Source organism: Thermobia domestica, chromosome 2, assembly GCF_964235325.1.
Source record: "Thermobia domestica chromosome 2, izTheDome1.hap1.1, whole genome shotgun sequence".
Classification (NCBI taxonomy): Eukaryota; Metazoa; Arthropoda; class Insecta; order Zygentoma; family Lepismatidae; genus Thermobia; species Thermobia domestica.
In genome coordinates, this window is record NC_137455.1 from 264,143,286 (window position 1) to 264,287,464 (window position 144,179).

The 144,179-nt window shown below is 36.3% G+C and overlaps 1 protein-coding gene across 2 annotated transcripts; it reads left to right on the plus strand.

The window, feature by feature from the left end:
* The first annotated feature begins 25,498 nt into the window (after window positions 1-25,498).
* LOC145678465 (beta-hexosaminidase subunit beta-like) lies at window positions 25,499-93,751 on the plus strand. Of its 2 annotated transcripts, none has more exons than XM_081748631.1 (8): window positions 25,499-25,709; window positions 54,530-54,737; window positions 58,911-59,038; window positions 60,859-61,064; window positions 72,403-72,515; window positions 73,869-74,073; window positions 85,595-85,811; window positions 93,148-93,751. In XM_081748631.1, the coding sequence occupies exons 1-8, from the start codon at window positions 25,524-25,526 to the stop codon at window positions 93,514-93,516; spliced, it is 1,632 nt and encodes a 543-aa protein (XP_081604757.1). In that variant the 5' UTR covers window positions 25,499-25,523; the 3' UTR covers window positions 93,517-93,751. The 2 variants fall into 2 exon arrangements, with proteins under 2 accessions (XP_081604757.1, XP_081604756.1); XM_081748630.1 differs by having other exon boundaries at window positions 25,500-25,709; window positions 72,400-72,515.
* Window positions 93,752-144,179: the final 50,428 nt, after the last annotated feature.

Genomic DNA, 144,179 nt, shown 5'->3' on the forward strand with positions numbered 1-144,179 from the left:
TAAATTTTGAATAATAAATATTACAGTTAACTTTTTATGATGTGCATACTTTGTAAATAAATTAGCAACATCGCCATTAGTTTCCGACATTAAATCATCAAGAATTAATAATGAATTTTCTTTAATTTCAAAATTATTCATGTCAGGTATTCCCTCTACAAAACGTATTTTTGCATTTGCATCTAATTTTGGTATTACTGCACCATAACACCAAACAATATCATTAAATTTTATACTAAACATTTGATCACATTCATTAAGTAACCGATTTACAAAACAAGTTTTACCAGCCCTTGAAGGACCAGCAATTAAAATAGTAGAGGGATGTTGAAACTTTAACATCTTGTAATCAAATGAATGCATACAATAGAGACTCTGCTTTATATACACACTCACACTCATACATTCACATATTTTCGAACATGTGAGGAAATAAAAGATAAAATTAAAGCTTAAAATGACTAGTTTATATATTGCTTGCACAGCAAACGAACAAATAAAAATGATCACAGCACATCTGCTCTGGCATACGAACCAATAAAAAAAATCACTGGTATATAAAATTAAAGCTTGAAATGAAAAAAATAAATTATGAATAAATTAAAATAAATTAGGAATAAAATAAAAAATAAATATTTTTACACGCGATTTTAGGAACGGTTATGCTGTGCATACGAGCTGGTTTAAAGAAAAGGGAGACATTCATACAACTCACATTCATTCATTCGTGGGTCTATAACCGTAAGGTACACTTGCACGTTTTTGTATTGGTTCATCGTCAGTTACTTCAGGTTCGTCAATACGTTTTCGTTTTTTGTTGACCTCACGGTGTGTCTTTGTCTCTCTACAGCTAAAGATACGGAACCCCGGTCTACGAACCATGCTATTTGGGTTTTCTATTACTGTGGACTCTAATTGGACACTAATTTATAGAAACTCTCAAAGTTAATTTTTTGAGAGGTTCTATCATTTAGTGTTATCCCCCTAATTTTTAATATATCGCGAACATCCCCTTGGGCATTTGTTAGCGGCATTGCGTAGTTTTTACAGCCAAGACCAATAAAGGTTGTAAACTCCCAACCTTCAGGAATTTCATTTGTAAGATCACCCAAATAGTTTCCGAGCGGTAACAAGGGTTCCTTATCTTTTTTCTGTAGGTACATGATACTATCAGTGTCACAGTAGATTACTCTGTCAGGTCCTACAGTCGTCAGTAGTTCGTAAAGTCTAAGTCTAGCCCACGAAGTAATAAATGCGGCTAGTATCACATTAGAAAACGCTAACGGAACGTTTTCGTTTTCAATGTCTCTGTATGTGACAATAAGATGGTCATCATCAATTGGTATCACACTTTGAATTTCATACCTTGCCGTAGTGAAATACCTAAGAAATGTGACCTCATCACTAACGATTATACTCTGTGACATGTCTGTGCGTTGCCCCCACTTTCCATACAATGAATTGAGGTATAGTTTCGCACATTGCCTCAATCCAGGGTTCGTCCTAATATTATCATAATTTAATCGTATGCCTTCATGTGCATAATATTCTTCGATATATTTATGTTTGTCTTCTTCAGTGGTACAGTAAGCAGGAAAACCAGAGGCTTCCTGCTTCATCTGAAGGAAGGAATTCACATAGGTCCCGAACATCCCACCTGAATTCCCATCTTCAGGATCTAAGAGTTCAAATTCCCATATCTCATGTATATCGATTATTTTGTAACCTTTTTTAAGAGCAAGGTGTAACTCTGGAGTACAAAATGTTCCTGTGAGAGCACACTCAGCATCACTATGAGTACATTCATTAGTGTTTTCTTCTTCCATACATGTGCGGCAAAGGCCGAAATGTAATCGACCTCCCGCAACGTATGGTAAGATCGGAAAATAGAGGTCCTTTGCAGGGACAATTGTGCCTTTGACTACACCGTGAATACTTTCCACATCTGGAAAGTCCGGTCCCGTGTAAATCTTAGGTGATTTAACTGGCATAGGTTTACGCGCCATTACCCATGGGTACAGGCTCGTTACATCGGCATAAGAAATACGCTCATCACTGTTACAATTGACGTAAGAACGAAAGACCTCCGTGCGACCACCGTTGTAACAGTTCTTAGGAATAAGAAAATCAGGCAGATTAGTACAACGTTCTTGAACAAACTTTTGCACTTCCTTGTCCGTCTTTACCTTATTATCCCAAGAACATTCCCATATTTCATATAGGTTTACACCTATACTTTTCAGGTACTTACGGCGGCGCATGGTTTCTCCATCGTATTGTACGAATCTTGTTCATCGTGCAAAACCGCGTCACGGTTAAAGGGAAAACAAAGGCGACAGGCATGGAAAAAACATCCGTAATACTCGAAGGCAGCGTTGAGTCCTTCGTGCCATCCATCGACCTTGTACCTACCAATATACTTTTCCCCACCTCTCCTAGCATGCTGGATTTCTATCCCTAATTGGTCTTCCATATACATAAGCCATTGCATAGCTTTTGTACTATACTTGGTCTTATGATGAAATCCCAACGCGGGAATGATAGGAATAGTATTTTCCGGTAAGTACAAGGTACGATATGTACGCATTGCAAGACTTGCAATGGTTGATGATGTTATGAAACATTGCAAACCCTCCGTTTTCTCTTCAATAATATCGCTAAACTTGATGACCGCTTCTGTTAGAATTCTAACATCATTTTTACAATAAGCCAACATATCCTTCTGCAGGTTAAACTCCTCGCCACTTTCCGCACGTTCTTGGTGCCAGGCCTCCAGTTGTTTTCTTTCTTCTGTGCTTCGTCCCTCAGGGTCATAGTACTTAAGCGGAGGGTAGGGACCGACATAATTTTGATTCTCTTCAGTATTAAACAAATATGGGAAATCTCCCTTCTTTAAATTTTGACTAAGGCCTAACGTTTTCGGTAATTTAGATAATTTGACACCAATATAAAGGAAAAAATCGCGAAAAAAGATACGGTTACCTATGTTAATATTAAAAATCTTTTGACCCTGAATAAGAACACTAGGTACAATATGCTGGACTTCTATTAGAGTTCTAAGACAGAAGAGACCATCGTATCTGGATGCATTATGAGCGATCACCAGGATCTTCTGAAAGACAGGACGTTCTACTAACACGTGGTTAATAAAATCCGTCATTGTCTTAAAAGAAAACGAACGATTTCCAATATTGTCACCGCACGTTTTACAAGGCTCATCGATACGTTTCCTTATACAGATGTGACATACATATGGCAACACACCAGTACAACTTCATGTTCCCTTTCACCGCGCTCATTCGGCGCCTTCAACATCGTCTCTACATCATAGGTGATGTACATAAACCTTTTCGTATGAACAGGTTGTTGTTTCTGAACAAAACATGTGTGATTTGTATCAACATACGCGCGGCATGTTGAACAAAAATGTTCACCACACATGTGTTCAGATTTTCGCCCCCTCTTATCAAAGATGATACCACAATCGATGCAGAGCTTTACATTATCACATACGGATTTAACCGCTTTATTACGTGTCAGATGGTTGTTAAAACATGTACCCTCAGCAAACTCTCTATTGCATGCATTACATTTAATTCTGTTTGCAGTATAGTCCCGTTCGTGAGTATGTTCGCAAAAAGTACAACGAGTTTTACACTTATGTACCCAATATCTTTCATCATAAGCTTCCAAACAATAATAACAATACTTCCGTGCCTTAAGAAAAGTTCTAATATTACGAATGGGTTCAAAATGACCAATAGTGTTACCTCTTTGATATAGGATAAAAATCTTATTTTCTGCATGTTCTCCCGGGTAACGTACTATATATTCCCGATTATTCTTTTCAACCTCCTCATAAACTACGATTTGATACTCCCCTTTCAAATATGCTTGAAAGAGGTCCAAATCAGAGAAGTCACAACCTTGCTTACTTTGAACGTTAACTCCTGCCATTTCGCAGAGAACTTCTGCTTTAAGAATCCAACTATCATAGTCTCTTGTTTTTAAATTACATAAAACTTGACTACTTGCGGTATGCTTTGTTATTCCATATACTATGGCCATGGGGTGGCAGTACATATTCTTATTTTCAATGCGAATTAATCGCTTTTCCAAGTAATCTTGGTATTTGCAATATTTTTGGACAGCACTCATTGCATTAGGTCTTCCTTGTCCGTGCAAATTCTCTGCTATATGGAATCGAAACAATACTTCTTCCCCTAAAAGGAACACTTCATTCGAATTTAGTACTCGTTCGATTGAAGTGAGGACTGTTCTATCAGTGAAATTGTCCTTTCTTCTAAACGGCACATACACTGGTTTGTTATTAGTACTATTACTACTTTCAACGTATAAACCAATGTAGTCCATGGGGCGTGCATTGGAGATCACATGTTCCAACGCAAAATCAATTAAACTTTCGATATAGGCCTCTGGGTTATTAATATTCCTTTCATCACCCACAGGTCTGACGACAATTTCATGGCCCGTAAGATGAAACTTACGAAACCTTTGTCCCCTTTGTCTTACAGCTTCGAAATTACTATTTCTTTGATTATCCCCGCCATTACTATTATCACTACTACTACCACTTGTACTACCACTATTATGACTACCAGTAGTACTACTTGTACTATTCTTATTTATGTTGCCATGTCCAACCATTGGTGGGACACTAGCAGATGACGGTCCAGGTTGAGGAGAAAAAATCATTTGGTTCCCATAGTCATGATTATCCTGTACACAATATTGAGCTGGATTGTATACAGGATTTTCTCCCTGGACCTGTTGCGTGGGTATAACCACAGCATTGTCCTCATTTTCAACCAATCTCCTCATTTCTTCTTCAATTGGTATTTCAACGGAATTTAAATTGCCAATACCATCTGCTTTATCATTTAGAAAAGCTAAATCTTCATTTGATAACAAATATAAATTATTAGGACTCAAGTTATGAGTTTCTTGAGGGGTCATGACTATGGCATTATTATTTTCAGATGGGATTAAGCATGGTTCTAAAACAAATCGCGAGCCAAAATCAAAAAACTCAGATAACTCTGTATCATTTATCCTATCTACCTGACCTTCCCCACAAGCTAATAAATACATAACTTTATCTAGAGCCAATTCATACGATTCTTTACTACGGAAAAAACCGTACACAAACAAATCCAGTACGTCAGCACTGCTTACACAGTGCTGGAGAAGTAGTATATCATTACCTTCAAAGACACGAAGGGTCCGCAATATGGCTTCGCATCTCACCGATCCCCTATGGCCAAGTCTGCTTAATTCCATAATGGCTTTCCACGTGTTAAAAACCCTAGGGTACTCGTTGAGACCGCGCAAGACCTCTTGCAGGTAGATTTCATCAATCATATTTAATTCTTCAGTCGGGCAGAAGAAATCCATCTTTAAAAAATAAAACAAAGAAAAACTATTTTGAGTAATCAACTCCACTTTAATAAAAAAAAGATCAAATAAATACTTCTTTTAAGCAACGTTCACATGATAATATCATATAAAAGAAAAAAATTAATCATCTTTAGTTAATTATTGATATGTAAATAGAAATCAATCAAGTTACTTTATGAAAAAATCAGTAAATATATTCACTTATATTGAATTATAAACTATTCTATTTAAAATATCCACAAACACACACACACACACACACACACACACAGAGAGAGAGAGAGAGAGAGAGAGAGTCTCTCTTTGTTCATTAATATTGGTTAAATACAAGTCAAGTACAATTAAAAAACTATATAATTTCTTTCTTTTTTAAAAAAATAACCATAAGAAATACATACCTTTCAAGGCTTAGTTCTCCGTTCACAATCCACAAAAAAAGAAAAAGAAGAAATCTCAACTGGGATACTCGGTACTTTTAATATAATTGCTAGCACCACAACGCTTAGCACAGCTTCAATGTCTGTAATAAACAGGCCTCAATAAATATAGTGATAATCCTGTACACTTTATTTAATACTATTAAAATAGGTTTAATAATCAGGAAAGCTTTCTCTGTGATCTTTAACGCACGCCGACGTAAGAAAAAATGATAAGCGTACACATCAAATACATGTTATATCATGTTCTATCAAGTGTTCTCCCCCCCACCACTAACAGTGACATCTATCGGAGAAATTTTAAATTAACTTTAGTTTAGTTTACCTCCGTGCGTCGTGTTGACGTATTTATTATTAGTCCTGAATATATATATATATATATTTATATTTTTAAAGGTACAGTATGATATATATTTCTTTTTATCCATTAAATACTACTAATAGCATTAAATAAGTACCAAGAACCCTTCTCGCAATTGTGTTCTGTTAATAAAACATAGTTTGTGAGGGCATAGTTGATTCTTCTATCAGTAAACCACCAAACGTTCATTATATTACAAATCCCTAATGGGGACCCACCAACACATATGACCCTTCAGTTGAACATAATTATTATCATGTTATTACCTATTCAGAAAAACCCGCAATTGTAGGGACTAACTAATGGGAAACTTTAACGCATGTCAACGTATATGGTAGAAATAGTCGTACATAATTTCCTTTTGCTATAATACTGCTAAAATCTAGGCAATCTATCTGAGAGGCAAAAAGCTACTTAGTTGGAGGGATATAGTACGAATAGCCCCACATAATTTCATTTTGCTTCTTTGTAATACAATACTGTTTAAATCTATGGATGTCTATCTGAGAGGCAAATGCCACTTAGTTAGAGGAACATACTACAAATAGGACTACATAATTTCATTTTGCTTCCTTGTAATACAATACTGTTTAAATCTAGGGTCACCTATAACTAAGGGAAATGGCCCCCGCCAGTTATAGGTACGTGCTACAATAGTCGTACGTAATTCTCTTTTGCTATAATACTGCTAAAATCTAGGCAATCTATCTGAGAGGCAAATGCCACTTAGTTGGAGGGATATAGTACGAAAAGGACTACATAATTTCATTTTGCTTCTTTGTAATACAATACTGTTTAAATCTATGGATGTCTATCTGAGAGGCAAATGCCACTTAGTTAGAGGAACATACTACAAATAGGACTACATAATTTCATTTTGCTTCCTTGTAATACAATACTGTTTAAATCTAGGGTCACCTATAACTAAGGGAAATGGCCCCCGCCAGTTATAGCTACGTGCTACAATAGTCGTACGTAATTCTCTTTTGCTATAATACTGTTAAAATCTATGGATGTCTATCTAAGAGGCAAATGCCACTTAGTTAGAGGGATATAGTACGAATAGGACTACATAATTTCATTTTGCATCTTTGTAACACAATACTGTTTAAATCTATGGATGTCTATCTGAGAGGCAAATGCCACTTAGTTAGAGGAACATACAACAAATAGGACTACATAATTTCATTTTGCTTCCTTGTAATACAATACTGTTTAAATCTAGGGTCACCTATAACTAACGGAAATGGCCCCCGCCAGTTATAGCTACGTGCTACAATAGTCGTACGTAATTCTCTTTTGCTATAATACTGTTAAAATCTATGGATGTCTATCTCAGAGGCAAAAGCCCCTCATTGAGGGACATCATTTCATTTTGCTTCGAGGATACACAACAAGTTTTTTTCAAATCAAAAGACAGTGTTCAATAACCAATGTATTTAGGGGGTCCGTAAAATTTTCTTTCTTAACATTAAAGCTATTGTATGCGTTATGTGGCTACCAACCCTGCAATAACTAACATTCAGTAATATTTATCAAAACAAAACACGATAATGTTGGGGAAAAGCGCTCCCTCCCCTCCCCAAGACTAAAACATTTCTTTCTGCAAATACTAGTCTTAGTTCAAACATTTGCGTTCCTAAAAGATTATCAGCTATGTTGTCAAAGCGTACTTTTATGCCATCTATTGGCAATGAGCTTACTTAAACAGTTCAAGTCCCATCTGTACAACGTACATATCCTATATTAGGTATAACTGATTTTAAAGTGATCGGTATAACAGTTAAAAATCGTAACAAATGAATCAAACATATTGTAATTAAGCATCCTATAATTAAGCAAATAAAACTCTACAAGTAAATGATCCGTCTTTAGCCCTTTGGTAAATCATAATCGCGGTTCTTAAGGGACCGTATATTTATTTTTTTACAGCAAGCTTATTTTAGTGCACTCACATATTGTTCGAACATGATATTTTTTTTACAATGAGCTTCTAATAAAGCGAAAGAATGAAATAATAATAATAATAATAATAATATCTTTAGTAATAGATTGCAAACACTTGAAATCTTGTCCCTCTTGCATGATTACAAAATGGTCGTAGGTTTATTCCCCGATAATGTTTCTCAGAAGCAACTCGTGTAGTTTTCCAATAATTATTCAAAAAAACTTTCATTATAATTAAGTGAATAATACATATCAGTTTAGCATTTAAAAAGTTCTCACCTTAAAAATCAGAGTTCGTTCTATTAAAATCACTAACGAAAAGAGTTCAATAAACACACAAATAAAGTTTTTCAACACACACACTATGGCACTGTATAAAGAACAATAATAAACTTTATTTCAATAGTATATATATATAAGGATTTCATTGTGTCCCTCCCCCCAAGCATCATGTTTTCATCAGGTTTTCAACCCGATTTCATTAATTATAAATAAATAAAGTCATCATGTCCGCTAACATCGTTTATTCAGTGCTACAGCAAGAAATCTAAAAATTTCTTATTTACAGGTTCGTCAACCGCTGGAGAAATCTCATTCAGACAGGGTATCAACATTTGGGCCTTGTAGCAATGTGCGGTTCTCATCTAATTAAGGAAAATGCTTACATGTTAAACTTTCATCAGATATTAGATATTCTGCCAAAATCAGATATTGCCACAAAAATACATTTACGTGTTTGTCCAAAACATCTTCTAAAGGGGGAAGAAACATAAAATTTCTATCTGTCTTCTTCATCACTGCCGATAAATATCGCAGTGACAATCATAGTTAATGGAAAAATATTTCAGTATATCACCAGTCAGAGTTCTAACGGGCAAGGGGAAAGCGTCTAAGGTTATTTCAGTACATATTGACAAGCGGAAATAAAAGTAGAAAGTACATTGACATTCTATATCTGTGTCAGCACTCAAAGTTCTAACGTAAGCAAGTGAAAGCTCGTATACCCGGAAGTAAACCCATTTACAAAAATAAAACTCTGTTCATTCTAAGACAGCCTTCTGTGAGAGAAGGAAGAACAATTCAGTCACTCCGTATTTCAAACTTGGCTGTAAACACGGAGTTAACTATAAGGAATAAACAAATCAATAAAACGATGAATATTAACAAAATAAATAAATAAACCATTCAAATCATACGCACACACACTTCGTATTTCCCATGTTTTTTCTCACCAATTTACATGTAAGGATTGCAATAATTCTCAGTACAATACAGTGTTCACCTCTGGTGCTTAGGGGGTCCCGGGTTCAATCCCAGTACAATACAGCATTCACCTCTGGTGCTTGGAGTCCCAGGCTCATTCTCAATACAATACAGTGTTTACCTCTGGTGTTAAGGGTCCCGGTTCAATCCCATTACAATACAGTGTTCACCTCTGGTGCTTGGGGGTCCCGGGTTTATTCTCAGTACAATACAGCGTTCACCTCTAGTGTTAAGGGTCCCGGGTTCGATCCCAGTACGTATCACATAAACTTTTACACACTGTAAGTGTTCTCACCTTATTTTAAAATATTTTCGAAATTATTTGTAGGTTCACACTACAAGTGTTCTGAGCTTCTAATAAAATGATTTCCTCCCAAAATAAGTTGCTACAACTAATTTATTAGGAGAATATCTTTTATTCTCTCCACATATTGTTCGAACATTTTATTTTTAACAAATAAAATAATCACCATCTCTTTTAGCCTAACAGGCATAATGGTGGGACCCAAATATTTCATTTTTCCAAATTATATATTTCTCAATGTAAGTTTCTATTAGTCAAATCCATTTGTATAATATGAGATTCGAACTGGGGATTCATCTCATTGTCATAACGTTTCATCATATCAACAGATTTAATTGAAATCGAACCAATTCAAATTTCCATTATTATTTTTAAAAATATCCAGTATAGAGGCTGTACAGACACGCATACAGACTCGAAAAAGAAGACACGACCTTTCCATGTCAGCACAACTAAAAAAAGAAATATAAGAACTTTCCAAACACACGTAAGCAGGTCATCAACCCATAATGACATACACGCCCCCCTCTGCCAACACTTCCCATTAAAGGACCATGTTAGAACATAATTATTACGTAAAGTACCGTTAACATTCTTCCTTTCGGGTGTAGAAGTTCAGTCTCACCTACTATTGTCTAGGGCGCTCTTGTTCCATATTTCAATTATCTTTTAACTATTTGAAGATATCACATAATTACTGTAAAATTAGCGGTATTTTAATTTCGCCGGGATGAAGACTCTTAAAGAAAGGTGTGTTTATTTTAACAATCGCAAACCACATTTACGTCTGTTACTTCCGATGTGAGAAATGAGATTTAGGCGCTCTATTTCAAATAATGCATGAGCTATTCAAGAAATGAAGTCTGCTGACATCAGAGATCATATAGAATGATCGAAAGATCTTCCCTTTCCTATCTCAATCTGTGCTAGTGCTACCTACTAATATATAATATAGGGCGAGAGTACAGTACCTACTAAAATACAAACATTTCTTCAACAGTTGACAATTTAATGTTCTGCCAAACTCGGTCATAGAGTTAAGAAATACAGGTTTTATTGACTATTTGGTATTCTACCTTAGATGTTGCATATTTAATATTTATATGTATATTGAGAGATCGGATTTCGTCTGCACGTGCACGGAAAGAAAAACAAATAATTGGGTGAAGTAATTTCTACATTTTGTGACTGAAATTTTGGGAGTTTCTCCGGGGGGGAATGAATTTTCTTAGGGGGGAGATTCCCCCCGGGCTACCCCCTGAATTCATCACTGGTGAGAAGTGCGTGACGTGTGCTTTTTTGTACATATAGGTCCAGGGGTGGACTGGCCATAATCAAGTACGGGCCCGATGGCCGCTGCGCCCTCCTCACATCTGTTCTTTTACGCCCTCCTCGGGAGGGCTAAGACCCGTCTTAGCCTCGAGAAGGCGCAGTTTCTTCTCTGAACACATTAAAAAAAAGCTATATACATAATTATTTTATAAATTCGCTAGCTTTTGGCCAGCTAGGGCTCCACCCCAGATCCCGGTATTTGCTCGGCCTGCCGCCTCGCTCTTTCTGTTTTCGGCGTGGGAATGCTATTAATGATATCAGATTTACCCCTAAATATATAGATTTGACTCTAATATCGGTCATTTTGGACGATTTTTACATATCACCCTTACCAACCCCACGCTCCGCCCCAAATCCCAGTATTTGCTCGGCCTGCGGCCTCGCTCTTTCTGTTTTTGTGGCTTTAGGAATGCAGTTATAATGATCTTAGGGACCCTGAAATTTATAGATTTGACTATAATATCGGTCATTTTGGATGATTTTTATATATCAATTTTCCCACCCCCACTGCTCCGCCCCCAGATCCAGTCTTTACTCGGCCTACGGCCTTGCCCTCTGGCCGAGTTTGGGTGTTTATATATATATATCTTTCTTTGGGCTTCTCCAGGAAATTCAGATATTTTTGAAATAATCCCAGAAACGACTTGAGGTGTACTTCGATCAAAACCCAAGCGTCCGTCTTGAGTCTATTGGGATAACTCGATGGAGAAGTAAAAGCAACGCTGCTGTAAAAATATTTGGACACTTTCATTACTGAGCACCCGACTCAAAGGATGCCAGACCAAGAAAATCAAAACCAGTATATGTGGAACTCGTAGCAGCTTTAAGTGCGATTGGCAACTCGCAAGAATTCAGACAAGATGCAATGTCTCTCATTCAAAAGTTGTGCTCCTTTGAGACTATCATTGTGGCTATGATGTTTTTATTGATTATTCAGCATACCACACCTTTATCAGACTACTTGCAAACAAAAAACTTAGACTATGTCCTAGTATGGCGCCTGATATCCTCAACTCAACTTCAATAACTTGAAAGAAGCTAGGGACCAGTTTGACAAAGTCTACAAAGCAGCAGAACACTGTACAACAGAAATGTCAAATAGTATAGAAGGACTCATTACAGATGTTCCTAGTCTAGAATAAGTTAGTATATAGAAACAGAATTGCCTGAGGTAAGATGTAGAAAAAGAAAGAAAATGGCAGGGGAATCAGCTTCTGATGAAGTAATTGAAGACAGTAAATACAGATTTGAAGTAACCGTTTTCAACTGTGTTCTAGACCAAATTTCTAACAGCATGTAGGAACGATTTGCTGAAAATCAAAGCTTATACTTAGATTTAGAGTGTATTGATCCTAAGAAGTTCAAGAGTTTAAGTCTGGCTTCGTTGTCGCTGTAAAGAATCACTGAATTAATTCCTGATTGTGAAGAGGGAAAACTTAAAGAAGAGCTTCTTTCGTTTTCATCAATGTGGGAAGAGTTTTCAAAATCCCCTCATGAGAATTAAGAAAGATCAAGAAGCTGTTGAGGTTCGTATGATTGAAGATTTGATTGAAGAGGACAAGTTTTCTGAAGATTTCATGGAGGATGAGGAGGAGTATTTGAGGCCGACTGACGATATTGCGGATTTAAGGTCTATGTGATGGAGTGAAGTACATTTCTTGCTTTAAGGGCACCTTCGATGTGATTCTGCAGTACAATATGTACTCAAGACTCTACACAGAATTATTCAAAGTTTATAAGCATTTCCTTACATTACCGGCAACACAAGTATCCTGTGAGCGAGCATTTTCAAAGCTCAGATACATAAAAACAAGACTCCGTTCAAGACTTACAGATGAACATCTGGAATCATTGTTCTTGATGAACTCAGAAAGAGACATTCTAACCAAAATAGACAACAATCTTATTATTGACGAAATGTGTGAGAAAAGCAGGGAGATTCGAAGGCTCCTTCAAGCATAAAGCAGAGACTTTACTTTCATTTTCCACTTTTGTTTTTGAATTTCTTTTTTCGCTGGGTAGGTATATAATTCTAAATTTACTTTTGTTAATTTGTAGTAAATGTTTCATGTATACTTTTTATCAACGGTTTTAAAAATAGATGATAAATAAATTAATGTTATGATGAACACAGCTTTAAAAGGACAGAAGTATGAAAAATAGCATAAGCCCCAAACTTAACTCAAATCTTCAGTTATAATTAGGCTGTTAACAAATATAGCCGAAGAATTTAAACAACTGGTGTTAATTTTGTAGTCTCAGTTAAAGTGTGCAGATTTATATAGGCCTAATATATTTAGTACTCAAAGTATCTTTGTTTGTTTATGAAAATATTGAATTTGTATAATTCTATCGTGATTAACTGCAATAGCTACTTAATCTTTTGTTGTTTTTTGTGTACTAATTTTCCGGGAGAAGCCCCCCGGCACTTCCTTTTAATAGGAGGGGGTATTCGATACAAGCGAAAGTCTCGGATGGACGGCGCACTCCCAGAGTATGTGACCGCGCCCTCTTTATATAGCCAGTCCACCCCTGTATAGGTCTGCATCTACTTAGGATGCAGGCGGAGGCCCACTAAAGAAATTCACCGTCCAGGTCCACCGGGAAATTTCCCGGTTTCCCGCCTGGCCAGTACGGCCCTGGATGTAACCGAAACAATTTCAACAGATTGATCTAAGGAGCGATTCTTACGAAAGAGTAACATTATGCTTGGTAACAGCACAAGACTCTTAGAATAGTATTAAAAACAAATATTACGATAACTCTAAACCAGTAGTTTCTCTTCTAAAATTGTTTGATCCTTCCTCGCTCAAGTCCAGTGGTGGAACGTGCATATTTTTTTTACAGGCAGCTTAATGAAAACTAAAATGTGGGAAAATAATAACTACATATCAAGATATTGTTTTCGCGTCTACCTACAAATTGAATGAGAAAAAGGGTAAAAGTTGACATGTACGGTAGTCGGGAAAAGGAGAAGAATTAAATAAATAGCAATAATAATATTTGTATTTATTTTGTCATAAACAGAAAGTTTTTAAAATTACATTATCTGTTTATTACAAAAGAATACAAATACTATTTAAAAAGTAGTAAATAAGGAACCAAGACAACATGATTAGTCATCAACTACCGTTGAGTTCATTTTTCTAATCCCTGCTTTAACTTAGATTTTTGGGTAATTCATATTCTGGTCACATTGTAATTCCTATGGATGGCAACGCTAAAAATTCTTTTGTTGTCGTTGTTGTTGATTTGGGGCTTAACGTCCCGTTCAGCAGCTAGGCTATATGAGACGTGGGCCCTACTGATTAACGTGGAATCCGAACCACATGATAAAAATTCTTTTGATTCGTATTTTCGGGTGTACCTACATAAAATATCATTATCTATTATCGTGGTAAGTTACATTTCATAAGTTACATTTCTCTGTTTTTACTTATGAAAAACGGGCAAAATAAACATAGTTAGCGTGTGTGTCATTTTTAGTAGTCTGCCTACTTAAGTTAAAAACAGAAATTCATTCACTAAATTTCTGTTCTGAAACGATTGATTCCATGAAGAAAATCTAAGAAGGAAACTTTTTTGTGTAAAGTTTTATAAATATTTATTCCTAAAACTATTTCCTTTAAAAAAAATACACTGTAGGTAACTTTTGAGATAATTACAAAAACCTAGTATTCCTCTTCTCCCTCTCAAAACCAGAAAACCAAAGGCTCAAATTAGGGATACTTTTCAAGATATGCTCAAGAAATCAAAGAAATGCAGGGTAGTAGGATTTCTTTCGACATAAAAGTTTAACTTCACTGGGCTAACAGTTGTAGTCACATTTTCGACATAAGGTTGTATTCTAACCAATAGCCAGCAAAAGATACTTATGAAACAAATTACGGAAAGTAAATAATTATGGAAGATTATTACAATTTTAATACGAGAATAAGTCAACGGTAAAAATCTGCTTGTTTCGCATTTCTGAAAAAATAGAACTTCAACATCTCTGTTTAAATTTAAAACTAAGCAACTCTGAGAGTAATAAATAGTTATTTGAAATAGAAACTGGGATGTAAGTCTTGTTTCCATGAAGCTCCCAACCTGATGCATTATTAAGCGCATATTGATACACATATACATAAAAGTATTTGCAATAACTCAGTTGGTTGTGTTTCCTGACAGTGGTCACCGCAGATACAAGAAACAATTCGTCAAGAAATGTTCTTAGATTCCTGTAAAATATAAGGTTCTTAACACTTATTTCATAACATAAGTTGTTGACCAAGGCTGAGTTTCATAAACGCCATACACTGGCATGTTGTACATAGAATTAGACACTTATTTTGTAGCTTGAGGGACTGTCAATTATACCTAGGTACAACATTAGCGTCACTATACAACACTAGTTAATAATGAAATAGATTCGAAACAGAATCTCAAATATCTGTATATTCCCACTAGGATTCCATGACATGTCTCACCTGAAGAAATTTCGAGCGCAATTTGATGCTCATATACGTGGTAGACATGTGCTCTGTCTTTAAAATAAGTATTTTCGTTCTTAATTTGGAGGGGGTCACTGGAGATATAGAATGAGATTCACGAAGAAATGTTAATAAATATATGTAAATTATGTCTACGATTCTATTACTCTTTCTACTTGATGGACTATCGAGCGCACCTTGATACTCATATATGTGCTAGATATGCGCTCTGTCTTTCAAATACGCTGTTTACTTTTTAATTAAAAGGGGGTCACCGAAGATATAGAATGAGATTCACGAAGAAATGTTAAAAAATATATGTAAATTATGGCTACGACTCTATGACCCTTTCTACCTGATGCACTATCGAGCGCACTTTGATACTCATATATATGGTAGATATGCGCTCTCTTCTTGAAATAAGTTTATTAGTTCTTAATTCTGATGGGGTCACCGGAGATATAGAATAGATTCACGAAGAAATGTTAATAAATATATGTTAATTATGGTTACGATTCTATGACTCTTTCTACCTGATGCACTATCGAGCGCACTTTTATACATATATATATATATATATATATATATATATATGATAGATATTGGCTCTGTCCTTGAAATCTGCCGTTTATTTTTTAATTAAAGCGGAAACCGGATATATAGAATGAGAATCGCGAAGAAATCTTAATAAATATATGTAAATTATGGTAACGATTCTATGACCTCTTCTACCTAATGCACTATTGAGCGCACTTTGATACTCATATATATGGTAGATAAGCGCTCTGTCCTTGAAATGAGTCTATTAGTATTTAATTCGAAGGGGGGTCACCGGATATATAGAATGCGAGTGACGAAAAAATGTTAATAAATATATGTTAATTATGGTTACGATTCTATGACTCTTTCTACCTGATGCACTATCGAGCGCACTTTTATACATATATATATATATGATAGATATTGGCTCTGTCCTTGAAATCTGCAGTTTATTTTTTAATTAAAGCGGGGACCGGAGATATAGAATGAGAATCACGAAGAAATCTTAATAAATATATGTAAATTATGGCAACGATTCTATGACCTCTTCTACCTGATGCACTATTGAGCGCACTTTGATACTCATATATATGGTAGATATACGCTCTGTCCTTGAAGTAAGTCCATTAGTTCTTAATTCGAAGGGGGGTCACCGGAGATATAGAATGAGATTCACGAATAAGTGTTAATAACTCTGTGTAAATTATGGCAACGATTCTATGACGATTTCTACCTGATGCAATATCGAGCGCAGTTTGATACTCATATATATGGTAGATATGTGCTCTGTCCTTGAAGTAAGTCCATTAGTTCTTAACTCGAAGGGGGTCACTGGAGATATAGAATGATCTTCACGAAGAAATGTTAATAACTTTGTGTAAATGATGGCTACGATTCTATGTCTCTTTCTACCTGATGCACTATCGAGCGCACTTTGATACTCATATCATTGGTAGATATGTGCTCTGTCCTTGAAATAATTCTATTAGTTATTAGTTCGAAGTGGGGTCACCAGAGATATAGAATGAGATTCACGAAGAAATGTTAATAACTATATATAAATTATGGCTACGATTCTATGACTCTTTCTACCTGATGCACTATCGAGCACACTTTGATACAAAAATATATATATTAGATATGGGCTCTGTCCTTGAAATAAGTTTATTAGTGCTTAATTCTAATGGGGGTCACCGGAGATATAGAATGAGATTCACGAAGAAACGTTAACAAATATATGTAAATTATGGTTACGATTCTATGATTTTTTTCTACCTGATACACTATCGAGCGAACTTTGATACTCATATATATGGTATATATACGCCCTGTCTTTGAAATGAGTCTATTAGTTCTTAATTCGAAGGGGGTCACCGGAGATATAGAATGAGATTGACGAAAAAATGTTAATAAATATATGGAAATTATGGTTACGATTCTATGACTCTTTCTACCTGATGCACTATCGAGCGCTCTTTTATACATATATATATATGGTAGATATGGGCTCTGTCCTAGAAATCCGCCGTTTACTTTCTAATTAAAACGGGGTCACAGGAGATATACAATGACAATCACGAACAAATCATAATAAATATATGTAAATTATGGCAACGATTCTATGACCTCTTCTACCTGATGCACTATCGAGCGCACTTTTATATTCATATACATGGTACATATGGATTCTGTCCTTGAAATACGCCGTTTACGATTTAATTAGAGTGGGGGTCACCGGAGATATAGAATGAGATTCACGAAGAAATGTTAATAAATATATGTAAATTATGGCTACGATTCTATGACCTCTTCTACCTGATGCACTATCGAGCGCACTTTTATACATATATATATGGTAGCTATGAGCTCTGTCCTTGAAATACGCAGTATACTTTTTAAATAAATGGGGGTCACCGGAGATATAGAATGAGAATCACGACGAAATGTTAATAAATATATGTAAATTATGGCTACGATTCTATGACCTCTTCTACCTGATGCACTATTGAGCGCACTTTGATACTCATATATATGGTTGATATGCGCTCTGTCCTTGTAATAAATCAATTAGAATATAATTCGATGGGGGGTCACCGGAGTTATAGAATGAGATTCACCAAGAAATGTTAATAAATACATGTAAATTATGGCTACGATTCTAAGACTCTTTCTACTTGATGCACTATTGAGCGCACTTTCATACTCATATAGATGGTAGATATGCGCCCTGTCTTTGAAATAAGAAGAGATGTTAACAAATAGATTTAAATTATGACTACGATTCTATGACCATTTCTACCTGATGCACTATCGAGCGCACTTTGATACTCACATATATGGAAGATATACGCTCTGTCCTTGAAATACGCTGTTTACTTTTAAATTCAAAGGGGGATCATTGGAGATATGGAATGAGATTTACGAAAAAATGTTAATAAATATATGTAGATTATGGCAACTTTTGTATAACTCTTTCTACCTGATACACTATCTAGCGCACTTTTATACATATATATATGGTAGATATGAGCTCTGTCCTTGAAATGCGCCGTTTACTTTTTAAATAAATGGGGGTCACCGGAGATATAGAATGAAATTCACGAAGAAATATTAGTAAATACATGTAAATTATGGCTACGATTCTATTACTCTTTCTACCTGATGCACTATCGAGCGCACATTGATACTCATATATATGGTAGATATACACTCTGTCCTTGAAATATGATGTTTACTTTTGAATTCAGAGGGAGGTCATTGGAGATATGGAATGAGATTTACGAAAAAATGTTAATAAATATATGTAGATTATGGCAACGTTTCTATGACTCTTTCTACCTGATGCACTATCGAGCGCACTTTTATACATATATATATGGTAGTTATGAGCTCTGTCCTTGAAATACGCAGTTTACTTTTTAAATAAATGGGGGGTCACCGGAGATATAGAATGAGAATCACGACGAAATGTTAATAAATATATGTAAATTATGGCTACGATTCTATGACCAAATCTACCTGATGCACTATCGAGCGCACTTTGATACTCATATATATGGTTGATATGCGCTCTGTCCTTGTAATAAATCAATTAGAATAAAATTCGATGCGGGGTCACCGGAGTTATAGAATGAGATTCACCAAAAAATGTTAATAAATACATGTAAATTATGGCTACGATTCTAAGACTCTTTCTACTTGATGCACTATCGAGCGCACTTTGATACTCATATAGATTGTAGATATGCGCCCTGTCTTTGAAATAAGTCTATTAGTTCTTAATTCGAAGGGGGGTCACCGGAGATATAGAATGAGATTTACGAAGAGATGTTAACAAATAGATTTAAATTATGACTACGATTCTATGACCATTTCTACCTGATGCACTATCGAGCGCACTTTGATACTCATATATATGGTAGATATAAGCTCTGTCCTTGAAATACGCTGTTTACTTTTTAATTCAAAGGGGGGTCACCGGATATATAGAATGCGATTGACGAAAAAATGTTAATAAATATATGTTAATTATGGCTACGATTCTATGACTCTTTCTCCCTGACGCACTATCCAGCGCACTTTGATACTCATATATATGTGTGATTGATGCTGATATTGATATTAAGATTTGTGAAAGAGTTTTTTTCTGTTTACATGTAAGGTTATTCGGCTAAGTATTCTAAGGGAGTCAATAGTGATGTTTATAGAATTGTTTTTTTTTTTTTTTTTTTTTTGTCTTTTTAAATTATAGTTCTAAATTTTCTTGAACTGTAAGTCAATGACCCTACACTATTGTCGTGTATCTGATAGACTAGTGATTAGCTATGAAATAAGTCGCTTTTTGATTTTATGTGAAAGCAGGAAGGCACTGCCCATGATTGAGTTCATTTGTATGTATGATTTGTTTTGGTGTACTGTCAACCCTGAATTTTTTGGTTAGAAAAGTTTGCAGATATCTGCTAAGATCCCTTCGGTCTTTGAAATAGGTATAATTTGTTACAGTGCTGCTATTCCATTTTTCACTACAGATATTTCAATTTAATTAACGATTTATCTCACTAGGCTCAAGATCTCATTGTTATAGTGGCTCTTGTGGTTCAAGTAACTACTACTGCATTAGTTAAAGCCCTGCATTTGCTCGCACGACCATGTTTCATAACACAAATCTAACTCGCACAGTTTTTATATGTTCCTGTGGGTGAGAGAGCTCCTAACTCTGACCTGAAAACGGATATGTAAACTTTGGTTACGGAAATGGATTCAGGAGTAAATTTTAGTGCTATTTGATACCCCACATGACCCCCTTGCCATTTATCATATTTGACCATGATTCAATATGGCGCCTTTTAAGATGTCGATCATACACTGGAAATATCCCACATGTAGATTATTTACCTTGGTTTACAATATTGAAGTTAGATCTACTAAAAGCTTTTTAATTTTTATGCCAAAAGGGTATTCTTGGATATTGCCTATTGGATTTCAAGATGGCGTCGGTGTAGCAGCTCAACGAAGCATTTGCGCATCGAGTGACTATTACTACGTTACTTAGCATCTCGAACTGAATCTTGTCACTAATTTTCATCAAAATTCAACTCTCACGGTTTATGGACCTTCCTCGTTAGACGCAGAGTGGAATAAGAGCTCTTCCGTGGCTAAGCGGTTAGCGTATGCGCCTTTGGCGTGGGAGGCCCGGGTTCTATTCCTGTCGGGAGCTCATGTGGTTCGGATTCCACGTTAATCAGTAGGTCCACGTCTCATATAGCCTCGCTGCTGAACGGGACGTTAAACTCAACATCAATCAATAAATCAAAAGCAGAGTGGAATAACACTGATATTTTTTTTACCACCGTCGCTGGTATTCCGACATAACCAACAAAACTGTAAGTTCGAAAAGTGTCTCGAAACACTACTAACACCTGCCTGCTACCTCAAAGGAGGCACTAGTATTAGGAGTTTATTTGATATTTTCAGGCGTTTTTGGATTACACTACACAGAATATTTTCTTCATGAGCAACAGCATTGATAATTGGCATACATCCCGCAGTTGTTATACTATTTTTGGCCGATATAGAAGACAAAGCATTGAATCCTGTCCTTAAAGGAATCTCCTGAGAGTTATGATCACTCCTTCAAAGTATCCAGGCAATGTTCTGTTCAAATGCCTTACTGGCTTCTGCACTTTCATTATTTATGAACTAATCTGACATTAGTACTCCAGATGAAGATACTGTAATTGGTCGGACCTGCCCCCTGTAACTTGCTTCTTTTACTTGGTTATGAAGCAAGTTAGGAATTTTTGAAGTTTTATTCATAACTGCTTAAGTTCCTCTTGATGTTCTTTTTCTGCAGCAATTGAAGACTTAACTTGATATGCTATCACCATGGAAAGTTTCCTTATCATCAAGAATCTCTCGAATAATATCAGTATTATCTGTTACAAAATTGCCTGCTTGAAGATTAGAAGGAATTTCTATATTTCCATTCAGAGCAAAGTTTTCATACTCTTTCTGTCCTAATGTTGTGTCGATACACGGGATCTCATCGTAGCTGATAGTATTTCCCGCTGTATGCATTATGTCAACAAGTGACTTCGATTTAGTAGTTTGATGGACTGACATACCAAGGCCAATGTGTTTTGCAGTTAATATATGACCTTTAGAAATGTCCTGACACAGGCTGAGTACACTTATTTTATCTTTGTTGTCAGTAGTAGCTTCATCCCATGTATTATCTGTAAAAAAGACATGAACAAACAAGTATATACTTTCAGGAATCACTTTCTTCTTTGCATCCTTACTAACATGAGCATAATTACGATATTTTGGTAATGCTTTTACATCTGTTCCAATCTTTTTTGGTACCATAATATAAAGTGAGCAGGATTCCTGATTCGCAGTTGGTTGTATGTACTAGTCTTATGTCCTCTTCAGCTGTAGTTTCTTCACGTGTAACCAATGTTTATTTGAGATTCTGTATTGCAGATTTTCCATCTATTGGTGGGAAAATGAGTTGTGGTTCATTCTGATCAACCTGAGAGACAAAGTCATTCACAACGGGCATAAGTTTAAGTAATTTTTCTTCCAAGTAGCGTTTTGAGTTTTTGTACATCATTACTGTAATACCTTCATTTGCCATCAGAGCCAAGTAGTATTCCCACACATTCAACAAATCGAAACTCGCCCTCTCGCGATTCATGAACGAAGAGAATTGACGACCTTGGAAAGACAAGTTTTTTGTGGATCGTTTAAAACATCACTATTTTGGTACCGTCCGTTTTTCCTCACATAGCATGGAAGATGGTATATAGCGTCACCTGCGATCAAATCAAGCATTCCTGATAATCGACAATTAAGACTGTCATCTCTTCTTGTTATTTCTAGTATTCTATCTGACATGGGTTTGGTCATAACCATTTTTGTTGGTTTCCCTATGTCACTTTGACAAAACACAGAAAGGTTAAACGGTTGAACATTGCGACGGGTTTTCTAATACTTGTGCGTCCTTTGAGGTAGCAGGCAGGTGTTAGTGGTGTTTTGTGACACTTTTCGAACTTACTTTGTAATCTTTTGATATTAGTTTTGTTGGTTATGTCAAAATACCAGCAACAGTGGTAAAAGAAATATCAGTGTTATTCCACTCTGCGTCTAAGTAAACGTCTTCAAGTCAATCCAAAATATCTAAATTTTTCTGGTCATGGTACTTGATACGATCCTTTACAACTTCTTTCAGTTTCAGTACACCTTGTATCCCATGCTTGCTAAGACCATCACATATTTCACTTTGGCAAATGACGCACCTCCTCCAGTTTAGAGATGTATGAGCTCGTTTTCTAGAAGATAAAACAATAGCTGGTTCCATCTTCAATTAAGAATATTGAACCTGAAAATAAATTAAAACATAAAGAACTTTAATATTCAAGATAATTATATAATAGTAAAGTGACAATCTATACTTATGGACTAACTATTACGTGTAGATTCTGTATCTGCTCTCATTTGAGTCATGTTATTAATATTTCACTGTTTTCATGCATACGATTCAGGGTTGCCACACTCGAGATTCGCGACGATGCCGAACACGGGTCTGAATTATGCTAGAGTTTTGTAAATTATGCCAGATTTTCAAACTATTTTTCCCAACTAATTTTAAAGACCCACCTCTGCTTATCTTCATTATTTTAATGAAGTGTTTTAACTGTATTCATGTATATACAAAGCTAATATGACGTTGTCAGGAGTAATTATGAAATAAATTGGTAAATGGCACATTCTAGGATTTAGATTTCTGGGCTTTCGGCATCTAAGGCCATTTAGCCTTTCACGTTTTGAGGGATGCCGTCCGGAGAGGAAGGTCGAATTTATATTTTGTGAATGGATAACATTTTAAGAAATATAGGCTACACAAAATATGCCGCTTCCGACACAGCCCTCTGACGCTCATATCCCTGCCCTCTCAAGCAGTAAATTGAAAGGGACAGAAACATCTCAGATAACCACACATTCAGGTTTTAGTTGACAGTAATAAAACTATGGGTAAGTAAACATGTTTCGCAGAGTCACGTTTTGTTATTTTTGAACATTTCTCTGAATTCAACAATAAATTACAACAGCGGAAATACTAACTGGTTTCATTGCTCCAACCATCGCTTTAACTAAAAAGAATAATTCCCGATGGTCCTTGAACCATCTAAATTTTCGCTCTTTTTTTGTTTTCCAGAAGTAAGAGTGAAATTATGCTAGATTCGGCCAAGATGCTAAAGTCAAGATGCTAGATGCTAAATGCATGTGAATTATGCTAGATCTAGCATCAAGATGCTAGATATGGCTTCACTGATACGATTATTACACAGTGCTATAGTAGCGATTTCGGAGAAACAAAGACTTTTATTTGAAATTAAGTCAGTAGTGCAACATGTGAGGATTTTAACTGAGTGCATAATTTTAAATTGATGAACAAATATTCATAATCTTGTTTCACATTTTTTTTTTTTTTTTTTTTTTTTGCTTCATTTTAAACATTTTTATTGAATTTTGCATCCCTTTAAACATATTGTTTGATATCAAATTTGGCTAGGTTAATAAGTAAAAATACAATGACCATTTTGAAAGTTCTTGGCCGCCATATTGAGAATATACTTTATACGTCCTAGTATCACATTTCTAATAATTTGTCCTAACTTATACAATGTCATATTATACAAACATATACTCAATATGAATAGATTGAGCGCCTTTCATATATATTTAGAGATAAAGTAGTGTTTTTCTGACAACTGCCATCATTTTACAAAATGGCGGCTTCTGACGGAATTTTTGATATTCAAGAATGCCAACAAGCCGTTTCATGTTCCCTAGGGACCCACAAATCAAAATATATCAGTAGGCACTCGGTTACATGTTGTAACCCCTAACTCAATTTCTAGGCCCCTTTTCAGAAAACACCGCCAGACTATTTTGTGAGCCAGGGGGGTGGCCCCCTGCTCCCCTTCGGGTGCCCATGGATGTAGCTATTTATGCTCTTGAGACAGTCAAGAGGTTAAATTATGTTAGCATTAAATACTAATTAGCACGTGCGCTTCTGGTGAGAGACGACAAAACATATCTTCACAATTATTCACTTTCAATAATCGTTTAGCCTAAAAGGCACAAACGTGGAACATTAAACTAAAAACAAATAATTTCATTTCATAAAAACATTATTATTATTATTATTATTATTATTATTATTATTATTATTATTATTATTATTATTATTATTATTATTATTATTATTATTATTATTATTATTATTGAAATGGAATTGCTAATTTTACGTCCGACGAAAGGTTGATGGAAGTTGATGATTATGAAATGATTGGAATGATAATGAGGGAAGAAACAGGAAAACCTCGAGAAAACCCACAGAGACGATTATATCTACCATGAACCCACTTGACCTGGTATCAAACCAGGATCTTTACCACTGACTCTCTATGCGTCCATTAATATTATTTTTTAATGTTATAAAGACCAGCCAAGTAAAACAAAGTTATTTTTCTGTTATACACAGTGAGCAGGTTATTTCAATGGTACAATTTCGATAAAAATATGCTTTGGTAATTTTGGTTTTAAATAAGAAAAGGAAAGAAAATTTGCTTCATATTTTAGTGTTAGATTATATGTAATAAATGCACAACAATAAAACTAAAAGAAAAAACTCAATGTCAAATTTAATTACAGGCTATGGCTGACACTAATTACCTATATTTTATTTTTGTCTGTGAATGTTACAATATGTGAAAAAGCGAATTTAAGTATTGCCATAAGGACTGTGTACTGAATACGTAACAGCAATTATTTTCGACCGCTTTTATCTTTTAAAGCACTTAAGAGTGGCAGATAAGGGTCGATAGCATTACATTCCCGGTCTTGCGCAGTAGACTTTTCCTCATTCAGTCGCGACAACGATGGCTTTCGCTACACATGTGTTCGTCGCTAGCTGTCTCTGTCTAGCGTTATTTGTCAGTGACAGCGTAAGTCAGAGATTTGGTCCTGTCGCTTCTGCTACGAAAGGCGAACCATGGCCGAAACCACAGTTAAGGGAAATATACGATGGATATCTCATAGTGCGACCGTCAACTTTTCAATTCACAGTGAGTAGATACGCTCGAAAATATTTTTTTCTAGTTCTGTATACTTTGAAGTTGTATGTTTCATAACATGATTAAGTGACTTAGTAATCCACATCCTACAACCTTTAATTTTCAAAAGAAGGAAGTGATGCAACAGTCTTAAAGTTCTAATCTTTATCTTTGTACCATATTAACATTAAAAGCAAACATTGTCTAAGATATTGGCACAGAGAGCAGGAATGATAGAAGTCCCGATGAGAGATATCTGGATAACGAGTATATGGATAACAATCAGATAACACGTTAATTGACAGATCAGATCACGAATAGCATTCGAAAATTATTCTTTATACGTTGAAATGAAAATTTGAAGTTTGACGTCCCACCCTTAAGGCGGCTAGGCTAAAGGAGATGCTAATGGTGAGAAATGAATGTAATGGTGGAATGAAGGAAGTGAAAGGAAACGGGAGAACCCCGAGGAAACCCACGCACACGGTGTTTGTCCGCCACAAAGTTCACTTGGCGGAGGCTGGGATCGTACCTGTAACCGCAAGCACCACAGGTGAATTCTCTACCACTGAGTCACCGCAGCCACGACATTGGAATTTGATATGAGGGTGAAATTGGTTATTTATTTTAGGAGGATGTGTGAAGAAAAAGTCTAAACCGAGAAATTATATAACCAAAAGAAGAGTTTCCAACTCTCTTCTTTCTTAACTTCGTCTTAAAGAATCAATTATGCCATTTTTTTTTCGTCCGAATCCGCTGAGTCTAAGAAATCTCAGAATACATTTTTTTTAAAAGAGGAATCGCTAGAAAGTTGTGTCATAGGAAGAAAATTTTGCATTCTTTTTCTTTAAATATACGGCTGAATTAAAAGTTTGGGGCCATATGCTAACTCTGTTCTATCTAAAGATAGGAAAAGTTGGGAGGAAAGAGTAGTTATTAGAAATTAGTGGCTTTCAATTTAAAATGATATAATTGTTATAATTGTACCAGGCGTTTGGGCTCCAAGCTTTCAAGACACCCTATGATTAATGAAGAAAGCAACATTTCCAGCTCAGCAGGCAGTTCTCTTGGGCCCTCACCATACGTACAATATAGCATTGTTGGGAAAAATATTCGAGGTGTTCTATGTTCCCTCACATTACAATGTGCACCTTCCTGGCGTCATTTTTACATCCACTTAAGTTTCGTTAGAACAGCCTGCGAACTGACAACGTTGCGTTTTTTTTAACATCTAGGTCCTTTACTAGTGTGGAGCCAAACGACTGATTCGATTGGATAAAATCCACCATTTTAAGTTGAAAACAACATATTTCCAACACAGTGGCGGAGCCAAGGGAGGGCCAGGCCCCCTTACTCAAATTCTTGGCCCCCCTAGTGGTCCCCACACACGGAGTTACATAGACAAACGGTGAGTTCGTGACTCTAGGTACCGACAAACGGAAACTACTACCGAAACATCTCACGACAACACACTTACCAACTGCAGAGTACCGCATGTTTCAATAATCTGCGTTCCGAGTAAAATAGCTCCAGGCTGGTTTATGTTTGTACTAGGTACAGCAAGATCTAATTAATCGAAATCTGTAGGGTGCATGCATTCAACTCGCCACCTGAACGTTCCCATAAACCTCTCCTTATCTGGTTACCTTCTTTGTTTTCGACAAAGAAACAAAACAAAAAAAAAACAGTCGGTATTTTCTATCGCTTCAATGCTGAAAGTCAAATTAAAATTTGAGATGTTTACTTACAAATAGCATAGGGCGAAGTGCGGGAACCGTGCGCGGCGGGTAATCGTGCGCACCTCAATTTCTCATATTTGGAATATCATTAGGGACTCCAGTAAGGTGTTGGTTCCTAGATGCTTCCAGGTGAAACACTGCAGACACGGCCCAGTGCGTTCAGTGTTCATGAGTAGACGCGACGGAAGAAAATTCCTACGTTTGTTGTTATTTACGAGCTCTGAAAAATAAGGGGGTAATCCTACATTATGAAACTTATGACAATAAAGTACGTATAGTGCAAAAGGAATTTCCTTCCTGTAGAACATACTATAATGAGGTTGCCCTGTCGTTCAATGTCCCATTGTTGCGAATACAGTTTATTTCGACGGTACGTATGGGGTAATGGTGTGTGCAAATGCCCATGATTCCCCGACGCATTCAAATATTGTGGAAAAAGTTTTAAGTTTATTCTTAATCATTTTTCATCACAGAAGCCGCGCAAGTACATTAGGAAAACATCAAAAGAATTCCTATTCGCAAGAAACTTTGCTAAAACGACTAAGAAAAAATTGTAGGTGGCGTACTTAAAAAGATAGCTTACATGCGTAATTCCTGTAGTTTTTGGACTTAACGTACAGCAGACGTATAACTGAAAACGCATGTTTTATAATACTTTCCGTGTAAGTGTTCCATCTATACGTACTTTCCGTATGAAACAATATAGGCGGTCAGGATTTCACATAATACAAATGGACGTATATAACATAGAGCTGAGGAATGTAGCATAAGATTTGCACGTGATATACAGAAAACTGTTAGATGTCAGACATCCTGCAACGGCATGATAAAACATCTAAGGGAAGTGCATATGTTGCATACGGATAACGTATGCTCCGTACTGATTTCTGTAGTAACCAAGATGATACCGTATATTTGTACAATATACTGCTCTCCGGAGAACGGATTTTTCTCAGTGTGCTGTTCATGCAATACGGAACGATCGCATAAAAAAAAATAGAGAAGTAGGAAGTTATTATAACATATCAGAATGAACATTGAGAAAATACTTGATACTAAACCGGCCATCAGTATCAAGATTAGGTAGGCATTCAGTCCTTTCCAAAGAAGAAGAGTTAGAAGTAAGAGACTATGAACCTTATGCAGAGTCGTTTTGATACGTGATTATTGCCATACTAAAGAGTTCGACTAACGTATATTTCCTGCAGTAGTCAGGACGCTAGTATGACACTAATCGTACGTCAAAACGACTCTGCATAAGGCGGTATCTGTTTACTCTGAGTAAAGTATTTTATGGCTTGACATCGAAAGAGCTAAGGCGTGTGGCATTTCGATATGCTGAAGAGATGAAAATAAAGAATAATGTTAACAAAGACGTAGGGTTAGCAGGAAAGGACTGGCTATATGGATTCCTACAGTGACACCTTGATGTTAGAGTGAGGCAGCCTGAGGGAACAACTTTGAACAGGATTACCGGAAGTTGGGAAAAACGTTTGTTAAAAAAGACCTATTATCAACATATTTCCTGGTTTACTTGACTACTATTTTAGACTAATGTTAATTAAGTGTAAATTACAACTGCATTCGTGTTTTCATGAACCTTCGGATCTCCCGATTTGCTGCGCACCATTATCCAACCTTCTGCGCACAATTACCCCATAGCGTAGAACCTTGCGAGCACACACATATCTTGTTTTATTGCAGTATCATTTTCCTATGTTTAATTATAGACCTAAACTAATATTACAGTATTGACGGTACAGTGGAGAAAGAATCTATTCAGATAATTACTATTTCCTTGTCCTCATTGTCAACACCACACCACACGAACGTATTTGGCTTAGATGCGCACAATTCCCCCACTTTCCCCTACACTGCAGTAAAATATTACACTTGCGTTGGACGAAAGAAGTCTTCATACACTGCTTATTATAATTCGTAAACTAAGTAATTAATTTCCTTTGATTATGGCGACATAGAACAAATGCATAGCACTCATTAAGTAATTTGGTATTATTATTATCAAAGAATCTCAATATCGAGCCGTCTTGTTTAATATACAGTAAAAGAAGAGAGCAAAAGGTTTTATTATTTCTAAAATACTCTTCCTCTCTGGTTTCGTTTGAGAAAATTAAGATGCTGAATACTACCAACACCTACCATTTCCTACAGATACTGATTCTCCCTCTCGACTACCTTCTGGTCTTATTCCTAGTATGTCTAATTTCCTAACGCTCTTGGCCGTTGGCTACTCTGTAGAAACCTTCAGCTACTATATTAACAAGTTGTACTAGCGGCCTCCAGTAAAACGGAACCAGTGCTTGGTGGACTTATACTACTAACTAAAGCCTGGGGAAATGTAGTAAAATCAATAATTCTTTGTAAATAAATCGTTCAGAAGTGTTTTAAAAACGATTTCAACTGTGGCTTAATCCCAAAAATGCTACTACATAGAGAAATTCCGAAGTTTATCACAGAGACAGGGTTACGATTTCCTGATTACTAACCATCAGGTAAGGTACCGAGATGATACACCTGGTAGCGGCAGTAATGTAATTTTGTATGAAAGTGGTAGTTACTCGCGAGCCCTGGTTATGTAATCAGAGAGATATCAGGAATTAGTGGGACTAGTCCAGAGATACTCCATTTAGTGAGTCCAGTTAGTGAATACCCAATTTTATCGCAGATTTATATTTGTTCTTTGTCAAAATATGCTTAAGTATTTCTGAGAAAATTACATTGTAGGAATTATGCAGAACAGTAAATCAGTGGGGACAAGAATTTTCAATAGGATATACCAATTAATATCCTCCTTTAAATCTAATCTCAAAACTAACAATATTAATATAGCATCGACTACAGGATAGTCGCGTTTTAAGTTACTTCAACTACATTTGAATTTATTTTAAGGCTTTGAAACATCCGAGGCTCAGAGGATACAAATGAGGGAAATGAGTCAATTGGACCATAAAAATTACCGTAGGGACACCAAAGAAGAATCTTGGTGAACTCCTAAGTCGATATATTTATCCACGAGGAATCGATCACGCCATCTTCCAAATCTTAAGTTGATGTTCTACCGCTAAGTTTTGGTCATTCGGTGTGGGTGTGAAGTGTTTGTGTATTTGAATTCACGTCAAATTCTGAAAACTGGAGAAGGTAAACAAACGAAGGAAAGATTGAATTTTATTTATTTCAATTTGGCATCCCTTTCAGAAGCGAGGCTAAATGAGACGTGGACCTACTGTTTAACGTGGAATCCGAACCACAGAGCTCCCGCCGGGAATCGAACCCGGGTCCACCATACCTAAACGAAAAAAAGAAAAAAAGGGCCACGTGTACTTATTTTGCTGTAAGGAATCCCGACTGAAATGTCTGTTCTAACACTGTTTCATATTAGGAAAAGAAAAACATATTTTCTCTATTTGCTTCAAGCAGTGTTCACTTTATCATTTCAATGAAGTAAAGGCAAATTCATTACTCAGTTTTAGAGCTCAATGGAAAAGTAACCAAAAATAATTGAACTACGACCAGATTGAAACAAGAGGAGGCAACCGGGGCAGTTTCCCCGGGTGCCAGCAAACTAATCTTTGTGTTAATAGATGTAGATAAAGGGAGTGCTAATTGCAAAATTTGCCCGGGGCACCAAATGTCTAGTTTCATCACTGATTAGGCTACCATATATTTAGAGCGTGAAATCGGGACATTTTTCAGAAATTTTAAGAATACATGACAATTATTCGCAGTTTACTTTAAAGCGAAACTTAAACTTGAAGAGCAAGTCTTGAAATTTAAAATGGGCCGGGACGGCAAATCAGTGTCATGATGGAGTTCAGTTCCTGTTTCTGTGCGACGTATGTCTCTTAAGAACATTTGTCCTTGTCCATTATTTTGTATTATTATTGTTACTATTATTATTATTATTATTATTATTATTATTATTATTATTATTATTATTATTATTATTATTATTATTATTATTATTATTATTATTATTATTATTATTATTATTATTATTATTATTATTGAAGATTCGAGATTTCAGCGATGCATCTGAAATCACAGAAAGGACCAGACAAATAACACACACGAGCAACGAGCAGGAAGAAGGGAGAGCGTGAAAAGAGTGTAGAGTTTACGAACCTCGTATTCTTGCAGTACTGAATCTATATCAAGAAACTGCTTTTTCCTATCTATTACAATTTTTACTCAATGGCGATCAACGTTAAAACCAGAAATGGTTCATTTCTACCACTTCCGGTTTAAAAGGAGTGTTAATGGAGTTGACAGGATCTATTCTTTGGACGATGAATCCCTTCCAAGATTACTGCTCCTCCCTGTCTACCAATTTAGCTGTACGTAGATTAATGCTGAAACAGGTAGTAGTAATAGGTTTCTATCACTTCCAGTTTTAGAAGAGAGAATAGTGTGAAGATGGAATATGTTCTCGGGACATTAATCGATTGCAGAAAACTTTCTCTGGCTTCTGATTTGAGTAGAGAGGATTAAGGGACTAGATGGAACCTATTATTGAGATGCTAAATCTATTCTAGTAAACTACTTCTCGGTATCCTTCACGTATCTTGCTCTATGGAGATCTATTTTGAAAACGGAAGTAGTAAATGTATATCATTTCCGGTTTAAATTAAATGAAATGAAATCTTTAAGTTTTACGTCCACGGCTTTTGCCAACTAAGCTAAAGGAGATGGTGATGATGAGAAATGGAGGAAATGGTGGAATGAAGAAAGTAGAAGGAAACGGGAGAACCACGAGAAACCCATGCACACGATGCTTGTCCACCACAAAGTTCTCTTGGCGCGAGCTGGGATCGAACCAAGAACATCATGTACTAGAGCTGAACTCTCTACCACTGAGCCACCGTGGCCCTCATTTCCATTTTAACAGAGAGATGGGTTTTCTTCAGACGCTGAATCGATTCTGAAAAACCGCTTGTCGCTATTTGTTGTCGTTTTGTTCTACGGCGATCAATGCTAAAATCGGAAATGGTTAATTTCAACTACTTCCTGTTTGGATAGAAGCTGAACCGATTTTTGGACGCTGTATCCATCCCGAGGAACTGCTTGATATATCTCATCATTTTGCTCCTATCCCTATTGAGAGACAGACAGATGGACGGACATAGCCGTTCTATGAGACTTCCGATTAATTATGTGTATCAGATTTCTAACGTATTATTTTAATTTTGCTGTCTTGGCAGTAGATGAAATAAAGATTCATTTGAAGATCCAGGTCCTTGAATATTTGTTGCCTATGATCTTTACCAGTTATAGCTACTGTAAAGCATCATTCAACATAATGCATACAGTTAAAAAAAAAGAAAAAAAAAGAAAGAAAAAAGAAAGGAAAAAAGAACACAAAAAAACGGAAATGTGCCATATGTACAGATTCCTAGTGTAGCCTTGCACGCAATAAGTTCGTTCATGAACATAGAGAACTCCTTTCTTTCACCAAAATATTCTCTCCATTCACAACATCCACAGCCCCCATATAGGTGCTACACATCCGCACACACACCCACACATACACTTACACACACACACACACACATACACAAAGGACGTATAAATGTGCTTTGACTACACAGAGAAAAATCCATTCTCCGGACAGCGGTATATTGTACAAATATACAGTATCCTCTTGATTACTATAGAAATCAGTACGGAGCACAGTGGCGGCTGGTGGATTGTGGATGGTGGTTTCGGGCGTTGCAGTACGAACGATGAGACAGAAGATATAAAGTGGACTCATTGACTAATCAGCATAACTTTAGATGCAAATGCTATGTGACAGGAGAAATTAAATACAATTCTGTTTTTAAAAAATAAAAAAATGCAGAACATTTTATCCGATTAATCACCTTAATTAATTAGTAAGTTCATTCCCCTCTCTTTAAATGGAGCAAATATGTCTAATACATGCTGGTTGAACTCTGGTATTCTTATTGTCAGGTCTTTTTCGATGGAAAGCAAAACCAATGGTGATAACCTTTCTTAGGACATTCAATTCCTTGAAAGTGTCAATTCTTTTTCATGTAGAAAAATACTTTTCGTCTTTTGCTGACGCCATAGGTACAGTTAATATTAATTTCAGAAGCTTTGTAGATTCACTAAATATTTTTTTCTAGATTATTGCGAACGATTCATTCTAGCAAACTCAGTCCCTGACAGTGATCCGAATTCCTCTTCAGCGTTGATTGAAGAGAGTTCGTAACAGAGATTAGTGTTATAAAAAATGTCCATTGAACACACTTTATTCACAGTTTATCCAGGAAAATTTAAAATAAATTGAGGAAATGTATCTAGTGCAAACAACATTACTGCCATAAAACATCCTGTAAATTTAAACTGGATTTTTTTAAACACTCCTGAATTGTCCTTTGTTTGTTTTGTCTAAGCCTTAATTGCAAGTTTTTCCTCAGTTGAAAGCTGGTCAATGTTTTTTGTAAGTTATTTACAGAAGTCACGGTATACAATTCATTCAGAATTTGTAGGTTATTTACAGAATTAAAGCACACAAAATAAAATTAAATCTAATAATTAAAAACCAAAACAGTTGATACAAAAAAAGGTACTGGTGTATGAATTCCGAATGTCACATATTAATACATCAATACACACATGTGCATAAAAGAAAAAACTAGATTCCAAATCATCCGTCTTGGTTGTTACGCAATGCACGATGAACACAATATACTTCCACATGAGACGAAACAATGCTTATCAATGTCATATGTTCTGGAAAGGAAACCTCGAAACCCGCCAGACGTAGGATCAGCATGTATACCTAACAGAAGGTAAAAGTCTAAGAACATCAAAACAAACAGCACTGCCAGTTTTCCACACAGAAATGTGTGTTGGGAGGGGTTCGATACGTCTATGAAATCCGAAAAGACGATAAGTAATTCTAAATTACTGTCACCTATATTCGTAGCAAAAAAATGATAGAACGATTGTTTTTAAGAAAAGAGAGAGTACATGATGAGGCGTAAAATAAAATATTTAGCCTACATCAATCGTTTCTCTGTTAAACGAATATAGTTCGTTACGAAAGTCTACAAAAGTTAGTCAAGTTTTGAAATTTTGGGGAGGTCCGGACCCGGTGCCCCCCCCCCTCGTGGATACGCCCCTGAGCATTGCAGAAATTCAATGTGGCGTTCTCCATCATACAGTTTTATGTGACTAAAATACTATCCGCAGATCGAGGGGGCGATTCTACATACTGACTTATTAATATTTGAATCATAAATTACTGTGGAAGAAGCCTTCATTATCAATATAAGTTAAGAATTAACTTGTAAATGCGGGTCTACTTTCATTTATTTTCTGCTGTACTAGATATTTTCTTTCTTATTTTGTAATTCTTCAATCACTTTTTTAAATTGGCATTATATTGATTTCCTTCAGTATGGTCCTGTAATTAAAAAAAAATGAATGCATAAAAACAAATTCCATTTGTTAATTGCTAGTGAAATAAAATTCAGAAATCTTATTTAGCGCGAAAAACCTTCTCGTTCACTGGAAACCGTGCTGTGTTGCAGACGCACTGCAACGACCAGTCCCTTTAACTTCTGAGATAAGGGAAAAGAGACTTAACTTTCGCTCCAATTGCCGCGCTGAAGGAATCTGGTCGTTGTATATTCGCTGCCTGTGACAGATTATTTTTCGCTTTTTAAAACAGATGAACGGAACGGACAGTTACAGAAGTAAAAAATGTTATTTAAAGTGTATATATTCGAGTATTAAAAAGTATTTTTTCTGTTCTTTACTACTATTGATATTTTTTTCTTGAAATATTTTGGTCGTTGCGCAACGCTGCAACACTAACATTAGCCGCCACTGACGGAGCACATGTTATCTGTATGCTACATAGGCACTGCCCTTAGATGTTACATCATGCCGTTGCAGGATGTCTGACATCTAACAGTTTTCCGTATATTACATACATATACTTATGTTACCTTCGTCAGCTATATGTTATATACATCCATTTGTATGTGAGATCCCTGACCGCCTACATTGTTTCATACGGAAAGTACGTATAGATGGAACACTTATACAGAAAGTATTATAAAACTTGTGTTTTCAGTTATACGTCTGCTGTACGTTGTCCAAAAACTACAGGAATTACGTATGTAACCTATCTTTTTAAGTAAGCCACCTATTTGGTCTAGGAATTAATTCGTGCGGGTGGACAAGAGATGGCGCAACGAACGGAGCGTCCCACAGTTCCGTGTATCCACACATGTGTTGCAAACCCCTGTCATCGCGTATCGTTCGTAGTATAGGGCAGTGGATTAAAGCGTCAACAACACCAGTTTGTAGTTAAGTGAACATGGCGCAATTTGTGCCTGATAAAGTGTTTTTGCGGGGTGTCCTGCTGCATTACTTTAACATGCAGAAAAGTGCGACTGAAAGTCATCGTATTTTGGTGGAAGTGTATGGTGACCATGCTCTAGCTGAGCGAACGTGTCAGAAGTGGTTTGCACGGTTTAGAAGTGGTGATTTCGGCTTGGCAGACCAAGAGCGAGCTGGACAGCCAAAAAAATTTCAAGACGAAGAATTGACAGCATTGCTCGAGCAGGATTCGTGTCAAACGCAGGAACAACTTGCAGCAGCATTAGACGTTGATCAAACAACAGTCTCCAAACGCTTGAAAGCCATGGGAATGATTCAAAAGATGTCACATTGGGTTCCACATGAATTGAAAGACAGAGACGTTGAAAGACGAAAAACCATTTGCGAATTGCTGCTTCAACGACAGAGCAGAAAGGGGTTTCTGCATCGAATTATTACGAGTGATGAGAAGTGGATCCATTACGAGAACCCTAAACGAAAAAAGGCCTGGGTGAAACCAGGTGAACCAGGTCCATCACAACCAAAACGAGATATTCACTGTGCAAAGGTTATGCTGTGCATATGGTGGGATATGAAAGGTGTGGTGTACTATGAGCTGCTGCAACCGGGTGAAACTATGAATGGAGAACGTTATCGACGATAATTAATGCGTTTTAAGCAAGCTCTGGCCAGAACACGACCAGAATGGGAGAACAGACATGATAAACTTATTGTTCAACATGATAACGCTCGCCCACATGTCGCAAAACCGGTCAAAACCTATTTAGAAAATGTCGGATGGGAAGTTTTACCCCACCCGCCGTATTCACCAGACGTTGCTCCTTCGGACTACTACTTGTTCGATTGCATGAACAACGATTTGATTGGACAGCGGTTTACTTCTTCAGAAGATATCGAAACATGGGTCTCTGACTGGATCGCTTCCAAGGATGAGGACTTCTTTCGCCACGGAATCCGTAAATTGCCTGACAGATGGACGAAAGTGGTGGCTAGCGATGGACAATATTTTTCTTAATGTATTTATGTATTTTGTGTTTGTACTACAGCTTCAATGTGTGCGTACCAACCGCACGAATTAATTCCTAGACCAAATACATTTTTTTTCTCAGTGTAAGAGAGTTTTTTTTTTTTTTTTTTAAATCATTTCAATACTGTTGTTATTCGTATCATACAATTTCGTCAGAAGACGTTCATTTTGTTATTTTGCTTGTTGTTTAAATTTTAAATTATGCCCTGCTATTTTTTTTAAACAGAAATATATAGGAAGCCACACGAAATGATAGGAATAATCTATTTATTTCTAGAATAGCATTTACATTTTAAACAAAATTGCAATAGTGTAGCTGACAACAAAATCATTTAAACACTATATTTAAGTCTAGTTCTAGCTGTAGTTTGTAGTTGTAGTCAGTGGTGTAATAACAATGGAGCGAGTGGAGCAGTTACTCGAGGGCGCTCAGTAAAAGGGCGAAGAAAAAGAATGCGGAGAAAACTGTTCCTTATGCAAAGAATGTTTGAAAATATTTCAAAAGGTACGCTACACCGGGGGCGGATCTAGGAATTTTTGAGGGGAGGCGCAGGTCTGAAAATAAACTTAAGACATTTTTCGATATTTGGTTAGCTAACTAAAAATGTGGAATGCAGTGCTTTATAGTACTTATTTATCTCCGCCCTTCTGGAGGCGGCATTGAGAAAAGTCATGTTCTTCAACATGAAAGAATCCAGGATTACCATGAACTGGAAACGCATACATTCTCTGCAATGAATCTACCTTTTGAGAGAAATCTTAAAACTTTTTTTTTTTTTTCCACAGCCTTTGAACAAGCGCTTATATTTTACTCCTCATGGAGGGGCGCGCGAGCCTCCCGCTCCCTTTCTGGATATCCACTGGGTGATACCCAAACAATCGTCACTGAAATGTTTGTCTAGCTAGCTGCCTAGTGAAAGTTTTGTATAATGAGTCATTGTTATTTTTATTAAATTAGATTAAGTAGAGTAAATCATAATTATTATTAATCATTAATTTAATTTCCTATAAACATAATTCATGTTAAGTATGTAGTTAACTTTGGAAAAATATAAGTAAAAAAAAACTTTAGGTTTCTTTATAAAAATAACTTTGTATACCGTTAGTATCTATCTATCTATCTATAATTTCATGACACGAACGCCTTGTAAAGACATCATCTTCATATATATATATATATATATATATATATATATATATATATATATATATATATATATATATATATATATATATATATATATATATATATATCTTTAATTACGATGCGATATAGCCTATACCGTTACCTAATGATAGTAGTGAATTAAAATAAAGTTTGTTGTTGCTATCATCAATATTGTGTATTAATTTATTTCTTGAAGCCCAGAGTGTTGAATTAATAGCGTTTGATAAGTATTTGGCAAGAACCATCACATCATTCGTCCAGTATTTATCTTGCATGTGGTGTATTGCGATCTGAAGCCACTGAGAGAATTACTTGTTAGTCTTGCTTTGAGTATTTTATTGCATGGTTACTGAAAGACTTTAGAGCTATCATTCAGGCTTTCGCAATTGTAATAGCAACTATTTGCAAGCATGAAATTTTAATTTATGAAGACTTGCTACTTCTGATAAAATGGCAAATGTGCATAAATGTGTTTTTGAAGTGTTTATCGGAGCCTGATGATTTACGTAGAGAATAGAAATGTAAAAACAATTGACAGAAGATAAACCATATGATGTCCTTGATAAGGCGGTTGTTGACATTGACAGGCTATTTTTCAAAGACAAAGAAGCTAGATAAGTACTGAATAATGAAAGTCAAACTCATTTCCCTTAAATAAAATAAAAAGACAGAAGAAAATTGCTTTTAAAATATACAGCTCATATTGTATTAAAATATGTATATTGAACTATTACAGTACAATGCTTAAAATTTTATCATCAATTTTCTGTAACAGTCCAAAATGAAATGGAAAGCAGGCTGTCCAATTACTAATTTATGGCAAATATATATGTTAAACGATCCTGACGACAATGTAGAGGCCAGTGGCCACTCTAGACAGATCAAGGCGGCGGGCGCCCTCCTCATGCCATCGTTTGGCCCCCGTATCATCACGAGTATTGAACTGTTTAAAATGACTTATTAAGTTTAGCACTTGGCACCGACCCAATTTTTACTATATTACTCTCATTAGGATGCGTATCCTAAGGGGGAGAGAAGGTTAAAATTTATTCGAAGATTTAAGTAGCTCAGTAGCCTCTCAAGTTAGGGGGGTCGAGTTTCAGCACATAAACACCTCATTCAAAACAATTGGATACTAGTGTTTCCGGAAGTTCAGCGTTTAAGGAATCGAAGGGAGACAAGTTCCACAATCGTTTTTCCAATATAAAAAATTGCATCGAAGTTATCTGTCTTCACAGAAAAACAGGTGAATCGTATCCTAAGGGGAAAAATGGATTAAACTGTACGCCAAAAATAGGGTATCTTATGGGACTCTTATCTTACAGGGCGGCTATTTGAAGCGATCGCAACGCGTTTTTATTGCTCATGCGTATGCTTGGAATACGCTGATCATGTATTTAAATGTGGATGGCTAATCATAAACGCGAAAACAATAAAAACGCGGAGAAAACGTCAGCTCAAGCGTATTTGGTGCGTTTCGGAACAATAGACCGCCTGCTGTTTAAAAATTGTCAAAAGGAAGGGAAAAAAAGGAAAGACGTGTTGCCAGGCAAGGGGATTTTAGAAAGAAACAGCTGCTTTGAAGATGCTTTGTGCAGAGTACTGGAACTCTGCTACTATAAACCGGACTTGGCAAAAAAGACCTGAAAACCCTGAGTGGTTCACAGTATGATTTATTACTCTGGCGAAAGTAAAGTTACCAAACAACCACCTTGATTGCGTTCGCTCTAGGGGGTAACGCCTCGAAAACGAATTCTCAAATAGCCATACAGACTTAGGGAGGTGATACTCGACATATAGACTCCTCTTTAAAAATGTGTGACAAAGTGCGCCATATTTTTCGAAAATTCCGCTTCTAGGCAACAAAGTATGCACACAGAACCACAGACGCGTTAGTTGACACAAAAAAAGAAAAAAATGCATAACTTGTGTGATTTCAGCAAAACGTTTAGATGCAAAAATTTTAAGCATGCAACTAAATGCATAATGAAAACTGTGTTAATTGATGCACTTGTAAGCATAAAATTCATTATGCAGGTAAACGTTTTGCTGAAATCACAAAATGTTATGCATTTTTTTTTTTTTTTTTTTTGTCTCCTACTGAAACATATGCATGCATTAATTGAAACAGTGGTTTGTATCGCTGTTGCATGTTCCCTAATATATACAGGATTTCCAAGGGTGTGGAAACGATTAAATAAATTAAGAACTCTACTAAAAATATGTGATCGAGGCTTTTTTGGTGTGATGCAGGACAGAGTGCAAATATTCTATATTGCACGGCCATTTTGGCCAGTTTGGAAGTTGCCATACTGGATTTGAGTTAATTCAGTGAAATATGGACTTTACGATACACTACTATTTTTGAAATAAAGTGTGATTTTTAAAGACATTAATAAGATTGTTTTCTACATTCTTATAGATAGAACATATACAAAAACTTGTCATTGTAAATTTATGATCATAATTTCGTTCAGGATGCAAACAAGCAGAGAGGAAACTACCATACTATCGTTACGAAATCACACCCTATTTCAACAATAATATCGGATCGTAAAGTTCCCATTTCACTGAATTAATTAAAATCTAGTATGATACCTTTTAAAATGGTCGTAGAGGCTCTTATGTAAAGTGAAATATTTTCACTCTGTCATGCATCACACCAATAAACCTCGAGTTCATAGTTTTGGTAGTGCTCTAAATTTATTCCATCGTTTTCACACCCTTGACAACCCTGTGTATCAGATGTGCAATATACAATTTAGGCCACTCAATTTATGAGACCCATCTAAACTACGTCCCAATAATTATGAGAAAATAGTTACAAACATAAGGCCTTCAAATAATATATCTTACAAGTCAAAAAAGGAAAAGAACTCAATTTATTATACATAGCTTTTTGTTTTACAGGTTGCTCTACAAGAGCAGTTTTGCTATTTTCACTAAAGCTAAAACCCCAAATTATCTTTGGTAAAATGAAAGAACTTGGGTCAATGTTAGAAAAATCGTACCGATAGCAAATCTAGCGATGGGAAACAGAAAACTTTACAGAGTAAAAAAAAAAAAAAAAAAAAAAAATGGAAATTGCCAACTCAGATTCTATTTTGTATTATAAATCAAACTTTGTGTATCTATGTTCTCTGAATCTTTCTATCGCTTTTTATATGAATGTATTTTAGTATACTAATTTATGCCTGCTGGTTGCCCTTTTCCCGTATCACCTTATGCACTCAAAACATTTTGACATACAACCGATAAGGATGTTATCTTAAGGCAGAACGGGAATTCCCGTTTGGCCTTTTCCTGCTTGACCTTATAACATACAAGGGAATTTTCATTCTGTTTCTGTAACAAAGAGGGATTTATCTTATGTGCAACGTCTCTTCTATTTCAGACAAATTAAACTCAAATATCTTACAAGAACATACATTTTATCATCACACCCGAAGTAGCCTATCAAGTTTCTATGTGGATATAATATGAAACAGCATCAGTATATGAAATTACATCAATTTCACTGTTCTTAAGTCTATCTTTTAGGCGGTGAATCCTGTCGTCAACCCGTCTCTACTTTAGCTTTCTAAGTTTTTCCCTGATAACCCACTTAAAGAAGTACTCGCAGTCTTTCATTTTCACGCTGCTTGTCTTTCATTAATTCAATGAAAGAATGTATGTCTAAGTGATCCCTTGATGCCTTTCTTCGTAATTTGACGTGCCACTCTCCTGCATTATTAGTCGTTCGTTCTTGATTGTTTTCAAAGTGATTCCACAAGTCACTGCAAATAGGTAAAAATACATCATTAGCACATTAAAAATTCAAAGGATTGCAGGAGAATCTACGTTGGAAAGTCGATAGCAAAATTTTGGGTGAACCTAATTATTTCTTTTGTAAATCAAAAGAATGTGTTCTTTTGATAATTTACAAATCAGTGAATGCAGAATCATCAATACATGCACGTCGCAAGAAAATCTATATTACACTTTACATGGGATGTTAATGGAAAAAATTGCTATACTGTAGAGTGCTCGGAATAGCTTAATTAATGATTTAATAATAAAAAACTTGCACTAAACGCCATCTATTTAAAGGAAAGAAAATATACTTACAGAGAAAATAACGTGTCACCATCATCGAGCCAAGTGTCTACAAGATAATCATGGAACTCCTCCTTACATAGAACATCTTTACATCTTCTTGCAAACGTACAAACAGTACATCTAAATGGAAAGTTGGTATCAGAGGTTGTGTTGCTGCATGTCGAATCCATCTTTTCACTTCAGTATTCTCTTTGTACAATTGAGAAAGTCCTAACTGCTGAACCTTCCTCCATACAGACTGAGAGAAGGAAGGAACATCCTCTGATTTTAACCAGGAAATACTTTATTTACAGCATTGATTGCTACTTTCTCAAGAACAACAGAAACTTCTTTCAATTTGAAACGCAGTCCAAAATTCTCAGCTTCTTCCCTGATTACCTCCAGTAATCTTATGTGTGTGTTTTGCTTTTTCTGGGAAATATGCAGAAGAAGAGAACAAATACCTGGCCGAAATATTTTCCGTGCAGGGTGTACATTTGGGAGAAAAGGCGAGGTACAGTTTAAGTGTCCCATCCATTATAATCCTGTCGCACTGACACATAATCTCCTAAGTTCCAGCAGTGCTGAAACCTTTTGAAGATAGAAGACAAGAATAAGAATAAATAATACAGACATTCTAAAGAAAATGCTTTAATATTAATATTCTTACTTCTATTACTACTGTCATATCAGATTTTCCCGATTTCAAAAAAAAAAAAAAAAAAAAAAAGCAAGAAGAAGAAAGTAGGAAATGATAAACTATTTTCTTGATTACTAAAATATAACTTACAAGAATTCTACTGATGTCAACGTCTTCATCCACCAATAAAAGTTTTTGCCGTCGTGCTTTTCGCTCCACGATCCTTCCACATTCAATTTACTCAATCTTTGCGATTGTGGTCCACGGTTCATGCTCGTACGTTATATAGAGAGTATTTGACGGCACCAAAAATAGGGAGAACAGATGCAGTTTCAGTACAGTAATTTCCCTTAGCAATCTCCTTCCTGAAGAGAAGAAAATGAATTAATTTTAAACAACAGAAAAAAATGTCATACTTTCCCTCGAGAAAGTAAAGACAGACGGAATATTTCTTAACACTAACCGGTTAATTGTGTTACACTATAAATAAAAAAATGGACTTTGTATTTGTGTGCTAGCTAGAATGCCATTTAAGAAAGTTCCACATCTAAAGTTCTAAAATAACTTTTGGAGAAGTTGCAAGAATAAATATTAGAAACATGCAGAGAAGCTTCAGTGTCAAAATTACTTATACCTTATTACAATTATTATATATACACTTCCCTATATGTCTTAGTAATTGTTGCTGTTCGTTCTTCCGCCGCTCTCGTCTTCATATGTGAGGTACAAATACAAGGCTACATGAGCAATTTTTTAAACAGTGACGCAAATAACCCAGTACAATAATACTTGCTTTGATTACGCTGTTCTGTTCGTTCAAACGTAAATACTACTAGCCTTACAAATGTTTTCCAAAATGACACTAAATTTCCGTATCAAAATTTGAAAATTCCCTTCGCTGGTGTAAGGCGAAATGGAAAGGGCAAACGGGAATTTCTGTTTCGCCTTACAATCAAATTAGCATATACTATCTTAGCATCATAGCCTGAAGTAATGAAAACAGGCACAAGGCCAAACGGGAATACACCTAAAGTTTTATTTTAAAATCATCTGATAGAATTGTTCACTTAGATTTTCATATGTTTAATTATTAAAGATATATTTTGCAAACTGACAAATATGTGGACGTTTCGAATTAGGTACAAAAATATGAAAACTGTTTTTGTGATATATAATTACAGTGTTCTTAAAAAAAAAGTTATACTTCTGGGATAAAAGTCTGTAGGTCTATAGTAATTTACCATGTTAAATTCAAATCTGAAATCAGAATTTCGCTATCAGGGTTACTTTCTCAGTTATATAAGATGTTAAGTAAGTACACGACGCATGTTCTGAAAAAAAAAGAGAGAGAGAGAGAGAATGGAACAGTAACTAAGACGTTACTGGTTTAGGCTCTAGCATGTTTTGTAATGGGTGTCTTTTGTCTCTATCGACTAGTGATGGGTAAATTCCCGGGAAAATATTTTTTGGAAATATTCCCTAGGAATATTCCCGGGAAGATTCCCAAAAATGGGAATTTTCCAGGAATATGTGTACAATCACAAAGAAAATTGTACTCCATAACTATATTATGGTTTCAAAGTTAAATTCTTTTTTTATCACAGTATATTATTACTGTTGTCTCCAGAGGATTCTTTAAAATGCATATCCTTTTATTTTATTATATTTAGAGAGTACATATAAATGTATATATACTTACAATACGCTCTATGCAAGTAAATATGTGGTAAAAATGGTATAGTAAGTCAACATACTTTTACACCACTAAAAGGTTTAAATTTATATGTAAGTAGACTTTCTAAACTTGACTCTATTACTGATATTATGAACATATTAAGTTTTTAAATGTTATAAAGAAATTAGGTTGGATATCGGCCAGAAGATACATGTTTCACTGTTTTATCGACATTTGCGCATACGTATTTATGTTCACAATATTTGCATGATACTGACTTATCTGTATACAGTAATTGTGCACGTAACATTGCCACACACGACATTTCTTCCTATCTATTTCAAGAAATTTGATGCGTTAATTCACATGTAAGAGAAGTCCGAGTACCTGTTCAGAAATTCTAGTAGTGATGATATCGAGACAAGACGAGACGAGACTTCATACAGTCTCGGTCTCGTCTCGGTTGAAAAGTAGCGGTCTCGGTCTCGATCTCGTCTCGAGTCAAAAATCGCCGTCTCGGTCTCGTCTCGGTCAACAAATGCCTGTCTCGATCTCGGTCTCGGTCTCGAAGGACAAGTCCCGGTCTCGTCTCGGGTCTCGTCTCGAAAATCTCGAAGTATATGGTGTGAAATTAAAATTGTGAAAATATTATTATGGTACAGTCTGTCGTTTCCGCTTCTTATTTTTTGCCTTCATTCTTAACTTAGAATTATGGTATGATGTACCTCTTCGTAGCTAATTTGCTAGCGCTTATGCTTTCCATGCGTGTGTTCCAGGTTCAATCATCAGTGGGTATAACATACCCGGGATAAAACCCTAATAGTAACTCATATTTCACTTTCAGCAATAGACTTTGTCTCAAATAGCTTCACTACTGCATATACAATTAAACTCTATCAAATTAACCCTAGTACTATACAGTAGTGTATTTCCTTCCTTTGAATCAGAATTGTTCAATACCTCCTAACGAATAACGAAACACATAGCAGCACGAATGCATTTAATCGTACCGAAATTGAAATTTTACAATTTCTTAGTTATTATCCAATACATTCGGCTTTGACTGTCATATTCATTACCTTAACAAATAGAGTAAATTATTACTACAATATATTTTGTTTCAAAATGATCAAATGATTTATTACCGTTTCGTATCTCAGTGTTTAATTGACACTCTAAAACAGGAACTTCCTTAACCTTGTGGTGGGAGCTACGGCACTCAGTTTTGCTATCTGAGGTCTCGGGTTGGATCATCAAACAAGTTAGATTCAAAGTCGATGTTTCGTATAGTTCGCGTCTCACTTTAAGTACACTCTGTTTCTTAAACAAGTTCATAAGATCGTAATGTATTACATAAGCATATATCCAGTGCCATAACATAGATTAAGCTTATTCCTGAGCTCTCAGCGGTGCATGTGATCTTTATTCGAGAAAACTAATTGTGCGTTCATTATGTTGAAAGTTTATATTGAATGGTAATTACTTGCAAAATATAGACACATAAGTATATAGGTAATTTGAGCTATATGTATCTATTTTCTCTGTCCCGGCAATATGAGTGATTTTTAACTTTCTAGTTTTCTTTTCTACTAATTTTCGCAGTTTTGCTGCAATATGAAGAGTCAAAAATATTTTTTGTTGTACGAATTTCGTTAAATTTTGAGTCCGTTTTTATCCTACCTTACCCAGTAAAAGTTATATAGGGTAACTTTGGCAAATAACGCCAGTCGGGTAATAACGCCATTTAAAGCTTTCTACAGTACTAGCATAAACACGTTTTTCGTAATATGACCGCTTATGAGTGTGTGCTAAACAGTGATGCCTGTTGCCTTTTAGACACAAAGACTAGAGGTCAGCCGGGCGTCAGTAAAGAGAAACCGGTGGACAAATGTTGACGTGACAGCCGCGGAGCAGAGAAAACAGCTCGAAAATTTTTAGTGTGTCAAACGAGGTAGGCGAATTGTTTGGGTAAAAGTGAGATTTTACTATTACTAAAGGTATGCATTGGTAGGGCCGTCCTTCCATAATATTATGATATAGATAAAATATGCAGAACCGCTATTCTTGGTATAGAAATAGTGGCCAAAACAAAGTCTATTGTTTCTGAAAATAACGCTACTATCGCGCCGGGAAATAACGCCACTCCATCTAATCGCTAATAGAAACTAATACTATTAGTTAAAAGTTTGTTTTTCTTTGTCTTAGTGGTAGAGCCGGAAAAGTCTAGTTTTATGCTTTCATTTCAAGACAATCGAATATCGTGTGCCGAAAACCGGAGAATTTGAACTATGGTAAACTCATGCATTTCAATAGACCTATGTGAACGAATTCTATACGCTATTGGGAAATACACTTGATGCTATGAACCTTTTGTGACAATCCTGAACTTATTTACAATGCAGATTAAATGCAAGACTATAAATAACGTACAACAGTAGCCTAAAAATTTTGGTACAAAAAGGGAGTAAACGAGTACTTAATGCCACACATGGCAAAAAAGGTGAAACTGTGAGTGTCATTGCTTGCACTAATGTAACAGGTTCAAATTAGATCCCTCCGATGGTGTTATACAAGGGAAAGTATAAAAAAATAGTTTAGTGATGATCTTCCTCCAGGTAACACCTATGCAATGACACCTAAGGCTATGTTACAAAGGGAGAATTCCGTACATTTCTGGAACATTTCAAGACATCGGACCCCTGGCCGAACACTGCTTATTGTAGATTGTCATCGCAGTCATCTTGATATTACCATTTTAAATACTGCTGAGACCACGTATATTAAACTGCTGTGCTTGCCTGCCCATTGCACCCATGAACTTCAACCGCTCGACAAGAGCTTCTTCAAATCGTTAAAATTGTACTGCTCTGAAGCAGTTGACAGTTATGGAGGAACGCATCCCGGAATAACACTTGGGAAGCTACAGTTTCCAAAACTGTTTTCACAAGCATGGTTCCGTTCAGCAGCACCTCAGACCACAATTTCAGGCTTCAACGCTACAGGGCATCCTTTTAACAAAAATGCTATACCCAATGTCTTTTTATCCCCAAATGATGTCTCAGAGCAACAGCAACCTCCACCAACACCTCCAAGCACATGACCAGCCTCCATCTCTCCAACACCATTGACTGTCCACTCCATCCACGAGCTTCTGCCTACAGCTAAAATAACTAGGAGCAAATCTCATCCCAGGTGGATTTCTCTTACTGTTAGAGGAGTATTGGTAACACTAGGCCTATTCGCAAGAGCGGTCCTTTCACTTCTCCCGACACGAAGAAACAAGCATCCTCTGGAAAGACGAAGGATGGAAATATGCTCCGTGGGGACTGTGGAGGATATTACTATGATCTCAAGGGTCTTAAAACGTGAATTCAATGTATTAAGTGCAATATTTGGTTTTACGAATTATGTGATTCTGGCAGCATTGTTAAATGTGGCTTTTGAACATTTGTGACGCTAGTTGTGCATTGTTGTCTGGCTCTCTGGCTCCGACGAGTAGTGCTGCATATGACTGCAGCTGTTATGTTAAGAGGTTCGCAATCATCAGAAGAGTTATCGGTTAACGACATGTACGATGACTATGACTTTTGTGTACCAGCAAAGCAGGTAGCACATTGCCAAGAACATTGTTTAGTTGTGTTCAAAATGTATTTCGTTACGATTCCAACACCTTTCCGTTGTTGTAAAGCAAGTGGCGTTATTTGCCGCCATGTCGGGTAATAACGCCATCTCATACTCACTCCGATTCTCAGTGCATTGTGGTCGACATTGTGTGTGTAGGATCTTTGTTTTTTCATTGTATTATAGCGGAGGGTTCACTCCATCTTCCATGTAATTTGCACGGTTCTAGATATAAAAATACCTGAACATCAGAACAATATGTTGAATTGGTGGCGTTATTTGCCGAAGTTACCCTATATATATATATATATATATATATATATATATATATATATATATATATATGAACTTTAGGAGTAGACTATGCTAAGTCACTTTTTGGTCGAAATTTATTTGTCAATTTTATTTATTTATCAAATTTATTTATCAATATTACACCACTACTTTTTAGTGTCCGTCGCAAATTCCTAGCATTATATATGGTTACAGCCAAGATGCATATGGACAATGAACTATTGGCACCACAGACAGCGCAGTGGCTTCATTGTTGGCTGCCTCAACTCTGGCCTAAAAATAATGCTGCATATGTTCCATTTCCAAATGTATGTTCTTCGTATATCATAGAGTTAACTCTCGCATGGTCCACAATGCCTTTTGAGGATATGTCAGAACATTGGACCCCCAAACTCCTCTATACTGTGTTACTTGCGCCGACTCTTCAAAGTGTCATACCCCTATGCCAGCAACGAACACCAAATCGTAATTGGACGATTATTTGGAAAACAATTCATGCACCATACTTCATAGGTCGAGAAACGGACGTTTGGTATGGCATTGTGAATAATCTAGTAGTTACCAACATACGACTTGCTAAAATAGGCCGCAGTACATCCGAACTTTGTGACTTGTGTTCGCACATAGATACTCTCGAGCATCGCTATACTTCTTGTGTTGACACTCAGCATGTATGGCAGAGGCTATGCAACTTTCTCGGACTAATTTGCCGCTGTCCAGGGTCTGCCTTTACATCTACTATTATCTTCTTCCCTGATTTTCAGTGGTATCCTCCTATGAAACGGCAGGCAGTAGTTTGGTTAATTGGTACTACGATTCTTTTTATAGACCAATACAGACCTTATTGTGATCCTCACCTATATGTAGAGTATCTCAACAGGGTATGAAAAAAGGCTTTCACTCAACCTCAACAACAACAACTCTTCGCTCGCTTTTTACAGGTAATATTTGACACACTTGACAATTAATTTTCTTTGTACTTGTATTCAACCATTCTGTTTCCTTGCTAAATTGACATTGCTCAGTGACAGCCTCACGTCTAACAAGCATTAGTGTGCGGTGCTAAATAGCTTGGTCATGTAATTTGTTTTCAGGAAATAAAAAAAGTAGTAGAGCGTTTACCTTTGGTTTCAGAGGTCCCTGATTCGATCCCAGCTCGCGCCATGTGAACTTTGTTGTAGACGAACACTATGCGCGTGGGTTTCCTCGGGGTTCTTCCGTTTCCTCCCACTTTATTCATTCCGCATTCACTCATTTCTCATCATCTCCTTTAAGCTGATCCTATACCTCTTCGCTTAGGTTTCTAACTGTCCATCTGATAATACGTAAATTTTAATATGGTAATTTCTAACAAAGTATTGCAGGTAATGACTTGAAATTTTTAATAGAAATACAGAAGACCCATATAAATCCAACCACGGTCTCCAATTTACGTTACATGCGTTAGATCAATTGCAATATGTTCTTCAGTATATTTGGCAACAGGGAATAAAAAGTATGCTGTAAAGGGGAGAGGGGGGATTGCTGACATCTGTTTGCTTGTTAACGGCTTTTAAAAGGACGATCTTACCACAAAAATTATGTGATTTTCACTTCTTAGTGGATAGAATGGCCTGGACTGGAATAGCCCAAAACCACTTCTTTCTTTCACGGTTTGTTTGTTTCTTCCAACCCCTAGAGTCAGAAGAAGAAAACTTGTTTGGATGAGCATTTTGAATTAGCAGCGTAAAAGAAAAAGGTAAAGGACAGAATGATATCACGCACCCTTCGAGAACATTTAAACACTTTGAATAATCGGAGTAAGAAGCAAGAAATCGCGGAATCTAATAAGAAAAGTTTGTTGAAGTGTGCAGATCAAAACGTATTTCAAGTGTCAAAATACTGTACTCTCCTCTCCTTCCCTCAAAATCCCCTTTCGAAGGAGTTCTACGGGGATTTAGAAGTTAGATTTCTGGGCGTCGGTATCTATGGCCATATTAGCGCCGCACGTATGAGGGATGACGTCTCTTGGCGATCACACGGAAAGGGAAGAAGGAAAGAATTGGTTAAGGAAGGAAATGGTCTGGGATCTATATATCAGGTACCACCCCGGCATTTGCCTGGTGTGAAAAAGAAAAACCCAGGAAAACCTCTTTGAGGATGAATGGCCCGAAAATGCTTTTTACCCTTTCAGGGAAAAACAGAAGGAAAACTAGGAAAAGGAGGGTCAAGGATAGAAAAATCTTTAAGTTTTACGTCCCACGGTGAAATGAAAATGAAATGAAATCTTTCAGTTTTACGTCCCACGGTTATGCCGGCTAGGCTAAAGGAGGAGATGATGATCAGAAATGAAGGAAATGATGGAATGTAAAAGTGGGAGGAAACGGGAGAACACCGAGAAAACACGCACACGGTGTTTGTCCATCACAAAGTTACCTGGCGCGAGCTGAGATCTAACCAAGGGCTCCATGAATTAGAGGTGAACATTCTACCACTGCGCCACCTCGGCCCGACCAAGGATAGAATATCTAGATGTAGTTACGAAGGAAAGATCATATTAAATTATAACACAGTATCCCAAGGGAGAGAAGATTTTTAAAATTTCCATGTTTCCCATCAACCTATTCGTTGAGGTGATGAAGATTATTATTATTATTATTATTATTATTATTATTATTATTATTATTATTATTATTATCACCGAGGATGTCATTCCGGGTTTCCTCGTAATATACACACACTATTTCCAACTGTGGTTACCTTACTTTTTACGAATTGGTCTAATTTAATATTGGTATAAATACTAGTAGTTTTCAAGCTACATATATGAGTTCTTTGACTAACTGAATAGTGCACGCCCCTTCTGGCACACTCACCACTATTTAACACTAAATTTCTGATACTCGAAATATTTGTATAAGTTTATCGTTTGTAAAATAAACATTACGTAAAAGGTCTATTCAAATTGATATCAAGTTTTTCTGACATTTGTATATTACGAATATGTTACTTAATTCGCATTACTCACATCACCCCAGAAAACGAACAAATTTTAAAGTTGCGGATTGAACTTCTCTTACAATAATAAGGAAATACACGAGTGGAGTGGATTTTAATTTAGTGTCCCGTTCAGCAGTGAGACTATATGAGACGTGGACCTACTGATTAACGTGGAATCTGAACCACATGAGCTCCCGCCGGGAATCGAACCCGGGTCTCCCACGCCAACAGCGCGTACGCTAACCGATTAGCCACGAGGGAGCTCAAGCAAATACACGACGAACAAATTCACTATTATTGACGATGTGGAAGGGGAGCAGATTTTGTGGACGAGGAAGGAATGCATGCTGGTACAGAGGAGTCTCAAGTGGTGGGCGACTGCCAAGGGCCTTGCATCTTTAGGGACCTCGCAAAGACCAAGGAGCCTAAAACGATTTTGCACTCACTTTTGTCGATGCAACACTAGAAACAATTATGAATTCGGATTTATTTACAGAAAAAATACATAAAACTTGAAACTAGCTTTTCGCTTATTCGTAGATATTAGGTCACTAGCATAGGCGACAGGCGGTGAGATTGTTTTATGATTGCAATAATGAATGTGTATAAACCTTTCTTTTCTTTAGTACCAATAACATCGTTGAGATTAATTGATTTCGACAAATTTTATTGCAATTAGCAATTTTAAAAAAAACGGAGCAGGAAGGACTATTAAACCTTTCTCGCCTAAGGCCTCACAGGAATTTGCTATGATGCTGAGCGAGTGGGATGGTCAAGATCAAGATCAAGATTACGCGATTTCTTGTTTCTTACTCCGATTATTCAAAGTATTGAAATGTTCTCGAAGGGTGCGACCCAAAGGCGCCGATCCTGTGGGCCGAGCTCCCCCCCCCCCAAAGCTCATGTGGGCCCCTATTGTATTTATGAGAATAGAATATTTGGCAATAATTTGAGTGCAATTTGTCTTAAAATCTTCATATATATATATATATATATATATATATATATACCTTCTGCATCTGAATGGGCCCCCACAAATTTACAGAGAAATCGGCGCCCTTGGTGCGACCGCCCCTCCCTTTAATACGTCCGTGGTATCATTTTGTCCTTTATTTTTCGCTTTTACGCTGCTAATTCTAAATGCTCATCCAAACAAGTTTTCTTCTTCTGACTCTAGGGGTTGGAAGAAACAAACAAACCGTGAAAGAAAGAAAGAAGTGGTTTTGGGCTATTCCAGTCCAGGCCATTCTAACGACTGAGAAGTGAGAATCACAACATGATTTGTGTGGTAAGATCGTCCTTTTAAAAGCTGCTAACAAGCAAACAGATGTCAGCAATCCCCCCTCTCCCCTTTACAGCATACTTTTTATTCTCTGTTGCCAAATATACTGAAGAACATATTGCAATTAATTTAACGCATGTAACGTAAATTGGAGACCGTGGTTGGATTTATATGGGTCTTCTGTATTTCTATTAAAAATTTCAAGTCATTACCTGCAATACTTTGTTAGAAATTACCATATTAAAATTTACGTATTATCAAATGGACAGTTAGAAACCTAAGCGAAGAGGTATAAGATTCCCTTAACTTACACAGCATAATCGTGAGACGAAAAACTGAAAGATTTCATTTCATTTCTGTTGCCAGTAGTGTGATTCATGAGGATTGGCGGTAAAGCTTGTAAAATATTACACTGTCCTAAAATAAACGGTAACAACTGTCTGTATTTGTGTTACTGCTGCTAAGTTACTAAGTTATATTATGGAGAGGATAAGAGATAGCGCTTTAAACGATAATTATAGGGAAACTTTGCTCTCACATCTTTATTCATTTTTACTACTAACAATTAATTACTTTAGACAATTCAATGTTTATTACACTCTTAATAATATGTTTTACACTTTAAAAATGTTAAGCACCGCTTCTGCTTCTTAACTTCATAAAAAGTATGTAAAACAACTCTACTTGTAACATACTAATCGCCCATCTTGAATTGGGTTATTTTTGTACATAATTTAACTAATAACAATTATCAGTGACGTAGCCAACTTGCTTGTTTGAGCTGCGACGTATAATTATAATTAGTGCAACCCAAAGGCATGAGAAGCATTAAAAGCATAACTGTAATTTACACATATGGTTGGTACCTTCAACATGGTTGTGGTTATCTAAGGGTCCAGAAGAAACTAATTTTAAAAGCATAATTTTGGAAAATAAAGCATAAAGCATAATTTAAAATATATAGAAGAATTCTTGGAAAATTCCATTAGAACAACTCTTGGAAAATTCTGTTTAACTCCAAGTTTAACATACTATATTTATATTTTTTAAAACCAATAGTTACAGTGCAAAACCTTTGAAAACACGACAATGTAACAATGAAAAGCTTGTTTTTATTTATGTAAACTTTTCAGTGTAATCCTTTGAAGTGGAGAAAAGAAAAAAGGAAAAGAAGAAGAAAATTTTTCGCCAACAATAAATAAACAATAGTTTTTTTTTTTTTAAGTGTAACTGCGCAGTTATATATGATTCGAAATGCACAAAAAGTGCACAAGCACTCCGCCTGTGTACCTCTTGAACTTGAGCACTTTTGGTGGCATCTTTTACTTTCCCTCTCTGTATATGTGTACCTCTAATGTATACACAAATGATGAAATATCTGACTCGAGTAAAGCATATCCTTTTACAATGCATTAAGTAGAAAGTTCATTAAACATGAAAGAAACTGATTGTATAAAATATTTATAAATGGATCAATATATTTAGAATATTTAATGTATAGTAAATATACATTATACAAAATTAGTGTTAAACAATGATTGAAATTAACAATAAAGCATAATAAAGCATAATTTGGAAAAAATATAAAGCATAATTAAGCAAAAAATAAAGCATAATATGGGTTGCTCTAATTATAATATTCCTCGCAAGAAGTTCGAGACAAGATATTATGCTAAACATGGGGCAAATACTTGTGCGATTTATACAGCTACGTAATTATAATCTTATTTACATTTAATAGGCCGTTGTCTTAATATTATATTGCAAAGCACATCTATTTTTAGCATCATTACTCTGGCAGACAGGCAGGTGCGTAGTGAACATAACGGATCGGCGACTGTTAACTATTAAGAATTAGCGTTGTCTACAGACTAAGTACTATCGTTATTATAATAAGATATGCCTTTTTCACAACAATAACGATTTTTCATGTAATATTTTTTCTCTTGTGTAGGTATCAGAGAACAAGTGCGACTTACTGGAATCAGCTGTGAGGCGTTACACACTACTAATAAGTGGAGCCACTAAAAATTATCCCATTAATAAAAACGCATACAAATCATGGAAAAAGGATAAAGCATTCAATGGCTATTTGGATTCGTTGGATATTAAATTGATGGCAGCATGTGATAATCTTCCATCGCTTAATATGGAAGAACTCTGTAAGTACTGTATTTGTAGATGGAAAATTCCTATGTTAATGTTGAATTTCTTAATTCAAATCTTATCAGTAAAAGGAAGCTATTTCATTATATACGTACTTTACAGAACAATACTTTCGTTCATGATTCTTTTATAATGCATATTGTACATTTTCCGAATTGCTTTACGTTATGTTAACAGATAAGAACGCCCTGTTTATTCCTTTTTAAAATGAAGCTTACAACTAATCATCGTATTTTTCGTTTATTGGAAATGGATTTTAAGTATGTAAAGCAACTTCAAAACTGCTCATAAACTTGTAAGCTATTATTTTTTAAATGTTACCAAGTAGGATTTACTCATTTCTACCGATGAAATCTTAAAGTGATTTGTTGTAATGCGTAATAATTATACCAGGCTATGTGAGTTTATGGTGAGCAACCTTGTGTTTCTGAGTTTTGTAGGGCTTCCCCCGTTTGTTCTCTCTTAACCAATTACTCCACCAATATTTATTATAGGTATAGACCCTATTATTTTCGGAACAGCTGTAAGCTTTCGTAGTGCACCTCTGAATCGAGTCGCACAGCGTGACGTTTCCACAACAGCGCGAAAACAAATGGCTAACAGCTCACACATACTGACCACAGCACTTTCACTGTGCCCAACTCACCTCCTGTCAGACTTTCCCCTCCCATGTTCCGGCTCTCTGACTAGCTTCGCGCGAGAAGTGATAAATGTTCCGAAAATAATCTGCCTATACATTCTTTAAATTATAGAATATAACTGTGGGTTGTTAAACCTAAGAGTTCATTCATATTTTGGCCCAAGATATACGTATAGTGTAATCAAGGTTAGCTTCTAAGTTCATTCAAATATCATTTTCGCCAAAATGTGACATAGTATATTTTAAATCCGTGTCTCAGATAGATACAAATCTCCATACAAAATGTGTCGTTCAATTTGTTTAGAACAGGGAAATCCCTTTAAAAATGAATATTTTTCTTTCTCCTCCAATTCAAACAAAGTAGTAAAAGAGAGGTATTAAAGGATGATTAATTACATGTTATTATAATTTGAATAATTCTAAAGCAAACATCACCAGATTTGAACGAGGTGTTAAGCGTTGTTTCAGTGGTGCTTCGAACGAGGGACATGAAATACTTGCAAGGTAGTTGCATCACATGCCACAAAGGTACTAACAGGCACGTAGCCAGGATTTCGTGAAGGGGGGGGGGGTTCCGTGACATGAAATACTGTGGTAATCACAAAAGGGGCTCGATCACTCTAAACTATTGTACTGGAACATATATTGGTTCGTTTCGCAAGGATTTCGTAACGGGGGGAGGAGTGATATGAAATTCTGAAGGTCCAGAAGCTCGATCAATATAAACTACTTTACTATCAACATATATTGGTTAGTATCAACATATTTTGTTAGGACAATAAAATGAGGATATGCTAGCAAGTATTTTAATAACAAACTATGAAGAAATTTCGAGCAAAATAATAAAAAAGGTATTGAAAAAGATTTTGCAATATTTACGTCCTTCTGTTTATTCAAATATAACAAATTTCCTTTCGTTATGACCTCAATTATTATAAAAAGTACATATTGAATACTTTCTTGTAAACTATCTTCTAATATAAATAAAATAAATAGTTTGTTTGTGTTTTTGTCTGTCTGTCTGTCTGTGCCCGACATGGGGACCAGACGAGTGGACCGAGAGTTACCAAATTTTGGTCAGGGGTACCTTGGTCCATGCCCCAGATCAAGACGAAGCGTCGAATTTCGAAACAGTGGAGTCTCAGGGGGCGTTTACCAGAATCGGCTTGGGAACCAGACAAATTGACCGAGAGTTACCAAATTTTAGTCACGAATACCTTGGTCCATGCTCCAGACCAGAGTTAAACGTTTTTATCGAAATTCGAACCAGGGGGGGTCTCAGGGGGGCGTTTACCGGAACATGTAAAAGTAGTAGAAAATGACCGATATCTATTTATTTATTTATTTAACAATCACCAGATACAGCTCAGAGGCCATTTTACATTGAATATCCAACAACATTAACAATGGAAAGGATTTGGGAAGGTATTGGCCAGGGCCTGTTTAGTAGGCGCCATCCCGGCATTTGCCTGGTAAGACTGAGGGAAACCCTGGAAAACCTCAGTCAGGATGGTAGGCAGCGGGATTCGAAGCCACGACCTCCGAATGCGAAGCCAACGCTCTACCACTTCAGCTATTAGTGTCGAATTCATATTTTCGCCGTAGCTGAAATCAATGGTGAAACTCCAGTCGCATGAACTTCCAAATTCACGCTATTCGGCTCCGGGCCGGGGGTCACCGAAGGGGGGGGGGTGAGATACCAAGACATAAAAGTAATCCAAAATGACCGATATTATTTTTAGTGTCAAATTCATAGTTTTCGCGGTCGATGAAATCAATGGTGACACTTCAATTAGCGATGACTTGCAAGTATGCGGGCCGGGAGTCAGCGGGGGGTGGATACCGAGACATGTAAAGAAAAAATAGCCCAAAATGACCGATATTAGTATCAAATCCATAGTTTTCGCGGTCGCTGAGATCAATGGTGATACTCCCGCAGGCGTTGACTTCCAAATATAGCCCCTGTGCGAAGCATGTGTATATTCAACTAGTTTTACAATAGGCCTATATGCGTTCCCTTCTCTGTTGAATCAAATGCTAACAGAACTTTCTTTCAACATAATTTTTAGTTTTTATTATTCCGTCAACTACTGTCGGTTCCAAATGACAGGTTGAAGGAGCAACAGAAAATTGTCCTTGAAATACTGGACGTTTGGTACTGCAAGGATGCGATGACGAAAAGTTATGATTAAAAATGTCCACGCTGTTACACAACGGCACTTATGCTTTCGAAAGCTTGAAATCTCCGTGACTAGTAGCAGGAATTCTGAAAATTCCATAACTTTCCTTGAAATTTCAAATTCCCTGACTCTTCCAGAATACCTCGCTTACCTCGCCACCATATTGCAAGTAATACAAATCTCCTCATAAGAAAGAGTAAGCAAAAGCTTCCTGTAGTTCTCTTTTTAATTTTTAACGCTGATCCTTCTTTTTGTCATTTCATTTTGTTTTGTTTTATCCTTCCTTAATTTTTTCATTTGTGGTCTTAAAGGGGGGACGTCCGGACCCCCCGTACCCCCTTCCTTGGCTACGTGCCTGGTACTAACTGTCTAACGAAAAACATACTAAATCACAAAGACACACTGTCTGCACAACATACGCGAAAAGACATGTTTAATAATGATTTTACTTTATAATGTTAAGCTTTACAGTTATATTTGCTTAATGAAGTTATTTTTTTAGCTGAAAATGTTTTTACATTTACTATTGTTTCACATTCGTTACCATTTATACTACTACTACTGCTACTACTAATACTACTACTATTACTACTACTACTACTACTACTACTACTACTAATAATAATAATAATAATAATAATAATAATAATAATAATAATTGTTAGTTATATTTATTAACATCCTAATCTTTCACTTCTACTGTAGCAAGTGAGCTCTCTCCTCCTCTTCAAACTTATGCTAATTGGCAATATGTGTTCAGTTAAGTCGCTTGATGTTAAACTTCTTTGAACAGTCCCTTAATGTTTTTCGATACACTATCGTATTAAATTAAATATCTTATAGTACTTTTGACTTCTACGAAAAAATACAATTTTTTCCAAGAGAGGTTGAATAAGCTTGAGATTGATGATGTGTTTTACATACTGTAAGTAGTTCACTCCATTCAAAATACTCGAAATTGTATCAGAGTGGCAATGCTGACGTCACTTTATTGGTTTGCTCATAACAATTCCTGGCTACTTGCCTAAACAAATTGACTCACATGTTTTCGCGGACGAGCAGAATGCTGAAGCAGCATGAACTATATATTATACTGTTATTTAAGTAGTTCTTCAAGGTATCATTTCATTTACGTTGCTTATATTAACTAACAATATTACCGTAGCCAGGGTGTCCAAGAAGCTAAAACATCTCACGTCTAATAAATAACTTCATCCTAATTAAGCTAAATTTTGGTAGATGTAAAAGACATTCTCCTGTCAACTACCCACAAAAGTAGATTGACCACACTATTCACTAACAACGTTATTATTGAATACTGAATAAAATATTATCTTTATTTTTATCAGATGAACTAAATGTGAATACTCCAAGTCTTCCAGGACAAGGAGTTCTGATCAGTCACACCATATGGGGTGTCTTCAGAGGATTGGAGACTTTCGTTCAGCTGTTACATGTAACAGACGATGGCGTAGCAGTAAGTCAATTTATATTTTCTGTCGTAAATTCACTTTTTATGCAGCGTAATGGAATTTAACAAAATACTATAATATTGTAGTTACTTTCGTTTTTCTTCTATTTTACATACTGTGTACTTTATATTAACTGTGTGAAGTAAGCTCATCATATTCTAAAACTTAAAAATTCAGCATTAGATGTAAGTACTTGTTCAGTATCTTCCATAGTACTATTTAAAGCGCTGTTCATTGACACAGATTCCCTTAAGAATGGGACCATGGCAAATTTAGAGTATCATATTGAAGGATGGCGAGATGCGTGGGTAAGGTTATTATACGTTTAAAATGATGAATTTGTGGATTTTTCCCTTTGTTTCTATAACATTAAAGAATAATTTTTGATAGTTCTATTCATCTACAACAAGTTCTCGAAATTATATAATTTTAAACAGTGTTGTAAACTTTGTTATGGTTCATTATATCTCCAGAGATATCAAATTGCTGTCAGCGGTATCTTTATGCCTATTGAGAACCATCTTTACGACTGGATGGTTTCATCCAATCTACTTACTATACTTATCCAAACAGTTGGTCGAAATAAAAGCTTTCGAAACAAAATCTTTTTTTTTTTTTTTTTTTGGCTTTGTAACGCTCTTTCCATTTATTCAAAATATGTCAAATCATGATAATAGTATTTGAAATTAAAATTATTTGGCCCCATTCGTCACACTTGCGTTATTGCTATCGCAAAAGCCTGTAAAATGTTGATGCATAAGGTAGTGTAGCGTCTTTAGTTTGTATTACTGAATAATTCATGTAATATTTTAAGTTTTCATTTAAAGGGTAGATTCGACATATGTAATAATCTATGATGTATGGTTTGGCTACACTGTTAACCTGGTGATATTTCGAAGTATGTCAAACAATATCTCCCTTGGTTAATTATAATGAAGTTTAATAAAATATATAATTGATTTATTAGTCAAATTATTTCAAGTTACCGTACGTAAACTTCTTCAAATCCTCGTTGAAACTATACATCGTCTTCTACTTACTTGTCATGATTTATATAAAGTAAAAACAACTAACTTCATGTAAAACTATGCAGGACTAAATAAACAACAAATGACAAGCGATGGTACGGCGTTATGGCCGCTCTGAGCTGTCAAATTGTTGCCACCAATGTCAATAGTAAAAAAAAACTGAATTTCGCCCGAGATTTTAGGATCTCCGATTCTTTAGCTTTTGGGCAGCTCCAAAAACTGTCAAATACAGACATTTTCCTATTTCATGCTTTGAACGATACGGACACGAAAACGGATCCAAAAATACACACAGTCCGTGGAAAATAGTTACATATGGCAACCCTAATGAACTTACACATACAGTGTTATGAACTGAAAAATTACAACTTTACGTTGTCAACATTTTGAACTCAACAGTATTTTGTGACTAAAATTGGTCTTAGGGTAAGTCTCACGAATCGTCAAAATTCTCAAATCATTGTTTATAGTATTCATTCTCGTTTCTCATTTTAACAGGAGAAAATTCAAACAAGGGCAATACTTTATTATTAACAATGGAATTACACTCAGCTTTTCCCTTCGTCAATTTTCTTGATGTGCAAGAAAGAAAGAATAACAATTAAACAGCAACTATACGATTATAATCACTCCACAAGAACTTAAGACCAAAAATTTTGAAAAGAAAGGGACGCTTACATTCGAGTAAATATGTTATTCATTAAGTTACAGTGGTTTTTAAACCATACAGCATAAGTACGTAATGTATTTATTTATTTCATGATTTGCCCATTTAGTGTGTTATTCTTCACTTTTAGTTGCAAATAAATAGCACTTCCATAATGGATTATCCAAGATTTTCTCACCGAGGCCTAATGATTGATACAGCACGTCATTTCCTCCCAGTCCGCACCATTTTGGAGACCTTGGATGCCATGGAAATGAACAAATTCAACGTGTTGCACTGGCACATTGTAGATGATCAAAGCTTTCCATATGAAAGTGCAGTTTTTCCGGATATGAGGTAAGTCTAGCACTGAAATAAATACAGTTTAAAATACAGAGTCCTTTTAAGTTACGCCAAATTGTAAATCGTCATGATTTCCAAGCGGAGTATCGCATCAACAAGAAGTAACTTATGAAGCGGACATGATTAATTTAAAATTTAGAAATTGATAACATTGTGAAGTTCATAGTTCAGAAGTACAGCTGGATACAGGGTAACAAAGGTTCAGAACAAATCTATTTGTTGCGTTGTGCTCTGAATTTAAATAGTGTGTTGGAATGCAAATAAATAAATAAATAAAGACGATAAAGAAAGCTACAGATGACAGGAACATAAAATCTTCAAATATACAAGGAATTAGGTACATTTGACATGAACTGGTAGAACTTTAGTTCGCATGCAATTCATTGAGTCAACAGGTCATCAGGAATAAGATAAAATATATCTATCTGAAGTGCTGCTAAATTATTAGTATAACCTACAAGGTAATACGTAAACAACTTACAGCTAAACCTATAAGATAAGAATGGTGGAAGATTTAAGTGAGGAAGATTGCGAGATTCAGATGGTGTTTTACAAGATTATGGTTAATCCGGCACAAAATAATGCCGCAATACTGGGGTTAATAGTATTTTCAGAATACTACTTTTGTGTTTCGGGTACGGTGAACATACGACTTGTACATAACTGTAGCATGTGAAAACACATGCATGAATCATCTCCAAGTTAATGTGTGGTGAAATGTTTACTAAGCCAATTCCTCTTCGAGCAGGATACTTTATTAGAGACTAATTCTAGAATTAAACAGATGAGGTATACATAATGTCATTTATTTCCAAAAAGACGAGGCATCCCCTTAATTTACCCTGCAGGTGGGAGATAAATTAGTCGCATATAGCATATATCTTTGATTACAAGTTCTCCAGATTTGACGCTCTGCAACTTCCAATCAGTGTTTCATTCAGAAATAATGTTCCGGGGAGCACACTTAGTATTCCGGGGAAGCACTGCTCGTACTATAATATTTATTATATTATAGACGTATTATATTGGCCTCCTCCGGGGGTCACTCTCAGAGCTCCGGGGGGCAGTGTTCCTCCAACATGTCTGGAACTGCTTCCAATTGTACAAAATGTTAGAACACAAGTGAGCAGATAAAGCCAGAGCATTATCATAAAAGATGGCCGAATTGAAAGGTGGTCAACGGCAGGAGATGTAGAAAGAAAATAGGAATACTACCACATTGTTTCCCAGGTGGGACAAAGGAGAAGAACAAATACAACGATAATTCGTTAAATAAAATATTACGGAAGTAAAATAGTTTCCTGTTCGAATCTACGGGTAGGAATTGCTCAGTATAGGATCATCTAAAGAAAAAAATAATAATTTTCGTTATTATTTACTGATAGAAGGAAGCGATAAGTTCAATGTTGTGGTAATTGGAGGCTACAACAGCGTGGTGGACGGTGCTGCGAGGTGATGGGGTCATTTGAACTAGGAAAAGAAATCCACAGCGCCAGATGCTGATCGATTTCTGAATGCACTATGTTATAGTGATGACGAGTACATGGTTTAAGAAAAGATAAACAAAGCTATACAGTGGGAAAGTTCAGAGACAGTGCAGATAAGATAGACTACCAAATTCATTACATTCTTGTCAAGCAACATTTCATTAATGTACGTTATATAAAGACACTACCAGGAGTGGACAGGACTCGGACCACCTTCTAGTGGCGGAGGTGCAAACTTGGTTTTAGTCAATCAACAGAAAGGAGAGGAGAAATTAAAAATGAAATTTAGTACGACTAAGAATTATGGGCAGTAAAGGCGCGTACGTAAGAATTTATTTCTGGGAGGTTCAAAGCTTTTCGGGGGTCCAAATTTAATATGAGAATAAACTATATTAAAAGTCCTAAATTTAGGCTAAACTTACAGCAAAGTCGAGGTTTCATGGGGATCTTGACGTCAGGACCCATCTTCTTCGTACATCCCTGGATAGTGATGTGAAAGAAGCGATAGGAGAAAAAATTGTGCAGTGGACTGTATGTAGTCATCGTAGGCAATAACTGGAGATACGTTAAGCAGATAGCCTCAAAAACAACATTGGTAAGATGGAAAGACCATCTAGAAAATACATCGCAGTACGTGTTATTGTGAACACAAGACACCGTGGAGCTGGCAGTCCATAACACTTCCGACTTCACGCTGAAACATTCCGTGACCACTGTTGTCAAGGCTTACGACCTCTTGGGTACTTTGAACCCAACTTGAAGTCAGAGCATATCTGAGAATTTTGTTGGGAATTATTTCCTGTGGGGAATTCCTTGCACATCCTTTATACATTGATGAAATAAGCATTATTGGATTGTGCATGTATGACTTTCCTTACGCTCCACGTTTTCTATAATTCGAAATAGCGTGTGTTAAAATTTATCTTTTCGGCGATTTTGGACAACCCTTGTTCTGAAACTATGAACTTTCTATATGAACTTTCTCTCGTATTTTGATATCAGGAATCACTTATTACAGTTTGTCGGTATAGTGCATTGATATCCTGTGTTTGTATATTATTTATAGGATGGACCATTATCTTGGTACACCCTTGTAACTTTTAAGTTGATGGATAAAAAAGGCTGAAATTTTGTACCATGCAGATATCTGCAAAGTAAGATTGTTTGGCATATTTTGTGATACCACAATAGTAATAGTGTTGCCAAGATAACATAAAGTTCAATTCTTTCAAATTTCACTATGTCAAGTTGTTACATATTTCAAATCTACATGTAAAATGGGAACTTAGATACTGCACTTGTCATGTAGTGTTGCAAACTAAGGTCGTAATAGTATTACAAATATTGAAAAACAACCAAATTTTGAAGAACTCTGCAAAAGTAATAATATAAGTGAGATGGAAGGGTAATGCACATCCAAAATACCTTAATGTGCAATACTACGATCATCATATGGCGTATTTCAAACAAATAGAAACAAAATTACAAGAAATTGAAAATTTAACTTTTTTAAAAGGACTTTATTTTGAAAAAGTTTAGATATAAAAATTATACCACCGTTCACAGCAATTTGATATTCCAGACCGTTCGAGAAATACAAAAATGGTAAAATTTGATATATTGCTTAAACTGCCCTCAATATATTAAATTGCTAAAAATTTATATATTGTGGGGGAACTTTGTAAAACAATTTTTGATTTACTTTGCTTCTTTAACATTACAATACTTTTTGGTAGGTGTAAATAGAATAAATTCTGGCAAATAATTAATTCTAACAGTGTTGCGAACTTTAACAGTATGTACCATATCTACAGAACGGTTTGAGATATCAAATTGCTGCAAAACAGCATTGCAATCTTCATATCTATTGAAAAGCATTTATGCAATTGGATCAGGTACTTATGATAGAAGTTTCTTTTAAAAGAGGCATTTGAAAACAGGTCATATTTTTAACCTCTGTAACTTTGTTCGTATTCATTCGAAATCCATCATATCATCCTAATAGTAGGCCTATTCGACCCTAAAGTACTTTGGATGTACATTACCACGTTTGTCTCATTTGCGTTATTACTGCTGTAGAGGCCACCAAAATTTGGATATTCATTATATTATAAAGTCCTTAATTTGCAACATTAAGTAATAAAGGTAACATGTTAAGTTTTTTGTTTGACATGTAGATTTGAAATATGTAATAAATTGAGTCCTATTTGAAAATATACTTTATGTTGACTTGACAACATTATAAACCTGGCGGTATCGGAGAGTATACTAGACGATGACCCCTTCCGATATGTGCACGGTTCGAAATTTCAGCACATTTTTTATTAGTTTAAAGGTTATAAGGGCGCATCAATATAAGTAGTCCACTTTAAGAATACAAATTAAGGGAAGGAGAGAGAAATTACATTATTATATTGGCAATTAATCATATTTGTACGTTTTTCAAAACCTTTGATATTTTTATCTTCCTCTTAGGCTACCTGTCTTGTAAATCGAGTATATGAGTTGTCCAGTTCCAAAACGACTTTTGTCCATTTACAGAAAATCCAAGAAAACTTAGAAAAAATGCAGGATCTTGTAGAACTGGCAATACTTCAATATCTTCATGTGAAAAACTTAAACATTCTCAAATATTCCCAGTTCTACAAAACGTAACTATCCTACAGTTTTCTGGGATTTTCTGTAAATGGACAAAAGCCGTTTTGGAACTGGAAGACTCAATTTCTTTCCTTTATATCTCATCCCTGGAGATGGATGTTCCGAAAAATAGGCTGCAGAGTCAATTTCAAAAATATAAATATCTACATTTGTCACTGACATATGTATTTCTTACCTTAACGTATCAGACAAAAAATCTAGAAACTCAGAATCCGAATATTTCCAGAAACAATATTGCACTAATAATGTGAATCTAAGTCTTAACTGGATAGACCTACGCCTTATTTATCTAGTCAAATTAACTTTAACTTTATCGCAAATTCAATGCAATCTGTCTTGCTACATGTAAGAGTGGCCACGTACTCTGCAAGGCAATGGGTGGTAAGGTACTTTTGACTGTGAGGATACGTATATTTAGTATTGTAGGAAAGAAAAGTGGGTGGCATTGCTCATCACAAGATAGTAAGGGACCCAACTGACTACTTTTTTCGGATCTAACTCTGTTAATGGTAGGACAATATTCAATTTTTAAATATATTTTAAAAACTTCTAAAAAAAAGAATAACTTATCAAGATATATCCAGAGAAATCGAGGAAGGTGTGTCTGAATGAAACAAGAACACGTGTCAAAATGGTTTAGAGTGCTGTCTTATCCAGTGTAAACCTAAGAATTAATGACGGATAGAGGTTCTAATTTCAAAGCTCTCTCTCCCTTGATACAGCTTTCATCCTTTTTATTACAAAAATGCCACAATTCTATAGAAATAGCATTACTGATGACTTATACCTGACGTGTTTACTTATTTCCAAAACATCTTTGACAATATAGCAGCTGCGTAAAAAAATTAAATACACTCTGAATTGTCATAGTAAATTAATTTTCCAACTTACAAAGTTGAATTTCTTGGAAATATAAGGCTACAATCAAATGTTAAAAATAAGTATTCTTTCTGGTCAAAGTGAATGTTTCAAATCGTGATTGCAGTAAATGTTCAAAAGGGTTGTCTTCAGCATCGATACATTTCTGAGTACGAGTCACTACTACTTCCGTACTTCGCACCAAAGTATCCAATAGAATTTCTGAGCACAACGTTTGAATCTCATCCCACAGAGTGTTCTAGCTACATGGTTCACGATGGTCTATCTCATCTTTTACTTTGCCTCATAAGAAAAAAATCGAGCGATATAAAATTTGGAAAGTTTGCAGGAAATTTTTCTCCTGCGTCTTATTTACTGGCCTGGTACAATCCGCAGCAAAAAACCTGCAACATGAGCATGTGAGTTTATTGTGAAACGACGAAGTCTTTTGCTCTAAAATAAATGTGCAGGGGAGGACGCCGAGGTTTCTCCTGACGTGATTCATGCCACTTAGACGTTATGTTGATTCCCTGCGCTGTTAGGTGTAGTATCACAATAAACTTACATGCTCATGTTGCAGGTTTTTCGCTGCGGACTGTACACTCATGTCCAAAATGATTGTCGCATGCCTATAAATATGTTGTTGTAAGAATATAATTTGATAACAAATTCGCCCGGTATTTCTTATAATGCTAGTATGTGTATAAGCGGCAAAGTCATGTATGTGGAAAATTTCATGTCAAAAGAGCAGTAAATAAGAACAATAAAACGAAAATAATACTTTCTTGTCCATTTAGCAACATTTTGTTTTACTTATTCTAATTTTCGTATTTATAATTCTTTTCCAATGAAATTTTCAACAAATATACATTTCCCAATTATGCACATAGTATCAGTATTAGAACTATCCTACAAAATCATTATCAATTTTTATTCTTACAAAGCTGAATTTCTGGGAAATATAAGGCCCCGAAGACAGTTATAGATATGCGACAATCATTTTGGACATGAGTGTACATTTTGATCCATGTATTCCTGCATATATCTATGATTGTACGGCGGGGCATTATCTTGTTGGCAATAAAACCTGTCATTACCGTACATTTCACAAATAACAGGGAAAAGGGAATCAGCAAACGTTGTTAGGTAATTTTATCCAGTGGCAATAACGTCAAAACGGAAATTCCAAATGCGTCCCCTAGGAGTCAATCATACTACGCATTTACACCAGGGAAATTCGGAAACTTTTCAACATTAATATAGAGATATTTTCAGCCCAGTACACAGAATTTTAACAATTGCCAGTTCCATTAAGTTTAAAATGTGATTCATCTGACCAAACAGTACTACCAGTAAATACCGGTTCACATGTAACATCTCTTGAACCCATTCACAAAATTGTATCCTGCGATCTGGGTCTTCGTAAGTTAGCTGTTGCGCCAGCCTTGGAAAGTGCACACGCAACTTATCTTTCTTTAGTATCAGTAGCACACTACTAGCACTTATACCGCTTTAATGTGTCCCTTGCTGTCTATTGCTTTGAAAATTTTTTATAGTGAACGCTTAAACAGTTCCATCACCACAATTGAGGATTCAGCACTTGTGGCCGTGCGAGGTCGCTCTGATTGACCTTTCTGCACACTACACTGTTTCATGAACCTCGAATTCGTCTCGTAGACGTCGTTACTCTATAAGATAGATCAGTCCTACACTTACATCTCCATTGTTTCTGAATTGTACCAACTTCCTCAAACTTCCGCTCTTTCATAGCTGAAATGCCTGTCTACCATGATGGTGGTACTCTCTTTCCACTAACTGGGTTATGCAGCAAGAATGAGGATTCCGGTGAAACCCGTTCAGGAAACATAACATCATTTTCCCCAGAATTTTAATCATAGAGGATGGAAAATAAATTTAATATAACAGTTCAAAATATCGGTATACAGTTTTTGATGCACGGGTATCGTATATTTTCACATTGATAATAGCCCAGTCAAATTAGCTCACATTTTGACAAAACCTTGAAGTAATTTATATAAAGCTAAAACTTTGTATGGCTCTTCATTGATCGATCCTCATCTCCTCTGAAAAGTCCCCAAAAATCCGATGACGGATTTCGGAGTTATGAGGTCATCAATATAGCCGCCTCTGGAAGTTCCAACGTTATCTTTAAATATGCGTAATTTCTCAAAGAATAGATAGACTCCTCGTTTTTGCACTAAAGAGTGGAAAATTGATTAGAAAACACAAAAAATAAAAATATAATGCATGTACCTCACTGATGTTGGGTGAAATTATTGAGTGAAAAATATTGTTGTGTTCTTGCACTCATGTGTTAGCACTGATTCGTTCCATTCCGCCAAATTATTAAATCACAAAGGAAAATCATATAAAGTTGAAGCTGTGTGAGATTGTTCATTGGTTTGTCCTTACTTCTCCACGAAAAGTCTCCAACAATCCGGAAGCTGGTTTGGCCGCCATATTGGAAAATGGCAGCAAGCTTTATTTGTATGCTAGTTACACTTTATACAGGGTAAAATGTGAACCATTCCGTGTAAGTGTGAAAATAAGGTGTCATTTTGTCCGCAAAGATATTCTCGTCCGCAAAGATGCTTGGTATGTATTGTACTTCATATGATACAATTGTGGAAGAAATATTGACAAATATTTAACCTATAATAAAGATTTTTTTTTTTTGGTTCTTTATGTCCTGTGGCTCTTCTGGATGAGAATCTCTGTATATCCAAACTGCGTATATTTGAAGTAGCATGACAATGTTCCAAATTCATGGTAGAATCAAGTAGTAAGTAATGCATTTGTAATGCTAAAAGCTAACAAGTAAATTACACATTACATTAGGTTGATTTTGGCAGAAAATTGTATTGTTTTTCAGTGTAGTATTTTACGAAATGTGGTACCATTACGATCATGGTAATGAGGTTTATAAACAGAAACAATGTATTCACTTATGCAGGGGTGCCCATCCCCCCCAAAGCTGATGGCGCACTCCCCCCCAAAACTAATAATCTCTTCCCTCCTCAAAAGTCCTCTAAAAACAATTGCCCAGTGTAGCAGTAGTTTTTATAGTACTAGTAATTGTTATTTTTGTTGTTGTTTTTATTTCCTGTAGTAGTATTATAAAATGCTTGTAGTAGTAGTAGGGGCAGTAGTAATTATAAAAATGGCATTACTTTTATTAGTAGTCTTGGTAGTGTACAATACTAAATATGTTCTATAAGGATATTGAAGGGTATAAAAACTTTTACACACTGTGTATAGCACAGGTATTCTTTTTTTTCAATTAGTAGTTTTTTTTTTTTTTTTTTTTTTTTACAAAATATTGATATAATTCCCTTGTACATGAAAAGTAAGACGCAAGTTACAAGTTATTGAGTTTGATACCAAAAGAAAATGTTATCCTCGAAATTAGCCTACAAAAAGAAGTGATATCCAACAAAAAACATTCCTGTAAAAGAGCCAAGTACGAGTAGCCTTAAAAAGAATTGAAATCACAAAAATAGGCGCCAAGTTCTGGTGGACAACAGTTACAAACACTCACTGGCTCACTTCAAATTTAGATTTGAAACTTGGCTGTTGTCTGTATGGTTACCACTAGCTCACAATTATGTCAAACTACTTTATAATTTTCAACAGACAACATAGGCAAGTTTCAAATCTAAATTTGAAAGTGATTCCTTGAGTGTTTGTAACTGTTGTTCACCAGCACTTGGCGCTCATTTTTGTGATTTCATTTCTTTTTAAGGGCGTTCATACTTTTTTTTTATTACAGGAATGATTTTGTTGGATTAAATTATTACTGGTCGTGGTGGTGACATTAACCTACCATTGATGTCCTTTAGAGAGTAATAATTTTTCTCTTTGCTCACTCGACAAAGCAAATTTGTCTATAATATCGCTGTTGGGAATGCATTCTAAAATGTCTTTTTCGGAAGAAAGGACAAGCATGTCGGAGAGCCATACATCTCTCATGCTGCTTCTTAGTCTATTTTTTACAATCTTTACTTTACTCATAATCCTCTCTGCTGAGCAACTCGTTGCTGGTAATGACAGAAATATCTGGTGTAATATTGTTATGTATGGAAAACCAGACATATTCAACAGACACCTGTAAGGCCTAATGAATCCTTTCTTCACCCACTGATCCAGACTGTTCCAGCTATATCCACAAAGCGATAAACCGACCAGCCCATCCTTTCATATAGCAACTTGCGCGGTACTTCATTCATAGAGTTTCTAAGCAGGGGGGAGGAGGATTCATTCTCGAGATAAAAAAAAAAATCGCATCGTGTTCCAATTTTATTCTGACGACAGCAAAATTACTTATTCCACATTAGAGTAAACTTCTTCCCCAATGTTTTTATTCCCCCCAATTTTTTTCTCGATGGCACAACTTGCGCCATTCATCCCTCCTGTGGGCGGCTCTTCTCTCTTAAAACGAACCAACCTTTCCTTTCATACGGCTACTTGCGCGGTACTTCATTCATCGAGTATCGAAGCAGTGGGTACGGGGGTTCACCCCGGAAAATTTTTGAAAATTAGCTTCTCAAAATCGTGTTTTAATGCTATTCCGATAGTAAAATTGCTAGTTCGAAAGTAGAGTAAAATCCCCCCCAAAATCTTTCTCAATGGCGCAGCTTGCGCCATACATCCCCCCTGTGGGCGGCCCTGCACTTATGTATTTTACAGTCAAGTCTTCACCATCATCAGGATCATTCTGGCATGCTGATGCATTACTTACTACTTGATTCTACCCTTGCAATGAAGACACATTAGTGAACATGTAAGACCTGCCTACTTACATCCCAATCTTTTGCTGCAACCACTTTTACAACCACAACTGATTAGGTTAAGGAAATCCTCTAGAGCAGACAATAAAGTATTCCCAACATTTATCCATCCCCAGTCTCTAGGATTTAACTTTTTAACAAGCCATTGTTGTATCTGGTGATAAGTTCTGAATGCATGCTGGCGTGCTGCGTCTTTGGTTGGCGAAAGAAAAGTGATTTCAACTTGTCACCAAGAGTCTGACGTGCTACAACTTCAGTAAAAATAGAATGCCTTGATTCATTCAAGTTTAGTGATACTCCTCTACCAGAGAGTGCCAAGAGAAATGACTGCTGCAGCAGCATCTCATCTGCAGTTGCATTAGCATGCTTGAAAACACTCACTGAATGTCGAACTTTTTTTTTTTTTTTTGACAAACTGTAGATTGGTTTTTGCCGTTTCTTTATATTGCTGAGGTGGTATCGCAGTCGGAGACAGAATGACAGAAAAGTAAGACATCAGCAATCTATTCCAAAACCAGTTGTAATTTTGCTATGTAAGTCGAGGTTAGTTGCATGTCCAGGCATAGCATGGTTATGGACGCTCCTGGACACGATCTAGCAATAAGTATGATCAGTATATCTGTATCAGTAGTTGTATTATTGCTACAACTGTCACTTTTGTGTTTACGTCATTTTCACACGCACTTAATGCTTGTGACACAATAACTTCATCTGCATCATCATCAGCTTAAATTACCTTTACTTCTGCGTTCTGTAATCTGCCAGAAAAAATCTATATGGTACATTTGTTGGCCTCGTTGTTAAGAAAAGCTTCCTGGGAGACAGTAGTGTGCGTCATGGGTGTGAACTGAATGTCTGAAGAACATGTCAGATTGCTTCTTCTCTTTCTGTCTTCCGACTTCGTGGTAAGATGCTGATATCCATCAAAAATTACAGTGGCCTCATATGGGAAATGAGTTACAACGTGTCATATATGTTTGGAATATATATCTTCATTTGTAGCTAGCTTTGGCCAAATAATTTTATGCAAAAGGAATCCACCGTCTATTAAGAACAGTAACATTATTACATGTTGTTGGTATAGCTAAAAGATTAAAGAATATTGATTTCTGAGTTTTACGTATCATTGATCGACTGAATGGAGAAGGTGGTTGGGTACAAGTTCATATCCCAGATATTTACAGAAATATAACCTTTCCTTCATGATACACAAAATTCTGAAGAATAGCTGTTGTATGTTAATTGACACTTCATCCCCTCTAACTGTCATTGCAGTATATATTGAAGATAAAGGTCTGATTTTGTTTTTCCGGTTAAGTTTAAGGTCACAGAAGTCGTTCCCATTTGTTTTCTGTAGGGCGCCAAGACCAACCACTTCTGTTCTGTCACAATTAATGTGCTCGCTTGCAGCCACTCCGGTAAGAGATAGAGATATAAGTTGCCCACTGTAAGCTGTGGAAAAAGGATTTTGAGCAGAAAACCAGTCCAAAAGTTAATATATTGTCTTTAATTTTACAGCAGAAAAGGCTCCTATCAATATCCAATCTATGTGTATACTCGGGACAACATGCGGCAAGTGATTGAATACGCTCGGCAAAGAGGGATTCGTGTCATTGTTGAATTTGATACTCCAGGTAAGAATCACCATACGAAGTGCAGATCCCATTATAAATATTTCTTAGTTCTCCGTTAATATTTTAATGAAAGGCAATTGTAATTGAATCAGTCATTGCGAAGAGGTTATATGTCCATCCCCACCACATTTTCATTTTAGTGCAAATTTGAGACGTATGCGAAGAAATGCGCATCCCCTGTGAAAAGACCAATTGCATGGTGACATTACGTTACATATCCTTAACTATTGCCTCAATATTATCGATGCCATTGTATACGTCGAGCTTGCAATCCAAAGTCTTTTTCTTTCTCCTCAACAATTTACTTTGGGGGATATATGGCCTTTTCGAAATAACTGATTCAATTTTTAATATAGTGCTAATTAAACAATGTAAAATCATTCTTTAAAATACTCATAACATCAATGTTTTACGTCATCCCATTATAAAGATTTATTAGTTCTTCGTTAATATTTTACTGAAAGTTATTTGTAAGTTTAATGTAGTGGTAATTAAACAATATAAAATAATTGTTTAAAATACTCATAACATCAATGCTTTAGGTCATATACATCAAGTTGGAATAGTACTTGGGCTGAGTGGCGTATGCCATGGGAAGTGGCATATAGCCTGTTAGACACACACTGTACCCCATAGATAGATAGATAGATAGATAGATAGATATAAATATATATATATATATATTGTGTGTGTGTTTGTTTGTGTACTACCTGGATAAAAAGCACTTTATGGCATTTTCAAGCCTCCTTAATAGATGTCTTTTTCTTGTTTAGACCAATCTTTCTCCTCATTTTTTTAAGATTGACTGCCATGAGCATCATATGTGGTGCTCACCTTATTTCGCTGTGATGCCATGAGCACCATAGATGATGCTCATGTTTAATATCACAAATTATTAAACTTTCCAGGTTCTTGAGCATCATATATGATGCTACTCATCATATATTACTGTGAGACCATCGGCATCACATATGATGCTTGGGTCCAATTGGTATATTTTTGGGAGGAACAAAATATCTCGACAAAAATGTGATATAACTAACCATAATCGAGCCAAAGGTAAGAAGAAATTGTATGGTCTCCTGGGACCAGTACCCTCAAATCACCTTGGCAGTCAACATATTAAGAACGGTCCTGATTGGTCTCATATTTAATTCATAATTTATAAGAAATAAAAGAAGTTATTAATGATGTTTCATATTAACTGAATAACATTATTCAATATCTTTCTATCGTCTTACTTGTTGACATAATTATATATAAAGCTGTCCGACGTCTAAATAATAAAAATGAGTCACGTTTTTACCAGTATAATTTTCTTTTAGTAAAAATACGCGTTCATTTCATTCTTAGGTCACACAAGATCTTGGGGAGAAGGCATTGCAAATCTGCTAACTCCATGCTACAGCCAAGGGCAACCAACTGGAGGGTTTGGGCCAATTGACCCCTCGAAGAACTCCACTTACGAATTTTTGACGAAATTCTTCCAAGAAGCTGTCGATCTCTTTCCTGATAAGTACATTCATTTAGGAGGCGATGAAGTCAGCTTCGATTGCTGGTACGTACTTCATACTCTACCACTTCAAATATTTAACTCTGTGCTCTTTAATAACACACAGTAAAAATTGGTTGTGTTAATTCAACTCAATTTTAACACAGGGCAATGGTTCTAGCTTGACTACCACTATGCGGTGTTAATTCAACACAGACCCCGCGGTGTTGGCGTTTAACACTGGAGGTGTGTTACGTTTTTAACACACAACCAGTGTTGAACGGTGTAAAATTCGGATCTGTGCTAATATTTTAGGTGTTGATTCGACACCATGTCAGTGTCGGTAGTGTGGGGAAAAGTGCTGAGTGTTACTTTGTGGCGGTGTTGCATCAACACGAAGAAAGTAACACAGTGTGTTAATTATTTTGTATTAATATTATACCATGGCAAGTATCAATATAACACAGTCCCAGTGTTATTTCAACATCATTTTCTTATTATTTCAACACTCCATTTGTGTTGTAATTCAATGCCAAATCCATATAAGTAACACCGTTTTGGTGTTAATTTAACAGCCCTGGGTTAAAGTCAAGGTCAGACTACCAGATTAACACCGTTTTTGGTGTTAGTTCGATTTTATTTCTGTGTTACTGAGACACCTATTTTGGTGTTGAAATAAGTCCGTGTGCAGGGTTGGTGTAACTCTTTTTCTGTGTTGGAAAAGCTTGTGGTATGCATGATTATGCGTACGTTCTTTGAATACTAGATAGTTAACATGGCAACCAATTCATCACGTTTGAAAATAACGAAACGAACAAACTTAACGAAAAGAACTGCAACAGATTAATTCGTGAACATCGTCAATTTCGTCAAGTGTTTCCGAACGCGCCCTTTCTTGAAATTAGGGATGGTACCGAGACCGAGACGGACTTTTATATATCGAGACGAGACCGAGACGGACTTTTACATACCGAGACGAGACCGAGACCGAGACGGACCTCTATAAATCGAGACGAGACCGAGACGAGACCATGGTCAGTCTCGAAAGTCTCGGTCTCGTCTCGAATATTGATAGTTACTTTGTCTCTACTAAAAATTTGCTTCGTTGCTGTATGAGATAATATGGGAACGGTTGACTGATGTATAGTGGCTTATTTAGGGGGTAGGTATCGGGCTCAAGCCCCTCCCGAAATAAATTTGTAATCATTGCACATACAACACAAATGTTTGTTACCCGCTCCTCAAGCCTCTCCCGAAACAAAATCCTCTGCTGTTGTATATAATCTCTCTCTCTCTCTCTTTATCTATCTATCTATCTATCTATCTATCTTATCTATCTATCTATCTATGTATAGGAGGCCCATTTTAATCTTTGCACGGAAATATCTCGAAAACGGTTGAAAATACATGATCTGAAAAAAAACTCAAAAAAGAAATACCATGGGGCAGATCGAATTTCGATGTTATGGTTCCCCCAGGGCCGCTCTTCAAGGGGCCCAACTTTAAAATCTTAAATGAAAACATGGGTTGGGTGACACCTCGTTCGATAGGTCATATCGGTCACCGTTTTCAAAATAGCCCGCAAGATATGTTACCTGCATCAGATGAACGTCCAGTAGCACTAATATGAAAACGGTTGAACATAAATGAACCAAACAAAAATTCAAATATTAAATCCACTGGGCAAATCGAATGATGTTGTCACCCCCCCCCAAGGTCGGCTTTCATGGGATTCAGGCCCAACTTAGAAATTTTAAACGAAAATATGGGTCAAGTGATACCTAGTTCGATAGATCTTTATACACTAAACAGCGTTGTGGCAAAATATTATTCATAAGTGTCACCGTTTTCAAAATGGCCGCCAAGACATGATGCCTGTATCAGATAAAACGTCCAGTACCACTAATATGAAAACGGTTGAAGATAATAACGGATGAACAGAAAAAAAAACTCCTATAGGAAATCACAAAGGGTATTTATCATTACAGGACTTGAAAGTGTTGCAACAGAGGAGAAGATGCTTAGAGTAAAAGTGCCATAATGCAAAGGAGGAAATCTAGTTCCTAGAAAATCATCGTTCCAACGTCCTCCGTAAGTGGGTGAAGCGGGACAGGAAGAAACGGTGAAATTGCAAATGAGAACCTTAGTTTTTGCAAATTGTATCTACACAACAAAATTATCTAAAATGTGATTTTATAACAGATAGGTGTCTGTAATAGAAAAAAAGTAGGTAAAATTCTTGTTAAATATTACTTTCCATTTTGATTGCAGGCAATGATTTGTGCAAAAATGAATCAGCTGAAATGCGAAACTAATTTGTCGAACAATGCAATTTTAGAACAACTTGTACAAATGTTGGTTTTGCTCAAAAGTCGTCTGCACAATATTGGCTCATTACAGTAACAGTCACTTGTACACACAAGTGTTCCAGACAAACCATACCTATTCCAAGTAAAAGTGGGGTTCTCATTTGAGATTTTACCATTCATTTTCGCTTCCCCACTTACGGAGGGAGATCGGAAAGATAATTTCTAAGAATTAGATTTCCTCTTTAGCATTATCTCACTTATACTTTAATAATCTTTTTCTCCGTTCGATTATTCTCGAGGTATGGAATGATAAATACCTTCTGCGATTTCCTATACGGACTTTATCCTGTTTATTTATCTCCAACCGTTTTCATATTAGTGGTACTGGACGTTTTATCTAATAGAGGCATCATGTCTTGGCGCCCATTTTGAATACGATAACTGATATGAAAAATCTTTTACCACAACACTTTTTAATTTTTAAAGATCTAACGAACGAGATATCACTTGACCTATGTTTTTTCCATTAACAGTTTTGAAGTTGGGCCCCATGAAAGGCGGCCCTGGCGGTCACCACGACATCATCCGACGTGCTTTATGTCATTTTCCAGTTTCACTTTTTGTTCTGTTCATTGTCACAACTCTGTTTAGTGTTTGAAGGTCTATCGAACGAGGTACCACTTGCCCCAAGTTTCCATTTAAAATTTTAAAGTTGGGCCCTGGACCCATGAAGGGCGGCCTTTGGGAACATCGCGACAACACCATTCGATGTGCCCCCAAGGCTTTCCTATTTGAGGTTTTGTTTGGTTCATTTATGTTCAATCGTTTTCATATTAGTGCTACTGGACAATTAACTGATACAAGTAACATAATTATCTTGGCTGCCATTTTGAAAACGGTGACCGATGTAAAATCTTTTGCCACATTCCTTTTCAGTTTTTAAAGATCTACCGAACGAGGTGTCACTCGCTCCATGTTCCTATTTAAAATTTTAAAGTTGGGCCCCGGGCGCCCTTGAAGAGTGGCCCTGGGGGACACCATGACATCACCATTCGATTTGCCCCATAGTATTTCCTATTTGAGTTTTTGTTCAGTTCATTTTTGTTCAACCGTTTTCGAGATATTTCCGTGGAAAGATTAAAATGGGCCACCCTGTATATACTGTATATACATACGGGCGCGAATCCAGGATATGATCAAGGGAGGGGCTAAACCGTACTTTGCCTCTTTAGCCAGTGTAAAGAAGGATTGAAGCTCATTTTATTCAGTGTATACCTGAGCACTAAGGGGGGATATAGCCCCTATAGCCCTTCCCTTAGATCCGTGCCTATATATAAACAAGCAGTGTTACCAACGCAAAATAAAGTTGTACTTTCTCAAATTGCACTATGTAAGATATTACCTATTTCTAATTTAGATATTAAATAAAACCACAATATCACATACATTATTCAGTGTAATAAAGGACAATACAGTATCACTAACATCAACATTTTGGAGATCTCTAATAACTCAAATGCCATAGGCGGTGCAATGCGCATCATTTGTATCTTAGCGTCAAATACTATGATCATGGTATAATGTATTTCGAATGAAGGAAGGAACAAAGTTACAAGCAATGAAAAAAAAATAACTTTTTCTAGACTTTATTTCGAAAACGTGCTGATATATATCATGTGTCATCATGTAGATGCTTCCAAAAGACTTAAGTGATCATAATGTCATTTACAAGAATTATTTCAAACCGTTTCAGAGATACCAAACACATGGATAGTGATTGTTTTATTGTTTAAAATAACGCATTTGTGTTAAGTTTTTATAATGATTGTTGTTTTAGTTTGCTTCTATAACATTACAACAATAGTTTTTGGTTGTTTTAATTATAACAAGTTGCAGTTCCATTATTTTAAACAGTGTTGCCAACTTAAATAAATTGCTAAATATTATTCTAAATATAGTGGAAACAATGTAATTAAGCTGACAAATATTTTAATAACTCGTAATTTGCTTTATGGTGCAAGAATGATTTCAAAAGACGACGTTTTTCATAGTCTTTGGGCTATTTATAATGCTAATGTCAAAGTTTTTGTTCCAGCAATACATGTAAATGCAAATTGTAACTGAAATTAAATGTAACTGATAAGTTTTCAGTAACACTAGTTGTTCCCCTAAGCCTTAGACCTAATGTACATAAAACCATGCTTAATTAAAAGTTCTAAATACATCCTAGTTACATTTCACTTGTTTTAGTTTGACCACCGACCACCTCAAGCTCGATCCATACCATATAGCTATGTGCAATTATTCAAGGACTTACAGTTAGTAATACACATTGCGTTGATTTTTGGTTTGGCTTGTTTTAGTTTAACGTCCCACGCTTATGCTAGGATGGCTAAAGGAGATGTGGAGCTAATGATTATAATGGAGTCCGAACCACTTCGGTCCTTCAACTGTACCCCCACCGGAAATCAATTCGGGATCACGCGAACCGAATCAAGCGTGCTAGCCGCTAGACCAAATGGAGGTCCTCACATTGTGTTGATTTAAATCATTGAGTCAGTGTTGCCAGATTCGAAGATCAAAAAGTAGCGTGTCGGTGCTCCAAAAGTAGCGGAATTGAACTATTTGTAGGCCAAATACATACAGTAGAAATGAATTATTTGGCAACTAATGACTGGTACTAATTGAATAATTTTTAACATGGGATGGAAAACGTGCTGGACATATTGCAAGAAATTATGATGGATGAACAAAAACAATTCTAGACAGGATATCACGAGATAAAAACAGCCTAGAAAACGGCCTTATACAAGAAGGTTTGACGAAATCAAGAACAACTGGGGAGTAACCTGAAAAAGAATTGCTCAAAATAGATAGTTGTAGAGAAGACTTTAAAAGACCTTAATCCAGCAGTGGGTTGACAATGGTTGATTATGATTATGGCTATGATTTTATTATATCTGGACATTAGAGATAAACTAAGGTCCAGATATAATAAGTCATAATTTCGTAATTTTACAAGAGAAGCGAAAAACAAGTTCCTTAAGTAAGACCTATAGTATTGTTTTCAAGCTATACTAAGTAGTTACAAAGTAATAGGATGCTTTTAGACTTACATTGTTACACTACTAGAAAGAACATAGTCTATTAAAAAATATTCTTAACTCAATTTCGACCAAAAAATGACTTAGCATAGTCTACCTCTAAAGTTCATGTATATATATATATATATATATATATATATATATATATATATATATATATATATATATATATATATATATATATACACTACCCCCGAAAAGTTTCCGTACAAAGTAGGTTTATGTATACTTTACGTGTATTCGAGAAAAAAACAAAGACATATCAATGGAATTTATTTTTATCTGGAACCTACAATATATATTTGAGAGGATAATACACAAATTTAACAGAAATGAACTATTGTTTTGTCAAAAATTTAAATCTTTGATTTATCAAAGTAGCCTCCACGTGCTGTGATAACAGCTTTACAGACTTTGGGCATTCGCCGTATTAGTTTCTGTAGAGTTTCGGGCTTGATTCCTATCCACGCTTTGCGAAGACACTCAAATAAGTGTTTCTCGCTAGAGGGACGCATCTTTCGAACTGCCCTATCAAGCTCATCCCACAGTAACTCAATTGGATTACAATCCGGTGATTGTGGGGGCCACACCATATTCTTGAGATCTCCCTGTTGCTCTTTTGCTGACAAATACCCTCTTCAAAGTCGGGATGTGTGTTTTGGGTCATTGTCTTGCTGCATGATGAAACCATGACCAGTGAGCCTCTTCCCAGATGGCACTGCGTGTCTGATCAAAAAATGATGGTACTGTTCTTTCTGCATTGCACCCTGTATTTGCACTAAATCCCCCACTTGATTGTTACCAAAGCAACCCCACACTATCACAGAATCACCCCCGTGCTTTACCGTTGGAAAAGTACACGACGGAAGCAGTCGTTCGCGCCTGGAGCGACGCACGAAAACCCTGCGTCTATGACTGAAGAGCTCAAACTTCGATTCGTCGTAAATAAGAACTTGTTCCACTGCTCCGGTCCCCAGCTTGCAAATTTTCTTGCCCACAGTAAACTCTCCTTTTTGTTTTGAGGGCGCAAGAGCGGTTTTCTAGTTGCCACACGACCGTTTAGTCCCGCATTAACTAACTGAGTCCGGACAGTTTCATAGCTGATCGGCTTTTCGCGAGTTTCGTTCACTTCAGCTTGTATTTGGGACATTGTTTTCAACCTGTCGCGTTTGCTTGTCCCTATAATGTATTTGTCCTCCCTTGCAGCTTTAGCTCTAGGCCTTCCAGATCTTGCTCGAGAGCGATTTTCCCCTGTTTCAGCAAATCGTTTTAAGGTATCATACACTGTAGTATGGGGTATTTTTACTTTTGCGGCTATTTCCCGTAGTGTATAGCCTTCTTCTCGTAAAGTAACTATTTTTGCTCTCGTTTCAATGCCCAATTCCCTTTTCGTACGTGGCATTATGCTGACTAATAGGGAACACTTTACACATCACTTCAACACACATACACACACAACTAGCGTGCAATAGACAACTCCCAACAGTGAGATCTGAGAGAGAAGTAGACAGAGTATCTTGAGAGACATCTGTGAGGCATTTGTTGTGTGTCCGACCTTCAATTTGCAATGTAATGGCCGTTTTGTATCGCACGCGTACGTAATGCACGATCACAACGGCGCGATATTTAAGTTAAGTTTTCTTAATTCATCCACAATACGCCAAAACCTTTTCTCCCGCCGGATTCTAAAATGTTTCACCTTTCATTTGTGAGCAAATTGTAAGGCATTCTTTTGTTACATTTTGAAAATTTCTTTATTTCGTGTTTGTTCGGAAACTTTTCGGGGGTAGTGTATATATATATATATATATATATATATATATATATATATATATATATATATATATATATATATATATATATATATATATAAAACTTTTACTAGGTAAGGTAGGGTAAAAACAAATCCAAAATTTAACGAAATTCGTACAGCGAAAAACAAATTTGATCCTTCATATTGCGGCAAAACTACGAAAATTAATACAAAAGAAAACTAGAAAGTTAAGAATCACTTGTTTTGTCGGGACTGAGAAAATAGATACATATAGCTCGAATTACCTATGTACTTACATAATATGTATGTCCATGTTTCGCAAGTAATTTTTAAGCAATATAAAACTTCAGCGTAATGAATGCATGATTAGTTTTCTCGAATAAAGATCACATGCACCGCTGAGAAAAATGAAATGAAATCTTTGAGTTTTACGTCCCACGATTATGCTGGTTAGGCTAAAGAAGACGGTGATGATGAGTAAAGAATGAAATGCTGGATTGAAGAAAGAGAGAGGAAACGGGAGTACCCCGAGGAAACCCCCACACGGTGTTTGTCCACTACAAAGTTCACTTAGTGGAGATTGGGATCAAACCAGGGACCCCAAGCACCAGAAGTGAACGCTCTACCACTGAGCCACCGTGGCCCCATGAACCGCTGAGAACTCAGGAATAAGCTTAATCTACAGATGGTGATCAGAAAAATGGAAACACCTGTAGTTGGCAACACGTTAGATGTATGGGTTGGCAGTGGTGTCGTGACGCCCGCAGCGCCGGACCGCTGGTGGTGGTGTGTTAGGTCGGCCTCCATACTACGTCAGGCGCAGTGGAACAGCAGGTCCAGTCAGCAGACGGAGGTAGTGTAAAATGGGAGACCTCTCAGATTTTCAAAGAGGGCAAATTGTTCTTGCGCGGTTATGTGGAGTGAGTGTGGTGGCAGTGGCTACTGTGTTAGGTGTGTCGCGTGGGACAGTGTCGAAGGTGATGACGGCCTACACAACACACGGGAAAACCACATCGGGGAAACGTAACAGTGGGCGGAAGAAAATCATGAGTGACAGGTCACGCCGGGTATTAAAAAGCATTGTCACGCAGAACCGTCGTGCCACTGCGGAGGAACTCAATCAGCACCTGCCCCACCCTGTTTTGACAATCACAGTCCGCCGCTAAATACATGACATGAACTTACTGGGTCGTGTTGCACGGGCCAAACCGCTCATCAGGAACCATAACGCTTTCGCACGCCGCAAATGGTACCGCGACCATGCAACTTGGACCGTTGAGGACTGGAAACGTGTGATATGGTCGTATGAGTCATCCTTCACCCTATTCCCAACCACGGGCCGTGTTTATGTGTGGAGAACGCCCAAAGAAGCTTATGATCTGCAGTGTCTCCGCCCAACTGTGAAACATGGCGGCGGCTCGGTGATGCTGTGGGCCGCAATATCATGGTTTTCATTGCGTCCTGTGGTCACACTTAGCTGACGAATCACTGCCAACGATTATGTCGCAATTTTAGAAGACCACTTGCATCCTATGGTCCGGATGTTGTTCCCGGATAATGACGCCATCTTCCAGGATGATAATGCACCCACTCACACAGCTGGCGTTGTTGCAGCGTGGTTTGAGGAACATCGGGATGAAGTTCAACACATCTCCTGGCCCGCCCAATCCCCAGATCTCAACATAATTGAACATCTGTGGTCCGTCTTGGAAACACGTCTCCGGCGACGATTTCCACCTCCATTCTCTCTCACAGAACTGGCCGATGCCCTGCACGAGGAATGGTGTAAAATCCATTTGTTACCATTCACGACCTCTATGCCTCCATCGCACGTCTTATCAAGGCTGTTCTGAAGGCGAAAGGTGGCCCGACACCATATTAATCTGGTAAGTTGCAATTTCGTTCAGGTGTTTCCATTTTTCTGATCACCATCTGTATGTTACGGCACTGGATATATGCTTATATAATACATTATGACCTTATAAACTTGTATAAGAAACAGAATGTACTTAAAGTGAGACGCGAACTATACGAAACTTGACTTTGAATCTAACTTGTTTGGTGATCCAACCCGAGAACACAGATAGCAAAAATGAGTGCCGTAGCTCCCACCATAAGGTTAAGGAAGTGCCTGTTTTAAAGTGTCAATTAAACATTGAGATGTGAAACGGTAATAAAGCAATTGATAAATTTGAAACAAAATATATGGTAGTAATAATTTACTCTATTTGTTAAGATAATGAACGTTATATTCTATTTTTAAAATGACAATCAAAGCAGAGTGTTTTGGATAACAACTGAGAAATTGTAAAATTTCAATTTCGGTACGATTAAATACATTCGTGCTGCTATGTGTTGCGTTATCCGTTAGGAGGTATTGAACAATTCTGATTCAAATGAAGTAACTAAACTACTGTATAGTACTGGAGTTAATTTAATAGAGTTTAATTGTATAGGCAGTACTGAGGCTATTTGAGACAAAGTCTATTGTTGAAAGTGAAATATGGGTTACTATTAGGGTATTATCCCAGGTATATTATACCCACTGATGATTGAACCCGGAACACACGCATGGAAAGCATTAGCACTAGCAAATTAGCTACGAAGAAGTACATCATGCCATAATCTGTCAAGAATGAAGGCAAAAAGTAAGAACCGGAAACGACAGACTGTACGGTAATAATTTTACAATTTTAATTTCATATTATTTATTTCGAGACTTTCGAGACGAGACCCGAGACGAGACCGAGACTTGGCCTTCGAGACCGAGACCGAGATCGAGACAAGCATCTGTTGGCCGAGACGAGACCGAGACCGAGACGGCGATGTTTGACTCGAGACGAGATCGAGACCGAGACCGCTACTTGTCAACCGAGACGAGACCGAGACTGTACCAAGTCTCGTCTCGTCTCGTCTCGATATCATCCCTACTTGAAATGCTCTGTTAAAATGTTAACAGGGCGAGAAAGGAAACAAATTCTAATTTTAAAATAAGAATAGTAAACTACAGAACACTTCATTTAGAAAATCTTCATAAATGTTTTTGTCATCCTCCCCATCATTAATTCTGATGTATTTCTTGATGGTGCGAAGCACAACCTTCACCAACATCTTGTTAAAGAATGATAGGCAACTCTTACTTATATCCTTATAATATGATTGTTTCTTAATCGTGTTTATATTTATACTTGTTTTTTGCCATTTTTGAAACACAGTCCCCGGTGTTGACTGGTGAGCTCTAGTGCAGTGTAAAGGTGACAGTAATATAGTGTTGTTTTTCGCATGACATATTTCTTCAGAAATGTTATGTAAAACAATTGAGAACAAATCGCGCGGTTTGCATGTTGAAATTTTGTGAATATCTGGATTTGTTTAAGTATTTCTTCCTACTATGTTTGTCTGTAGTTTCAGTACTTAAGCCTTTATAATTAGATGCCAAACAAATTTGTCAATCACGCAGATAACAACACCGAAGATTCTACACTTAAGTTAATTCAACACACAGGCTCTGTGCTATTTCAACTACCGACATTTGGCACACAACTCCAAATGCAGAGTGAGTTGTTCTAACCACCTGCTTGTGTTATATTTTAACACAATCACGTTAACACATTGGCATGTCGTTGAAATAACAAACGATTTTTATAGTGTAGTGTAGATAATTTAAGATAGGAGAAAGATAAGGTCTTGATCTCAACAAAAAATATATTTTATAAGGTATTTAATCTAAACCTTAAATACAGTTGCTAATACATTAATCCTAGGACTCCTGATCTTGGACTCTTGACATTTCTCCCCGAAAAACACATTTTAAATCGAATTTCTGGGGGACATTCCCCTCAGTTCCAAGATTGGAGGGCATGTCCCTCTCACCCCTTCTCCCGGGATGTGCGCCAGTGCTTAGGCCTAATAAGCTTCTGGATTAAAAATTAGATTATTTTATTGGCGATACAGAATGATGAAGATATTAATATAAATGGAAGTATTACGATCAAATGGAATATAATAAGAAAATAATACAGTGTCCACACTTGTGCGCTTTCACTTCCACCTGAAGTACCCTGCATGTGAATTTAGCTCACTCGGTAATGCATAGCTACGTCGAACCAATTGGTCTATGTTATTTTCAATTACATTATAAAGCATACCTGTTCGCTCCACTAGATACTCTTGGTTCAACATTCCATGTAATCTCGTAATTTTAGCCTACGTTGCTGCACCGATAGGTGTCAATAACGCATAAGAATCGATTTTATAAAACATATTAAAAAAAAAATACATGAGAACGCTTCAGTTTCTCGTTTGATAAGATCACGATCATCATGAGTTCCATTAATTTTACTTGTTAAGTCACTTTTGAACTTGGAAATCAAGTACTGTTTCATTTTTGTTTTTTGAAGGTCAAGTAACCCTGATATCAAAACCTTTATGCAGGAAAAGAACATAACGGACCTCGCACAATTGGAGGATTTCTACATTGAAAACTTGCTGCAGATTGTAGGAGGCCTTAATGCCAGTTACTTGGTGTGGCAAGAAGTATTTGATAACAACGTTGTACTGCAAAGGGATACTGTCGTCCACATATGGAAGGATGGTCAAGAACAGGAATTGGCATCAGTAAGTTGGCTTCATGTGCAGTAAAATAATTTTGAAACACTGAAGAATCTATATTTTGCTCTCATTACTCCAAATTATCTTATTGTTGAAAGAAGAACGAAATGTGTGCGACGTCCAGACGTGCACCTAGAAACTTTTGTTGGGGGAATCCAATAATACTACAAGGCACCACGTCTATGTAGTATTGAACGGGTATTATTCTGCGAAAAGACAATAAGTAATTTTAAAATACTTGTACCTACATTTTCAGGAAAAAATACTAGAATTAGTTGGTGCAGATGAAGTGTAAGATCTCATTTTCACGCTGAGAAAGTGTACAAATGTATGTTGAATTAGGAAGTTTTGAGTGCGTCCGAACCCAGTAGACTTCCCTCGTCGGTATGACCCTGGTGTGACGTTGTTACACTGATTGTTCACATAACCAGTGTAAACTTGCTTTCTTTCTTTCTTACTTTTTTTAACATTTTGTATTGAATAATTTTATAAACAAGGATGGATTTGAGTTAAACATTGACTGCTACACTAGATTAAAAAAAAAGAAAATCCAGGGGGACGGAAACAGTCTTTTATTATGAAAATTCATTGCGAGATTTGAGAACAAAACAACCTTTCTACTTCAATGGAAGAAGTTTTCCTTTTTCTTTATTGTTGAGCAAAATAATAGGTTTATGGTAAAAATTCATAATGTATAACAGTTTCACCAACTATCCACTTTGGTTTCATCAAACCTCTAATGAAGCCAAAGTAGATAGTTGGCAAAACTGTTACACGTTAATAAATTTTACAATAAACGTACGTATTGTTTTGCCTAGCGAATAGTTTATATCAAATTTAAGTTCTATTAAAAGCAAAGATTGGACACAATGGAAAACATTTATTGTTCCATGTCTGAAATTTATCCAACTGCACGGTTTTTCCTAAGGGCCACCTATCAGATTACATAAATGTTACAGTATGTGTGGTGTGATTTGTCTGTGCACCACGCGATTAGGTAAGGATAATGTGTGGATATAAGTTATACTTGACTCACGACCTTACGAAGCTCCGGACACGAATTAGCGTAAGTTAAATTCAACTCTTGTGGTAGTTAATCTGTTAGTACAGCCTCAGCACTGAGATTGTAGTACAGGACTACTGTTTCAAGTCGGATCCGAACCACTCGGGTTTGAAACCGAGGTAAGTATCCCACGCATAATCGAGTCCGGAATGCACGCGTATAAATCTCATTACGACGTGATGATAGCCTTTGGAACAAGATCATAAAACATCTCAACGAATACAGTGTGAGAAACATAATTAACTGACACGTACGTTAATTCACAATTTCAATATAGTTAGATGCAACTATTGTGACCATTCTTTCTTCGTTTAAAAGGATATATTTTCTTGATGATCACATGTAAATATTATAAGGAGGAAATGCGAGCTTTCGAAGTTAGACGATAAAACACCTCAATGGGTGTAATGTGAAAATCGTATTCAACCGACTTCAATATGTCTATTTTTATACTTAATTTCAATACAGATACGTCTATTGTAATTATTTTCTCTTTGTTTAAAAGAGCGTATATTCCAGGTGCCCTCATATAAATTTCATTAGAATCTAATGAGAGTGTTTGGAGCTATCTTATGAAACATCTTAATGAGTGCAATGTGAAAAACAATTAACTGACGTTAATATTTGTATATTCACGCATAAATTCAACATAAGTGTACCCATTTTGATTATTTTTCTTTATTTAAAGGAATGTCCTATGTTGATGGTCTCTTGTAAATTTCATTAATGTGTAATAAGAATCTAAGAGCTAGAGTACAAAACACATCAACAAGTGTTGTGTCAAAAAACGTAACTAATCTACTTCAATATGTGTATATTAACGCAAAACTTTGACATAAGTGCAACTATTGTGACTACTCTTTCTTCATTTAAAAGAGTACTTACAGTAGTTAGTGGTGTCATACAAATTTCATTACGATGTAATGAGAGCCCTTTGAGCTAGACCATAAAATACCTCAAGGAGTGCAGTGTGAAAAACGTAATTAACCGAAGTCACTCGTATGTGTATGTTCACGCACGTCTGTGAAGTTGTCCCGCCCACCTAATGAATTTTTCTTTTTCTTATGTACATCGTTAGTTTATCGTTAGTTTACGTTAGTTTTGCTAAAACTATCGTTGGTTTCGCAAAAATAACGATTTTATTCAAGAAATAAAGTTTCACGCCAAAGGTGAATTAGCCTGCCCATATTGAATTCTCATAAAATTCCAACTCACATCGTTAGTTTACGTTAGTTTTACTAAAACTATCGTTAGTTTTGCGAAAATAACGATTATATTCGAGAAATAAATGGGCAGGCCAACTTCACGGTTCCCCCGCCCACAAACGAATTTCAAAAGTTTTTCATATCACATCGTTAGTTTATCGTTAGTTTACGTTAGTTTTGCTAAAACTATCGTTGGTTTCGCAAAAATAACGATTTTATTCAAGAAATAAAGTTTCACGCCAACTGTGAATTAGCCAATCCATATTGAATTCCCTTAAACTTCCAACTCATATCGTTAGTTTAACGTTAGTTTACGTTGGTTCTCTAAAATTAACGTTTGTTTTGGAAAAATTACGATTTTATTCGACAAATAAAAGTATGTGTCCAGTATGTGCCTTATATACTTCTTACGTAGGCCTGTTATGTAAATGTACTGTTAGGGTTTACATTTGGCGGGAACTTTTATTTCTCGAATAAAATCGTTATTTTTGCAAAACAAACGTTAATTTTAACAAAACTAACGTAAACTAACGATAAACTAACGACATGAGTTGGAAGTTTATGAGAATTCAATATGGGCGGGCTATTTCACAGTTGGCGGGAAATTTTATTTCTTGAATAAAATCGTTATTTTTGCGAAACTAACGATAGTTTTAGCAAAACTAACGTAAACTAACGATATGAATTGGAGTTGAGTTGATTTTGAGCTTAACGTCCCGTTCAGCAGCGAGGCTATATGAGACGTGGACCTACTGATTAACGTGGAATCCGAACCACATGAGCTCCCGCCGGGAATCGAACCCGGGTCTCCCGCGCCAAAGGCACGTACGCTAACCGCTTAGCCACGGAGGAGCTCGATATGAGTTGGAATTTTATGAGAATTCAGTATGGGCGGGCTAATTCATAGTTGGCGGGGAACTTTATTTCTCGAATAAAATCGTTATTTTTGCGAAACTAACGATAGTTTTAGCAAAACTAACGTAAACTAACGATAAACTAACGGTGTACATAAGAAAAAGAAAAATTCATTAGGTGGGCGGGACAACTTCACAGACGTTGTTCACGCGTAAGTTGGATATAGTTGCACGATTTTAATAATTATTTTTCTTGTGTCTTGTTCATTATAACTTTGGAAATTCCACAGTATTAATAAAACAAAACAGACCAAAGCACCAAATATATATTAGTAATACTTGTTACATTCCGGAAACTGTTGCGCAAGTATTGTTAACATATTGGGTGCTTTGGTCGCCTGTTTTATTATTATTATTATTATTATTATTATTATTATTATTATTATTATTATTATTATTATTATTATTATTATTATTATTATTATTTTGAAACAGTGTAGCATTCGGTGGTGCTATATAAATATAATTAGGATATAATGAGAGTCTTAGGAGCTGGATCATGAAACACCTTAATGGTTGCAGTGCACAAACTGAAAGTAACTCACATGTTTATATTCACCCATAACTTCAACAAATGCACCGACTTCGGTTCTTTTTTTTATTATTATTATTAAAAGAGTATCTGTGTGAAAACCGTAATTACCCGACTTCAAGATATTTATGTTCACATATAACTTCGACATGGGCGCACTAATTTAATTTAGATGATTCTTTCTTCTTTTAAAAAAGTATACCTTTTATGTGGATCCATATATAGCCTATATGTCATTAGCTATAATGAAAATCTTTGCAGGTAGACTATGAAACATTTTAAGGGGTGCAGTGTGAAAATCGTAATTAATTGACTTCAGTATATGTATGTTCACGCATCACATTTATATACCTGTACCGATTTTAATGATTCTGGTTTTATTTGAAATAATGCATTTTCTGGGTAGTTTCAGTTAATTTCATGATCTAACAATAGTCTTTGGAGATATACCATGAAACTCCTTAATGGGTAAAGTATTAATACCGTAATTAACTAAACGTAGTCGCTAACGCTGTCGCCTTCGGTGGGAGCGGTCCTGGGTTTGATTCCTAATGAGGGCACTCGGTCGAAAAGGTGTAGAGCACCTTTTCAGGCCAGCAGCCCTGAATGAGATTTTCCTGGGTTTTCCCCATTTACACCAGGCAAATGTCGGGGTGGTACCTAACTTATAGGTATCAGACCGCTTCCTTCCTTCCCCAATCCTTTCTTCCTTTCCTTTCCCCGGATAGTGTTCTCGCCGGGGGCGTCATCCCTCAAACGTGACGGGCTAAATGGCCATAGATGCCGAAAGCCCAGAAATGTAAATCCTAAATCCTACCGTAATTAACTAGATTCATTGTGATCATATTCACGCATAATATTAAAATAGATGAATCCATCTTGATTGTTCTCTTTTAGTTTCATAGAGTATAATTTTAAGGAGGATTCATATAAATTTTATTAGTATCTGAAAACAGTCTTTGGAGCTAGATCACGAAACTCACCAATAGCTAATAGTAATACCGTGTGTTCACGTATAATTCCATAACGTAAAGACCAATTAATATATGTCGACCCATTTTATAATAACTTTATTTCTATCTTTAGTTACCAAACTACTGCAGTGACTAAAGTGTGGACAAAAGAAGCTAACTTAAAAGAAAAATACACTAGACTATCGCTAATCCGGCCCTCAGTATTCCGACCTCTCAGTAATTCGGCGCACATCCAACAAAAAACACGTGCACAATGAATTATCGTGCGCATGCACAACAACGCTTAGTTAAATAATACTTTATATACTGTACGTATTCGAAATTGTAGCATTTTTTACAGTTCGGTTGCGTGATAAAGCATGCCACTGTCACGTATCATCATTGCGACAGTTAAAAATTAGGGACATGTTTCATAGTGAGTGATACAACTCAAGGACCAAGTTTTCTTTGAAAATGAATATATATTTGGATTTAATAAAGTATATCCTCTATGTTTTAAAATTATATCCTTCGATTTAATAAAGTAAAGTACACTATATTCCGTATGTTTTCAAAATAAATTAAAAAAACAAGATAAATAAATAAATCAAATAAATATCATACACATAATAATTCGGCACCAATATGTGCCAGGAATAGCCGGGTTAGCGAAAGTCTAGTGTAACCGACTTCAAAGACGCGCTAGCGTATAGATACACATATTGCAATCGAAAATGAAATGAAATCGTTAAGTTTTACGTCCCACGGTTATGCCGGTTATGCTAAAGGAGACGGTGTTGATGAGAGATGAGTGAAATGAAGAAAGTGGGAGGAAACGGGAGAACCCCGAGAAAACCCACGAGCACGGTGTTTGTCCACCACAAAGTCCACACGGCGCGAGCTGGGATCGAACCAGGGACCCCAAGCACCGGAGGTGAATGCTCTACCACTGAGCCACCGCGCCACCACATATTGCAATCGATGATTATGGTTTTCACACTATGATGAAGCTATGATAATACATAATTTTAAGAGCAAACTATAAGGGCCTGTGCTATGCGGTGAGTGCAATTTACTGAGATTAGTATACACAAACACAATAGCATACGCACCTTTGACGCAGGAAACGCGGTTCGATTCCCATCCGGGGTTCATAAAAAACAGTAATAATCCAGTCCATAATTCAATGTCTCATATAGTCTTGGTGCTGAATGATTTTTTTTTTCTGAAGGAAAACTTCTTGTAAATAAACTTTAACCCAAGCAACCATATGGGCGTACTGGAACCTGTAATTCAAGGAGTCCACGGTTCAAGTTTTGGCACCAGCCAAAATCTGTTTTATTTTTATTGCATCCAAATAACGTTTGTCTTAAACTGAGTAACAAAGTTACGATCCAACTATACAATTGTTTCAAAACTTCATTTTGTCTTACTTAACAATGAGTTTCCTTCAGTACAATCAATCGAATTTCATTTTCTTACTGGTAAACACACCGAATAAGAAGATTACGATCCAACTTAAAAAAACTGTACCTCAGAGTGTGAAGTGCGAAAGTCCAATTTCGGCGAAAATGAGTTAAAACCAGCTTTGTATATCTTTTGGAGGTCTACAACAATTGGTTGGTTGTATTTTGTTCAATACGAGTTGATGATGTAATTAACCAAGTATATAATGTACAATAGTACCTCCAATATGTAGGCCTATTTAGTGCTTAAGGAAGTGTTTTTGCTGTTTTTTGGAAAACAAGGATTTGTGACTTACGCATTTCATGCTCCCACATTAAGAAAATTGTGGTGAGTAGTAGGGTGGAAAAACGAATATCATAGTTAAACAAAGCTCTCATACTGATATTCACTGATCAAAACAACACCAACTTGGATGAAAACATAACTGACGTAATCTTTCCACGTTTTCCTTTTCTCTCTCTCCCTTGCTGTTTTTCTTTAGTGGTCGCAGAGTAGTCAGAAAATACGGTTTTCAGGGTATCGATATGCTTGAACAACAGCTAAGAACAGAATATAAAAGATAGTTATATAATTATTTTATAACTGGAGTCATGATCCGATTACAAACGTAATAAAACTACCGTGGGAAAGGGCCAATGGAAAATTTTAGAATGAGAAACCTGAGGGGAATTTTCATTTACGTAGGTATGTAGCAGCGGGAAAACTAAAATATGTAGTACTTATAGTGATCTGCTAATAAATGCAATCATAAAAATTTTGACCTAAATTTTCTCGAAATATGCAGTTTGTTGCATATCACCTTCATCCTCTAACCCCTTCAATTATACGATTATGATCGGGTGCCGGTAATTTTATTTTTTAGAGTTGGCAACCCTTTCTATACAGTAACCCACATTGTAGATGTGTCTTTCAAATATTAAGGAGTTCGAGTAGCATTGAAATAATTACGCATGTATTATTATTATTATTATTATTATTATTATTATTATTATTATTATTATTATTATTATTATTATTATTATTATTATTATTATTATTATTATTACAAGTCTTATTTTAAATTAAAAAATCTTAAGTCTCTTTTCCACTTTTATTTCAACATACGTTTTTAGCTGAATTATAAAATAACGCTAAACATTGTATTTGATAAAGAAAGACTTCTCATTGTTGTCTTAATTATTCATAATTTCTTCCGTCTTCTTTTGTAGGTTACTGCAAAAGGCTTTCGCACTTTGCTGTCCTCTTGTTGGTACTTAGATCACCTGGAGTCTGGTGGGGATTGGGTCAAATATTACCAGTGTGAACCGTATGAATTTGAAGGCACTGAACAACAGAAGAAACTGGTAATGGGAGGAGAGGCTTGTATGTGGGCGGAAGTGGTGGATGCCACCAATATCCATCAGCGTGTGTGGCCCCGTGCTAGTGCAGTCGCAGAGAGATTATGGTCAGCTCAAAATGTCACTGATGTCAATGAAGCTGTCAGTCGCCTCGAAGAGCATCGCTGCAGAATGGTGAGGCGAGGAATCCCTGCACAACCAGCAACGGGACCTGGATATTGTCCAGGACTACTATATTAAGCTGTGGCCTATTGAATCAAGAGAATAGTTAATCACTCAGAAAATACATAAAAGACAAAATATACTGTTGGTAAAAATTTCGTTTGTTTTTATTTTAGAAAGGAAAGAGCTAGACATAGTTGTATTTACATATACTCTGTTTTTAATGAACTGTGTATTTGTAATTGTTTCAGCCAGTCCACTGTATCAAATTCACTCTGTACATGTTTGGATATTAATTTTTAATTTTAATAAGTGTAAACTCTTTTATTTCGGATGATCACTGAAGTTCTCTTCTGTTTTTTATTATATTCTGCTATATTTCCAATTACGAAGGGAGGTCAACCTTCACCATGATAGCTATGACCTAGGGATCTACAATTTGTCCCTGGACACGTCCATCTCTGCATATTCACTTCATTGACATATGAACATCATCAAGGATTTTAAACGTAAACAGAGGCGACATTGTAATGTAGTCGCGAAGTGATGTGCCTTCCGCATTAATCCGAAGAAAAATACTTAAAAACCAAAAATTATTACATTTATTCCTGTTTAAGTTGAATTTGGTCGTGGTGATTGGGAAAAGACGCCATCTCGACACTCTGAAATATTTAATCATCAATATGTCGGTTCGATAAACAAACTAAGCCAATTGCTGAATCTAATATTTTTTCGTATATTTCTTTAATGGTTATTCAATATCAGACTTCCGAAGAGAAAACGGATTAAACTTATTGACCGCGTCTATAGCGACAACTCCCACTCACGACTTCCTTTAAGTTTTAATTTAAAATAGAGAAAGGCTGAGAACGGGATATAGGATAGTTATATGGAAAGTAAAGAAAAACAAGAAAATAATAAGAGGGGGTCACGAAATCTTTGATAGGACTATATTATCTCAGAGAAAATGAAAAACAAAAAGTTTTTTTTTTAGATATGTATATCGGATGATCTATGGTGAAATAGAAGAAGATAAAAGAGGGAAAAGAAGAAAAATAGAAACAACATAAAGTTCGGAATAATTATCAAAATACAGTAAAGAGATTCGAATGAGTACTAAATGTACTTCATATTCCAATTCTATTACTCAAGAATCAAGTCTGAACTGTTCACGATAAGACACGTGTTTCCCCATACAAGTCTGACCTGGATCCAGGTAACTGCACAAGTTGGAGTTACCCTGATCCAGCCCGGATGATTAGAAGTGCTAAATTAATGGTTTTATTCGTTGTTTCTGATCATTAAATAATTTTCATCCATTTTCTGACTCTCATGCATTGAACCAAACACAATGTTTGAGTTAACCAGAAAAAAATCCAGGATATAAACATATCTTCCATAAATCGTAGTTCTTGAAGTTTTGAACAAACTTACTATCTCTAGTTTCATTCTGTTGCTTCGACTTCCCTTTCAGAGCCGATTCGAATTAATTAGAGATTAGTCACCTTCATGTCCTAGGTCAAGTCTCATATATAAATACATTTCCCATTCGTACATACACATAACAAAGATTACTAAATGTGCATTAAACATTAAAATTCACTACTTAAAACTAGAGTTATCATTCACTCACACACATATTCATATCTTATTTGAAAATGTGTTGATACAGGTAAATAGGTTAAATATTGTTCTAAAATGGAAAATATCACCTAACTATTCTTTCGTAACATTTATTACATTCACTAATAATAATGACGCAAGAAAAGATATTAGTTACATGCAAATATACATACATATAAATAGTATATTAGTGTACATATAATGTCAAAACATATCTATGAATATTTAGATGATGAGAAATAAATTAAAAGGTTGCTACAGTTAAACATTCGTGACATGAGATCGAATCTGATTTGTTATAGTTTTAGAAAGAAAACAATTTCACTTAATGAGTCTGTTCTCTTGTCGTTTGAGATAGTATCATTTATATATTGTGTCCATATTTCACTCCTTTGGTGTCCACGCACGTGGTATCGTTTTCCAACATATACATATTATGATGCTTATTTATTTATTTCAAACTAACACATACTCCGTCCGAATAGTTAGTAGAATATATACATATATCCGTCTCTAAAACCAGTTAAATTTCTATTATCCAGTTTAATTAGACTAAATTTTTTCTCTCGTCATTTGGTTGGTTTTACAGTCGAAATCAATTTCACTCGAAGATTTCAACATCAAAGTCACATTAGTAGGACGAATTCATAGCAATATTTATTATGATAGTTGCCCAGGGCGGACTTGTCATAAAAAACTTGGAATTATATTGCAGACATTACTTATCATTTTCAAAATGCAATCACGATCACTGAGATGAATATCACTATTTGGTTGGAGACTCACACGTAAAAAAACAGAATAGGTATATGATTACGTAGTACGATTGCATGTTTACAAGGTTTATGATATACTGGATATTAATCACGAGTTACGACAACCTGCCTTTTTACTACCTGCACCATGCAATTAGTGAGGTAATACATAGGTGTTAGTTATATAGATTGGATTACATAATAAGGACAAGGATGACATTTAAGTGCAAGGCTGTATACTCTACGTCTACATTTTGTGTGTGTCGAATTCATGAAACTATAGCAACGAACTATTTTCTTATATCGCAACCGCCGGGGAAAGTAATGAAACCTTTTATTTACATAAGACGAAGTATTTTAACATTACACTATATTCATTAGTATAACACGTACACTCATGTCCAAAATTATTGTCGCAAGGTCTATAATTATGTTTTTGTAGGAATATAATTTGATAACGAATTCGTCCGGAATTTCTTATAATCTTAGTATGTATATAATTGACAAAGACATGTGTGTGGCAAATTTCATGCCAAAAGAGCAGTAAATAAGAGCAATAAAACGAAAATAAAACTTTCTTGTCCATTTAGCAACATTTTGTTTTACTCATTCTAATTTTCTTATTTATAATTCTTTTCCTATGAAATTTGTCACAAATATACATTTCCCGATTATACACATAGTATTAGTATTAAAAGCATCCTACAAGAAGACAATTATAGATATGCGACAATCATTTTGGACATGAGTGTACATTCATTACATATCTATAATTCAAAATAGGGGTATACATATATTTACTCATTTTCTACAATTTCTAGTTAATTACCCCGTTCGATATAATCTCAAGGTTGCACAACTGTATCACATACAAGAAAGAACCCCGACAAATGGAATGAGTAACCGCACGAAACCACAAAAAGAAGTTTACAGTTTTACTTAATCCTTGGTGATTCAAATAGTAAGTATAATGAGTAGCAGGCAGGTATGTAAATTGGTTTATAATACTGAAACTTTTGCACTTTACAATACAAATGATAAACTTAAAGAAGTTTGCAATAAATTCATGGACCCGTGTAACCTAAACAGAAAGATTCACCTCTATAGTATGGTATTGAGACAGAAGTGAACACAATGACCGCGACAATGGTGATGGTGATGCCCGAAATATATGATATTTATATTTGAATGTTGGAAATTGTGCAAAGTATTTAATGTTATTTCACCGTGGAGAAAATGAAAGCAAAATTAAATCATTCGCCGGGCGATCGCCCACGACTACAGTGGGTAAACTGCGATGGTAAACTGTTTCTTAATATATGACGAAAATATATAAAACTACGAATTATAACTTACATCTCGTGTACATCCAAATAAATATTTAGGTAATATATCTAGTTCGAATCAGTTATAATACATGGTTATGTAAATTTACAAGTTAAAAGGAGGGGGTAGGTAGAATAAATCTTAGAGAAGAAAAGACAGAAGTGCACAGAAGAAGGTAAGATAGAATATTAGATACTACAAGAAAAGCGGTCGAATCTAAAAAATATGCGACAAATCGTCAACTTCAAACCCAAACATATATTCTAATATGCCGAAACAGTTGGCCTACTAAATGCGTGGCCTAAAGGGGTCTCTGAGTACCAAAGTACGAGTCCGTGCCTTCTAGGCAACCATGTCACAAAGAATAAGCCTTGTAGAATGATTCACGATTAACTGTCTCCAGTACCAAATTGCTCAGATTACAGCCGGGTCTACCGGAAGGATGGTGTGGTCTCTTAATTTAGAAATTTCTAATACAACAAAAAATATCAGACCCCACAGAAAACTGAGAATATTTTAGGTTAAAGTATAGAGGACAATAGTTAAAAAGATAGTAAGTGAAGAGAATCCTAAACGAGGATAGTCAAAAATAAAATAATTTTATAATGCCAAGTTATCATAAGACAAATCTTGCCAGTCACCTCCAGTACGCAAGATTCGTGAGATCTTGATGTGCCCATTAATTTCAATTACTATATCTTGAAATAAAGGAAATAAAGATTCATAGACATGAGAATTATAGCACCGTGGTAGGGAAAAACAAACTTTTACTGTAGTAAACCTAATATATTATTCGCCCTTATCCATCTCGTCACCTATGTAAACAGTAACTGACAATTCCGTAAGGTAGCGTGGAAGGAAGAGTGAGAAAAAATCTCAAACAGAAACCAAATACTATGCGAGTCCAAGGTTGAGGGCACACATACTTTAACTGCACTATAATTCACTAATTGAGGCCTATTACGGAAGAAGGGCACATAGACCGTTTCCGTGAATGGAGAAAATGAGCCTTAAAGATTTTATCAGAGCATATAACAATAACATATCCTCTGATAAAATCTTTAAGGCTCATTTTCTCCATTCACGGAAACGGTTATGTGCCCTTCTTCCGGAATAGGCCTCAATTGCTTATACCGTTCTGTAATTCCTCTTATAAAAAACACTACTCATCGTTTCTACCGTTAATGCATACACACCACAAATCAGGTTTACCTGAGTTACTAATATGTGAAAACGGGGAAAGTTTTGTTAAGTTTATCCCTTTAACATACTTATTTGTTTTAATTTAAATAATTACGGTTTCCCAAATAAGTTACAAAGTGTAAATATAGTCAGTCACGTATACAACATTCCCTTCCATACAAACTCTCCACGTTGTGGACACTGCCTGAACCACTCAATACCATGCACAAACATTCATACAATTATATTAGAATCACTACCTTAACACGTGGAAGAAGAGTAAACCGGGCTTACATATCCATTAAAACATCATATTATTCAATTACGCCCACTATATTCTCATATATAATTACTTATAGCTATTTAATTACCTTTCATACTGTAGATATTCATTTCCAAGACACGGGGTCGCGTAGCTCAGTGGTAGAGCGTTCACCTCTTGTGCATAGGGTTCCGGGTTCGATCCAAGCCCTTACCAAGCGAACTTTGTGGTGGACAAACACCGTGTGCGTGAGTTTTCTCGGGTTCTCCCGTTTCCTCCCATTTTCTTCAATCCACCATTTCATTCATTATTCATCATCACCGTCTCCTTTAGCCTAACCGGCATAAACGTAGGACGTAAAACTCAAAGATTTCATTTCATTTCATTTCCAAGACACCCGATCCTCAAATATGCCCAAACACTATATACGTCACTATGAGTAAATAGTTATGTTACTTGTTATAACCCGTATTCACATTAGCCAATAAAAAGTATGGAGTAGGGGCTATAAACTTAAATAAACATTCTCAAACACTGATCGCTACGTCGAAAGATTCGCACGAACCAAAATTCACTTTTCTCCCAATATGAACAATACCCTATACTTACTCTGCAGCTTGGTAAAAATATATAAGCAAACAAAATTTAGTGTTGTTTACTTATTTACACTTGTATTATCTGTCAGGAAAGTAAATGTACACCTATTTTTCGAGTCTGGCATTCCTGCGCTCCATCCGTGGAGAGTATGAGAATTAAATGAATCAAATGTTTACTGCGGGGCAAAAAGAAAAGTCTAATCTGAATAAGACATTGCAGAGGGGCACAAGCTGTGAATACCAATAGTGCATAGTGTAAATAAAGGATGACATCGAAAAAGAAAGCCAGAAACAGCTGTCAAACGGGAAAAAAGACTAAAAATTGTCGAAGTGGGAACAAAAAACCCAAATACCACAAATACGCCGACAACTAAACGTTCACCACGCCATGATATTGGTATAGTGGTTAAGGTGCTGACTTACAAATGGAAAGGATTTGAGTTCGAATCCCGGCAAGGACGTTTTTAAAAATTTTTGTTAATAATGCGTACAGCTCATGAGAGATGGTAAAAGAGGTCGTATTTAGTCTTTTGTAGCAATTAGTATTGGTAATGTTTAGTACTGATAATACTTTTTATCTTTGCGTATTGCTTTTATTCTTTTCTTCATTTCGAAAGAGAAGAATATCCGAACAAATGCCACCAAAATTCCTCTTATTTTGAATGTAAACGCCATTTGCAATTAGTAAAGAATTAAAATTGAACGTTCCGACGTAGCTGCAAAACGTAAAAAGAAAAACATAGAAGTGGAGGGGTTCGAATCCATACTCATGGTTATTAAAAATACAATTTCTACATCCCTTACACCTCTCGACCACGTTTCTACGTTAGCAAGTAAGAGGCTTGTGTTTAGGGTAGGCTGGTCAATATGTTTTGCAAAGAGGCCCGGTTTAGCTCTGACGTATCGAGAAGGGAGCAAAACACTTTTTCTCTCTCCCTCTGTGTGTCTATTTATTTATCTATCCGTATATATAAAACGCTATTTGTGAATGCCATAACCACCCTAAATTTCAGCGGATTGAGACGACACTTGACCAACATTAATTGTTGAAATACCTTGATGAGTTCGTTAACCAGAATAATCAGATGAAAATGTTCAAAATGGCGGCCCTTCAAACTCTTAAAAAGTTCCAAGGGAACCAAATTTCGCCTATAAATAGGTATTGAGAAAGTTTGAGTAACTTTTCCTCTTTTACTGAAATATTTGTGTGCAGGGACTTATCCTCTTTTATTGAAATATTGGACCAAATTAATCGCCGAAAGAAGGTTCACGCCCTTTCGCTACGGTCAGGCATTTTTTTTTTGAGGGGGTTATTTTCCTATCGGAACAAGATGATTATTAGTGATTATATGAAATTACACATTGAAAGTGAAGTAACTTGTGAAAAGTATTATTTGAAAGAATAATATAATAAATGTGCTTTCCCCTAACACAGAGAACTGTAAATCATGTATTTCGAGTTCGGGAGCTTGAATGGCGAGGAATGTTATTGAATTTGCTTTTTATTCATTGCATTACATTGCATTGCAAATAAAGGTAGGCAACATTGGTGGTAAGTAAAACAACAACAACATTAATAATAATAATAATAATAATAATAATAATAATAATAATAATAATAATAATAATAATAATAGGTGTTGTTTGTGGCAAGGCAATATCTCCCTCAATTCTTCTTCAAAGTAATGATTGTAACGCCATATCTGCCTTACAAACTAAATATTAATAATTTATATCGAGAGAACGGGAAATTGTAGAGTGATGGGAGCAACGTTGGACAGTATGCACTCATAGTACTCACAAAAATAAGCGATTTCAATGCAAAATGAACGAAGAGTCATTGTCATGGGGAGTCATGGGGCCACGGAAGAGCCCACTTTAGGCAAAATGTCGATAACTTATATCGAGAGAACAGGAGATGATAGTGAGATGGGACCAACGTGGGACACCGTGGACCCATAAGGTGCATCGAAAAATATTAGCGGGGGAAAGGGGGCGCCAGCCAGCCTTACTTATTTCCACATAATAATATAAAGTTTTATTGTCGAAATACACACACGAGTTAGCTAGTAATATTTCATATTATTATTATTATTATTATTATTATTATTATCAACAGCGTCTGTTCATTACGCGTGCATGTTTGATATGAAACCAAAGAGAAGATCCATCTTTCATAAAAAGAATAAGAATAGCCAGTTACTTTAACTGCGAAGGACGGCGAAAAATACGAAAAGAGTGACTACCTGTAGCGAAAAGAAACAATACTTTCTCTGAAATGGATAAAAAATCAAGCTGAGATAGATTCGAACTCGCATGAACTGCGCGAAAGTCCAGTGCTTTGTCCACTTTTTTTAACTGACTCACCGAACGTGTTTCAGTAACTTACTTATTGCTAATTTTACTTGCTTCACTCGTTTAACTTGCTTTTTCTAATAACTTATAACGACAGGGACACGAACACAGAAACATCGAGGACAGTTAAAAATCATAAATGCTTTCCAGCCGGGAATCGAACCCGGGACACCATACACCAAAGGCGCACGTGCTAGAGACTAGACCAGCGGGGAGGGCACCGCTAGCCCCCTGTGTCGTTAGGGATTACGACCACTGTATTGCCAGCTATCACTTCTGTGGGTTGTATACTATGAACACATGTTCCTTCTTTGCTGGAAGAGTTAAACCTACATTCTATGTAATGCATGAGGTATTTAGACCTACATGCTCTTCATACAATGTAATAAAAGGGCCATGCTGGGAATAAGAAAAAGAACATTCCTTGGACAAAACGGAAACTATTGGCATCAGAAATATTTATCTACGAGGCACGCGCAGTACTATGTTTCAGAATAGTTACTGTTTAGTTCAGTAAACGAAGAAAGGGGTATAAAAAAGCAAATATGACGCGTCAACGAGATCGATCAGAGTTGACAGAGGCGGAAGCAGATGTGTAGTAATACAACAACTTGGTTAAATTGATAATTGGTTCTGTATCCTGTTAGTAGATCGTATCACAACTATCACAACTTTACTAACACGATCATATAGACACAAATGGATGTAACTGTGAGTACTACAACTTGGATTTAACGAAAGCCGTTTAGATATTCAGCGGTTTGCAAGGTTGTATAAGACACAAAAAAATAAGATATAATGCAATTTTTCATACCTCAACTTCCAGTAGCTAGATACATGCAATTTCTGGTTAGATACTGAAACTGCTGTCGGATTTTAATACATGACGTATTGCAGGATACAAAATGCTTTGCATTACTTGTTTCTTTGTAGACAGCTACTAGCTTAGTGTCTCGAAAGGTTGTTGAGTTGAGTTGATTTTAGTTTAGCGTCCCGTTCAGCAGCGGGGCTATATGAGACGTGGACCTACTGATTAACGTGGAATCCGAACTACGAGCTACCGCCGGGAATCGAACCCGGGTCTCCCACGCCAAAGGCGCGTACTCTAACCGCTTAGCCACGAAGGAGCTCATTCTGAAAGGTTGTGTATAAACTAGGGATGGCCAATTCCAGAATTTTTACTTTCCGGACTCCCGAAAGTAAAACCGGACAAATTCCGGAATTCGGAAAATCCCGATTTTGAAATAATTCCGGAATTCGGAAAATCCGGAATTTAGAAATTTTTGATTTCGTTAACATTCCGGAATTCGGAAACGTCCGGATTTTTTCGAAATCCGGAGTGTTTTTTAATTCCGGAATTTTCCAAATTCCGGATTCTTTCCGAGTTCCGGAATTCTTCTGAATTCCGGAGTATAACTGAATTCCATAATTTTCCAAAATCCAGAAAGTGAAAGTTCCGCTTCCTAAAAATGAATTTATTTCGGTTAATATGAATCGTGGCGGAAATAAGTCTTTGACCAGGTAATGGCGACTGCTTTGAAAGAAATGGAGAGTATGAAAATTCAATCTGTCATATTTGTAGTTTCGTGTGGGGAAAAAACAAACTTGTGAACCAACGGTTTAAGAACAACTTAAGTTATTAATGTAAACTTTGCCGACATCATAAAAGAAATACGAAAGACATTTTGAATCGACGAAATATAACATACAAGTTTGCAAGCGGAGACAAAGAAACCTACCGTAACCAGACTAAACACGAATCGTTTACCGCGTAGCGATCGCGGTTCAGTGGTCAAGGTGCTTGTGCGAATGCACGTCGCAATTTTTTTTACTTTAGGATTTTTGATGGCGATTGATCGGCGATTACATACGTTTTATTTAATATTATATTCAGATATTTGAATGCTCGGATGTTTCAATACTTGAACTATCAAATCTTCAGGAATAATAATAGTAATAATAATAAATTAATAGTAATTATTATTATCTCGTAGAAGATTAAAAGCTAGGAGTTAATTATCGCCTAGGCCATATCATTACAAGCAGAAACGTGACATTTGGCAAGAATATTTCGATTTGGTTTAATGTTGCACACGAGAAGAGGAATTTCTCATCTCTTTTCTAAAACAAATAAAATAACAGGAGAATTAACATTTTACATTCGAGACGGGACAAGGCTAACTCAAAATTTTCGTCCCGCTTTGGAGATGAGAATCGAGACGAGACGAAAAGTATCGTAAACATTTCTTGTCTTGTCTCGATTCTCGAAATAGTGCATGACAATTTTTTAAGTAACAATTGGTCTGTAGACTGAATCTTATAGGTTTTTTGTTACTTTGTATTTGAAAACTCATTGAATTATGCTCTGTGTAGGTATTTTTGTAGCAAAGCTTTTATATTTACCTCTGCATATCCTAAAAATTAGTTTATTATATGCCTTACTGTTGCATGATATTCAGTTATATTTATTACAGTTATTTTCCTTAAAACATACAGTAGAATACTTTCTACATGAAACTTCAATGGAACGCTCTAGTTTAAAATGTTGATAGTTGCAGAGGTGTGTCTTGAAGGTACGGAACCCTTTCCCCGAAATCTATACTTTAAGTAAGTTTTGCCTAATTTTAGGTCAAGTTTAAAACTTTTAATGGCATTATTATTATTATTATTATTATTATTATTATTATTATTATTATTATTATTATTATTATTATTATTATAACTATTATTATATCAACACCGTGTATAATCTTTAAAAGATATGCGCTTTGTATCTGAATAGTAAAAGCTAATTGACTGTCGATATCGGTCGTCGAGATGTCTTCAGGAGGCAGGGACATCGGTCACGTTCTGGGTTTGAGTTCCGAAGGTGCAAGTATTCGGGCTCGAGCCAAAAATTGTTAAAAGTTATAGGCTTCAGCCAAACATGTTCAAAACAGCTGGGACCGGCTTTAGGTTTCTCAACGGCTCGAGCGGCTCGGCTTACAGCTCATTCACTATCGAACCGAACCGAGAGTGAGTCGAGCTAACAGCTCACCCAACCGAGCCGATTTGAGCCATCGGCTTAGTTGAGCTGAGTCGAACCGTGCCGATGGACTAGTTTCAACTTAGCTGGCTCTAACCGATTCGCATAAGCCGAGTATGAGCCCTCGCAGTTGATTTGGCAAAAGCTTATGATAGCGTAGATCATAACTTTCTCCGCTTAACGCTTGAAGCCTGGGGCTTTCCTTCAGCTTTCTGCCAGATAATATTGAATCTGTATGCTACGGCGAATTTCCGTCTTCAAATTAATGGTCATTTATCCTCACTCATTTCGTTACAGCGTGGATTGGGTCAAGGGTGTTGGTTCAGCACTATATTGTTTGCTTTGGTTTTAGACCCGATTCTTTACCGTTTGGCCACCTTATCCCCCTCAAGACCCTCACTTTTTCGCAGCCAAAACATTTTCGGTTTCGCTGATGATTTAACCATTACTGGGGTGGATTCAGGTCCCTGCAGGGCGTTTTTCCTATTCTGCAGCGCTATTCCCATTGCCCTGGTCTTCACTATAATTACAGGAAAACTCATGTGTTACAATTTGATGATTTTCAGTTACCTGTGAACACCTCTGGTTCCCCCAATTTACCGCATGCCTCATCCTTAACTATATTAGGCATACCCTTTACGTCCCAACCTACTCCCCACTATGATGAGATTTGGGCACCCTTATTAACACAAGTACGTCGTTAGTTTTATTCCAAGCGTTTTCGTCGACTTCATTTACTCCACCGTATACACGTTATCAATATTTATATTGCACCCAAGCTGTGGTACCGGGCGCGTGTTTTTCCCTTACCGGAAATCTACGCCAAATGAATGGAATCTCTGTTCCTTTGGCATATCTGGCGCGGATTTTATTTCCGTCTTCCGCGTATTGCACTTTATTTGCCACGTTCTATAGGCGGGTTAGGCTTGGTCAACATTCGCTTAAAATGCCAAACTTTGTTCATGTCAGACTCCTACTCCGCGCTCTCTTCAGCTGGTTCTTTCACTAATCACTGGTTTAGTTGTTTCTGGCCGGATTATGAACATCCAATGAATCCCCCCTCATTCACTTCCCTGCTCAGTGTCCGATGTATGTCCGGACTTTCATCCGCTATTGGACGTATTCCGCGGTAATCCTCAACCCTCGGACACACAATGCACGTTCGTCATTATGCGCTCTTGTCATATTAACTTATCCTCATATGACGCTGCGCGTCGTACAGCTTTTTCCACACGTCGGTTGGCAGCAAGTGTGGGTCAATCTCGCGAACCCCGTAATACCTTCGTACATGCAAGTCATTTGGTTTCAGGTTGTACAGCAGCTTACCCCTGCACGCGCGCGATTGTTCAAGATTCAACGCGTTCCTGATGCGTTGTGTGATAAATAAAACCAAGAGGACACTCTGGCTCATCGCTATACCCAATGTGCTTGGGCCCCGCCTATCTAGCACGCTTTTCAGGAATTGGTGGGACGTATCACTCGTGGTCCACGCTCTCAGTTTACGGTGTAGCATATATTATTCCCTGATTTTCGTTATTTTCCCCCAACTAAAGATCGGGCCGTGTTCTTCCTTGCAGCCAGTACTCTCGCCTATTTCCAGCGCTATGTGCCCTTGTTGGATGCGTGCACTTATTTTGATTTTGTGAGAAGCACACGTCTCAAGCTTTATCCTCCAGAACGCGATCGGCATACTTCAGCCGGTTCTCAGAAGTTTGTTTTGCAATAAACTTTTCGCTCTCTCCCCCTTTTTTCTTATTCTGTATTTTATTTTTATTATTGTTCTTATTTTCTGTTTCTTATGGTTGTTAAGCTGAGTAGTCACTTTCAAGTTGTTTAAATAATTTTCTGTTTTGTCAAGAATAGTTGAGTACAAATTCTGTATTTGAAGTTAGTAACAATAAAACTCAGTTTGCCGTGAGCAGCGGTGTAGTGAACATCGCTGTGGTGTCCCTCCGATCTCAACGAGCTTCTTATGTTCGTTTGAAATTGTTTGAGTGTTTCGTTTGCTGTACTCAGTCGTGTGTTCTCAGTAGTAGGAAATACAGTGTACCAGTGAAAACTAACAGTTCATACCAGTGACAAACAGTTTATTGAATATAGTACTCCGTTTTGTTTTTTCTTGCCATGAATAACCTTCGGAAAAATACTGTGCGACTTGCATTTGACAAGACGACACGAAATATCCGGCCTTCGGTTGTGCTCATCCAGAATTGATTAATTAACGAGTTACAGTTATCAATACACGATCTTGAAGCTATTCAACTTCACAATGATGATTATAGCTTATATTTAAAATTTAAATCGCAAGAGAATGTTGACACATTTTTAGGACACCCGCAATCACTGGATTTTCGACATGAAAATGGAACAGTAAGTCAGGTCAAACTTTCAAATGCTAGTATACAGTACACTCGTGTACGCATTTTGGATCTCCCGATGGAAATTAGTAACGATGAACTTAGTGCTGTGCTTTGCCCCTTTGGAAAGATCATGTCCATAAATGAAGAAATGTGGTCGAATACCCTCCCTTTTCCCATTTACAATGGCAATCGTATTGTGCAAATGTGTTTAGGAAAACATATTCCCTCAAAAATTGTGGTATGGCGTTGTCGTGCTACTGTGATGTATCAAGGTCAACCACCCACGTGCTTCATTTGTCTGGCTCTTAACCACGTCGCAAGTTCCTGCCCTCGCAAAACGAAAGCTCAGACGCCTTCAGTTCCCGTTACTGGATTTAAGATGACCGAACTTTCTATTGAAAAAATGCCCCCCACCCCGAACTTTTATCCATCTTTTAGTGCAAAAACCATGACTAAGGAGCCTAATGCCCAAAATATGGAATTGGAAAACACTTCAGTTGCCGAGGATGTTAATCTCCATGCTGGTAAGGAATTCCCCCCTCTTTCAAGTCATTCTGAATCACTTGCCACAACAGAACCAGAGGAACGGAAACAAGATAGTGGTGTCACCTGTGAGCACCCTATACAACTACGAGCCACAACACGCTGTGCATAAATTTTCTTCGTCTGAGTGCCCACAAAAACAAGAAGAGTCGGTTAGCTCTCCTTCCCCTTCCCCTCCACTGTGGTAGTTCCTTCAGCCCCTTCAGTGGCTGTAGTGAGTGACCCAGTTTTCAAAAAAAGGAAAACAAAAAGGTTGCAAGACAATGCATCGAAAACAAGTGAGTTGTCTGTGTGGAATTCTCAGACTGTATCGCTGCTAGGAGCAGTGGCACGTGACAACATAGCAATAGTCAATGAATAACACGTTTGCTCCGTGTATACCTGTCGATTAACACAAATGTCTCACGCGACGGTCAAAGCAAGTGTTCCATGTCAAGGCTTCCTTCCTCTTCAAGGGCAGGAGTGTTACTTGTTTATACTTTAGAGGTAAGAATCTCCTATTGTCCTTCGATCCACAATACATCGTTATCGCTGGTGCTTACTTTCTATGAACATAACCATAGTGTTTACTAATGTGTCGGGAAGTCCAAGGTTTCGCAGGGAAGTGTTTGCCCTATATTGTTTGTTTATTTTTTAATTGTTTATACATTGTTTATGCAAGAAATTCCTAATTCCACTTCACGATCCTATATCTCGTTAAATATTCGAGGGATTTCTAGTGATAGTAATCGTAATCTATTACGTAGTTTTATCATTGAAACATCGGCTGATTTCATATTACTGCAAGAAGTAGCGTTTCAGAATTTTGACTTCCTCCCTATGTATCGAGCCTATGTGAACGTGGGCCCTCAGCACCGAGGTACTGCCATCTTGTACAAAAGAGGTGTCGAGGTTAGGAATGTTGTGTATCTTCCATCTGGCAGGGGTATTACCGTAACTTGTGATGATCTTACTCTGATTAACATTTATGCCCCGAGTGGTTCAAATAAAAGGAATGCAAGAACACAGTTTTACAATGAAGACATTTTACCCCTATTTCCCACTATTCCCACAAAAATAATATTGGCTGGGGACTTTAATGTTGTGAATCGTGGGATAGACACTACCTCGAAGTTCATTCCTTTCCCTGCTCTCCAAAAATTAATTTTCTCCCTCAAACTCAAGGACGCTTGGGTTCAACACCGCCAGGATCTTCAGTTTACATATAAGACTCAAAATATGTCTGGTCGCATATGATCGATGTCATACAACACCTGACTTAATAGCTTCTGTCACCGATATTCATTTACGGATTATACCATTCAGTGATCACGCAGCAATACTCTGGACATGCAAGTACAACCTCGGTGTTTCGGTTACTTACGGAAAGACTGAGTGGAAACTAAACAATCAATTACTTAATCATGCTGAAACGAAATGTATCTTTCGTCTGAAATGGGAGTACTGGCTCCGACAACGTCATTACTATCCAACTTTAAATGAATGGTGGGTTAAATACGTTAAGTCGAAAATACAGAGTTTTTTTAAATGGCAAGGTGCTGAAGTACAAAGAGAAAAACGAGAAAGTCTCGCATATCTGTATCGATCTTTCCAGGAGTTGTGGTTCCTCCCCAGCCCACAGCAAAATATGATAGCCATTAACAAAACGAAGGCTTGGATCAAACAAATCCAAGCTACTTCGGTCAGCAAATATGCCCATAGCCTGCCTCCCGGTGGTTGTCTTCCCGATGAACATATTACCCTGTATCATTACATGGCTCAACATAAACGTCGCGTTGCTAAGGTTATTGACGTAATAAAGCACGATAATCGAACGATCACGTCCCTCCCCGAGATACAGCAGGTATTCTTCGATCACTACAGGAACTTGTACGCCAAATAAGAGGCACCTCAAGATGGATACCAGCAATACCTGAATCTCCCCCTTCCCGTCCTGTCGGACAGGGAGCGCCAGTGCTTAATGTCGCCCATCACAGAAGAGGAAATAAGTAGGACGCTGGCTCAGTGTAATCGTGATTCCAGTCCTGGGGCAGATGGATTATCGTATGCATTCTATCAAAAGTATTGGGATATAGTCGGGAAGGACATGCTTGCCCTCTATAATGAACTATTACGATCTCCGAACTTTCTACAAAATGAGGGTCACCTGATATTTCTTCCAAAATCTGCAGACGCCACAGATAAAACACACTATAGGCCCATAACCTTGTTAAATACCGACTTAAAATTGTTCACCAAACTTTTAGTGCAGCGCCTGCGCAATCTCTTTGCTGATAAAATTAGTCCTTTTCAAGCAGCGCTCAATAAAGGAAAGAATGTGTATTATGCGCTTACGAAGATCCGAGATGTAGTAGGATACTTTCTTTTTGCTAGGAAACCGGCCTGTCTTGTGTCATTGGACTTTCAAAATGCCTTTGATCGCTTATCACATGATTATCTTTTTGAAGTGCTCAGCGCATATAAATTTCCGCTTACCTTCCTTAATATTATCCAGCAACTGTATAGCACGGCGACAGCTTGATTACAGATAAATGGTTTTCTCACTCAGTCCATTTCACTGAACAGCAGAGTTCTGCAGGGTTGTCCAATGTCCACGTTTCTTTTTGGGCTTGCTCTTGAACCTCTCTTATATAAGTTGGCTGCGTATATACCACCTCCGCTTCACGACCTGCAAAATCTCTACGTCACGGCATATGATGATTATGTGAATATTAGTTGCACGACATTACAACAGTTTCACTATATTATTGCCCAATTACGACAATTCAGTGATATTAGTGGTGAACGTATCAATTTCTGTAAAACAAAAGTGTTGACATTTCATAACTGGAAAATGGATGGCATTCCAGAGCCCTTCTCAACTGTTGAAGTGGTAGATCAAGTTAAAATATTGGGTGTTACATTTTCGAATAGTGACAGTATCCATTATGAAAGAATTTGGGATCCATTACTGAATACTGTGCACGGGCTGTGTCTCCAACAAAAATTACGCAAATTAGACCTTATCCAACGTATTTGGTATGTAAATAGTTATTTGTGTGCAAAATTATGGTATTACGCTCACATATATCCGATATCAGACCTATATCTTCGAAAACTTTATTCTGTTATTGATTGGTTTATTTGGGCAGGACTTTACTTTCGTGTCACACGTAATACCCTTATTCTACCTTGGAAACAAGGGGGCTTACAGCTCATTTCGATACGTGAGAAATGTAAGGCGTTTTTCTTAACCAACAATTATAAGCAATATCAATTTCCTGACAGTACACATCAGTGGCTTTAGTGCTGGATGGTCTCATTTCCAGCACCCAACCCCCCTAATATGGAATCCCTCAAAGACGCCCCTATGTATATTAAAGAATGCGTACAAGGTTGGTCGTATCTACCTCTCTTGGATCCCACCAATTATTTCAATGTAAAAATTCTGGGTCAGTACTTACTTGCACCTCTGTACAACGAAATGGTTCCGCACGTTCAGCAAAAGTTTCCCACAAAAAACTGGAAAATGATATGGCATAATGTGCACAATGTCATTCTGTCATCGCAGGTAAGGAGTACCTGGTATATGATTGTGAATGAGCTTGTTCCTACTAATGTTAAATTAAAACGTATTGGGGCACTACAAACGGATTTGTGTCAACAGTGTGCTCAACCTGATACGATTGAACACAGACTGCAATTCTGTGCTCAAGCACCTGATATCTGGAGAACGTTAACACGAATGTTAAGTGTCATCTGCCGTTTACATGCAACTGTGTTTGAACCTCAGTATATACTGTTTCCCGACTATCGTTTCTTTCCGATCACCAAACACAATACTGTCACCTGGCTAATTGGACAATCACTTTCTTATATCATGGATACGTACCCGTGTGGCAATATGTCTAATTACATTATTTTTCTGAAAAGTGCTTGTAAAAGATTTTCTGTACAGTGCGAAAACAAATATTTTGCTCACTACTTACGAATCTTGTATAATGAATATATGCACTGAGATGTTATAAGTTCCTGTAATGTAATCAAATGAAAATTAAAAAAAAAAAATAAAACTGATAGTGTAGGGGTAACGTAACAGCCTTATGAATAATACAGCTATTGAACGGAGGCTCAACTCCTGTTCACGCTAATGTTAAAATTTTTACAAAGTGATTGTGAAGAATCGACTTATCATACTGGACAAGCATTATATAAGAATGTAGAAGCAAACAACTGTATCATGATTGAGACGATTTACGAATGCTGGTTGGGAAAGAGCAAAGGAATTACCAGGACATTCCAAAGACATCATTGATCTGCAGTATACACTTTTTGTGTTATCGTTCTTAGAAAGAAACACTACACCATTTGTTAAACAATGTGTGGCTAAAGCAATCGGTGGTGTAGTGGTAACGTCCCAGACTTCCAAATGGAAAATCTAGGTTCTATTCCCCATCAGGTAGTATGATATTTTCGTATAAAATAATGGCCGCAGAGATTTATCTTCTGATGGAGAACTTACAAGGCATCACTGGCGATAATTAAAATAAACAGTGTGTACATTCTATATCATAAACTGTAATGATAAATATGTTTCATATTCATATTCGTCCTCCTCTGTCTCTGTCTTGACGTTTCCCTATCCTGTAATTGCATCTTTCACTTCTCCCCCTCTCTCCCTCTCTCACACACACGCACTTCATGTTCCAAAGTTAAAACGGAGTAAGAATCCGATATACCTGGTCTGGAGAATCTAATTAACTGTTAATTTTGGCGTCGGGTTTTTCGTGCTCTAGGGATAACATCTCCAGTCCTGGTTATTTCTGACAGAAATACTGCTTAAACGCAAGGGAATAAGTAAAATCTCTTTTTTATCCTCTGGATTACCGAGACTCAGTCGAATTACCGGGTTACTACGGATTTGAATCCTAGACCCAGTGGTGGTCTATAACCTAACTAATATCATCCGTCTGGCACGATGATCCGTTTGAGCTCTTAGCGTGTTCATTCTATCTGTGCAAATTACGTTATATCCGGAAAAGATGAAATCAATGCTGGATGTTCGGAACAGATAAATTTTCGGGAAAGGCTAGAAAATGGTAACTCTTTGGTTATTTGATAAGGAAATTTCATTTACACTAATTCGACACAAAATTTGTTCCCATCATATAATTCAATGTTTTTTTTTTTTTTTTTTTTTTTTTACGTTGAAATTTGAAACATGCTATATCTATGAGGAACATAAACATTTCCTTTCCAACACTTGTAACTTTTCATTACGATACAGTTTGGAATTTTAATATAGGGTATTTAACAGTAAAATAGAAGTGTCTTCTATTTTCTCTTTCTTTCTTTCTCTTTTCTTTTTTTTGTTTCTTTTTCTTTTTTTTGTTCACTTTGCATTAGTAGTCTGAAATGGAGGATATGCCCAACGCTATCTACTGGGTTTATTAGAATGTATTTTGGAACAGTACGTTTAATGAACACTACCGAATTTCCAATCGATTCACGCGGAAACAAAGCATGTGTGTTAAACTTTTGACATTATCCCAGATGTGTCTCGGAGATCTACAGTTCTACTTGAAACTGAGGATGCTTCCATTATGAAAGTGACACAATTAATGTTTAAAGCATGCTCTATATATTCGAATAGTTCTGAAATAATATGTAAAAACAAATGTTATTTCTATATTACTGTTGGATTTCTGGAGATGAAACTTTATAATGTTAGGTTCTTTTCTTACTACGTTTGAATTCCACATTTTATGTTCTCCCTTTTCTTTTTCTTCTTCTCTCCTCTTCTCTCTCTCTCTGCTTGATTTCTGAATCTTTGTGTAATAGACATCCATTGGTTTCAATTTTTCATTGTGTGAGTTTCAGTTTCTCCCTACATCAACCTATGAATCTTGTTTCATCTCGGTTTTGTTATTTCATTTTATCGAGAGTAATACATGTGTAGTTTGAAATAAGAATTGCTCTCATTTTGTTAGCTAATTTTAGTATAAGAGAAAAGAAAGGAGGAGAGAGAGGGGGTTTCTTTACCTGACACGATTATAGGATAAGAAGGTGTATATTGAGTGGCCTAACTGCACGGCGTTGGCTATCGGAATTTTTTTGACGCGGAGTGTACATTCAGAGTTTACAGATGTACAAAATCTAAAATATATGGAAAAAATAAGGGTTATTATTTAGTTTCTCTTGCAGATCACTTGATATTGACTCTGGCTCACTATGTAGCGGTTACCATTCGTTATTTGTTTCTGTGATGTAGTCATGAAAATAAATTCAATGTGAACGTATGACTTAAAGCTACAGTGCATAAAACACGAACCAACTTGTGCTACTTGGCCAATACAAAGTACGAATACCATCTAACCGAGTAAGGATAGGAGCGCAGCAGGGTGCCCGAGCGTTAATAACGGTGTGTCCGTAGGGAGCAGATGCGTCAGCGACGGTGGTTATTCGTGGTAACGAGATGGTTAACAACGGATCACTCTAAGTCACAGTACCTGCTCCGGAGACGTCGATGGATTTGGGGGAGATACTAAATGTCATCCGAAATATGAAGTATAATTTTGAAAGATCGATATTTCCTGAGAAATACGTTAATGAAACCGTTCAAGTTAATAAACACTACTCGAAATAATTGTTGAAAAAATGTAATTTTCACTAACTTACTTCTTACTGACCCTAAAAGATTTGCTCATGAAAACATCTCAGTTGGTATACGTAAACTTCAAGGTGGCTACCAGAAGTAATTCTTGAAAAATCACAAGTGGTTTACGATTTGCTTATAAATACAAATTTCAGATTATGAGATAAATCTACAGTGAAAAAACAAACTATCCTAGGTGGCCACTTAAAAGCACGAATGCTGTGAGCCCGTGAGGTAGCACAAGGGGCGTCCAAAGGGAGCAGGCTCATTAGTGATGATGGGTGCACGCAAAAACAAGGTTAGTGAAAAGAAGTGGATTTTTCAATGATACAAGTTTCAGTATTACTTGTCATGGTGTCATACTAGTAACGCTGCACTTATAAACATAAAATTCAGCTTCTGTACACTGTGTCATATTTTTGTAAATTTTACAAAATTGTGATTCCGTAAACTGAACCAGAACCAAAATAAAGTATTCGAGTGTATACTTTAACTTCTATTAGGTATGCGGACAATATTACAGTCTTCAAAATATTCGGATAATATTGTATTACCTCCAAACAAATAATTCTGTGGCTTTGACGAAAACGACCAATGTCAAAAATTATTGAAATTTTGCAAGAAAAAAAACTTATAGATTCAAATTCCAGAATTGTAAGAATCTGTCGGGTTACGTTTGCGAGAAATAATCAACAAATATAGTGAATCAATATTAACCAATTAATGTTCCGCTGACGTATATAGGTGTTTTCATTGTTTGTAGAGGACATGATCATGTCCGTGAGTTCTCTCGAGGTTTTCCCGTTTCCTCACACATTCTCATTCCACATTTTTTAAACAATCATTCTCTTCCATAAATCACCCGTCACCTTTGACATAAAGGGCACAAACGTAGTATGTGAAACGAATTATTTTGTGGAGAGGGGCTGCGGTGGTACAGTGGTAGAGCGTTCACCTCTGGTACATGGATTCCCTGATTTGCTCCCAACTCGTATCAAATTAACTTTGTGGTAGACAAACACCGTTTCTCATCATCACCGTCTCCTTTAGCCTCCACGGCATAATCGTGGGACGTAAACCTGAAAGATTTCATTTCATTTTGTGAAGGTTCCGATTGGTATCATTTAAGGCAGATGGTTTCATATAAGTGGAAACGTACCATGAAGTGCTCACGATTGGTGACTTTTTGCTTTAAATATTTTTGTTTATGCTTTAAAAAATTGTTTAAACCTTAAAAAAGGTATTATGGATTGTGTACTTTTATCCAACCTACACGTAATATTTACAAATCTTATGTACTAACTTTCCATTTGCATGTTTAAGAATTTCTTGCTTTGTTACCATTTTTGTTAGAAAAAAGTTCCCATGACTTTTGCGATAACTCTTGTATCATTTTCAGTTTAGTACTTATACCAACAGTATTTGGTAATTGTTTCCAAATATTTTGGTCAAATTCACTAAACGCAGGTTTAGTATTTACAATCAAATTATTTAGTTCCAAGAACTAAATCTGGATCATTTTAACCAAATGTTTGGAATTTCCAACCAAATTCTATTTATTTGGTCATTATTTGGTCTAAATTACAAAATGCATATTTGGTAGTGGTAACCAAATACTAGGTTCCTGCAACCAAACAAATAGTAACCAAACGATTTCGTGCTGGTGTCCAAACATTTGGTTGGCGCTATATTCATCAAATGATTTGGTTATCAGCACCTATTTTTGGTCAATCTGACTAAATCTTTTTTTTTTTTTTTCAATGTGAATGTTTGCATGGTGATATGATGGTGTGATGTGCACGTGCGCAAAAAAGCTGCGAGAGGCAGCACCAAAGACCAACACAATGTTGTTACGACAAGGGCGGACCAAGGAAAAATTTTCACAAGGGTAAAGTGACTTTTTGGAGCCCCCTAGTTTTAGCCTATATTTTACATTTTATTACAGTGATTTTAATATTTAAACCTATTTTTCAAAAAAAGAAAAATTAATACTCAAATACATTATATAAGTATATTTACTAATGAAAATATACATATTGTATCAATTACATTGTGGGTTTATTATTATTATTATTTATGTGCGGATATGTATAAACAAAACCAATACCGAACAGCATTTATTGAATACTACTAATTGTGACATGATTACTGCTATATTGTAAATGGTTTTGTTATATCAATAACATCAAGGAGTCGTTCTACCATATACCCGACTATGTAACAATCTATTTTAATGACATGAAATAGCAATAAATGCCTTTCACATATGTTGAACGTGTTTTACGCACAACAATATAAACAACCCTTTTTATGTAGGTCCTAGTAGTTGAAATCCATACATTCATAAAACGTATCTCATGAATTTCTACAAGAGCTGAACACTCTTACAAGACTAAAGCTTACTATCAGGTTTTATCAAGTATTAGAAATCCCTAACTTTCGCAAGTTTGATATGTAAGTAAACTACGTATATCAAAATCAATTTACTGAACTTTACGAGTAAGCGTCCATATCTTTTTTCTTCCATAAAAACAGTAGCTTAAAATCTAGAATAATTTACACAAATTGTTTTCCAGATTTTGCAATTTTTGGTTTCAGGCGTGATAGTTAATAGCATAACAAACTAAATAAAAAGTTAAATTCCACTATTACTCAAAATTAGCAACAAATTAAACAATTTTAAATACATTTGTTTTCAGCATCTCACAACAATTACTATATGACTTTTCGAGCTTTTCTGTCTACAAAATCTCTGACAATGACATCTATGTCAATGTCTTGAAGAATGTCGAACTCGATCGACATCATAGCGAGCCCCACGAAGCGCTCCTGGCACATGGTAATTTTTAATTAACTTTAATTACATTAATTTAAACTTACATTTTCAGACTCATTTTGATACCGGGTTGTCCGGCCATTGGTCTCCCCTGCGTTACACGTCCACTTCTACGTGACTCTCTACTGCAAGTGCAATTAAAATTTCACTCAACTTCAACTACTAATGGCTGAAGCCAATATAATCATTAAAGAAAATCTTACTTGCAGGGCGTTTACCCTTACTTCAATCATATTTCTTCTTCTTCTTCTTCTTCTTATTATTATTATTATTATTATTATTATTATTAGTAGTAGTAGTAGTAGTAGTAGTAGTAGTAGTAGTAGTAGTAGTAGTAGTAGTAGTAGTAGTAGTAGTAGTAGTAGTAGTAGTAGTAGTATACAACTTTCGTAAATTGTTCGCCTGGATGTTTTCGTCTAACATACTCCTAGATTTCGATTTTCAAAACTGAAAATCGGTTTTGGTTTTGAAACTGAAAATGTCATGAAATGTGAACAGCACTACTCATTACCTATATCTGGTAGTACGTCGGAAGTTATAACCAGTTCTCACATCAGAAATAATCTCGATTAGTTTTACTGTGCTGCGACTCAACAGACATTGTTGAATTTAAATATAATAATAGATATGACACTCATTCTAGCGTTGGACCTAATCTGTAATTGTAAATAAAAATCCAAAATCTCACTAGCCCTCCCCACTGGTATATAGTGACTAGTACGAGCGCCTTTGGTGTATGGAGTCCTTAATTCCAATTCCTCTGGGAAAGACCTTAAATTTGAGCTCATTACAGCGATACAGATTCCACTTTAAACCGTAAGTGCACATCTAAGGGTAAAAACATACCGAAGATACTTCGCGATCGAGGTCGTGATTTAAATCGCAGTCGCTACCTCGATAACAGCACAAACACATGGATTCAAATGGATAAGCGCATACCGGAGATATACGCTATATCGCGACCTAGAGGTCGACCGCAATGGTGAATTAGTGGTCGTAATGACAACCAACAGAGTTTGTTTTTACATCCATGTTCAGTGGAAGCATCGCTGTGGCTCGGGTTCTCATTGGTTCTCCCTGAAGCGCTGCACGAAATAAAATCATCATTTGTTCAGAGTTTCGTCTGCTGAGGATTGTGCGTATCTATGCTCAAGAGGTTTTGCTGCACTTTAAATTTGATTATGAAACACATATTAATAGAACAAATGAGGAATGTTCCAGCAATATGGGATAAGAGGCACAAAATCATAATAGTCACTTTTAAATAGAGAATGGAAGAAAATGGCAACTCAAGTGGGCATGTCAGATAAATTATTCATATTTATTTGAGTACTACTGTAGCTTATTGTTGTATAAGGCAGTGACGGTTACAGAGAGGGAGCTTTCGGACTGAAGTCCGTAATTCCTGGATTTCTAAAGAGAAAAGAAGCTAGTGCTAATCATATTTATGCTTAAAAACTTCACTCTCTCCCAATTCCGAAATTAATAAAAAGAATTTCTTCTAAATTCGTTACTGATATAAGGTAAAGAAATACCTATAAAGGCAGGCACGTATCCATACGGAGGCAACGTCGAATAATGGAATTACAGTGACGAAACTTCATTTGCTGATGTTAATACCCCCTCCAACTCTAAACCTGAAGACATACCTGTTTTTTTTTTTTTTTACTGGAAAATGATTTCTCGCCTGAGTGCTTAAAGAGGTGGTATTAGCCCCCTCACACATTGAAAAAAGATAAAAGTCTATGATTTATTGATAGAGATGGACAAGAGATGAAACTCAAATATTTTTGCGAAACAAGATACGAGACTTTGGCATTTCTCATGTCTCGTCTCGCGTCCATCCCTATTTATAAACTGTTTGGTCCTTTCAATTTCAAAATGTGGTTTTCTCGTGATTTTTGTGCACTGATGGAATAATTTCACACGTCGCAGTGATGTTTCTCCTCAAACAGGGAACTTACAGCGAGGATGCGACGTCTTCCCTATGTGTGCTCTTCATCCATCTAGACCTAGATATTGAAGTAGCGACTGCGACTTAAACCTCGACCTCGATCGCGAGGTATCTTCGGTACGTCTTTATCCTAATATTGCGTCCCTACCCTAATATTGCACCCTAATAAAACTCCAACCAAAACTTGACCAAACCAAGCAATTTCGTACTACACTAGATATGTAACAACTTGTGTTACATTTTGGTTGATTGGAGTTTAGTTTCTCTTTTTAAATCAAGTTCGCTATTCCACTCAGATAATTTATCTGATGAAGACAATGATATACTGCCAAAACTCCAAACCAATCGTTTGATTGGTTAGCTTTTAGATTTTTTAGTAATTGAATGTACGATAGATTTAGATCGTCTCCTGAGTTCCACATTTCCAGCGCACCGATGCTATGTGTATTGCGACGTCATGAACCAATTGAAATGGGTGTTAATTTCGAGAAATTTCGCGACTACCTCGTATAAATTACTGTAATATAGCTTTTGTATAACAACATTAATATAACAATGGAATTTTCTTTAAGAACGTGATTAAAGTATGCATGATTTTTCTTTACCATACATTCCAACAATAATTAAAACAATAAAGAATGGCTATCGTCTTTGGAATAAAAATCTCCAAGCAACAGATGAGCGGACGAAGTATTCGTAAGTGGACGTGTTTTTACAAAGCGGAAACTGAGAATGACTTCATGCACATCTTTTAATTTACATCAATTAGCGATGCGACCTCGTGACACCTTGTTGGTCCGTCCAACATCAGCTCCTACGTGTTTGCGCCGATTTCGGTCCCAACCACTATTTAAGTTGAATGATTATACGACTACAACTCACATGGGAAATATCAACAGAGCCGAGCGTCGTCGTTGGATTATGACATGTTCCAGTTGGATCCGAATGCGATTTCAAAGGATTTTTTCACGATCTGCTGGAAGAACGAGAATCTTCTCTGAGAGGTCAATGAGGGTAGCAAGTCGTGATAATTTCATGCATTTGCAAATAAGTACAGTGTTGTCAGATTCACCAGAGCGTCATTCTTTGCCAAACAAGATGCTGATGGCCAAAAAACGAAAGAGACTGTGGAAGAAAATAATTGAATTTTCGAAATGGTCATTTGTATACAAAAATTTGTCCTGTACCTGTCACCTCATAAGCATCGATGGAGAGACACTACTGAAGACATTGGGAAACCTTTCTGTCTTGCCAACTTTTTCTCCAGACGAATTTGACAACCAAGGAATGCCTTACGTCTTTTGTAGTCAATTGGACATTTATCATGATTTTGCCTCAAACAACATTACAGTGTATGGAAAAGACTGGCGTGGTACAGCACCCTTCCCAACTGCTCTGGATTATGAGTTGATTGGATGCGTTATCCTCAACTATGGACCAGTTGAATTGCTCACATTTATTGAATGGACGGTATCTAATCATCTTATAGGAATAAAGCTCCATCCAATTACAAGAGACGGTGATTATATTTACCACTTTGCAGCTTTAATCATTATTGTTGACTTGGAAACATAACGGCTGCTCAGATGTCGTTTGGCAAAGAAGGAGAAAATGTTCAGAAACTGGAGACGTATGCTTCATATTAAACCGTTACAAATGTTAGAAGAAAATGAGCCTGAACATTCTACTTGCACTTCTTGCACAACTAAATCTAAACACTCAAGTCGATTCTTCGTGCATCATCTTGCTCGTTGTGGCAGATGGATTAGGAAGAGGTGTCGAAGACTTTGTACTTCCCGAACGAGGCATAATGGAAGAAACAGCCAATCAGTGGATGATTATACACTGCATGTGTCCATTAGAAAAAGGAGACAATTACTTCGAAGAATTTTAGAGTATACGAGATGGTTCTTCTCATATAGGAGCATATTTTCCGTATATCACATTATGGTTATTGAAGGAAATACGTTGTTAAAGGCAATGGGAGATCTATCTGTTTTAGCATCTTTCTCCTCCAGTCAGTTTGAAGACCAAGGACTGCCTTATATATTCGCAGATCGAATTTGTGTTTTGCTAGACTCATCCTGCAATGACGTCACTATTGGTGGAAGCGACTGGCGTCGTACAGTAGCTTTTCCTGTTGCTTTAGACAATGGAATGACTATTAGTTGTGCCATTATTAACTACGGGCCAGTGAAATTGTTTACCTTTGTTGATGGTCTTTATTGAATAATTTGTTGGCATTAAAAATACACCCAGTAACAAGAGAAGATAATAATATCTGCCATTATGCAGCCTTGATTGTTGTTCTGGACTTGAGGACAAGAAAACTGGTGAAATGTGGTATGGCAAGGAAAGAGAAGTTGTTCAGGAACTGGAAGAGTGTTTTGTCTGTGAACATACTTGAGACACCAGAAGAAGATAACTCTGAAGCTTCGAGAAACATCTCTGACTCCACTGTGACTGATCATCGGAGACGACTTTCTTTTCACCGAAGTTGGTTTCCTCGTTGCAGAAAATGGATTGGGAAAAGATGTCAAAGGCTCTTTTCTCGTCGTATCAGATGTCAGTTTTAAATTTAACATTGAGTAATGATCTGCCTCGTGAGGATGTTGACTACTTCCTACAAGAAAGGTACGTACCTAATAGAAACTAGGACTTGAAACAATGCAAACACGTAAAGGAAGATAAACAGCTGATGTTGATAGCCTCACCACAAGAATCTGTTGCGTGCAACCATCGAAGCACTGACTCTGTGGTGGAAGATCGTAGCTATAATACATATAGCTAAAAATACACACAGTGCTAATCAATATCCCTCTTTGTCAGCAGCTCCAATTCCATCTTGTTCTTAATGAAGGGATGCATATTTTTTTTTCTTTTTTTTTCTCCTTTTTATTAATTTGTTTCGTCTATTCTGAAATTGTCAGCAACAAGAAGCACTACTAATTTGAAATAAGCAATAATAATTTTAAACATTTTGATTGATATGGCTCTTATAGCAGGCTATTTTTAGCTTTCGCAATCTTTGTTTTATCAGTAGAATGCTAACGGTAGTAAGAAAATCTTAAAAGTTCTTTATGTTATTCTCATGTAGATATAGTTAAGATTTGTTTTATAATACAACCAAATGCCTTATTGTATTTTGGAATAAATGAAAATTAATAAAGCTATTTTATATCATATCTTAAATATTTAATTATGAAAATAAATTAGTAATTTAGTTGACAAAGTGGATTCCGTATAAATATAAAAAAATATACTTATTTTACGAAACGATAGCTTTAAAATACGAGGGAATTTCCAAAAGTTTCCGAATTGACGCTGAAATATCGTCCTATTGGTAATAAGTCGTTCATACCATATAGTGGAAGAAATCATGTATTCAACTGTATAGTTGCATCCGTTCGTTGGAGCCAGTTATTTGAATCAGTCACTGTGCAATGAGCTTGCACACTAGATGACAATACTCTAGTCCTCACGGCTGTCATTGAAAAGCTGAAGTGCTAAGTCTGGGTTGTAGGGTGAGTGCTGAATCTCTTTGAAGGCACAATATTTCGCTGTAGCCTTGGGAACAACAGCTGTGCTTACTGGAGAATTGTGATGTAGTATGCCTGCTCAACGTATAGTGACTTATTCACATGACTGCCTCCAACAAACTGACGCAGGTAGACAGTTGAAATTGATATTTTATTTCTTCCATAGATGGTGTTTATGCAATGACCAGTTTACTATGAGTGACGCGATATTTGAGTGTCCTGCTGGAGACTTTTGGAAATGCTTTCATATATAATCAAGTATAACACAGAAAAACATTATTTTGATAATGCAATGCAACAAGAAATTAATAAACACAGATAACTCAGATAATCGATAACAATCAACTTTAGCTCCTTGGTTCATTTTCACAAGGGATTCGTAGTTGACTTCAATAGGGCATGTCTTCCCATTATCTGAATTATCTCTTCACATTGGATGTGATTTATATCCTAACTCATTCATACGGAAATTTCTTGTTCTCAATAACTGAAAAACACGCCATAACATTTCATACACGCACCATGTTTGTGGAAGGCTACCACCATGTCAAGTGTAGTCAAGTTCTGATGAGTTTCATCGATAACACAAGATAAATAATAACATTTTACTAAATCCAAGAAGCCAACTGTGATTGCTAATAACTCGAAAACTAAAGATCTGCACGCTATAATGCTTCATGCTAAGATTGCATGCATACTAAGCTCTTCAAGGTCTACAACGTAGCTAAGTTTGCTTAAGGTCGAATCAGTTTCATCGATCACCAAGTGCAACTCACAATTGGATGGCCAAGATCTTGGTAACCTGCACACCATATATTTCATATGAATACTAAACTTGTGAAGCCGTACCACCATGGCAATTTTGGTCAAGATCGCTTACGATAAACACTATCTTTGTAACTTTTTTAAAAAACAAAAATCAAACGTGCAAAAATTTTAACAGGAAAGTAGGAATGTTTTTTTGTGTGCACCGTACAAGCACGCTAACAGCTGAGGAACTGTTGTTACTGAAGTGGATTATAATTTATGGTATATTTTGACGATATATAAAAAATATAGTATTTTTGTTTTGATTTTATTAAAGGATGTTAGAATCTCTAAAGAACAGGGTGAGTGATCTAAGAGTACCATTACACCCATGTACAGGATAGTACAACGTTGCAGGACTGGTTTGTCCCTCAACTGCTAGCCGAAAAACATACATCGAGTTTGATTTCAGTTGGATGGAGCACCAGCCTATTATTCGGTTCCGTGCTAGAATATCTGAACGAAGTTTTTTCTAATAAATATACGGGACGTGGATTCCACTGTTGCCAGGGTCTCTTGACTGGCCAGCCCAAAGTCCTGATCTTTTGTTGCATGAAAATACATTGTGGGATTACATCAAACAGCAGATTGTAAATGCGCATTACCTTACAACTAACGAACTGGAAGAAGCTGTTCGGCATGCATTTTCTACGATCACTTGCGCAACGTTGCATAGAATTCAGAACGTACCTGGAGGCACATGAATATATGTTATGAAAATGATAGTATCTACACAGGCACTCTGGATGAAGTTAATATTTCCTCTTTTATCATATTGTATGTTTTCTGATGCATAACCTTACCTAATTGCAATATATACATATATAAATGCATAGGGATGTAACAGGATTTTTGGATTAGAATTATTAATAAATGTTAACCTAAATGCTCGCATACTGCATAACAATGCTGTATTCCACACAACTGTTGTTACCAAGGCTGCAGTGCTATATCTGAGCTGTAAAATGAATGCAGAATCTCTTCGAAACCACAGTCTTTCACTGCAACCTTGACAACAACAGCCGTGTGAACTGAAGCATTGTCATGCAGTATGTCAGCTCTATGCTGAATGACTGATTCAAATTATTGCCTCTAACGAACTGACGCAGTTAAGCAGTTGAAACTGATGCATTATTTCTTTCATAGATGGCTCTATGTTTCACGAACGGTTTATTACCAATAGGGTGATATTTAAGCGTCAATCTGGGAACTTTTGGAAATATCCTCGTACTCTCTTGTTGTTTCACTCTTTTTGATTTATGAAAATGAAGTGAGTCTACCTTACACAGCTAGGATGGAGACAGACTTAGTTTACTTGTAGGTAGTAACTTTGGGAAAAGACATTGGGAAAAGACATTTTCCAGGAAAGAGTTTGTTAACTTTAGGGCCTAAAATGTTTTGAAATGAGGTGAATCTATAGTTTGCGGATATAAATGAACAATTTAACTACGTTTAATACTTTGGAAAATTAAGTTTGATCATTGGTGGTCTAGAATTCAAGTGAATTTGAATTTTGGTTACCTAGGTCATAATTCATCTTGTTGTCATATGTGGCAAATATTTCTCACTTCTAAGATCCCAGTCAGATGTTCCAATCTGGATTATACGTGGAGCATTTGGAATATTTCACAAGACGGCGCATGAGAATATGCCCATTTAATGATCCATACTGAGAAAAAATCAGTAAGAAAACACTGTAAAGTGAAGAGTTTAAAAGTTATTGATTACATAATTAAACTTTGTTATTCGTCATATATTTTTTTTTATTTGTAATCTCAATATTTTTATGCAGAGAAAAGGTAGTGCAGGATCTGTTGTAATAGTTTATTATTTCATATAGTTTGAAGTAACTAAATTCGTTTCAAGGATGATATTTTTTTTATTCATTTGCTTAGGATTTTCGAAATTACTAAGAGGGAAGTAGGAAATGGATTGAACTAGGTAATAATCGAAATTATTTTAATTTTCAAAATTTCTTGTTCCGCCATATTTAATATTTTACGTTCTTCGAAAACATATTTCTTGTCTAATCCAGGTATCCAATAATGAATTACACTCTAGAGGGATAAAAGAAACGTGTTCAGATTTAATTGGTTTTCAGTTACGTCATCATGAAAATCTATGATTCGTTTTCAATTACCCATGGTGCTGTTGTAAGATGCTTCTTGACGCTGGTATGGCGGGTTGCTGTATTGTAGGAGGAACCTGTATTGAATGGTCCCGGAGAAAATCTTCATTAAAACGTGTCAACATAATGGGTTTAATCCTCAAAATAAATAAAATACGTTTGCGAGACATAAGGGAGATGCCTTCGCTTTGAAAGCAAACTGAAGTGTCAGTGAGGGTTACATAAACAATTTTATATTTGTCATCTGCTTCAAAGTCATATTTGAGGTGTAAGGCGCCATGTGTGAAGGTGTTTTCCAGCGGATCCAAGTTACTATCATTATTGTTCATAGCATGCTTGAAAATACTTTCGGCGGGGCAAAGAGTAGCAGACGACATCGAGATAAAAACATGGCTTTGGGACAGTTCATTTGGACTTGTTATATGCCTTGTAGCAGCGAAGTAACCAGCCTGTTTTCTTGGAGTGATGGGGTGCCAGTATCCTAGTTATTCCAACTAGGACAGCAAGTAAGTCTCATTTAGATTAATGCGTGTCTCGTGAGCAAGGGAAACTTTCATCATTGGAAACAACGAGCATTAGTAGATGGTTGATGTGGATTTTTTTTTTTTGGGGGGGGCGGCGTTCTCAAAAGTAATAATCTTGACTAAGTTCATCGGTTAAAAATTTCGTAAGTGTAAATATCATAATGACAATGATGGTATGATAAGCTAAAGTTCCCTCAGATACCTTTGATAATATATTCCACATGAAGTTCGAAAATATAGCTATCTTTTGGGGGGGGGGGTTAGGAGGAATTTGTATCACAACTTCAAAATGTGATTATAGTTTGGCTACGTTGATGTAGATAGTCTGTAAAAATGTAATCGTTGTTTTTCGAATTTACAACCTTCTAAATTGACATTGCAACAAATAATTTGCTTTTATATTAACCATTGACATTAATTTGTGGTATGATATGATATTTCTATATAAAGAAAGAAATCAGAACCTTATACAACAATGCAATTGAGTACTAGAAATTAACGATGTTCGATCGTCATTTGTCTACTTCCGTCTTCTCTTCAGTAATCAGTACGTATGATGAAGTTTCGCCGTGTCGTATTCATTTGTTTATGTTGACATTTTTTCTGGATTAAAAACTGTTTTCTTTACACTGATAGATTATTGGGAATGTTGATCTAAAGGTTTGTTGGAGGAATTCGATATTTCGTATTAGTTCCTATTGAAAGAAGACTAAGTAAATTAGTAAATTGAATAAATATTTTCTATCTCTGCCAGATATTGGTAACGTAATAGCTGTGTGCTGTGTAATCCTGTGTAATCTTTATGTGCTTTCTGATCGTGTTGCTTGTACTCGAGGTTCATATATATATCGTTATAGAGTGTATTTTTGGAGAAGCTCTTGAGAACAGGGAATCTAGATTAAACTATGTGCATAATGTTTACGTTGAAGGTCAGTGCCTATAATATTTTTCGTGTGTGACTATTTATATATCTTTATTTTATATGTGTACTTAGAATACGTCTTGTAATAGTAGGTTAGATTAGGTATTGAATAAAATAAATATTGTGTCCCTTGATAAAGTTGAATGAAACCTAAGAATGCGAAAAGGGACCGAAAGTAGCACTGACATTTAACCTGATTCTCTATAAGCCAAGGAACCTGTACTGTTTCGAGTACAGTATGCGATCCACAGGTTGTACAATGCAGAGCAGAGGTACTTAATGTTTTAAATTCTTAATATGCAGTTTACAATCTTCTAATTCCCTCTATATTATAGGCAAGAAACTATGTAAACAAGTTCAGAATTATTTTGAAAAGGGGTCATTCAAAATTAAGTCCTCTTTTTTTTTGAAGTAGAATAAAACTATCTGGATAAAGCTGTTTTGGAAGTTTAATAGTGTAACTTTACTGCATATTATTATTATTATTATTATTACTATTATTATTATTATTATTATTATTATTATTATTATTATTATTATTATTATTATTATTATTATTATTATTATTATTATTATTATTATTTGGATTTTATAAAAGATAATTCAGCGGAAGAAACTTTTCATTTTATAAGCAGAACTGTATTCGTATTACTAGGTAGAGATTTGCTGTTTTTTTTTTTTTAAATATATTTTCGTTAGGAAGCGGAAGCTAGTACAAGGGTTATTTCAAATGTAAACAAACATCATATTTACGTTGTGTAAGAATGAAGTCGTGCTTGGAAAAACAGTTTGTGGAATCTTCCTCATGTTAGACGACGACCTTTGGCTTCAAAAATTAACATTTTATTAAATGATTTTTTTTCTTTGTGAACGTTTCCTTAATCTGGAGAGTTGAAGTGCTCGCGTTTCGTATTCATGCCTGGCAATTGATTGGGTTCTCAAATCACAGCCAACGATCGGAGGTATGCATACGAGCCGTGAGAGTCAACGACCAAGGTTGAGTCAAGGCTTTGTCCCGAGTTGGAATCCAGGCTTGTATTTGATTCTTCCATTCCATATTGCACTGACGTAGCACAGTGGCGTAGGGAAGGGGGGCCCACAGGGCCCTCCCCCAAAGAGGTCTGACAATGTACTTTGGTACTTTGACGTTTGTAATTTTTTTTAATATATTTTATGTGTTTATATATTTCTTTGTTTGTAATGTTTCTATATGTACCTATAACAGCACTTCCCCCCCCCCCAAACACACATCCTGGCTACGCTACTGACGTAGCATGTACACGAAGGGCTTGTTCTCTGAACGGGTGTAGGCCTAATCTAGCACAGAGGACTAACCCTTTCAGGTAACTGCTTGACCATGGTAATGTGGAAAGGTGACATCATCATCCTTATTATCATCGAGTTGCGCATTACAGTTAATACGTAGTAGTAGAAATAAAAGTCAGAGTAGTAGCTATGACAGCCTATAGAGAGTAGTTAGTAATTCACTCGTTTACAAACGAGTGTCGATCTAAGCTATTAATAAAAATTCAATCAATCAATATAATTTATGTTTTTAAATATTTTTAATGAAAGTTAAACATTAATCTTACGTTTCACTGGACAATGAACAAGCGCTATCTTAATGAACGAAGTCTTGCTTTGCTAGGCCAAAAGACTGGAACTTGCCTTCGAGACACACATACATTTGACGGAACTTGCCTTAGAAATTGAATTTCACAAACTGCAGTTTTTCAAAGATTTGATGAAAAACGAGGAAAGCTTCAAGCCTCCTTTTTACTTCTTCGGATTGGTATTTCACAAACTCCCGTTTTATTTACAGGCTAGACTTCCAGAAAAAAGTTTGTACAAAATTTAGAGCTCATACACTCAGCAGTTTTGTAGATCAGATAAACGGGTAAAATGTTCAACGTAAAATAAATAACAAAAGCTCTATTAAATGTTTTTCATTAAAAAACAAACATTTCAAAGTTATCATTTTTACTGGCAATAATTTAGTTGTCTTTTAATGTACCTAAATAAAATATACGTCGAACTAAGTCCAATTTAATGATCTTGAAAGTGTTATTGCATACGTTTTAGATCATTCTGGCTATTTGCTTTTGATTTGGGAATATATGATTGAAACGCTGTTGGAAAAACTAAATATTTTAAATTCATTTATTTTTCTTGTTACTAATATTAAGTATGAGTAACGATAGGTGATATATTTTATCCTGTCATCTTCTACAGAATTTAGTGTTTGAATGACACAGATTTGGCTAGTAGTTTAGGAGATACAAGCATTCAAAGCCAAAATTACGCTTAGCCTCTAGCCGCCATCTTACGAGGGAACCTATCCAACTGTAACTCTAACTTCGAGTCGAAACTATGGCCGTTGGATACCTTGTCCCAAAATAACATAACACGAAAAGGGATACACCCTCGATCTCAACCGTTGCGGAGATATAAGCCTGAAAAGATAGAAATTGAGCTCCATATTATACATTACAAAATCAGATTCCGGCTCAGATTTTTCGGAAACGGTCGGGGCCCAGCACCTTTGGAATGAAAAATGTGTGTCCCCAGGGCACTGGCAGGGTCCCAGGGGGGTCCAATTCAAAATTTGCAACTTGAACCGGGGGTCAAGTAGCATATGGTATGAAAGCTATTGTTAAATAAAAGAAGATAAAACAAATCTCAACTCTCTATGATAACCCTGTGCAAACGGACAACTGGTCAAAATAATATAACGTACATCAGAAAATCTATGACCACGCTTTTAAATCCGTTAAGTTGCCACAATAACAAAACAGAAAAAACACTTTTAAAAGTGCAAGGTATTGAAGTAAATCAAATTGATACAGAGTCTCTCCAGAGTCGTACAACGGACCTTATCCAAGTATAAGTATGACTTCGAATAGCCAATGGACTATAGAATGTCCATGATCATAGGATCTCGTGTCATAGAAGAGAAAGGATACATTATCAATCGCAACCGTCGTGGAGGGTGAGAAGGTCGAAAGGCAACGGTATATGCCCTGCAAATCGGGCCCCCCGCAGATTGCACCGTGAAATTTCTCTCGGGGCATTTGCTGAACGAGAAACATGATGGTAAATACGAAAAGAAGTGACTTTAAATATTTGAGGCAAATTGGAGAGGAGTGGGGTTGAAGAAAACTGGAATAATGGTGTAGAAATATAATATATATGGGAGTGTGCTTTTCTAAGTCTATAGGGAAGGGTCAAGAATAATATTTCGTTAAAATATAAAGTTGGAAACCAGTTTGATAATTGTAAACTCGGGAAAGAAAACGATAACCAAGTGGGGTGGGAGACGAGCCAAAACATAGTGAACGTCCCAGAAGGTATTGTTTCATAGAATATTGGCACACAAAATACCCTGTGACAAAACAGTACTGATTTGCAGCAGTATACAATTTATTGGAAGCATGTGTGGATGAAATATAAGTAAACAAAACTATGTCCAAAGAAAATAGATATACAACTTCACATATACGTGTTGGTATATTTACAGAATGTTACTAATAATAAAGAAAATATATATTGCGCTAGACAAAATGAAAACAAATATCGTAAAATTCAATGAAAACAGACTCGTTGTCTTTTCAACTTCTCACCCTCCACGACGGTTGCGATCGACAATGTATCCTTTCTCTTCTAGGACACGAAATCCAATGGCCATGGTAATTCTATGGTCCATTGGTCATTCGAAGTCACACTTATAGTTGGATAAGGTCCGTTGTACGACTCTGTGAGAGACTCTGCATCAATTTGATTTACTTCAGCACTTGCACTTTTAAACGTGTTTTTCTGTTTTGTTATTGTGGCAACTTAACGGATTTAGAAGCGTGACGATAGATTTTCTGATGTAGGTTATATTATTTTGATCAGTTGCCCGCTTGCACAGGGTTATCGTAGAGAGTTGAGATTTGTTCTATCTTCTTTTATTTAACAATTGCTTTCATACCATATGCTACTTGTCCCCCAGTTCTATTTGCAAATTTTGAGTTGAACCCCGCCTGGGAACCTGCGAGTGCCCCGGGGACACAAATTTTTCATTCGAAAGGTGCTGCGCTGCTCACACTAATTTGATATGTATTCACTGAGTTTCCTTACACGACCGTTTCCGAAAAATCTGACCCGGAATCTGACTTTGCAATGTATAGTATGGAGCTCAATTTCTAACTTTTCAGGCTTATATCTCCGCAACGGTTGAGATCGAGGATGTATCCCTTTTCGTGTTATGTTCTTTTGGGACAAGGTATCCAACGGCCATAGTCTCAACTCGAAGTCAGAGTTATACTTGGATAGGTTCCCTCGTTAGATTACTTAAAGATGACAAGGTGGCAACCGTTAGATTCTCATTTAGGATGGTCCTATGAATAAGAAAATGTAAATAATAATAATAATAATAATCATAATAATAATAATAATAATAATAATAATAATAATAATGCGCAGACCACAATGTGAAGTTCATCTAAGTTTCGATCTTCTACTACAGGGCTACTACAATTGTTTTATTTTTCTTTAGTTTCAATGGAAAACATACTTTACTTTCAAGACCTTCATTTGCCTTCATTTTCCATTTGTTTCTGTCTACTTACCTGAGGTGAGTATAGGGGTGCAAGTCAGTCAGGGGTGCAAATACAGTCTAAGTCAGGGATGCAAATAAGCAACAAACTTTTGCTAGCCCGAGAAAAAAACTACTAACCCATATCCCACAATATAAATCACTTACTTACCTTCGGTATGATATTAAATACTTGCCCGCACCGATAAACCACTCGCCCCGGGTGAGTGGGAAAGTGGTTATTTGTATCCCTGATCTAAGTAAAGAAAGAAAAAAATCAGGCACTTTGGATATTTGTAATTGATATTGATATTTGTAATTGTATAACCATTGTATAACACCTGCATGAGATCAGTTTCGAAGAAATTGTTCCGTGCCCTAGTTTGAGAGTTCCCAGCAGGAGCATAAATGTTACATAACCGTATAGTCCGTAGTGGCCCACAGTAAGTCTATCAGTTAGAGGGGTAGGATGTTCAATAAAGTCTATATGACTTCTATAGATAATTGCAATTCCTAAGCCTTGGGGATTAAAATTAGAGCACCAGGAGTGATTAAAGAGGTTGGAAAATTCAGGCAAAGCCACTTCCTATGTGAAGAGTATATCTATCTCTGCTTTACGCATGAAATCACTCAAAGCATGTTGCTTAACCAAGGAACTTAAACCGTTTAAGTTTAGAGTGGCGATACGAAAACTATACATTTGGTCCACCAAAGAAAAAAAATTGTAGAAAAGAGAAAGAGGACATTAGAGAGAGAAGGGATATTACGAAGGATCCGATGCACTGTCAGTCCGTTTCCTAGGACGAGACTGAACGGGTACGAGTGGACTCTACAATATAACTATCTTGAGACTTTATTAATTTCAAAGAAAAATCACTGTCACCAATTTCAGTTTTCTTTTTCTTGCGCCGGGTTTGGGACAAGAACACATTTTCACTTGCACTAGTAGGTGACGCGGTGACACTAGCTGGGGCAACCAGAAGGGGACATAGAGGTGATAATCGTCACATCAGATTGGCGGTGCACAGAGGGAATTTCATCACTGTTGAGCACACGTTGGTCAGAAAGAGAACATAAACCTGTATCAGGTTCCTTTGGAGAATCAACAATATGGTCATCACTAATGGAAGGGGCCTCTTCAATATTCACTGTAGCGTTGGCAGAGTCAATAGTATCACAAGTCGACGGAGCTGTATGCATCATGGAATCACAAGGAAGGTGCACGGGAGGGTCGAGCGATTTGACAGCAGGAATGTCACGAGGCGAGGTGAAAATTGGGAAGGAGTTGAAATTAAGTAATTCTGGTGTAGGCGTTGCGGAAGGAAGATTAACAGGAGCAGGGCGTGACAAAAGGGAAGATCGGAGTACGGTACGAGAGGATAGAAGAAGGGTACTAGAGCGACGCTTATCACAATCTTGGAAAAAATGTAAAGGACTATCACAGAAACTGCATGTCTTGATTTGACCATTACAAGTGACCCACAATCGTAAACCTGTGATCGTCACATAGGAAGGTATGGAATGCTTAATGTTCATGCGTATCAACTTCATGCCAGTACGAGTTTTATAAATGTGACCTGCATCATAGTATTCATCTTCAATATGTTGTACCTCGCCGTACAGAGAAAGCACACTGATGATTTTAGCATTATCAAGTTCACTAGGACATACATGTAGTTTAACTAATTGCGACATATTACTAGCTGAATCAAGGTCCAGAACAAATTCACTATCATCATCTATGTACACCACTTTACCCTGTGAATCACGAAGTATTTGCTCATAAGTAATCTGGTTTAAGAGTTTAATATACAATATTTTCCTGTTGAAGTCCATTTCTATTGAGATAACCTGGTCCGGGGATAATTTGAAGGTTGAAGCAATCCATTCATGGAGTTTAATAGACGTGGAACGATTACTGACAGGACGAAAATTAATTCGTATAGTATTCACTCGTAAACTAACCTTGTCGCAAAACCGTTATCAAAAGACCAAAAGAACAGCACTGGGTCGTAATAAAGACGTTCACAGTCCAATTCCACACACAAATGTGCAAAACACGTGGAACAGAAACGAAGCATTCGTAACTACACACAGCTTACAAGCACACACCAGACGAGCGATGTGCACACCGCGACTGCATAGACCGAACTGACCGAATGCTTTACCCAAACTTTGTTCGACAAATGCTATAATATTTCTTTCTGAGAATGGCAATACGAAAAGTGTATACTGCAGATCAATGAAATGTTTCGAATATCCTGGTAAATCCCTTGCCCTTTCCCAACCAACATTCGTAAATTGTCTCTATCATGATAAAGGTGTTTGCTTCCACATTCTTAAGAATTGCACGTATAATATGAGAAATCGATTGTTCACTATCGCTTTGTAAAATATGCAAGTTTGGCAAGAACAGGATTTGAACCTACGCTGGATAGCTTTACTAATCGTAACTCCATTACGTTACCGCGACACTATCATGCCAACTGAAACTAGAAGTCCAATATTACTTACTTTAACCATGATCTTTGGAACGATCAAGCTTCTTCCTGCAAGTTTATTTGCACCTAAGTGCACAACGAAATTCATTTATTCGACGACCTAGAGAGAAATTAGTGCCCACTAATAAAGGAAACAACATACAATCCAGGGAAAATTACAGAAATAAAAACATATTGTGAATTAATTTCGTTCTACAGGTCCAAAAGTACGCCAATAATAATAATAATAATAATAATAATAATAATAATAATAATAATAATAATAATAATAATAATAATAATAATAATAAGGAATATTATTATTATTATTATTACTAGCATCAATTGGCCGCTTTGCTGGGCTAAATTGAGAAAAAATTTAGTCACTTTTTAGTATTACTAAAGCGCTCTTTTATATCTGTCATTTTCGATGAGTTATATATCCCCTCCCTTCCCAGGTTGCGGAAATATTATTAAGTAAGGTCATTTGAGTAGATCTTCAGTTTAATCCATCGAAACGATAATATTGAACTTCATAATTCACTGCACTAATTGCTTTCCTAAGTTTTTTTTATTGAGGTAAGACGAGTGGGCACGTTCCTTTCTCTTGAAACCATCACCAGAATGAACACTGTATATAAAGAACGTACACCATCACAAACGCCGTGGACGTTACTAGTAACGTTCATAACGAACTGGTACCTAGTTTAAAATATGCTATATATGTTCAGGTTCCAGACCAAAACGACAATCTACTCCGGTTGTAGACCTTTCAGTCAGAAACATGTTGTATTAAAGTCTATAATTCACGTTTATAGAAGTTTTTTTTGGATAAACACAATTGGGCATTCACCAAGTCATCATTTTTACATCGTACGATAATCCACAAATTCAGTATGCAATTATAGCTCGAGCCTGACACGTGCGTTTGAGGCACAAAACAGAACACCGTATTTGGTATAGATATAATAGACAATATTTAGTGAATAAACAGTCAATTTAGGTTTAATGTAATATAGTAAATAAATTTACGATGGACTCCTAAAACTGTTATACATACGCGATGTAACTCAGAATTGTTACAAACAATATCTAACAACGTCGACTAAAATATATATATTCCTCCTTTTATTTCAGCTGGGAGTAATTGATAAGCGTTTTTATACTCGTTGGATCATGCACATTGGTATTTGAACAGGACATATCGTAATCAAAAGCATTAGCAGAATTTATTATTCACTCAACTTACCAAGGAAATGACTTTATGAATAATACTTAAAATACTTAATTATGTAGGTTACAAACTGTGTATTCTCGTTTGCCAACAAATGGCACAACACGTATTTTTAAATAGCAGTTGAGTAGCATATATAAAAAAACAGTATAAACGATAAAATATTTCAACTAACGGATATAGGTACAAGCTACAATATTATTTGTTTTATTCCTCAACACTTCAAAACTCTACTTTGGTATAATACTAAATTTTAGAGGTAAGTATACTAACCATTAAAAAAATCTACCTTTTCAAAAGGTTTTTAACTCGCACAGCCTGGTGGTGGTTTTATATAATAAAACTGGGTGTCAATATTACAAAAAAATATTAATAATTCAGCAAGTGGAACTTCTTATCCATCGAATTATAAATAGGAAAATTAGAAAAGACTCTACGTAGGCAGATGACAGGACTTAAAACTCCGCTTGACGTTGAAAGACACGACAATGTTTGCAGATACTTCAGAGAAAAGAAAAACTCATTTATACCGCATTGGCAACGCGTGCCGTCAGTCAGTATTCCGCTAGGACAAAATGTATTAGTCATAGCTATATCTTAATGAGAAAATATACTTTCATACCTCTTGTTTAAACCGATCGCATATGTAAAGAAGAAGAGCTTACAATCACTCCTTCAACTAACACTGTACTAACAAAAATGACCAATGAACGAATTCTCGAGCCATCTTAAGCAAACCGTGCCGTTTTCTGGTGTAGTTTTATTAATTATTTGGTTAAGAGCTTCTTTATTTGAATTAATGTAGTAAACAATCTCCACAATAGCAGTATGCAGGGCTGAATATCGATTAAGTGCTGCCTTACATTTTGAATAGACAATGTCATACATTATAGGAAAACAACTCCATAAACACATTTTCAATACAGGAATATACTCATGGACGACTAAATACTCATAAAATTTCACTTCAATATCATTACCGGCAGCACATATCACGAATATATATATATATATATATATATATATATATATATATATATATATATATATATATATATATATATATATATATCCTAAGAAACTTAAGCCCTTAACATCCAAAATATATTCATATAATATCAAAATCCAAAAGAAAATCTGTTTACAAATATGTATATTTATTAATGAAAGGAAACGGCATCGATAACTTTACAATTAGAGCATAATAGGCCAACATGATCATTTTTGCCATTATATAAAAAGAAGTAATACTGATAACATATGCATAGCTCGTATGTAAATTCTTATGATCACTGGATAGAGATAAGAAATGATCACAATAGACATCTTAAATGGAGATACTGTTGTGCGTTCATTACAGTACTTAATGATATATATATTTTTTCTCACCAATACAGATTAGCATATTCTTATTAAGATATTCTTGACTCCCTTCTCTAAAATATTTACAGTTAATGATCTTGATGTCAAAATATTTGAACAAATATGACGCTACTGTTTACGATGGAAGAGCCTTTTCTATCAGATCTCAAAATTAAGTATTCAGTATTCATTCTATCTATAATATATTTTCAACTAGGACGTAATCGACCAAAAAGAAAGAGAAAAATAAACAAATGTTATTAAAGGTTTCAATTTTGTGAAGCGGCCAGAAAATACCAAAAGACCGCAGCCACTACGGCACGTGAGGCCATGAACCCTCTTATGGACTTTTAGCTGTCCACGCCGTAACGTATTATCGCCTTTACTGTAATAATTATATTAGCTGACACCATCAGACCGCGGAGGAGGGGGAGAAAGAGAGAATGTGAAAATGTGAAAAGGAAAACACACCAAATCGGGTGCTTAAGGAAATTCCTAGTGATGCGTAGGGCTTATCAGAGCGGAGCGAGAGCATGAAATCTTACAACAGAGATACATAACGCTGGAAAGTTAGCTGTTATTTAACGGTGTTTGGTCACCTCAACGGGTGAACTTAGGCCAGCTTTCTGCTACATGATTAGTGGTTCGGCTTCCAAATTTAACCACAATCCATCATTAGGCATTTATTATACACCAAAAAGAAGTTTCATTAACCATATTTAAAATATAATAAACCCAAAGGTCACGTTTACTAGACTACACGTTTACATCTGTTGCCTCTGTAAACTTGTCAGATTGCATAAATATTCCGTTTCATTCCTCTAAAGCACTTGAGTTTAATAATAATGCCGATTTATCACTATGAAATTAATATGTTAACACTGGCCTGTTTCGTTCACCAAAGTTATAGGTACCATATACTTATCATTTCCCGGAAATTAAATTTATCTTTAAACTGCAACTGCAAGCTTCCCTCGTTTTCCGAGTTGCTTAATCTGCTTAAATAAAACTTACTTGAAAATGCTGCATCCGCTGTTTTCTCTCTCGGTGACAAATTTTATTACTTTTTCAAAAGTTATCCTACCTCGCTCTTACACAATAATAATTTGTTTCTCTTCTAGCACCCACGATGTTATTTTATTAGCTACAATTTAGTCAATTTTTAAAAGTGTTGTCCACTTATATTTTTCTCACATAATTACGAGGGAAAATTTTATATTATGCTCTCTTTCTTCTTCTTCTTCTTCTTCTTCGATACTAATGTATCTCTCCAATACAAATTATATCTCGCTCCGTTTCGCACCCTTTGATGCACACTTGCGATTTTAAATGTTATAACGTTGGCTCACCAACAGATATAGTTAATATTATAATCTATATATATAAAAGAGAACGTACAAAATCCTTTGTCCGCTCATCACGCTAATACGGCTGAACCAATTTCTTTCATTTTTGGGGGGTTGTTAGGATTTGGACCCTAGATGGTTTTTATCATATCACTTTAATTTTCAATTAGCAGTGTCTTGAGATAATTGACCATTCAGGTGTCCATACGTACAAATCCTTTGTTATTAGTTCATCATAGGTAAAAATAAACGTATTTATATGCAACCCGCATGACCGTGTGACTCGGCGGGTTAACATAAATAACAGGCGCTATAATGTTAACATTTACTGCAATTTGAAAGCGAAAAAGTAAAAATTATCTAAGTAACAAAGTTTATTGCGTTCCGGGGTGACCGCAGCGAAGCGGGGCGGGTTAACATAAATGACAGGCGATATAATGTTAACATTTACTGCAATCTACTATGGTTTTTATCATATCACTTGAAAGCGAAAAAGTAAAAATTATCTAAGTAACAAAGTTTATTGCGTTCCGGGGTGACCGCAGCGAAGCGGGGTGAACGCTGCTAGTACAAAATAAATTTAAATTAATTATCATTTGCAATATTTATAATTCTTAAAGCAAAGTTATAAACGAAACCGTAACACTACAATCTCAGGTCTGCAAAATAAGGGCAAAAATCTCTATGGGGCTAAACAAAACATTAATGTGTGGCATGTACGTCACATTCTCCCGCCTCTCCAATAAAATTTAATGTCAATTAAATTTTAATATACTATTATAAATATAAGACTAAAATTTTACACAATGTTTACAAAATTTCTTACTGTTTAGGGTAATCCTGTAACAACTCTTCGTTTCTCATCAGTGCAATCAAAGATTTTTAAGTTACGAAATTTTCTGTACGAAGAATTTCACCTTTTAATGTATGTAATAACGCTCGATTTCTCAATACTTTTACTACTAAATATGGACCTGAGTACACATTCATCCATTTAGCAGATTCTTTCTTAAGGACTGAGGACAAGTAGTGGGTACGAAGCATCACTAGCTGTCCCTCCTTAAGTCCGACCTTTCCTATATTATTCTCTAAAATTCCTTTCTCCTTTCCCGAAACAATAATATAAGGACGTTTATCTTCTATACGCTCTATGTTCCTTGGCCACGGAAAAGACTTTCTAAAATTATCGACAGCAGAATAATTTAAAAACGACACGGCTGGAACTTCGTTTATGCTAGTGCAATATGAATGGTTTAGAAGACGTTGGATTTCCACTAAATACCCATTCCATCTGGTCTGATCTTGACTGCAATATAATCTAATTAACCTGCTTAACTCTTTATGGTTTCTTTCGGTCACACCATTTGAATTTGGCGAGTAGCTTGAGGTACGAATGTGGCGAATTCCATTCTTCTTGCAATAATCCTGCCACATTTTAGAGGTAAATTGTGACCCTTGGTCAGATACAATTTCCTGGGAGTAGGGCACTATGTGGAAATATTTTCTCTCGAGGCTCATAATTATTTCCTTTGTGTGAACAGTTCGCAAAGGAAGAAACATCACAAAACGCGAACGTATATCAATTATGGATAAAATATAATGGTAACTACCACTAGGAGGTAACCTTCCTACGATGTCTATCCCTAATTTTACATGCGGTGCTTCCGCCTCAATATGTCACGTTTGCCGAGCAATTGCTCGTGTTGAAAACTTCGTTCGTGCACATTCCACACAGCTATTAATATATTGCTTGAATGTGTATCTCTGCTTTCTCCAGTAGAAGATCGACTTACAGAACTTCAGACATTTTTGCACACCAAAATGACCCGTTGAGTGTATCGTACTTGTGATCTCTTCTACGCAACTTTCCGGGATTACCAAGAGCCATCGAGAACTTTTTGGAGGTCGCAAGTACAAGAGTCCATTATATAGTGTCAAGTTCTCCTTAGAGCTTATGTTTTGTAGCTGCTGTTTTAGTTTTAAGCACATATCATCCCGTTCTTGTTCTCGTTTTATCTTCGCATAATCTATCTCAGAGAAATCTAGTCTTGACAGAAAATTAATGTAATGTACTTCTGGTTCAGCTTCAACATCAGAAGGGCTACGACTCAAAGTATCAGCAACAGTGTTCTCCTTTCCAGAAAAATGCAAATCAAATTTTTGCAACTTCAACAAATTCCTTGTTGTCCTTGGATCAAGACCTCTTTGAGTGAATGTATTAGTAGCAGCTGCATTATCCGTGTGGACATAGGTCTTTCGTCCTATGATATATTGTTGGAAGTGCTCGCACAAAAATAGTATAGCCAATAACTCAAGTTGAGAGATAACTCATGTGGCTTCACTCTTCGACTTGCATAACCAATCACTCGCTGATTCTTCTTGTCCATTTCCATTTCACCAGGTGAATGTTGGGCTAAATATCCCGCTAGGTTCTCCATACAGGCATCACTGTATATATTAAAAGGAAGAGCTAAGTCTGGTTGGTCAAGTGCCGTCGGATTACTCATAATTACTCTGAGCTTATAAAACGAGTCAAGTGATTCCTGATCTAATATAAATTTTCGGTCTTTTTTCAATAAATCATAAAGTTTGGTCGCAAGTTCTGCATATTTGGGCACGAATCGGTGTCTCCAGTTTACTAATCCTAAAAATTGTCTAAGTTGTTTCCTAGTTTTAGGAATTGGGAAACGTCTTATGGGCTCGTTTAATTTAGGGTCTACCTTTATTTCTGTTCCACTCACTATGTGACCCAAAAATTTAATCTCCGATTCAAAAAATTTACACTTCTTAAAGTTTAGAGAGAAGTTTCCCTTTTCAGAAATAGCGAACGCTCGTTGCAAATGCTCTAAATGTTCGGCTTGTGTCGCACTTTTCACAAGTATGTCATCTAAGTAAAGAACTATAAAGTCACGAGTTGATTCATCAAAAATTTGAGTCATCGTATATTGGAAAATTGCTGGTGAACTCTTAAGACCTTGCGGCAGCACTGTTAAAACATATTGAGATCCCTTATAGATGAAGCTAGTACAATCGTACGAAGCTGGATGAAGACTTATGCCATAGTACGCGCTCGACGCATCGTAGCTCGAAAACCAATGAGCCTTTGCCACACTATTGAGCAAATATTTTATCGGCTCCACCTGCACTTGCAAAGCGATAATTTTTTCATTAATTGCTCTGAGGGCCAGTACTGGACGTACTCCTCCAGATGCTTTTTTAACCAAATGCACAGGGTTTTTATATTTAGATAGTTTTTAAATTGCAATACCTAACTTCAACCATTTTTCAAGCTCTGCCTCAAATTCCTCTTGCATCGCTTGTGGCACAGGATATATGGGTCTTACGACAGGCAAATTATCCTTTAGCTGTATTCTATACGGAGGTGCTTTGACTCTACGTGGGTATTCCGAGAATAAACCCTGGTATCGTAACAGTATTTTACGAAGTTCGTCTCTAATTTCCTCCGGCAAGTCGTCCCGTGACGCTATGTAATCATTAATATCTTCCTCAGATACATTACAATCAGACTGTAGAGACGAGTCGGTGGCGGTCATTCTCTCTGGATTCTCTCCAATAGATAATACATCTGCTGACGCAGCTTTGGGAAGTACATTCAGGGTACGCACATCAGGCTTTTTTCCTATCCTTCCTAAATTGACAATCTCCAATTCTTCATATGGCACCTTCACTAGCATTACACTAAGCCGATCGGTGAAAACTGTGACAAAATTGCCGTTGCTATCTGTCATTGTAATCTTTTCACTTCTATCCAAAATTACTTTAAACTGATCCAAAAATGAACATCCAAGTAGTATATCGACGCGCAGATATTGAATAACAAACATCGTCACTTCGAAAATGTGGTCCTGAATACTTAGATTAAACGTCTGTACGCCCTTAACTGAAAATGTTTCTTTTCCTGCAAAAGCTCCCAACTTTAGATCCGAGTAAGGTATCAGCTTCGCTGATGGGAATCTATTTTTCAATTTACACCAAACCTCCCAATCCATTAGACAGTTCTGAGCCGAAATCAATAACACAGGTTAATTGTACACCCCCTATATTTCCCTTGGGGCATGTACGTCACAATATATATATATATATATCCATTTCGCATTCCCCTTCTCTAATTTCTAGCATCAAAGTGAAATAATAAAAACCATGCAAGGCCCGAACCTCATCTATGTTAAAAATTTGATTTGGGATAGGTCGTGTGGTTCAAGACTTATTAAATTTTATTTATTTTTATATATCTTTCCCCTTCCCTCCACTCACCTAAATTTTACCGTCAAAGTGAAATGATTTAAACCAGACCAGGCTCGAACTTCATCCACGTTGAAAATTTGATACAGATCTGTCCGGTGAATCAAGAATGATTAACTCATTAACATAGTCACTTTTATTTATATTTACATTGATTTTTGTATATCTCCCCGTCATTCCCTGTCCTAAATTCCTCCATCAACGTGGAATGATTAAAAGCATTCCACTGCACAAACGTAATCTATGTTGAAAATTTCATCCAGTTCGGTCGTTTGATTCAAGACTTATTAAGTTTTCTTTACGTATTCTTATTAAGTAACACCATCAAAACGAATAGATAAAAATACTCCCAGGTACGAACAATACCAATGTTGAATATTTGATCGAGATCGGTGTGGTGGCTCAAGAGATTATAAGTCACAGTCCCTTTCAATTTTATAATATAGGTTATTATTATTATTATTATTATTATTATTATTATTATTATTATTATTATTATTATTATTATTATTATTATTATACTTTTAAATTTGCACGGCGAAATTACTGCATAAAATTATTTTGTTTCTGTTTTTCTGGATTGAATGTGGTTTCCTTTATTAGCGGGCACTAATTTGACTCTAGATCGTCGAATAAATGAATTTCGTTGTGCGCTTAGGTGCAAATAATCTTACAGGAAGAAGCTTGATCGTTTTAATAAACAAGGCTAAAGTAAGTAATATTTGGCATCTAGCTTCAGGTGGCCCGGTAGTGTAGCGTTAACGTAATAGAGTTACGACTATCCAGCGTAAGTTCGAATCCTGTTCACGCCAAGCTTGCATTTTTTACAAAGTGACATTGAAGAATCGATTTCTCATATTATACGTGCAATTCTTAAGAATGTGGAAGCAAACACCTTTATCATGATAGAGTCAATTTACGAATGTTGGTTGGGAAAGGGCAAGGGATTTACCAGGACATTCGGAACACTTCATTGATTTGCAGTATACACTTTTCGTGTTATCGTTCTCGGAAAGAAATACTACAGCATTTGTTGAACAAAATTTGGATAAAGCAATCGGTGGTGTACTGGTAAAGTACTAGACTTCCAAGCGGAAAACCTGGGTTCGATTCCCCACCAGGTGGTATAACTTTTTCGCATAAAATAATGGCTGCAAACAGAGATTTATCTTCTGTTGGAGAACTTACAAAGCATCACTGGCGAGAATTCGAATAAACAGTGTGTGCATTCTTCATCATACATTGTATTGATAAGTATGTTTCATATTTATATTCGTCTCTCTGTGTGTTCCTTGATGTTTCCCTATCCTATCGTTACATCTTTCACTTCTCCCCCTCTCTCACGTACACACGCACTTCATGTACGTGTGCGTGTTCCAAAGTTAGAACAAGAGACCGATAGACCTGATCTGGAGAATGTAATTAACTGGCAACATCAGCGTGGAATTTTTCGTGCTCTGGACATAACATCTCCAATCCTGGTCATCTCTGAAAGAAATACTGTTTAAATGCAAGAGAATAAGCAAGATATCTTTTTTATCATCTGGGTTACCGAGTCTCAGTCGAATTACCGGGTCATTACAGGATTCAATCCTCAATCCAGTGGTGGCCCATAAGCTAACCAACATCATCAGACTAACACTATGATCCGTTTGAGCTCTAGCGTGTTCATTCTCTCTGTGCAAATTACGTTATATTCGCAAGAGATGAAAGTGATGCTGGATGTTCGGTACAGATAAAGCTTCGGAAAAGACTAGAAAATGACAACTTCTTTGGTTATTTGGAAACAAAAATTTATTGATACTAGTTCGACACAAATTTGTTTCCATCTTATAATTGAATGTGATTTATTCACGTTGAAATTTAAAACATGCAAGGTCTGCTACATCTATAAGGAACATCCAATTTTCCATTTGAAGATTTGTAACTTTTCATTATAATACGGTTTGGACTTTTAATATAACATATTTCTGATAAAAATTTACCAGTAAAATAGCCCTCATTCAATTTTATCTTTCTTTCTTTCTTCCTTTTTCTTTTTTGTTCACTTTGCATTAGTAGTCTGGAATGGAAGATATGACCTACGCTACCTACTGAGTTTATTAGAAT

What these genes read in the sequence shown, in the direction of transcription:
- LOC145678465 (XM_081748630.1), top strand. Translation starts at nt 25,524, where the DNA reads ATGGCTTTCGCTACACATGTGTTCGTCGCTAGCTGTCTCTGTCTAGCG. An exon ending in CGTCAACTTTTCAATTCACA is followed by an intron (nt 25,710 to 54,529) that starts GTGAGTAGATAC and finishes TCTCTTGTGTAG; the next exon opens with GTATCAGAGAACAAGTGCGA. An exon ending in TGTTGAATTTGATACTCCAG is followed by an intron (nt 72,516 to 73,868) that starts GTAAGAATCACC and finishes TTTCATTCTTAG; the next exon opens with GTCACACAAGATCTTGGGGA.